Below are 144,179 nucleotides of genomic sequence, written 5' to 3' on the forward strand. Positions count from 1 at the left end.
ACTTGTGCCAGAAAGGGCTCTCAACAATGGAAGTGTCCAGGTGTCTCTGAGTAAACCAAAACGATTTTGTTCAGACTTGGAGGAGATACAGAGAGAAAGGAACTGTCGATGACATGCCTCGCTCAGACCGCCCAAGGGCTGCCACCGTAGTGGATGACCGCTACCTACAGATTATGGCTCAGGGGAACCCTGACAGCAACGCCACCATGTTGAATAATGCTTTTTGTGCAGCCACAGGATGTCATGTTACAACTCAAACCAAGCACAATAGGCTGCATGGTGCGTAGCTTCCCTCATGACATCCATCTTTGCAGCCACAAAACCACACAGTGCGGTACAAATGGGCCCAACAACATGCCGAATGGACTGCTCAGAATTGGCATCCTGTTCTCTTCACCGATAACTGTGGCATATGCCCACAACCAGACAATCGTCTGAGACATGTTTAGAGGCAACCCAGTCAGGCTGAACACTTAGAGACACTGTTCAGCGAGTGGAGCAAGGAGGAGGTTCCCTGCTGTTTTGGGGTGGCATTAGGTGGGGCTGACATATGCCGCTGATGGTCCTGGAAGGTGCCGTAACGGCTGTATGATACGTAAATACCATCCTCCGACTGATAGTGCAACCATATCGACTAGAGTGGCCAGCATGTTGTCCAGACATGAACCCTACTGAACATGCCCGAGACAGACTGAAAAGGGCTGTTTATGGACAACGTGACCCATCAACCACTCTGAGAGATCTACGCTTAATTGCCATTGAGGAATGGGACAATCTGGACCAACAGTGCCTTGATGAACTTGTGGATAGTATGCCACGACGAATACAGGCATGCACCAGTGCAAGAGGAAGTGCTACTGGGTACTAGAGGTACCAGTGTGTACAGCAATCTGGACCACCACCTCTGAATGTCTCGCTGTATGGTGGTACAACATGCAATGTGTGGTTTTTGTGAGCAATAAAAAGGGCGGAAATGATGTTTATGTTGATCTTTATTCCAATTTTCTATACAGGTTCCGGAACTCCCGGAACCAAGGTGAGGCAAAACTTTTTTTGATGTATGTACATGTGCACATGAATGTGGGCAATGTGATGAAGGCAGATCTTGCACTTCACATCGGGGTTCACTGTAGGAGCTGGAAATGTAAAGTTAGAGCCTACGGTAAGCAATCTAATGTCTACAGGTCTTTGTGCGAAACTGGTAACGCACAACATGTATCTCACGAATGAAAGAAAAAAATCAGGGTCATCAATATGAGACCAAGGCACTACATTTTGTGAATACAATGCCATGCAACCATTTTCCGTAACAAAACATTTATAAGATACACTGATGCAAAGTCTTAATTAACTAACCATCACAATGGGGTGATAAAACAGAGTTGCAGCAATTTAGGCAGACTCTCGATAGTCAAGACATACTCATAGGTCACATTATGATCCCAACAATGTGACAACTATATCCTCAGAGATTCATTTGTTTCCAGCAGGACCAGTCTCCAATATACATCAGACATGGTGCAGGAATGGTTTGCAGAACAGAATGAGATTGCTCTTTTTGACTGGCCTCCTGCAAACAGATTATGCAAGGAAACCGGCCTGACCCCATCCCAAGAGTCTCTGATAAATTTAGGAACATTTCCTAGCTGCCTCGGAGGAGGTGGCAAAAAGATTTAGCAATGATCTTATTGACTCCCTTCTTAGCAGGATGCAGGTCACTGATGTGTAACTCTGTTGGACAAGATATAAGTGCAAAAGAAACCATATGTTGTGCCGTTCTAAGGTCCAAAAAAGTGTTAACAACTGTGTATTGTTCATTCTTTTAACAAATTGTGCAAATTAATACATTGTAATGAAACGTATTTGCCAAAAGTGGGATTATCTCAATCCTGCTGCTGTGCAGTCAATTATAAGTCTTGACTGTGCCACTAAATTACAAAGTCAGTATACCAAATAATGCTGTGATTTTTTTTTTTGCTCCTTCAATTACAAATGAGTTACTTTTATATGCAGTACTGCACACACTGTGATGTGATTAGCTCCTGTATTGCATGGCATGCAATTACAATTTCCTCCACCACTGTTTTCTGTGCTGTCAAATGTACACACAGTGATGCTGTGCCATTAATGATGTAGAAGCTGTTCTCAGCTGAGAAAGTCCCTGTAATCAGAAATTCTCTTCCAAACTGCGTCTCTTGACACACCGATAGCAGCATTTCTTCACTTTGTCACACATTTAAGGAATGCAACGCCTCAAAGGCAACAGAAAAGCAGCCAGAATGAACAAGTTTTCTAGAAAAGTACTCAGAGTACTAAGGAGATGCCACAGGAATGGTGCTGGTTTGGGTGTTGGCTAGAAATGCCACGCAGACTCACGAAGTGCCACATGAGCTTACATGCCGACTTGTGAGGGGACACAGTGCATTGATGGTGACCACATAGGGTCATACTTGAGGCCCTGCAGGGTTGTGTCCAGAAGCGCCAACATGGAAAGAGCTGCGTGGCCTGCCTCACAGTATAAAGGCGGAAGTGGCATAGCCCTTGAGGTAATTCAGTACAGACAGTGGTCCAAGAGAGACACTTACGTAGGTCAGAGTATTCACTCTAGCTCTGCTTGCATTCTTACTTAGCCATGTACCTCCTTACATGGGATTTTGCAATCAGGATTAATGTACTTTCAAGTCATTATCCAATTCTGACAAAGAAAAGCAATTAAATATTGTAGTTATTCAAGTCTTGCGTTCGTTTGATTAGTTCCTGACCAAATTCCACAACTCTTTCAGACTTCAAGTTAGCCATCTCCACGTTACCTGACTGGATGGGTCTTCTCCAGTCTCCAATAGCATTGAGCATCTAGACCACTTGCTGGATGTGACAATAATTTTGCAAGGGAATTTTAGTTAATCAAGAACTACATTGCTCTTAATATGTTGACTATGACAAGGCTGTTGACAGCCACAGCAGAGCATTATGTTTAATGCTATGTGTCCACTGGCAGCCAAAACAGAACCTCACACCTGGAGCTGGGACATGGCCTAGCAGTGAAATATCCATCACTATGCATGCAGCAGTCAACATGTTGAACTGGAATAACAATTACAAGTTTTTGAACAAATATATTCAAATGTCTAGTCTGAGCTGCTGTCAACTAAATATGTTGCTTGTAATACTACAGCATTACTTGTAATTTCTCCTTCTCTTGAAGGGTTTGTTCTAAACCCAAGTTCTGTGAATGTGCTCCACTGAATGAAGAAACTGAAGTACCAGTGCCATAATTTACTTGCAATCACTATGCTCAAAACAGAAATTCGTGTAGCTAAAGAATATTAGAAGAACTCTTCAGTAAACAAGATAGCAAATTTTAATAAACTTGAGCTCTGATTTCTATATTATTTGAACATTTTTGTTAACACATGCAGATCACAACAATTGCTGCTGCATTCTGAAGTTAGCTGACTATGCAGCAAACTGCATACGTATTTCCATTGCCCTTGAGAAGAGAGAAACCTTTCCCACAAGGAAAAAATAAAAATTTAAAAATGCATCATCTGAATGACTTCATGCGTCTGTTAAATACCTTACTTTTCTCACATGTTCTCATATATTTTTCACACAAATTCTGCATTGACAACGAGAAATTACAATTTTTGAAGTGTACATGAGTGAAATAAGAATGACATTCCTCAAATGTCTTCTATGATGTATCGATGTATTTTCCAGTATTCGTAACTTCCTTGTGCCTACAATACCACTGTCAACTCTTATTACAAGGCATACTGCACAGTATCTGCACAATTTACGACAAAAAAATTCGTCGAATTCGTATAAGAGAGTCTATTTTCTGTCAGTATGAGGAAAGAGAATTAATTGTCTTCTGTAGAACAGGACAGCTAGTACTGTTGACAAACTAAACTGTAAAGCAAACATTCAAATTGTTCTGAATTTTTGGGCTTTATCATTTCCCTATTTGGCAAAGCAGGCATTAAAATATATTACCCCCATTTTCCGCTAGTTTATTTTCAGCAATGGGTAATGCAGAACAAGTTCAAGAACAGTGAACCAGGATATGAACATCAGGAATTCAAACTGACATTAAGAAGTTCTATTTCTGTTCATCCACATCATAACTCCTTTCTCATGTGCTAATGAAGATGCATGGAAACAAGTGTACTTGTCAAAACTGGGTGCAGTATATTCCAGCAAATATGATTGTATGATATGAAGATGCTGCCTTGCAATCAAATTCACAGCAAGATCCTGATGATCTGCTTAAAAAGACCAACAGAACTTTAGTCAAGGTAAGCTTATGTATAGTACATTTCTACAGAAATTAAGGTTGGCAGTAACTCTTCATTTCCTGGAAACTGTTTATTCGTGCTTTATTTTCAAACATTTTTCCGACTGTTGCTGAAATCACAAAATACATGACGGATAAATGAAGTAACTGGAGTTCAGCTATATTTTATAGAATTTCACATACAATCTGCACAAAGGATCACTAAAATTGGTTGTCACTGGCATGCACATCTATTTCAATGGTTTTATTTAGGAATTCAACTTAATCTTCTTCACTTTATTTGACATAATTACATTGTGAAATACTCAGTTGCATGATGTATTAAGATAATCTTTTAACTTGGACTTCCAAAATAAGTGGGTGGTGCTCTATGGGACCCCAGTGTTTTTCTATTATCAATAGACATCAGACAAATATCCACACATTTTGGAAACAAGCAGATGACACATGGCTATTGTTGGTTAAACAATGCAAAATGATTCTCACCAACAATGTTATGCCCTACAATGCGCATCATCCGGTTTTGGTACGTGCAAAATGAATGCCTTTGTTGAGCAGCACAGAAGGGCAAAGCCCTGTGGGTGAATTGGCAGAGTCATGCACAAGGGGAAAAATCGTGTGGGTGCAGCGGCAGATCAACACACAATGGAGAAAAGCCCTGTGGGTGCACTGGCAGAGCAGCACACAAGGGGAAAAGTCCTGTTGGTCCATTGGCAGAGCGGGCACAATGAAGCGGAGGAGACGTGAATTGGGAGGAGGGGAGAGGATGTGGGTGGGGGAGAAGGAAACGGTTGGGTGGAGGGTTATCTGACATCTAAAGGAAAACTTCCTGGCCTCACAAAACTGTAAATCGCTGGTCTGGTTCATATGTTTTGATGTCTTCATGATCTGGACTCGGGGCCAAGATGCCCTAGCCTCATTCCTTCACAGACTCAACACCTTCTCTCCAACCCACTCCTTGATCCAGAGTGCCAGCTTCCTGGACTTTGACCACTGATGGCTCCATCCATACCTCTTTCCACATTAAATCGACCAACCACCACAACAGTGCCAGCATTTTGACAGCTAAAATCCCCTCCACTCCCAAAAAATACCTCCCATACAGCCTGGCCATCTGGGGATGACATATCTGCAATGACAAGAACTCCTTGCACAGTATGCTGAAGGTCTCACATAGGCCTTCACAGACAGGCACTATCTCCCAGACCTAGCCTGCAAACAAATTTCTTGTGCCATACCCCCAAACACTCCCAGTCCTCCCACCACCCCAAAGAGAGAGCTACAAAGGAGCACCCCCTTTGTAAACCAAAACATTCCTGCACTGGAACAACTAAACCACATACCTCGTCAGGGCTTTATCTATGACCATGCCTTGAAGTGAGGGGCATGTTATCCAAAACTCTCCCTACCCCACCTAAAGTGGTATTCTATTGTCCACGCAACCTCTATAACATCTTAGCCACTCCCACTCGCAACCCCTGGCCATAGGGTTCATATCCCTATGGCAGACTGAGGTGCAAAACCTTCCCAATCCACACATCCAGCATGTCCTACTCTAGTCCTGTCACAGGTTTATCCTACACCATCAGAGGTTTCAATCCACCTTTGAAAGCAACCATATCATATACCAACTCTACTGCAAACACTGCACAGCTCTTTATGGTGGTACAAATATCAACCAGATGTCTATCAGGATAAATGGTCATCGTCAAACTATGGTGGGTGCAAAGTGGACCACTCTGTGGCACAACATGCACCTGAACATAACATGCTTGATTTCAATGGCTGCTTCACAACCCAAGCCATCTGGATCCTCCGCTCTACCACCGCCTTTTCTGAAAAGCGCAAATGGGATTTATCCTTACAACATATTCACCATTCTCTAAATTATCCTGGCCTTGACCTACAGTAACATACATATCAGAATCTTCCATCCAACAGTTTCACCCCCTGTCCTATCTCCTTCTGCCAATTCACATTCCCGCGCCCTCATTGTTCTGCTAAAAGGAATCTGTTGAACTTCAGTTACACGATGAACCAGTCAAATCTAAAGGCCATAAATTCTTCAACTAAATACCTAGGAATTACAATTGCAAACAACTTATATTGGAAAGAACACACAGAAAATGTTGTGAGGAAGGCTAACCACAGACTGCGTTTTATTGACAGGACACTTAGAAAATGTAACAGATCTACTGAGGAGACTGCCTACATTTTGGGCTGGACATAATTAAAAGAAAGGCATTTTTCGTTGTGACGGAATCTTCTCAGAAAATTCCAATCACCAACTTTCTCCTCCGAGTGCGAAAATATTTTGTTGACACCAACTTACATATGGAGAAATGATCATCATAAAATAAGGGAAATCAGTGCTTTTACGGAAATATATAGGTGTTCATTCTTTCTGCGTGCTATACAAGATTGGAATAATAGAGAATTGTGAAGGTGGTTCAATGAACCCTCTGCTAGGCACAAATGTGATTTGCAGAGTATACATGAAGATGTAGATCTTAGTTGCTGCGGCACAAAGTTGTGTCATCTTTGCCACATGCAGTTGTGAGAGTAATGGTGCTTGTCAGGATGTGTTTCACTGCTTCTGCAAATTGTGAAATGCATAATGTGAAGGAGCAATGGATTTTCATCAAATTCTCTTTCAAGTTGAAGAAAACTGTAGCTGAAACCCACCCCATGTTGACAGAAGCATTTGGTGAGAGTGTACTGAGGCAAGCAAGAACATTTGAGTGGTTCAAGCCCTTCAAGAGGCCGAGAATCTGTGGAAGGTGACAAACATTGCTGTCGACCGTCAACTTGTACACCACTAGAAGCGTTCATGACAGTGCATGATGTGATTTGTGAAGACTGCAGACAAACAATTCACAATTATTGTAACAGACTTGGGCTGTTGTACCGTACATGTCAATGAATTCCAGCTGATTAAATGAACATGAGTCTTAATTGCAGTGAATTTTGTCCCTCGCCTTCCCAGCAACAACCAGCAAAACCTTCAGGCGTCAGATGTGCACCGCATTGCAACAAAGAGTTTGAGTGTGTCCAAAATTCGTATCGAAAGTCAAGGCAGGAGATGACTCTTGGGTCTACAATTATAACCTTGAAACGAAGCAGCAATCATCACAATGGAAAAACGCCATCTTCTCCAAGGCTGAAAAAAAGTTCGACAAGTTTGCAGCCACACGAAGTAAACACAATTTTTTTGTATTTGGGGAATAGGTCATAAGGATTATATTTGTTATGGTTTTAGGGTGCAAAACTGCTTCCGTAATAAGCACCCATTCTGTGGCTTGGGGAAGGGTAAAAAACCAAATGTTAAATCAGCAGCAATGGGAGCAAAACTCAAAAAGGAGGGAAACTAAAAACGGAAGGAAATCTTATAAACCACTACTGAAAGGGGGAGTGTCCCCCCCCTCCCCCCCAAAAAAAAGGCTTCAAACAACCGATGTCATCTCACTGACACTGAAACTAAAGGACGCGATCAGCTGAGCACATGTCATCTGCTAAAAGGGAAGATACATCAGGCAACAACTGTAAACGGGCGCATAGCGGATTGAAATAGGGATACTGAAGTAAAAGGTGTCTCACCGTCCATGGTTGAGAGCAGTGGGGACAAAGTGGGGGAGGATCGTCATTTAAAAGATGTTGATGGCTAAAAAGACAGTGCCCTATCTGGAGTCTAGTTAAAATTACCTCCTCCCAATGATGAGGCCGGGAGGAAGAGGTCAAAGCACAGGGAAGAAGTTTTACATCCCGTAATTTATTATCGTGAAGGGTAGACCAATATGTGTGCCATAAAAGAGCAACATGAAACGCTTTGTAGATGGGCTAAGGGAACCATGCGAACAGCAGGCTGAGGAAGAGAGACTGCAGCCTTGCTGCTATATTGGTGCCTCGTTTCTGTGGATACCAACGTGCCCTAGGATCCAGAGGAATGCCACAGACGTCCCACCGGGTGGGCAGGGGGGCATAAGGAGTTTTTCCTGCTATTCAAACTGTAAATGGGCAGTTTTACTGCAAGGTTTTGATGCAACTGAGGAAAAATGTATGGTGCAAATGGCCAGAGTTGAGGTAAAAGATAGACTGGTTGGTACAATGTAATTCTCTATATTTTGCGTAGCCTGTCATATGTAAACCTTATTTCATTGTTGACAGTAAGTGAAATACATACATACATACTGCACATTAATGTCACTGACATCAGTTTATTATTAACTTTTTGAATTATTATTACAAGCATTATTCATTCATGAACAGTACTACAGAAAACCTGCACTCTTCTAATTGTATCTTCTTCTTCTTCTTCTTCTGCTGCTGCTGCTGCTACTACCAGTATGATTCTTTAGACAAATAATACACTGGGCATGCAACAATACTTGGAAAAGCAAATAGGAGGAACTATCTTGGTCACGTGACTATATACATCCACTCTCCAGTTAAAGTAGTGCATGTTGCTACCATTGTTTTAAGCACAACCTCAGAGAAAAAACTCTCGGAAAATTAAGGATTCAGCCTGCGTCAAACTTTTACTACACACTGGAATTTCAGTTTACAAGGTCTTAAGATAATATATTGTAAATACAATGAGTTAAAAGACTTTTCCAAAACATCACCACAGATGATGAATAGAGGGCTGAATGGCGTATTGAGGGGGGGGGGGGGAGGAAGTGGAGTCAGCAAGGGGTCTACATGCCCCTGGGCACCAAATGATCTCCAAGAGAAACCAAATTTTCCAAAAAATATATTATTATTGAGTAAATTCTATGTAATTACTATATGTTGTTGTGGATGGGGGCGGAGGGGGGGGGGATGGCGGACATGCAATGAAATGCGCTGTCATACCCCTAATATGGAGGAGGAGTGGGAGGAGGAGGAGGAGGAGGAGGAGGAGGAGGAGGAGCGGGAGGGGATAGTTTCTTCACAATGCCACTGATCGGGTTTCAGTCATTCAATAGTGCTTCTGGCCTGCTTAGCATTCTTATCATTTCTTTTTCCTGCTTTGCCTTTACAACTAATTCTAAGCTCTTACTCAACACAAAACTACATGTTTTAACAGTAGGTGCAATTTTGAAACCAAGAAGAGCATCAGTTTTGTGCCATGGCGGTGGTATTCCCAATCGATTCTCGATCGTTGGGCCTCCGAGTGGTGTTTCTTTCTCGGTTGCGGGGCACCTCCTGGTAGTTGGTGGCGCCGTCTGTCTGGTGGCGTGCGCGTGGGCAGTCAAGTTTGGGCGCAAGCATTGCCTTTTGCGTCGGACAGTGGGTCCCTCTGCGCTGTCACTGGCCGGGGCTGGTGTTACTTGCTGCTCCCGGGTCAGTGGTTGGAGTCGTCGTCTGATTACCAGCTTTCCTGCCCAGCCTGACTGCGCCTTGCTGAGGTCTGGGTGACGATACTTGTGCTGGATCATTTTTCTCGCGGCAGTTTCCCTGGACCGCGCCTTGGCAGGAGCTTGTGGCTGTGCTGCTCCCGGATATAGTTCACAGGGAAGTACTTTTCCATCCTTGGTAGTTTGGTGCTGTTTGTGTGTTTCAGCATGCTACGGCTAAGATGATTATCTTTGTTGTTATGATTGTGTCAGAATCATGGGCAAACCCCAGTGTTCATCTTTCTCGGCATTCTGTTGGGTGATGTACCTTACTTAGTGTATTTTTCTTGGCGTTTTATTGTGCCGTTGCAGGACTTTGTTTAACCTTTTCCCTCCTTACTCTTCTGCAGAGTGCCTTTGGATCCTGTGGCCTGTAATTTCGCTTGTACCAAGTTCCGGGATTTTGGGGGATAATTGATTAAATTATGTTTTGGAATTTATGGGATTCTGTGTGTTTGTCTGGGGTTTTTGCTGGCTTGTGCCCGTACGATTTCCCGTTTCCCCTCCCAGGCGTCGTACGTAAAGTTTAAGGTGAGTGAATTTTGGTAGTTTCCGTCTAGGGGACACCTGATGAAAATTTTTTTTTTTTTTTTGCACCCTGCCTGTTTTATCTCCCTGGCTTAAGGTTGGCTCCTCTGTGCCCATGTGCAAGTGTGTATGTGGGCGACAGTGACTGTTTCCTGACTTGTTTACCGTTTCTTGCGCATAGACTGCCGAATCTGTAATTTGGTCTATGCCATGTTATAGTTGCTTCAAGTTGGTTCGCACACTCCCCTTGATAATGACATCTGCGCACCTATGAGATTGAATAATGTTTTGAACTATTGTAAGCTGGCGGTTGTTGCCGCGTGTGTTAAATTTTAACTTGTATTTGAATTTTGGTGTAATTGTATTTTGTTAACTGAGTTGTTCCCCTACCACTGCTCAAGTTTGTTAAAGGATACAAGATGAGAAACCACAGACTTCATGTATCGAAAGCTATAACAAGTAAATTCAGACTGAAGTAAATGTTAGTGAGTGTGACTTCCGTCCATTAAGATGTTACCTTGTGACATCTCAGATAACATAATAGTGAAAACAAAACCGTTTTCTCGATCTTCAGAATATTCAGTTCGTACAGTTGCTTGATAAAAATGAGTTTGGAAACTATAAATAAAATTTCCCATCAATGAAACTAAAAGGCCTACTCACAGCATACCCATTCTTCAACAAAGAATGAACAGAAAATGAATTATGAAACATTTAAAACAATGGATAGAACATCTCCAGCAGTATTTCAATCCAATCTGCTGGTCTTTTCATTACGCTTGTCTGCAACTCAACGTGTCCTCTTTATTGTAAGCAGCAAGCTATTCTCTCTCTCTCTCTCTCTCTCTCTTTCTCTCTCTCTCTCTCTCTCTCTCCACACATACACACAGTCTCTGGCTGCCGAGGCCGCACAGTAAGAGCTGTGCACGATGTGAGAAGCAATCTGGATGGAGGAGGCTGGTAAAGTGCTGCTTGTAGGAGCATGCGGGGACGGGGCGGAGAGAGAGGAGGGCAGCTAGTTGCAGCTGGGAGGTTAGATTGAGGGGGTGGGCAGGGGAGGCAGAGGAAGGGAGCAAACACAGAGAGAAATAAAAAGACTGGGTGCATTGGTGGAATAGGGGACTGTGTAGTGCTGTAGTGGAAGCAGGGATGGGGGTATAGGCAGGTGAAGGACAATGACTAACGAAGACTGAGGCCAGGAGGGTTACGGGAATGTAGGATATATTGCAGGGAGAGTTCCCACTTGTGCAATTCAGAAAAAGCTGGTGCTCTGGTGTTGGTAGAAAGGCTTTAGATGGCACAGTCATTAAAATGAAGGATGTTGTGTTGGGCAGTGTGCTCACCAACTGGGTGGTCCAGCTATTTTCTGGCCACAATTCATCAGTGGCCATTAAAGCTGATAGTTTGTCGATTGTCATGCCAACATACAACACAGCACAGTGGTTGCAGCTTAGCTTGTAGATCACATGGACTGGTTTCATAGGTAGCCCTGCCTTTGAAGGGATAGGTGATGCTTGTGACCAGAGTAGAGTAGGAGGTGGAGGTGGAGGAAGGATGTATGTGAGAGGTCTCACATCTCTTTCCATTACAAGGATATGAACCATGAGGCAAAGGGTGAGTAGGGATAGACGACAATGTTGCATAGGTTTGGTTGGCAGCCAAATACCAGTGTGAGAGGAGTAGGAAGGATTGGGGGGGGGGGGGGGTAGGACTTTCCTGATTTTAGGGATGACCAGAGGTTGTCAAAACCCTGGCAGAGAATATGATTCAGTTGCTCCAGTCCTGGTTGGTACTGAGTCATAAGGGGAATGCTCCTCCATGGCCAGATGATGGGACTTTGGAAGTGGGGGAGGGGGGCAGGGGGGGGGGGGAGTTACTAGAGTGATAAGGCAAAAGAGATCCATTTCCATACAAGGGAGGGTAATTATGGTCTGTGAATGCTTCGGTGAGATGCTCAGAACATTTCAAGAGAAACTGTTCATCACTATACAGATGTGACAGCCAAAGATGGCTAGGCTGTATCCAAGGTGTATACGCAGACAAGGAAAAAAAAAAAAATTTCCCCGATTTCCCGGTTAAAAATACACTTTCTCCCGGGTGAAGATGCACTTTTTCCCTGTTAACTGACGGTATATTTTCTCTCGGAACTGTATAACTTAGCAACCCTTTGAATGTTTATGGTTTTATACATGGGCGTAGAATTTCCCGGTACTTTATAAAACGAAACTCAGGGAAGAAAACACGTTTTGGAAAGATCTTTGATGTGCAGCAAAATGTACACTGCATATTTTCGTATTACAAAAGTATAAATTCGAGTTCCACCAAACACCGCATGTTACTTTCCAAAGCATTGAAATCGAGATTGCAATGTGCTTTGCAAGCCAGTCATAGGTCATGTCACATGATCTCGCCAGCCGATGAGAGCAGATATTCAGAGCTTCGGACCCATGGTTTAGTCAGCCAATGACAACATCACTGTTAACTAGCACGAACACAGAAACAGCAACAGTTAACAGTTTAGATTAATATACATAGTGTTGCTACAAGAAAAGAAAAGCTTTCATGTATAATGTTGGTCTTTTATGCGCGTGTTACACTAAGATATATCACACAAATGAGCCAGTAAAATTTTTAATAACGACATAAATGTCTGAACTTCTGGGCTCGAAATTCTTCTAAATGACTCTTCCTCACTTGATTTGTAAGTGAGAGGTAAACGCTGTCATTTAAGAAATTCATCATACAATCTCACACATAGTTCAACTTGCGTAAAAGGAAATTTACTTTGAAAGTAATGCTTTTCAAACCACCATTCGCAATATTATCCCGCGACCTGTTAGAAATAGGTTCATTCTAGCACCTGCCACAGAGTACCAGATAAGAGGCGCCACCACGCTTGCGTATCTATGATGACTTAGGAGGCCCGTATGTTTGTACATATAAAATATTAACAGATCTTACGTTGTCATAAAAGAAACAAGAAATCAGAGGATATTCCAAGAGCATCAGAATTTCGTGAACCATACTAAATGTACACATTTAAAGTCCACATTCGTATGTCCAAATTTCCAATGAAGTAGGCCTCGACATGATATTAAGCTTTTCAATGTGGTTTTCGGATGTACATTTTCTTGGAGTACCAGTACTGCTTTATCTCATGTTTGTTTCTTTATTATGGCATAATGCGATACATGCTAGAAGTGAAAACATGCACTTGAAATGCAGCGAATAGTTGAAATTAGCCAATAGTGTGGAATTACACTTCGTTTCAAATATATTGACTGCCTCAGTGGAAAAGGTTAATAAAGGATATTTCTTTCCCAAACCAACAAAAATGACTTCATTTTTCTACAAGGCAATTAATGCTTGGCCGTCAGAAAGGTGGAAATAAAATAAAATCTGAAACTAATAACATATTCTTGCCTTCCGTAATCTTGTGAATGTATTTTAATTCACTTGATAGCTCCTGGCCACAGAAATCCGTTTTGTTTTCATTTGACGTGAGAGCAGTAAAGGAAGAGGAAACAGCAAAATCAGTAAATGTAAACACAGGTCACATGGAGACTACTCACTTCCCCACTGTACTTGCCAAAGTGCAGTGCCACACCTCTTCACACAGCATTCTTGTATCGCACATCACTATTTAGTTCTGTGGCATTGAAACGTGTGTATTTTGTAATGGATGCCATCAAACTATATTCAGAACTGTGGAAAGTAAAATGTCCTATGATGCCTCCCCTGCTTCCAGTCGGCTGGTTTGACATCCTGCCCCACCCCCTTTTTTTTAAACTCTCTGTTAATACTGAATGGGATTATTTGTAAACAAAAACTCTTCAGAAAATTTGCACTCTTTATTCCCTATTAGCTAACAACTTGCTGCTTTGTGTGACCTAAAACTAAATACAGGATACATAAAACCAGCAAAGACAAGAGACACGCAAGACAGTACACATTTCTTCAACCCTTAGTTCCTGGAGTTTTTTTCTCTCTAATCTTGCTACAGGTGTACATGGTGGGCTTTCCTTTCTGTGAAAGGAATCTATTATCTCATCAAAGTTCGTAAAAAATTTTGCTACATGAAAAATCAAAATGTCGTCTAATACTGAAAAAGCTGTTAGTACAAATAGGACCCAAGACTGGTGTGGTTTCTCTATCTGAGGGGGAGGGAGGGAGGAGAGAGAGAGAGAGAGAGAGAGAGAGAGAGAGAGAGAGACTGGGGAGAAATCCTGGGATGGGCCTAAGGATTTAGAGAGAGAGAGAGAGAGAGAGAGAGAGAGAGAGAGAGAGACTGGGGAGAAATCCTGGGATGGGCCTAAGGATTTAGTTAGAAGAGACTGGCGATCCTGCTGCAATTCTGGAATGGGGTCACGGGGGCAGGGTTGGTAAGTGGACGTACCCGACAGCTGATGGAGCCCTTCTGCTAGGTAATTCTTGTGGTTCAAAATGCCAGTGGTGGAGCCTTTGTCAGCAGATAAGATAATAAGGTCAGGATCAGTTTTTCTGTGGAGGATTGCACTTCTTTACGCGGATGTAAGGTCTGCTTGCATATTAAAGGATTTGGGGCACGATGGTGAGGCAAATTTTAAGATTAAGAAATTCTGGAAAGTTAACAGGGGATGACGTGAGGGCAGTGGTAGTGGATCACAGTTGGATGGAGGAGTGAACTGAGTCAGGCAGGGTTCAACATTGGTCTTTGGTTGAGTGTGATCGGTAGTGTTGGAGGCGAAAAACCTTTTTCACTGTAGGGACTGGGAGGAGGAGAGAAGGTCATTAACAAGTCCTGCATTATTTAATTTGGGAGTGGGGCAAAATATGAGGCCTTTGGAAAGGACTGGTACTTCTATGGGGTAAAATCTTTTGCAGGAAAGGTCCATGATTGAGCTTTTGGTCTGTGTAGGTTCTGTATTCCGTATGGATGTGGGAGGTAGTTTTTGAGTGTGGTCCATTGATCGTGACCATGCGAAATATCCCATGAAATAAGCATCAAACAAAACAACTACAAAGAACAAAACTTGTCTAGCTGGAAGGGGGAACCAGATGGTGCTCCCATAGGTCAAACTAATATCGACTGAGTTTTTTAAAATAGGAACCCCCAACTTTTATTACATATTCGTGTAGTACGTAAAGAAATATGAATGTTTTAGTTTGACCACTTTTTTCGCTTTGCGATAGATGGTGCTGTAATAGTCACAAACATATGGCTCACTATTTCAGACGAACAGTTGGTAACAGGTAGGTTGTTTAAATTAAAATACAGAACGTAGGTACGTTTGAACATTTTATTTCAGTACGGCTGCAATCGATGTTGATGTAACATTCTCAACACCGACGTTTTTGAGATTTCAGATTCTTGCGCAATTTGTCTGCTACTGATGTGTGGATTAGCCGCGACAGCAGCTAAAACACCTACTTGGGCATCATCATTTGTTGCAGGTAGTGGTTGACGTTTCACATGTGGCTGAACACTTCCTGTTTCCTTAAATAACGTAACTATCAGGCGAACCGTCCGGACACTTGGATGATGTCATCCAGGATACCGAGCAGCATACATAGCACATGCCTGTTGGGCATTTTGATCACCAGTCATACATCAACATGATATCGACCTTTTCTGCAATTGGTAAACAGTCCATTTTAACACGGGTAATGTATCACCAACCAAATACCGTCGGCACTGGCGGAATGTTACATGAGACCATGTACTTATATGTTTATGACTATTACAGCGCCATTTATCACAAAGCGAAAGAAGTGGTCCATTCATATTTCCTTACGTACTACATGAATACCGTATTTACTCTAATCTAAGCCGCACTTTTTTTCCGGTTTTTGTAATTAAAAAAACCACCTGCGGCTTAGAATTGAGTGCAAAGTAAGCGGAAGTTCTGAAAAATGTTGGTAGGTGCCGCCACAACTAACTTCTGCCGTCGAATATATGTAGCGCTACACACACATGCTTTGCAGGCACAAAGATAAATATTGGCGCCAAAACCTTTGCGTCAGTAAAAAAAAGGGGGGGGGGGTGGAAGGGAAGACGAGATTTTTTTCTCCGCCCCAAGTTTCGACCACTGCATTTTCATACATCATCCAACGAAGTAAATACAAATTCTGTATTGTTCATCTTCAAATGTAGCAGCATTTCAATGTACTACGAAAATCCGATTAGCAAGACTGTTTGGGATGTTTGTCAATATGGCCAACTCTACGTTCTGAATTTTTTCCTACCTGTGAGAAGAGATTGTTGTTAATAGGAACTCTTATGAATTGTGAATCGCATGCAGTATTCTCTTCACTATAAGAATAATATGAATATAAACATTTGTGTTTGCTTTTATCTCATTTAAATCCGGTCTGCCGAATAACCTACGAAACTAGTGAGAGACAACAGGAAATGCGGAAGAATATACATATCATGTCACGTTTATATTTATATTATTCTTATGCCTAATAGTGATACAATCAGAAATGAAGCACGGCAATTGACTTAGATTTTTAAATCTAAGATGACTAATTTCTGTGCAGATTGTAATGTACACGGGAGGCGTCTGCAAAGATTTTCAAACGGAGAAAAATTTTAGCTAAACTTTCGTTCAGAACATCTATCATACGCAGTCTATTATTTGGTTCTTGTTGATCATTATCAAAGAAAGCAGCAGTGTAAGTAACAACAAATACCAGTCTCTTGCAATTGTTTCGCTAATGAGACAATTCCTCTCTCTTTTTTATTGTAAGCGGCGGTAGCGCGCACAAAAGCAAGCCATGCCGCGAGCGGCGACAGGTCGTACGCACTCATTATCAGAATGCGACAAACAATGAATGACACAGTACAATAATGCATTTTCAGCTTAAAGTGACTTAAACACCTATAACAAAGAGAACGACACTTATCAGATCAAAGAAAAATGAGCAACCGATTCAAACCAGACGAAGCACGTGAAAAAGGAAGGGCATCCATATAAATATGGACAGAGCGCCTGACGCATAGCGATGGCTACCTGGCAAAGCTTAATTGCTAAGCTTATGACTCGAACCAAACTACTGTAGCTGTATCATCATTCATTCGACCTAAATTGTGTCTCATATTACAATAGACCAACTTTGTTTTGATTTGGAGGTGCGGCCTAAAACTTTTCTCTCCCCTTGAATTTAGAGTCTCAAATTTCAGGTGCAGCTTAGATTCGGGAAAATTGTTTTCCCTTGATTTCGAGTCTCATTTTTCAGGTGTGGCTTAGATTCGAGTAAATACGGTATGTAATAAAAATGTGGGTTCCTATTAAAAAAAAACACACACACAGTTGATATCCGTTGGACCTATGGCAGCGCCAACTAGTGCGCCAACCATAGCGCCATCTGGTTTCCCCCTTCAAGCTAGACGAGTTTCGTTCTTTGTAGTTTTTTCGTTTGATGCTTATTTCGCGAGATATTTCGCCCAGTCACTATCAATGGACCACCCTGTATAGTAGGTCTGCAAGGCAGGGTTTGTCAGTTTTGACAGGATGTGGGGGAGATTTCGAAGTTATTGTAGAGGTGGTGGATAATTGTAATCCAAGGTGGGAGTAGGTGGTGAACAGATTGTAGTGTTTTTTGAGGTTGTGCAGTGCATGTTCTAGTTCCTGGTAGTTACTGGAAGGCAAAAAATTTCCACGTGTGAGATGGGATCCAGGAATTTGGGATACCACTGCAGGAGAATTTTATGGATGGAGATGATTTGGGCCTGAGGATTATGTTGTTGAGGGTTAAGGATTGGCAGAATCTGAACAGATTGAGGTCTTTATGAAAGGAGAGGTTGCAGCCGCAGACAGGTAATGTAATTTGATGGGGGGGGGGGGTCCATAAGTGAAGCAAATAGGCAGGAACAGTTAAGTGGGACAGGTTTCTGGCTAGGGATAAGAAAACTAGCCTGTATTGGCATAGATGGAAGGAGCACACATCAATGGTGGAGGATAAAAACATGTACAGATATGTAAATAATGTAGAAGAATGTTCAAAAAATTAACAACAATACAGGGGAAAAATCATGAGAAGGATGGACTGGATGAAATATGGGGAAACAACATGAAACCCGAGGGAGTGAGCCAACAGTAACAGGTAAAAACCAGCTGAAATTGATGTGAAAACACAGAGATCAAAGAAAAATAAATACGCAGACTGTAATGTGTGTTGAAGTTTTGTGGGTGAATATACATGAAGAAGGGGGTGACAGCAGATGTGACTAGACTAAGTGAGGCTAATATGTGCGAAATGGAATGGAGACAGGAAGAGTGACCAATTTGGAGGTCTAGGATTAATTATATCGGCTGGAGTAATGTGGCATACGAGATGCTGCACCAGCAATCAGCGTGTAACCCTGTGATGCACATGGACAAGATGGTTACAAAATGTGATCGTAAGTGAGAGGGTATGGTGCAGTTTGGAAGGCAACAAATTAAACACTGGAAAGAAGAGAAAGGACGACAGACAGGCAGCATTGTAAAGTCTCAGAAAATGGTAACAAAGGAACACAGCACTGGGTTATGAGATGGGAAAAAAGCCATTTGACAAAATCAAACAAGATTACATCCTTTAATTGTATAGGTAGGTTAGAGATCTTAAAAAGGAAAATCCAGTATGGAATAATGACAACACTATGAGGAAAGGATAGATTGCTACTCATCATACAGTGGAGATGTTGAGTCACAGCCTAATATTGTTAGGAAACATTTACAACGACAAATACTTATCATCCACAGACAATCTTAAATTCATAACGGACAATTGTCTTCAAGAATCTATAATTAAGTTTATCAAACCTATTCTTACATTCCCTGTCACTACAGCTTCTTTGAAAGAAGTATGAGCATTCTTAAAAGAATTAAAAATTGCCCTCACAATTCAATGACAAATGACAGGTTCAGTTCTCGTTGCACAAAACCTGGTTAAACAAATTACAAGTGATCAGAAGTTTAAAGTCAACTTGATAAATAACTTTTTTGCCAACAAGAATCAAAGCATGAATCTCCTGTATAAAAAGATAAAAAGGTAAGCCTACCGGCAAATAATCCATTGGCTTCACCACCATAGCTTAGTGTGTCATGTCACAAGTTAGTACACTACAGTGTGTGGGTTTGACCCAGTTACAGAATGCTTTTCCCTGCTGTCTTTTTCTTCATACTTACCACACTTTCACTTCCATTGCACTGGTTACAAAGTAGGTGGCAGGGAGATAAAAATACAATTGTTTCGATATTCATCACGCAGAAGGTGCATACAAGTTGTTACAATTTATAGAGTAACACTTCATACAATCATCAGTAAGATAAATTGCTCCTGCACCCCCAACATTTTATGACTGACATCTACCCACAGGAGCATTTAAGTTTCAAGAAATTTGTGGGGAACTTATGTCATGAACATTCTACAGTCTGGTCTCTATGATATTAATTTTGCAGTCATAAATCAACATCTAAATTTTGTGGTTTTCACCCTTATTTTGGTCATGTACACAACATAGTTCAACGTCACCAAAAATAAAACTATACTATTAGCACTGAGCCTATGACCTATAGTGCACCAGTCTGACACTATACACACTTGGCTATCTCACCATTGCAGCAGAAGTGTGTGTATATTTATTGGTTGTACTATGCAGGACACAGGTGTACAGGCATGTTGATAGTATTCCACTTGTAAGGATACCCAAGCGTTCGCTGTTACAGTCTCCCAAACCTATTTATTGTGCATAAACACAATTGTGCTGCCATCCTGGCCATGTAATCAGTTCACTTTGTTGATTACTACAGCGTTTCTTTTGTTACATAGTAAATACGTCTGTTTAGCATCAGAATGAGAAGTGATAAACAATTTTGTAAGTAGTCAGTAGCTAGAAACATAAATGTGTAACTATATCAAAATTCAATTGATTCCATAAGAAAATTTCATGTTCATCTATTTATACACGACAGAATAGCTTACACTTCATACATGATGCTAATGGTTCATAGAGCATGAATACGCAGGGAAAAATACAGCATTTGGACGCAATCTGTTTTAGACACAGATGTAAAGTTGATATTTAAGTATTGCTGTTCTAATACAGTCAAAAAGGAAGATTAGGTCTTACCTTCTTGTAAAGTACTTCGGAGGTGGAACATTAACTTCACTAGGCAAGTATGGGACAAGAAACTAACCAGGCTAAAGGAACCATTCTGGTATTAGCCTGAAAGGATTTAGGAAAATATATATCTGGCTGCCAGAATGGCAATTTGAATTTGCTCCTTCTGAAGAGAAGTCCAGTCTCAACAACTTTGTCAATGAAAAAACCTTATAACTGCAATAAAGTTCAGGAACAGCTACAGGTTGACTACAAGTAGGAATTTTACAAGTTGAACAGCCCAGATTCAAGAACAGCAGCTTGTTCAGACAATTAAGAAAATTTACAGAAGTCTAATCCACTGTATAGGATGGATAAAAAGGGCTGGTCAGCTTTGGTTACAATAGAGCCAATCAATAGTGTGTGGCCGAAAACAGGATACAGTTATCAATACATTTCTACAGTTATTCCAATTCAAACAAATATCAGTTGTTGTTACCTTACTTTCATTTCAATTTCACACTGCCAGTAGACCAGATGTCAAAGTGATACAATGAGCATAAATTTTAGAATAGTATCAAATCTGAGAATAAGTTGCAAAGACTAATGTAAGGTAAAACTGTTCTTAACCCATCAATTGGTTTAAAAATTTTAAACTTTTAATTTTTCATACACTGCCAAAGATGACAGAAGCAGTAAGTATCACAAAAAACTATGATCAGATGAGGATTGAATGCTAGACCTCAGATTTGTAGCCTAGTGCTTTAGCACTAACTAAATGTCAATAATTGCTGCTGGTGGCATTTTTGACTACCTAACACTCTTTGATCCACTCATACATTTCCCGCATTGAAGTAGCCAGTCTGCCAAGATAAAGCAATTTTTTTTTAACATCTTTAGAACACAGCGTGTCAAAATAGTAGCCCAAATATCATTTCATTGTGAAACTAGACACTTCTGAATTTTATCAATATTCCTTTTATAGCGAGTACAATGTGGACATTATACAGATACCATGTCCAACTGTTTCTATTTAGATGTTTTAAGAATGTATGCATGTTTCCTAACAGTATATACAGGTATAGAAACATTAATACTGGTGCTGCCAATTTTGCCTAACCTGTGATGTCATTTTAATAAGGTATTATCAAAGCCCATGCAAAATTATGTTTTATACATACATAATGAGGTAGTTGCAGGAATTTGTAAAACAAAATATTTTTCGTGAAAATATTTAATAACAAAAGAGTGACAAAAGGAACAACGTTACTCAAATAATCCATTACAAGGCTTATCAGTGAATCATTTGTTCTTCCAGAGCCTTAGCAATCCATTCTGGTTCAGTATTTGTTATCTTTTCAATTATCTGATTAACTTGGTAGCAAAGTGACTGTATTTGTTTGTCCCATGTTGGCAGAACTTCACGTGCTGAAATGGAAGAAATTAAAAATTACAAGCCAAGACACAAACAGTAACAAGGGTTTTTAGATATAAATATCATTTTTCACACCACTCAAAAACAATAACGGGATATACAAACTTTCAAAGTGAACAATGGAATCAATCTGATCAATGTATCCATTCATACGGCCCTCTGTTATCATTTGACTAGCAATTTTTTCTGCTTTAATTGGAGGAATTTCCAGCAAGGCCCCAAGTTCTTCAAAAGTAATATTATTATAAAGTTTACTAGCAGATAGCAGATTGTGTTCAATGACTGCTCGCTCTAAGATTGTAGAACCTGCAAAAAATTTACAAAAATTGAAAATTCACATCAACTCACCACAAAACTGATGAGGTACTGAATTAAAGTCTCTCACAAAGAATGACCCAGTTTCACTCATAATAGTGATGCAGTTGCCAATTCTTGGCAAATTTATTTATTTTTTCCTTCATATTTAGTGTGCCCCCTGAACAGTAACAGTCAGATACCAAAACAAGCTTTATGGCATGAAACTTAATACTGAGGGGCAAGTAACTGTAAAGATACTGAAGATATTTGTAGAATAAGAGCATCTTTTCATGAAAGTAGCAAAGCCTTTTTTTCCTTTTACAAAGCCATAACTGCAGCTTACCAATAGAGGTCTTGACCAACAAATTTTAAATTCTGACAGACAATTTCATTTTTTCAAGCACAATTTTCATTATTTTTGTAGCACTTTCAGTACTATTGTTAAGCAATACTTTATAACTAAATTCATGAAGTTCATAATTGGAAAATAAACAACAATATTACTGTCTGATGCATAAAGTCTCAAAAATTAAGAAGATGGAATTTTTTAAAAGAACAATAGTGTCAACTGTAGGCTTCTCAGGCATAAATCTTTTAATATGTGATTCTAGAGTGCCGCCGCTATAGCAAACCAAACTATGTGGCAGTTAGTTTCACACATGTAAGCATTTTAGAAGTATCTTATGGGTATTAAATTTTTCTCCCATACTCAGGGAACAGATTTTAGACCTCTGTTATATAATACATTTAACCTACTCATATAGTTTAATACATAGCACGCTAGCTTGCGAGAGGGGGTGATCCAGGTGCAATTTTGTTGATTTTTTTGGTTACTGATCAGCATCCGTTATACCTACTGCTTTAAGCATGTGAATTCTAACACTTGTTTCTGTTAAATCCATTATCTTACATTTTTTCTGCTCCATACCAGTTTCAGTAAAATACCAGTGACTGTGACAAAATAGTGTTCAATGCACAAAATGTGTTACAATTACTGCATATTTTCTGCCTCCATTTCCTTTATCTCTAGTAGTTTTATTACACAGTATTTACTAGACAGAAAACTCACCATCAGGAGTAAGTGCCTTCTGATGTGGTTGAAGCAAATTCCCAAATTCTTGCAGTTCTGAGCGACGAATGATCCTGTCTAAATACATTTTTTCTAAAATGGAGTATGCTGGTAACTGTTGGCATCTCTCATCCTTGAACAGTGTTGCCAGCATACGACTTCGCTGTTGGCCTATAATATTAGAACAAATAAACAATAATGTTTAGGGAGAACAACGTCATAAACATATTATTAGTGTCTAAAGGCTACTGCCTATTTTTTACTCAATGCTTAGCAATAAGTACTTCAGCTGTCTAACAAATGAGAGTGGGCACACTTGCTTAAATTGCAAAATGAAAGTTAATTACAGCACAATACATACTGCACAGCTACACTATTGTCAGTCAGCACAATGTAGTCACACAGGTGTGTGTGTGTGCGTGTGTGTGTGTGTGTGTGTGTGAGAGAGAGAGAGAGAGAGAGAGAGAGAGAGAGAGAGAGAGAGAGAGAGAGAGAGAGAGAAAGAGAGAGAGGGGGGGGGGGGGGGCACACGTGCACATCTTTCAATCCCTCAATGCCTTTACTATACATTGGATTTCTACCTTTAGGCCTATTCTTATCATTCCATCAGGATTCTCTATTGTCATATGTCTCTTTGGTGAGGCTTTTACAGAGGACAAAGAAGACTGTCAAAAAGTTAACTACTTTGAAGTACTGTGCGTATTTACAGTGCACAGACTGTTATATTCAAGTGAAAATTTATTCATGCTGCATGGTAAACAGTAATCCAGAAAAATTTCCATGTACAGTCAGCCAACATTAAACTAAAACTGCTAGGTTCTTGATGCTATTCAAATGTGCTACAACAGTGTAACGTGGATTTGAGTATAGTCTTACCTTGATAACATAAATCAAAATGTCACAGAGACAAAATACACCAGAGAAATAGAACTGAACAAAATGGAGAAGCATTAAAGGTAGAGTCTCATAAAATTCATTACTATGTCCAGTCTTGTAATGAACTAATGTAAATGACCTTCCAATGACTTGACAACTCTGTTCTAAAATTGTCATGTGTGTTAAACATACTACGATAAAAAGACTCACCTCATGCACTTTTAAACAGAAAAAAAGGAGCTGCTGATAACTCATACAGATGACAAAGGACACACATCAAATGAAGAAAATGAAAAATCATATGGCATTGTTGGCCGGGAGGTCGCAACCGTAAGTTCAGGCACCTAATCGGGAGAGTTTTCTTCCTTTACACACAGTGGCCTCCTCTTATGCAGTGTAGAGTTTATAAAGGCACATTTGCATGCCGAGCGTGAGTTTCCGCGGAAACGCGAAATATTAATTAAATAAATAATCAGTGACTAATAAATAAAGCCTATGGCACACAACTGCAGCGCTGTGTCGCTGATAAAGACAAAAGAATAATTACGTTACTCTTATGTTTGATTAAGAGAGGAGAGAGCTCAGGTAGAAGTGGTGCGAGAAGCACGTATTTTATTTTATTGTCTGGCACACCGCCATATTTTCATGTTATAGAAGAATACTGCGAGTTGCAACCACACTAGGCACTCGATTCTGTAATGAATTTATATTTATAAAAGTAAGTAGGATTATGAACTGTAGGCTATTTCATTGAATATATCTGATTTAACTAACTGTGTAACTTTTTATGTTTAGTAGACAATCACCTCTGTACGACGTATTGGCATGGCTGGCAAATCATTGTAATATTGAGATTAGATCATGAGTCCGTACCTACCGCAGCAGTCTTTGGAAACGATTTAATTATGAAGTCCGATTATTTCAGTTTTCTTTCACGGTCAACTACGAGTTACATTGCCTTTTCCAAATAGCCATTGTCCAGCGTCTGATACCGAATAATTAAACGTCCACGTTCCAGATAAGCAAATACCAATTACAACCAATCATCATACATACAGAATAATTAATCATTAATATTTTATTCCATTTTATTTTTATTTATTTTATAAGTTGTGTCTCCATCATATACTGGGTGTAGGTGACTACAGAGTGTGTGAGTGAGTGTCACTGTGTTGTACGATGAGATAAGAGTGAGGGTGAAACCAGATGTCATATAGCTTACTCCTTTAAACCAGATAAAAGTGGACCACCACACTTAACACCCCCATCCAACTGACAAGTTCACAATCAATAGTGTCACGTGCCCCCAGTCCATGAAACACTGCAGAAAGGTTTGGAAATTAATTCCTGATATTGGTGCCAAGTCAAGTGATCAGAAACTATACACCACCACCTCTCTTTCCCATGCCAATCATATATTGGTGGAGATAAATACTTCCTCCATCTGGATCTGAAGCAAATGTCTCCAATTTTAGTACCATTGCAAAGACATGTGTTAGCAACTTTTGCTGTGGAGGTGACTCACAAACAAAATGTATATGCATAATGCCTTTGATTCTACCTGGATAAAATATCAAAATGAAGTCACACGGAAATTAAGCATGTTTAGCACTTAAAAGCATCTCCCAATGTCTTATTTTACAACTTTCTGCTGTCTCACGGAATTTTCTTCTGGAGCAATGCAGATGAAATAAATAAAATTCAATTACAAAAAGCAGTCAGTAACAGTAATTAGAGATGGGGGATCCGCTCTTGAACTAATTCATAGAGTTCAATCTTTCAAAGGAGTGAACAATCAGTGATTCAGAAAAAAAGAACGGTAGCTCCAAACGTTTCCCAGGCAGAGAGAGAGAGAGAGAGAGAGAGAGACGGAGCATATCAGCAGCGCCTCTGCTGGTCAGAGCACAGTGCACGCCACACAACACAGCCAGCGCCGGCCTCTGCCCTGCTTCTACCTTGGCTGCCTGCATTGTGCAGTGCCCCATTGGATTTTGTTTCACATATGCCGGGCCGTCTCTGTGCGTCGTCTGCCGTGTGCACTGTGCAGTGTCTGGCGCAGCTTAACTTCGCATCGCACTCTGTCGGCGATCGTTTCAGTCGCACGTCCTGCCCTCTGGGCAGTTGATGCCAGCAACAGGACAGAGAGCCACCTAGCGGATAACATAGGAACTACTTGCAAAAACCTGCTCGCAAGGGAGCGGACGATTTGTCTCGGAGCGGGTGAGCTCCCCCCACCCTCGGAACTCGCCCGCTCAACGCTCACCCCACCGTCTCGACTCTAGCCAGAGCGTCGAGCAAAGCGACTCTGGTGTCACTCTGGTCTCTGCGGTCTCAGCTCACGCAGTAATACAGCTCGCGGCTCGACCTGCTCGACTCAGCGCCTCTGCATCGGAGTTTGTCCCCACTGGATATTGTTCTTCATAGTAATACCGCTATGTATATTACATTATTATGTTATGTATACATCAATTGTTTTTATTTTATTTTTATTTGTTTAAACTGATTAGATTAGGTTCCTGATGACTACTCTTACTATAGGATTTTTATTATGGACACTCGAATTTACGCTTTAATTACGAGCGAACCGATAAACGTATCGCAAAATGTGATACACCAATATTTTCCTTGTTTTATTCTGCGTAAGGCTATATGCAGCACTTTCGTTTTACAGTCAAATTTATATTTTTTTTTCTTATTCTGGTACGGATTTTGCGATTTTAGGCGTCTTCGAAAGGAAAAATATATGGCTTGCGATGTATTTGTATGAGGTTAATGAAATTTTAATACATTATAGCCAAATATATTGTTAATGTAAATCTCAAGTTACAACATTTTCCGATCACCCAAAAAACCACGCTAGTGCAAAATAAATCAATAATCAAAAACTTTGTCATATCGTGGAAATTTCAATAAACAATACAAAATTCTTACTCATTATCTATGTTACTTCAAAATAGGATCAAATAAGATCAAAATACAGGTATAGTACTGGAATAAACCAAGTTTAAAGGGCAATGTGCCTTTCATTTATTTTCTTTTGTAAATGAGTGGTGAGTCATGAAAAACAGCTAATTCATTTCAGGGAGTGAACAGTTCTGATCCAATCTCTGAAAAGAACAGTTTTGCCCATCTCTAACAGTAATGTGTGCAATAGACATCCACACATCTCCTAGGTTTATTCAAATCTTTGAAGTCTTCCTTCCCAGTAAAGTTTTTATCTTTATGATTAAACACAGACAAACAGCAAATCACTGTTGAACACTATATTTAAATATTACCTCATAACTGTACTGCATGATATTTCCTAAGTCAATTAAATAAACTTCGTACTTGAGAAATGTCTTCAGATTGTCCATTTTAATTTGAATATCATTTAGACCGGCAGGTTCCATTGTTACTGTGAATTTTAGTTACAGGGATAAAAATGAGGAGGAGGAGGAGGAGGAGGAGGAGGAGGAGGAGGAGGAAATAGTTTTTAGACAAAGCACACAGCAACGATGACAAATGTTAAGTGCATTTGCCACTAAAGTGTCATACTAACTACGAATTAACTGACCTCAATGGGGACAATTGTAAAGGGGTTTGTAAAAGCAGGTATCTAATTATATACCACACAAATCCCACAAAACCCACGGAATACTAGTTTGTAAATACTGAAATATAAGTAGTCTTACATTGAGAAATGATGAGAAGTGTTACAGCAGAACCAAATGTCTATTTTATTTGGTGGAGAATTTTATGATAGCAATACAACTTTCAAACGAAAATTTCTATATTTTATTCCATCCTCTTTCCTCAAACGTTTAAACATGAAACTTTTGATGCAATCTCTAAATGTATTGCATAACCACACTTAAAATAAATAAATAAAAGCCATCCTCATGACACATCAAGCTAAACCTTATAACTCCGTCTCCATCTTTGATAATGATCTCAGTTCAGTGATACCTGGCAGCATGCTCGCATGGCCGAACTGGTTATACGACCGCTTGTGGCAAGTGGGAAATTCGGGTTCAAGTCTCAGTTTGGCAAAAATTTTCATTTTTTCTGAAATGTTCTACAGCTGATGCGGAAGCATAATCGCAAGTTGAGAGTTCATCCAGTAATACCACGCAAGGCAACAGCAGTTATTACAATTCATGTTCGACTGGACAAGGATTCAAATCCATGTCTGACCATCCAGATGTGTGTGTGCTGCGATTTATGGAAATCGCTCAACACAAATGCCAAGATGGTTCCTTTGAAAGGGTGCAACCGATCTGCTTCTTCATCCTTGGAACATTCCAAGCTTGTGCTTCATCACCAATGACCTGCCTGTTGATGAGATGTTAAATCCCCACCTTCTGTCCAATTTGGTGATGTGAGCCCACAAGTTTGCTCATGTCTCCCATGTACAGATGAAGTGCCAAATCGATAATTAGAACCTGCATAGCTGCTTAACTAACGGGATGTTGCTTGCTATGTTTCATGCACCATTTCAAATAGTCCAGAAATTTCCATATGATTAGAAGGGTCAGTTAAGATGCGATTGACCAAAATCACCTGCAGTAAGAAATTGTCCAGTTTCTGTGCCTGACCCACTGAAGACTTGCCATTTTATGTGTCTGTGAGCGATGGTATTTTGCGATGTTCATTCAGAAATTAGTTGAGGTGGACCTGCATTCACTGCAAACAGCACTGTCTGCCAGGTTTGAAACTGACTGTCATCAACAAGGTGATACACTTGTCTCCAGTCCCTGTAGGTTAGGATCTTCTTACAATTATTTTTCTTAGGCCCTGTTACACCATTCCAAACAACAGCTTCTAACCACCATTCCGTCCTATCTCCACACTGTACTGCATTGATTCCATAAAACTGACTGTCCCACCCCACAAACACAAATAAACAAAAATTCAATGTCATGACATTTGTCAGCAGTGGAGTGTCACAGCACTGCTTGGTACCAGTTCTACACCACCTCCAAAGTAGCCAGTGTGCTATTTTAAGGGGGTAATTAATGTTTTATCCAGTGAGCATGGGTATGAAAGTGGGACTGAATGTTCTCACACTCTGGTATTGCTGAGAGCCATTCATCTTTTTATTATCAAGCCTATTGGTCCCAAGAAAGAAACTTACGTTTCTGAAATATCACCACATATCACTTTCAGCAAAAATGTATTTTTGTGGCTTTTTCCCTTACTAATATTATTTCATTGAACTGCTAAAGGATTGATTTTAACCTGTCTTTATATGACTTTCTGATGTGTGCACTATATCTACATAAAGGCAACTTCGGAAGCCTTAGCATTATTTCCATACAAACTACATCAAAGCTTTAATCACAATTTTTTGATATGATGTATACTACATCCATACAGCATTGGGACATTAAGTTAAAATGTGTGATCTGTCAACATTGGTGGAATTAGAGAATGAACACTTACATAGCTAAAGACAGTCAACTACAGGAACTTCCTGGCAGATTAAAACTGTGTGCTGGACCAAGACGAACTCTGAACCTTTGCCTTTCATGGGCAAGTGCTCTACGAATTGAGCTATCCAAGTACGACTCATGAGCTTTCCTCACAGCTTTACTTCTGCCAGTACTTCATTTCTACCTTTCATATCAGTGCTAACTCCACTGCAGGGTGAAAATTTCACTCTGAAAGTATCATCCAGGCTAAGCTATGTCTCCGCAATATCCTTTCTTCCAGGAGTGCCAAACTTGCAAGTTTTGCAGGAGAGCATCTGTGAAGTTTGGAAGGTAGGAGATGAGGTACTGGTAGAAGTAAAGCTGTGAGAACAGGCCTTGAGTCATGCTTGGGTAACTCAGTCTATAGAGCACTTCACTACAAAAGGCAGAAGTCCCAAGTTCGAGGCTTAATCTAGCACACAATTTTAATCTGCCAGAAAATTTTATATCAGCACACACACACTGCTGCAGAGTGAAAATATCATTATGGAACTACAAAAATTCCCAACCCCTCCATCCCCCACTCACAAAGAGAGGGGCAGGAGTGTGAGGAAAATGGGGGGGGGGGGGGGGGGGGAAGGGAGGGAGAGGAGATCTCGCCATCATTCACCTGAAGTATGTTAGAAAACAGCATCTTTACACTAGTACACACAGTACACAAATATTGCACAACATTATTTAACATTATTATTTTTAATAATGATATATTCACAATACGTGGCTAATTATTAAAAAAAAATGTACTACCTGCTGAAGCAAGGACTGTGCATATTAGTGCATTTCTTAATGCAGTCATACGTTCATCCTCATGAATTATGGTTCGGTAAGAAAGTTCATTATAACGCTGAGCTGCCTCAATAAATTTTCGGCGGTAGTCTAGTACTCTAGCATAACAGACTTTGTAATAAATCTGTAACTGTTCATTTCTTGATTCAGCCTGTATATGAAATGGTCGACAGAAATTAGTGAGAGAGAATAACTGAAATATCAAAATAGAAATACAAAAAATTATCATCAAAATATTTATTAGAGCATATAATATGTTAGTATAATCATGCATCGTGCAAACATTTTAGAAACACTATTACTATGTCTTTTTCTTGTGGTAGGAGTGCATTACTTCATGAACTTTACAACGAAGGGTTTTTGCTGACCTGGAAATTATCACAAAGTTATTTCTCAATCACAACTGTATGACAAGTGCATCATCTCCTATATAAATAATTGCCAGGTTACTTACAAGGGTAAGTCAATTATTATCCGCAAAGTAGTTATAAAATTTTATTGTAATCAAATAGGAAACTTACAAGTACATCATTTTCGACAGTCTCCTTGTGTTTCAATACACTTGGTCCATCATACAAGCTTCCTGATGCCCTCATAAAAGAAGGTTCTCTGTTGAACTGCGAGACAGGAATTCACCGCTTCTTTCACTGCTTCGTTTGAGGCAAATCAACAGATCCTTAGTGCCTGTTTGAATGGACCAAACAAGTGATAGTCAGAAGGGGCATGATTGAGACTATATGGAGGATGATCCAGTACTTCAAATTTGAGTTTCTGGAGCGTTTCAGCAGTATGCGGATGGGCATTGTCATGCAACAACACAAAACCATTTGACAGGAATCCTCAGCATTTGCTTTGAATTGCAGGCTTTAGTCTGGCTGTAAGCATCTCACTGTAACATACACTGTTTATTGTTGTGCCCCTTTCCCCACAATGTTCCAGTACTGGATCTTGTGCATCCCAAAAAACCGTAAGCATCAGTTTTCCTGCGGACAGTTGGGTCTTGAACTTTTTCTTGCATGCTGAATTTGGATGTTTCCATTCCATACTCTGCAGTTTACTCTTCGGCTCGTGATGACGGATCCATGTTTCATCACCAGTAATGATCCTGTCTAAGAAGTTGTCCCCTTCATTACCATAGTGATCAAAATGATTTTTACAGATGTCCAAGTGTGTTTGTTTATGCAACTGTGTGAGTTGTTTTGGGACCCATCTTGCACAAACTTTATGATACCCAAGTCTGTTAAGAATGATTTCGTAGGCAGAACCGTGATCAAATTGCAGACAATGTGCCATTTCGTCAATAGTTAATCATCTGTCTAAGATAATCATTTCATGTGAACGCTCAACAGTTTGTTCATTTGTGGCGGTAAACGGTTGTCCGGCTCATTCATCATGTGTAACACTTGTGCGACCATTTCGGAATTTTTCAATCCATTTGTAAACACTCAGTTGTGGCAAAACACTGTTCCTGTACTGTACCGAAAGTCTTTGATGAATTTTGGTCCCTGATACACCTTCTGACCACAAAAAACGGATCACTGAACGTTGCTCCCCTTTGGTGCAAATACACAGCGGAGCAGCCACAATTAACAGCACGGCAGTAATAACGAAACTAACCTAGCAGCTTGAAAACGGCACAGATATAACAACAAATAAACAAAGCATCTACATCTACATCTACATGACTACTCTATAATTCACATTTAAGTGCTTGGCAGAGGGTTCGTCGAACCACAATCATACTATCTCTCTACCATTCCACTCCCGAACAGCGCACGGGAAAAACGAACACCTAAACCTTTCTGATCGAGCTCTGATTTCTCTTATTTTATTTTGATGATCATTCCTACCTATGTAGGTTGGGCTCAACAAAATATTTTCGCATTCGGAAGAGAAAGTTGGTGACTGAAATTTTGTAAATAGATCTCACCGCGACGAAAAAGTCTTTGCTGTAATGACTTCATTCCCAATTCGCGTATCATATCTGCCACACTCTCTCCCCTACTACGTGATAATACAAAATGAGCTGCCCTTTTTTGCACCCTTTCGATGTCCTCCGTCAATCCCACCTGGTAAGGATCCCACACCGCGCAGCAGTATTCTAACAGAGGACGAACGAGTGTAGTGTAAGCTGTCTCTTTAGTGGACTTATTGCATCTTCTAAGTGTCCTGCCAATGAAACGCAACCTTTGGCTCGCCTTCCCCACAATATTATCTATGTGGTCTTTCCAACTGAAGTTGTTCATAATTTTAACACCCAGGTACTTAGTTGAATTGACAGCCTTGAGAATTGTACTATTTATCGAGTAATTGAATTCCAACGGATTTCTTTTGGAACTCATGTGGATCACCTCACACTTTTCGTTATTTAGCGTCAACTGCCACCTGCCACACCATATAGCAATCTTTTCTAAATCGCTTTGCAACTGATACTGGTCTTCGGATGACCTCACTAGATGGTAAATTACAGCATCATCTGCGAACAACCTAAGAGAACTGCTCAGATTGTCACCCAAGTCATTTATATAGATCAGGAACAGCAGAGGTCTCAGGACGCTTCCCTGGGGAACACCTGATATCACTTCAGTTTTACTCGATGATTTGCCGTCTATTACTACGAACTGCGACCTTCCTGACAGGAAATCACGAATCCAGTCGCACAACTGAGACGATACCCCATAGGCCCGCAGCTTGATTAGAATTCGCTTGTGAGGAACGGTGTCAAAAGCTTTCCGGAAATCTAGAAATTCGGCATCAACTTGAGATCCCCTGTCGATAGCGGCCATTACTTCGTGCGAATAAAGAGCTAGCTGCGTTGCACAAGAACGATGTTTTCTGAAACCATGCTGATTACGTATCAATAGATCGTTCCCTTCGAGGTTCATAGTGTTTGAATACAGTATATGCTCCAAAACCCTACTGCAAACCGACATCAATGATATAGGTCTGTAATTCGATGGATTACTCCTACTACTCTTCTTAAACACTGGTGCGACCTGCGTAATTTTCCAATCTGTAGGTACAGATCTATCGGTGAGCGAGCGGTTGTATATGAGTGCTAAGTAGGGAGCTATTGTATCAGTGTATTCTGAAAGGAACCTAATCGATATACAATCTGGACCTGAAGACTTGCCCGTATCAAGCGATTTGAGTTGCTTCGCAACCCCTAAGGTATCTACTTCTAAGAAACTCATGCTAGCAACTTTCGTGTTTCAAATTCTGGAATATTCCATTCATCTTCCCTGGTGAAGGAATTTCGGAAAACTGCGTTCAATAACTCCGCTTTAGCAGCACCGTCATCGGTAACAGTACCATCGGCACTGCACAGCGAAGGTATTGACTGCGTCTTGCTGCTTGTGTACTTTACATACGACCAGTACTACCAAAATAAACAAAAATGTAACTAAACTGCAGATAATAATTGACTTACTCTTGTATAATAGCACCAACAGAAATAGCTCCAATACTAAAGATTTCAAATAATGCAAAAGCACTCTTGCCTGTGACAAGCTATAACAGGAACATCAGTGAACACAGGATAAAATGAGAGCCCCCAAAAACACAAAAATATGGCATATCTGGCAACTTGCCTGCAGCAGTGATGCTCTATTTATGTAAGCTTCTGCCTGAACAGGATCATCATCTTCTAGATACAACCTTGCTATCTTGAGGTATGTATCAAGCTTGTAGTCCACAGTGTACTGCCTAAAAACCAAGATACAATGTCTCAGGAATCGAGTTTACATGTACAATGTTTCGCAGTTAACACATAAAAGATAACGTGCACTTCAATGCATTTTCTTAGTCAATGTAGTAATATCCTGCAAGTATGATTCCATGTACCTTACACATTACCTGATCAGCAGTATCCAGACACTTCTATGTAATACATAACTGACAACTAGATGTCACAAGAAGTGGACTTACCACTATAAAATGAGGAGGAAGGGGTGGGGTGGGGTGGGGTGGGGTGGGGTGGGGTGGTGGGTGAGGGGGTGACAAGCAGCACTGTTACAATCACAGTGGAATGGGTCATTAAGGAGAGCTCAGCAACTTTGAATGTGGACTATTCACTGTATGTCACCTTAGTAAAAAAAAAAATAAAACATTAGGGACATTTCCACCATTTTAACACGAAACCAAATCAGGCACACCTCATGTACTGATGGATAGTGACTGTCTAACATTGTGAAGGATTGATGTAAAAAACAACACAAAATCTGGAAACAATCAATCTCATTCCAAAGTGCTAGCAGCAGTCCACATAGTATAATGACTGACTGGGGGTAGTTTAAAGAAAAATGGGGCGCAATGGTTAAACTGCTCCTTGTAAGACACATTGGAAAAACAGGATTTCTGGTCAGATGAGTGGAGGAATAAAATACAAAATTACATGGTGTTTACACAGGAGTATGCCTTTTAATGAATAATGAAATATGAAAGTGGATCAACTGCTATGAACAATATAGCAAACAAATATAAAAGAAAATCCTATGTGAAAAATAAATATGTAAAGGAGTAGTACAGATAACTCGCTGAATAGCACTGGGCATTTGATAGGAAAATCAACGAGATGAAAAGGTTGCTAAGCAATGTTTACAGTTTCATTTGTGTACCAATCAATGACTCAATGCTGCAACTGTTCAGTGACTTGTTACCTTTACTTTTTAAATTTTTTATATTTCCACCAAGTACTTTTTGTTACCATATTTTACTCAGGTTATATATGAGGTCTGTTCAAAAAATTCCAGAACATTCGTAATTTTGCCCCAATGGTGTGCTGGAGCGAAATGCAGTTGGTATTCCTGTGTTTAATGTGTAACTGCCAGAAGTTTCATTTTTGTATATCAGTTAGTTATTCTTCAGTGCTGTACTGAGTAGAGCGTTGTGTCGCAAAGTTCACAAATTTCGAGATGGCAGGGTTAGAGGAGCAAAGCGTCTGCATTAAATTTTGTGTGAATCTCACCAAAATCTTTACAGAGACGTACCAATTGATGCAGGAAGCCTATGGTAATGAATACTTAAGCCGTACTCAGTGTTACAAATGGTTCACACGAGTTTAAAATGGGTGGACGGAAGTTAAAGATGACCCTCATTCAGGATGCCCTTTGACATCTACCGACAATGCTCATGTCAGGAATATCTATGAAATAGTGCATGCCAATCTAAGAGAGATTGCAGAATTACGTAACATTTCAGCTGGATCATGTCATGAAATCCTGACACAGCATTCTGGAATGCATTGTGTTGCTGCCAATTTTGTCCCACGGGCTCTTGAGTTAAGACCAAAAATACCTTTGCCTAATGATCTGTGAAGAGATTCTGGATCATGCAAATGAGAATGCAATGTTCCTTAAGAGAATCTTGACTGGTGATGAGACATGGGTCTATGGTTACGATGTTGAGTCCAAGGTTCAGTCTTCACAATCGGTCAGGGAAGGTTCTCCAAGGAAAAAACTCATCAGGTCGGGTCAAATGTCAAAGCCATGCTGATAATTTTCTTTGACTTTGAAGGATTTGTCCGTCATGGAACTATTAACTGATTGTACTACTGGGACATGTTGCACACTGCAAGAAAATGTGAGAAGGAATCAACGTGAAATGTAGTGAGACAATTCATGGCTCTTGCATTACGGTAACACATCCGCACATTCATCCCTGTTGGCGTGTGACTCTTGCTCAGAAAACGAAATCACCTGCAAGAGGCATACCATAACTTCTTCTGGAAGTGGAAACCGTATTGGGCACATTGCATCAATTGTGGAGGAGAACATATCTAGAAAGCAGATTAAGTAATGCTTAGTTCCAAAGCTTTATTCCATGCAATTGGTATTCCAACTAGGCAGAACAGTCATGCAGTGGGAGTATGGGGAGTGGCTGTGTTCTTCAAAATGCAATAAAAATGTTGTGTCGGCAGACTTGCCAACACTACGCACACTAATTGAAAGAGGCGGCCAAGATGCACGCGCTAACTCACGAAGGATGGAGTGAGGTCTGAAACAGGATTCGTAATGAATGTGATAAAGAAAAGAACGTAGCTACTAGAACACTTAACTTTTATATCGTCCTTTGGTATACAGCATTCTTGATGATACAAGTGAGACTATCTTGAGATACATGCAATGGTCCAAATGGAGCCTTGCTAGGTCGTAGCCATGGACTTAGCTGAAGGCTATTCTAACTGTCTCTCGGCAATTGAGAGAAAGGCTTCGTACGTGTAGTCGCTAGCAATGTCGTCCGTACAACTGGGGCGAGTGCTAGTCCGTCTCTCGAGACCTGCCTTGTGGTGGCGCTCGGTCTGCGATCCTGACAGTGGCGACACGCGGGTCCGACATGTACTAATGGACCGCGGCCGATTTAAGCTACCACCTAGCAAGTGTGGTGTCTGGCGGTGACACCACAAAAAATACTGAAGAAAATTAGTGTAAGCCACAAGAAAAAACGAAACTTACTACTAGGCATCTGCACTCATGGCAGCAGCAGTCAATATGAGAGAGACTACAACCAATAACTCTGAAGTTCTAGATAATGGAGAACTAAACACTATCCACATTCTAGATAATGGAGTGCTAAACACTACCCACAGCTCATAATGGAAGGTAAGCGCCTGGAATTCCATAACATCCCATGTTATGCACTCAAAATGAAACTGTCAATAACACTGAAGAAAAAAAAGCACAACAAGCAACACACTATCTAGTTTTGGGCTGCAGTATCCCCCCCCCCCCCCCCCCAATTGTGGATAAAATAATAATATACTTTCACGTATACTGTCTGTATTTCACTCACTCATTCACTCATGTTTTGGTAACAGCCCTTTTATCTGTTCCACCTACAGATTTTATACAGAAATAAATTACTTACTTCTGGCCTGTTTCCAATGGAATTCCCACCAAAACATTAGCTGCTTCTCTCCATGCTTGCTCACGTTCGTAGATCTCAGCAAGATGTTGACGGATGGCAGCTACCTGCTCTTCAAAGGAGATAACACGAGGCTGTACCTGAAAAATGGATGTAACTTCTAGTATCTATACAGTTTGGCTTGCATTTCACAACTTTTATACAATTGCCAAACATGAAAAACAAAATGTTATAATTATCAGAAATGCCCATGTTCAACTTATTAGCAACACATATCAAATACATTTTCAAGTTTCTAATTATATTTTTCACTATTCAGCCCCGAGTGGTAATTCACCGAGAACAAACTTCATGTGAAACAAAAGTAAGTTTATCAATAGACTGAAAATAGAAGTAATGTTTCTGCTGTAAACTTCTTGGAGCTTCCTGTTATGACATACAATATCCATTATTTTTACAATGCCCAAACCAGTTTTACCTAGCATTATAGGTTACAAAGGTGACTATTACATCAACAAATTTCTATTAGGGCTACAATGTGAGCGGTGATGAATACCTTACTATAGCAAATAACTGAGTAGCGAGACCACTATCAGCCACATCCTTTGAAACAATTCCTATCATCCTTTGAAAGAACTCCTATAGCTACAAATAAGGAGGTAAGAACAAGATTCAAATTTTTCCTTGCTTAATGTCTGGAAGTTTAAGATGCCCAGGAAGCACAGTTATGTTACGCAGCATGTTCAGCAATGGCAAGGTCAAATTCGCGGTCAGCCACTGCTTTGTTTGGTTTTTGGTTTTGTTTTGCTTTAAGGCGCAAAAAACTACTGGGGTCATATGCGCCCAAGTCAAAACTATAAATAAGAAGACAGAGGGGAGTTAAAAAACGACTACACTTCAGTCCCAACTGACATAATAGAAGACAGCTAAAAACAGGCACATGGAAAAAGACACTATACAGAAAAGGAAGTCCAAAACTAAAAATTAAATGGCCTTTGCCATGTTGCTTTGGTGGATAAAGAGTAAAAAGTGGTCGACAGCCGGGGCGTCATTTGCTACAATGGCCAATAACTCAGATGGCAAACCCAATTGGAAATGTAAACGGTTAAAAAATACGCATTCCATCAGGAAGTGGCAGACAGTTAAAACTTGGGCACAATGTGTACAAAGTGATGGGGTAGTGCCACTTATCAAATGATGATGGCTACCAAGGCAGTGCCCAATATGCAGCCTAGTTAAAATGACCTCCTCCCAGCAGGAGAGCCGAGAGGTGGTCATCCAAGCCCCTGGGAGAGGCTTAAGAAGCCGGAGATTATTCCCATGAAGGGAGGACCATTGGCGATGCCAAAGGGACACCACCTCCTACCAGACGGCAACACAGAGATCGGAGGGAATACAGGAACTTATGGGCTGAGGTACGAGGACTGCAGCCTCGGCAGCAGCCTCGTTTCCTGGCAGACTGACATGACCAGGAACTCACAGAAACATCACACTGGCTCCACCAAGAGTGAGCATGTGAGTTTTCCTGGACCCGCTGCACTAAGGGATGGGCAGTGTACAGTGCACATAGTTTTGAAGGGTGCTGAGTGAGTCTGAGCAGACAACACAACTGAAAAGGCTGTGTTGCTGGATGTACTCCACGGCTTGATACAGAGTGAAGAGCTCAGCTGTAAACACTGAGCAGTGTGCCAGAAGCCCATATCGAAAGACACAGGTGCCAATGATGAAGGCACACCCAACCCCATAGTCAGTCCGAGAGCCATCAGTGTATAGAAAGGTACTATCATGAAGTTCCATGCGAAGGTCATGAAACTGAAGGTGATAGACCAAGGCTGGAGTAGTGTCCTTAGGAAACGAATGAAGGCCAAGGTTAACATGGGTTGCTTCACAAAGCCGAGGTGATGAAGGATTCACAGCCACCAGGAAAGTTGCACGTAGTGTGAATTTAAGCCACCCTAGAAGTGCCGATAGCAGACTCCAGGAGGTAACAGAGAAGAGGGATGTGTCCCATACTGGCCATCAAAGGAATCATCAAAGGAGGCACAGGATGGGTGGCCACGCATGGCAGGCAAATGGCATGCATACCTGCTGAGGAGAAAGTCAAGGCGGTAGGACAGTGGTAATTCAGCAGCTTCAGCATACAGACACAACTGGGATAGTGTAAAAGGTGCCCATGGCCAAATGGATGCCATGATGGTGGATAGTGTTGAGACAGTGCAAAAGAGAGGGATGGATGCACAAACACATAAACAAAGCACCCATAGTCGAGTTTTGAACAGACAAGGGACTGGTACAAACTGAGGGTGGTGGTTCAATTGGCACCCCAGGAAGTACCATTGAGGACACGTAGGGCATTGAGGAATCAAGCACAGCGGGCTGTCAAGTAGTGACACATGGGAGGAACAAGTGAATGTCCTATCGAGCATGAGCCCCAGGAATTTCGTAGTTTCAACGAACATAGTGACAACAGGCGTAAGATTTAAAGATGGTGGGAGAAACCAATTACATCGCCAGAAATTAATACAGACGGTTTTGTCAGTAGGAAAGCGAAAGCCATTGTCGATGCTCCAGAAGTAAAGATGATCAAGACATTGCCGAAGATGCCACTCAGTGAGACAGGTCCATGGAAAACTGAAATAGATGGCAAAATTGTCAACAGAAAGGGAGTCAAAGATGCCCAGCGCGAGACAGGCCATTATAGGGTTAATGGCGATAGCAAAGAGGATGACGCTCAGGACAGAGACCGAGGCACACTGTTTTCCTGGATAAAGGTGTCAGACAAGGCAGAACCCACATGCACCTTGAAAACTTGGTCTTTTAAAAGCGCCTGAAGGAAACAGGGCAGGCGGCGCGGAAGGCCCATGTGTAAAGAGTACAGAGGATACCAGTTCTCCAGCTGGTGTCATAGGCCTTCTCCAAATCTAAAAACAAGGCCACAGTCTAGGGTTTCCGCAGAAAACCATTCAGACATGGGTGGACAAAGTAACGAGATGGTCAACTGCAGAACGCCATTCTCAAACTCCACTCTATGCATTCATCAGTGAATTGTGAGACTCTGGTCACCAAACCAGCCGGGCATGAATCATTCGCTCCATCACCTTGCAAACGCAGCTGGTAAGAGATATGAGGCAGTAGCTATAGGGAAGGTGTTTGTCCTTACCGGCTTAGGTATGGGTATGGGTATGACAGTGGCTTCACGCCAGCACCTGTGAAACATACCCTCTGCCCAGATGTGGTTGTACTTATGAAGCAGAAAGGGCTTGCCCACAGGAGAAATGTGCAGCAACATCTGGATGTTAGCATCATCTGGGCCTGGGGTGGAGGATCAGAATGAAGTCAGAGCAAGATCTAGCTCCCTCATAGTAACGGCAGCATTGTAGCACTCATGATTCTGAGAAGAGAAGGGTATCATCCAAAACACTTCCGCTCATTTCCGATGGAGGAAGGCAGGGTGATAGTGGGAGGAGCTCGAAATCTCCACAAAATGGCGACCTAAGGTGTTGGACGTAGCAATAGGGTCCATGATGATACTGTCCCTACCGTCATGTGGGAAATTGGGGAATGGATCTTGGTCCCAGAGAGCTGTTGGAGGTTGGCCCACATGATGGAAGAGGGAGTGGAACTATTAAAAGAGCTAGTGAATGAAATCCAGCTATCTTTTTTGCTATCCCGAAGAATGCGATGACACTGTGCACACAACTGTTTATAATAAATGCAGTGTGCCCTCTTAAGATGACGATTAAATATGAAGAGAGCACATCTCTGCACATGAATTGCGTCGTGGCATGCCTCAGTCCACCAACGATAGGGACATGACGTGGTAAAGACGAAGTGCGAGGAATGGAACGTTCTACAGCGGTAAGGATAACATTTGTAAGATATTCTACATGATCATCACAATTGGGGAAATGTTGTTCATCAAAGGTTGTCAGGGAGGAGTAAAGCCCCCAGTCGGCCATAGTAAGCTTCCATTTGGGTGTGCACGTAGATGGGGTAGGTGTCTGCAAATGGATAGCACACAGGAAATGGTCGCTGAAGTATGTGTCAGAGAGAACTGGCCACTTGTGATGATGGGCAAGCTGGGCAGTGCAGAAGGATAGGTCCAAATGGGAACAGTTATGAGTGGAGTCTGGGCGGAATGTGGATGCTCCAGTGTTAAGGCAGAAGAGGTTAAGTTGATTGAGAAGGTCAGCTAAGAGAGCACCTCTCAGACAGGTTCTGGGAGAACCCGAAAGGGGATGGTGCGTATTTAAGTCACCGAGCAGCAGAAAGGGGTGAGGTAGCTGCCCAGTAAGCTGGAGCAAGTCTGCCCTGGTGACATCAAATAGTGGAGGGATGTAAACGGTACAAAGGAGAAAGGTCAAGTGAGGAAGGAAAAGCCAAACTGCAACAGCTTGAAGGCATTTAGTCAGGGTGATAGGTTGACTATGAATGTCATCCTGTATGAGCACTGTGACTCCGCCATGAGAGGGAACACCATCTGCTGGGGGGACGATCAGAAAGGACCGAGAAGAAATGCAAAAGCTGAAAGTGGTTGTGAGAATGCAATTTTGTTTCCTGAAGGAAGAGAACAAATGGACCCTGCAATTCTAAGAGCAGCCGTAAATCCTCTTTGTTAGATCAACAACCACGAACATTCCAATGGAGGAGTCATGACGAAGAAAAAATGAAGGGGTGTCACCTCGGCAGCTGCTGAGTGCCAGCCTTCAGATTCGCTGCTACAGGACACAGAGGCAGGAGGATCCTGCTCCTTGAGGTCTACAGAAGTGTTGGCATTCTTCTGTTATCCTGCAGATTCAGTGCAGAAAAAGGGTTGGTGGTATGCACCGGCGACACTGATGTCGGATAGGCAAGGGTATCACGTGGCAACACTGTCTAAGAGGACCATCAAGTTGGCGAAGAAGAAGACTGTTTGCCTTTGATTGATTTCTTGAAGCCTTTCTGGTTGGCAGAGAAAGATTCAGATGTTGGTTGGCTGGAGGGATTTAGGAAGCCTCCACAGGAGTATTCCTTCTGTCCTTTCTGACCTGCCGGTTATGTAGCTGGTGGCCTCGCCCCATGAGGCGAAAGTTTGGTGGTGTGTTGCTCAGCTGGAGGAGGATATGGGGACATTACAATGACGCTGGGCGATTTCAAAAGCGTGGTGTCTGTGTGGCCATGTCCTTGGTGGAATGAGATGTAGAAAGAACAGTACTGTAGAACACAGGGTTTCCGACAAGCCAACAATTTGTGAGCAACCGGGTAAGGCACTTTTCCTTCACCCTGATCTCCTGGAGAGTCCACTCATCAAGATACACGGGACAATCGTGGTAGGATGCAGCGTGGTCGCCATCGCAGTTGATGCAGCAGGAAGGAGGGGGTGGACAATCGCCCTTGTGAGCATCCCTACCACAGGTTACATATTTGGCTGGGTGCTGACAGGACTCTCAAGTGCATCAGGTTCGGAATATATGGTCCACCTGTGGTAACTTCATAACCTGCTTTGATCTTTGATGGAACAACCACTCTATCAAAAGTGAGAAAGAGTGCAGGTGGGCATTAAGGAGGCATGTACTTTTTTCATCACCCGATGGATTGCAATGACACGCTGATCAGAGGCACATTTGAATTTCTGCCTCAGTCAGACCATCAAGCAGCCTAGCATAAATAACACCACAGGAAGAATTCAGCATTCAATGGGCCTCAACAAGAACAAGATAGCCATGGAGGAGCGAAGCTGCAAGCAGTTGTGCTACAGAATCAGAAGTAGTCTCCAAAAGCAAAGTGCCACTGGGTAAATGAGAGCAAGATTTCACACAGCCAGCGATTGCATCAACACCTTTCCAAATAATAAATGGATTTACCATGGTGAAAGAATGACAGTCTTCAGTACGTGAAATCACAAGCAACTGTGGTGCAGTGGTGAGGGTCTTTGAATCGGTAGCCTCATTCAGTTCATGTTTCGTAGCCGTTCACTGTGAAGATGATTGGCTCACTGTGAGACAATCCCCCTTGACTGCCAGGATCTCCGATGGTGAGCTCCTTCCAACGGGGGGCCCCCTTCAGCAGGTGGTGCCCCCGCCTTAGGTGACTGTTCACATTTCAGGTCATACCTCCCAAGCACCAGACAGAGGGGCCAATTGGCAATTTGGGAAGGCAGCGGCTCAGGCAATCACCCCTCCCTGGGCCTGGCCTGTAACAGGGGTATGTGCGAACCCTACCTGTTCATGCAGAGCTGGGAATTATGTGTTAACCAGTCACTTGTTATGTGTCCGACAGCCTTCAGGAGTGCACAGGAAGGAAGAAGAAAAAGAGGAACCTCAAACACCGAAGCAGAGGAAGGATAGGAGAAGGTGAACGAAGGAAAAAAAAGGAATGAGAAACAGTGGAGAGTATTCTGATATTGACTACCGAAAATGCAGAATACAGTTCCAAAACAGTCAAGGCATGTTCCCTAGGGGAGGGAAAAAGAACAGCAAGAGGATAAACTTGCAGCATGTAAGGGAAAAGATGCTGCTAAGGCTGGGGCCCTGTGGTAGCCAAGCACGAAACCGCTGAAGAGTGGAAAGCCCCCCCTGGGAGGTGAATAGGAAGAGTGACTGCCTTGAAAAGTTATTCATTTACTGGCCAGGTCATGTACCCGGTTTTTCCATGGAGAAATGAAACAAAGGGTGCAGGAGTGACATTTGTATGGACTAGGGTATTGCATTAGGTAGGCTGAAAGATGCAGTAATTGGAGTAGGGGCTGAGGAGTAGGATGGGGTGGGGTGGACAAGAGTAGTGTGTTAGATTGGGTATATCTGCCATCAGGGCACACTGGGAGCTAGTCTAGTCAGTCTAGTCCTGGCAAAGTCTGTGGTGGGTGTTTTAAAAAAGCCTAGGTGATAAAGGGAGTACTGGTTGACACTTGATTTGCTGCAGCAGTTCTGCTGAAGTCGTGAAAAAGAAATTTAACACAAAATTTTTTTCTGGTCTAGAGAGTCAGGATATTATTGTCTGAAAGGCTCTGGTAAGGTTTTCAGCATATTTAAAAAAAACTGTGCCTTTTCATTGCTTATGTGGCACCATTGAGTTCCAAGTCTGTAGTGGAGATATTTTATGTGAACAGTTGACAGCAGTAAAATTAGTGATTTGTTGGTGCATAAGATCAATAAACCCAAGATACCTATTGAGTTGAGGACTAGGTGAAGCAGATTTGGGAGAATATATAGAGATTGTGTTTACGGGTCCAAATTACAAAGATGATTTATCTGAATCAGATATGGAATCGAATGTTTCGAGAAGGAAGGAAGGATTCATATAGGTAGCAAAGGATGGTGTCCTTAGTACTCAAGAAAATTCTGGGGATTTATTTGTTGGTTTGGCCTTCAAAGAAGAAATAACTGAGGCATCAGGAGGAGACAGGGAAGGGTAGTGTTCCATGGTAATGTTCCTTGATAAGGACATGAACAGGGGGGCTGTTGATATACACAAACAACAGTCACAACAAGAAGTCCAGAGGGAATGAGACTGTGACTGTAGACAGGCAATATAGGAGGTGTATACATCTTAGGAATAGCAAGGGAGTCTTTGAACAATTTGTTGGATGCAGGCCAAGAAAGGTACGTAATCTTTCCATGCAAGTGTTGTAACTAGCCACAATAGGACAGTTAGTTAAGAGACAAGTGGAGTTGAGGTGATGGAGCTTTGTGTTCAGATAAAGTAGCTATGTGGGTGTAGCTGGTGTTAGATGTGAGATAAACTGAGGAGAATTATTGTTGGTCAGACAGGGCTTCTGAAATGGGATCACAGTAGTAAAAGTTTGTGAGCCGAGTCACTCAAAAGCTGGCAACACCAAGGTTGCTTTCACCTAGTATCCTGACCAAAGAATAAGCACTGGTTGTGAGGATGTAAACATAGTAATTTATTGATAATGGTCTGCAATGGTCACCCATCAGGTCTGGATTTTTAATGGGTGTGGAACTGAGTAGATGAGATGGTGATGAAATTGATGCACGAGGCCTAGCTAGGAAGCTGGCGTACTTGGTTGCTGCACATCCTATGGATTCAGTGAAACAGGGTTGCCTGGAATCTTGTTTATTACTAGTAATTTAAAGTATGGATTTTCTTCTCCACCACAGTGGAATGTACGCCGATTCGCACACATGTGTGACAAGGATTAAGGATACAGTGCTTTGTCAGCTGCAGCTGTTATACTGATCAGGACCCAGTGGTGGTGTCATGCAGGTGGTCAGTACAGGAGTCTGTAGGTGAAAGCCTACCATGACTCGCTGGCAGCTGGTGCGGCTCGCCCCACTGTCCGACTGTGTGTTTAAGGAGATGCCAATAGCACATCATGGATGAAAAGTGTTGCGAAGGTGGATGCCCAGGACTCCAATCGGCAACACAGAGTTCAGCCGGAGGTGTACTCAGATGTCTCATCCAACATGTTGTATGTGATAGTTTGCAGTCAATTTGTACCGCCCTTCTCCCGGGGAAGGCCCGCGCTCATCCTCATCATCAAACAAGGTAATGGCCAACAGCAGTGGCAGCTTGCAGTGGCAAAGTTCCACTACAGATGGCTGGCTGTGGTCTGATGTGACTCTTTCTCTCAGCAGCATGCAGCACATTATGATTCACCAGTAAAGTTAACCTGTAACTACTGAAACAGTCATCCCACTGCAATCTGAGATGCATATAGGATGACCTGTTGCAGACTGAGGTTTTGGAAATGGGCATATTTAGGCCAGATGCAATGGCATCACAGCCAGCGATGTGGTAATTTGCCTTCATTATCCAGAGGTGTCAGCAGGCTTGTACCCACAGTGGTATCTCCGTTATCACTAGTTCTCCTTGACTTTGGACTTTCCTTCAGTGCTATGGCACTGTGGAGTGGCAAAGCTCTGAGGTCTCATGTTACGGCACCATAGTGCAAGGCTCAAAGAATGACGCATAAGTTGCACTTTTTTTTATAATGGCTTGGCTTCGTGTGGGAATGTACCGTAAGTGGGGCCCAGCCTTCTGCAACACTGCATTCTATGCATGGCGCAGATACTGGTTGTGACACACTGTACAAGCCAAATCTGATTCTCTGCTGTCTGCGCTAAGTAATAACATCAAAAATTTATATGCACATCCAGGAATTTTATTTGCTGTGCAATGGGTATTTGATTAGTTGAAAAGTACCTTACACAGTTATAAAATTTTCATGTATCTTGGTAACTTTCCGATGCCAAATCAGTTTTCACAATTGCAGTGTGCCACTTTGAAAGGCAATAAGGTGCCTGTTAGTACAAGTGCAAAGTCAATGAATACCGAAAAGTAATTATCGAAATGACAAAGTAACTATTACTTTGTGATTATCAATACTGACTGATACATCCATGAGTTGTTATGTGATCAGTTTTACATGAAGTGTAACTGGAGTTAGGCTATCTGTCAATACATTTATTTTTACTGAAAATAATTGTAAAGTACAATGAATTCCTTATTTACGACCTTTTTAATTTATTTAAACTTTTCAAATTACTTAATTTTTTGTGGACTTACTTACTCCAAAACTACATATTTTGAATTTATGAGTCTTTGACCACAACAATTTACAGGAACTACTTTTACAAGAGTCATATACTTCTAAATTACAGCAGCTCTTGAAACTACCCTATTGTGTTTTGTCATACAGTATCTACTGAAAAGAAAACAAAAAAAACTAAGATCTTTGAATCCACTGAGTGATTACACAAAACTTTAATAGCAAAACACAAAAATTTTACAACTAAAACTATTATTTTAATGCATACATCAGTGAATCAATATGAAACATGGACCTTTCATCAGTAAGGAGACTTACATGCCTGAATGATACACACGAACTGATTAAAGGGGCATATGTCAATAAGGTCAGATTAACACACAGACAGTGAAGTAGGGCAGCAGCTTTTTCAGGAGCTAGAGAGCAACAGACTGGATGACTGACCCAGCTTTGTAATACACTGAAGTAGCAAAGAAACTGGTATAGGCACGCATATTTAAAAACAGAGATATGTAAACAGGCAGAATACAGCATTGCCGCCAAGTGTCTGGCACGGTTGTTAGGGCAGTTACTGCTGCTACAATGTCAGGTTAACAAGGTTTAACAGAGTTTGAAAGTGGTGTTATAGTTGGCACACTAGCAATGAGACACAGCATTTCTGAGGTAGAGATGAAGTGGGGATTTTCCCATACAACCATTTCACGAGTGTACCGTGACTGTCAGGAATCCAGTAAAACATCAAATTTCTGACATTGCTGTGGCCAGAAAGATCCTGCAAAAAACGGGACCAACGACAACTGAAGAGAATTGTTCAATGTGACTAAAGTTGCAACCCTTCTGCAAATTGCTGCAGATTTCAAGGCTGAGCCATCAACAAGTGTCAGTGTGCGAACCAGTCAACGAATCATTATCAATGTGGGCTTTCGGAGTTGAAGGCTCAGTTGTGTTCCCTTCATGACTGCATGACACAAAGCTTTACACCTCACCTGGGCCCGTCAACATTGACTTTGGACTGGTGATGACTGGAAACACGTCACCTAGTTGAAGGAATGCTGCTTCAAATTGTATCAAGTGCATGGACATGTACGGGTATGGAGACAACCTCATGAATCCATGGACCCTGCATGTCAGCAGGGGACTGGTCAAGCTGGTGGAGGCTCTGTATTGGTGTGCGGTGTGTGCACTGGGGTGATATGGAACCCCTGATACATCTACATACGACTGACAGGTGACACGTACATAAGCATCCTGTCTGATTACCTGCATCCATTCAAATCCATTGTGCATTCCGAAAGACTTGGGCAATCCCAGTAGGATAATGTGACACCCCACATATCCAGAATTGCTACACAGTGGCTATAGGACCACTCTGAGTTTAAACACTTCCAATGGCCACCAAACTCCCCAGACGTGAACATTATTGAGCATATCTGCGATGCCTTGCAACTTGCTGTTCAGAAGAGATCTCCACCCCCTCGTACTCTTATGGATTTACGGACAGCTCTGCAGGATTCATGGTGTCAGTTCCCTCCAGCACTACTTCAGACATTAGTCAGGTCCATGTCGCATCGGCAGCCCTACACAATATTAGACAGGTGTACCAGTTTCTTTGATTCTTCAGTGTATTAACCAAAATGGCCTTGCTATAATGGTATTGAACAAGTGTAAACTACAGCCATTTATGTTTCCTGAAGACATGCAGCTCTACTGTAGGTTTGATGACAATAGCATCCTGATGTGAAATAAACCAAGGATAAAATAGTACTCCATTCAGACTTCAAAGTGGAAATTATTCAGAGGGATTTCCACATAAGGAAAAAACAAATATGACTCTTTATACTTCTTAGACTGGAATATGAGAGCCCTTAATCATCTTGGTATATTATAAAACAAGAAATGTACAGACTGACATTAGATACTGTGAGAATTTGTGAAGTGTGGCAGCTGTCAAAACAGGATTTCTGGTCATGTGAACACAGGACTGTCAACACAAAGTGGGGAAGGGATGAATAGGTCAAGTAATGAACAAGAAAGTAGGAATGTGGGGCAACAGATCATGGTAGCTAAGGTACATAAATATCTCTGTTGCATTACAGCGGTGAATACTGAATCTACAAATGAACAGATTGAAAAATTGTCAGATGGGTTAAAAGACATTATTCAGTACACTGGAACAATTTAAGCATCGCAAATTCTTGGTTTAAGGATCTTGACAGAAGTATGTGTATTTGGTAAATACTTGAGAGGCACTGGAAGGTTTCAGACAGATCACTTAACGATAAGTCATGGCTGCAAAATACCGATGAACTACTGAAAAACTGTTTTTATGTCACACAGAGTCTATACCATACACTCAATCCAACACACACACACACACACACACACACACACACACACACACACACAAAGAAAAGGCATTACTGAGGAAAAGAAATTTGTTAAAATTTAATATTTAAAATGTTAGGAAGTCTTTTCAAAACGCATTTGTCTGGACAGTAGCCTTGTGCAAACATAAAACACTGACAATGACCAGGTCAGACAAGAAGAGAACAGAAGCTTTTGATATGTGGTGCTACAGAAGAATGCTGATAATAAGATAGCTAGATTGTCGACTAATGAGGAGGTACTGGATCAAATTGGGGGGAAAAAAAGATTACGGTGCCGCCTGACTGTCAAGGAAACTTATGGACCGGCCCTTACAAGATCTGAAGGTCATGACTGGACATCACTTACCCAAATCAGTAAGAGAAACTTAAAAAAAAAAAAAAATCACCTTTGAAGACATAATACTTTCCCATTGTTAAGTATAAAATATTTGAAGTATTTTAACAAAACTGCCTGTAGCTGAGAGGGTAGCATGGAAGTCTAGAAATCAACAAGTCAGAGGTTCAATTCAGACTAGTAGCAACATTTTATATTTTCATTTCGATTCTGTATTATCAAATGGAAAATGTTTATTAATATAGATATTTTATCAAACATTGGAAAATCAAGGATGGAAGTTTGTAACAGGCTAACTGTGTAAATATTTTATAAGATTTTTAATAAAAATAGCATTTTATATAGATTATTCAATCACATGAAAATAAATTAAAGTTCAACATGGGCATACAGAATGCCTTATTGTTAAGAGAAAAAATTATATGAATCAGTAATGTTATTCAGGTTTTTTTTTACCAAATTTTAATTTAGTGAGAGTATCTTCATTTTCATTCCATTACTAATAAAAATTAAAATTCTTATTATCAAAAAATTATGATCCAATATTTAAGCATTAACATTTTGATTTGGGTGATGAGTACAGAACTTACATACAACTAAAAATAAAGTTGCTGGCAGCAAGAATTTAACCACTGACTTCACAATTACACTATGAAATCTTATCTTCAACAGTGACCTGTTTAGTTTTTAGATGTTTAGATTATGTTGTACTGCTTTAAGAAATTAATGCCCCGCCTCTGACCTCCAAATCCTATGAATATGAAGTTAATCGAAGCAGGCCAGTCTGTAATGTTTCTTTGTACTGTAATGCTTCTTTGTAAAGCAAGGGATCACTTGAAAAGACACATCCTGAGGTAATGAGGACATTTTGGTAATATAGGGAAGTGTGGGAGAGTAAATTTTTTACAGGGAGACCAATACTTCAATACAGTAAATAGGTTTAAACAGATGTAGGTTGCAGTAGCTGTGCACAGGTGAAGAGACTTGCATATGACTGCCTAAATGGAGAGCTGCACTAACCCATTTCTTCAAATGACAACCGAGATTTACAAACCAGGTGTTAAACTGTTAAACATTTTCTGAAGAAGGTATGGACACTATCCACAGTTTATTAATTGTGAAGGTTAAAGAAAACTACAGAAACATAGAAAATTAAATAAATGGGACCCAGATAAGTTGAAATAGCCAGAGATCATGTTGACTTTTAAAGAGCCTATTGAACAACTGCCAACTCAATGAAAGGAATACAATATAAGGTGAATCTCTGAAATACGAAATAGTGAAAGCAGCAACGGGAAAACAGGAAATAAAAAGGGAAGTTGCTCTCTCTCTCTCTCTCTCTCTCTCTCTCTCTCTCTCTCTCTCTCTCTCTGTGTGTGTGTGTGTGTGTGTGTGTGTGTGTGTGTGTGTGTGTGTGTGTGTGTGTGTGTGTGTGTATACACTAGATAATGGCTTTGGGAGCAGAAAACTGGCTTTGGGAGCAGAAAACAATCGTGGTTTTTAAAATGAAAGCTCAATTTGGTGTTGGCATTTTATTCTAAATAAAAAAAGATGCCGTTACAGAAATTCTTGGATAACAGGATATTAAATTATGTATATGACAGAAGAAAATTTAAAATTGCAGCTAATGAAGTAGGTAAAAGGAAATACAGACACCTAAAAATGAACGACAAAGTGCTAAAACAGAAATAGCTAGAGGAGAAATACAAAGATAGGAGCACAAACGCATTGATGGAGGGGAAAAAAAAGTAGAGGCTGTGGAACCTTGGGTGAAGAAATTAACGATATATCCCATGTCTGCATGGAATAGTGTTGCATTATAGTAACACATGGGGGCAAGTAAAAGAGTGTCACATCTTCATCTTATGAAGTAATGTTGTCACTTAATAGGTAGTAGAAAGCAGGTCATTTGCAAGCACAGCATAGTTGGACCGGGGTTGGAGCTTCTCCAGTGTTAAGATTTAAAAATAGGTTTACGACTGGGCTGGGAGATTAGAGAGGGCATCTGAGAGAAACTAGCAGATTTCCAGGATGTGATCAAAGTTTCTGTGGTTGTCAAAGGTAGGGTAAGTCACAGCAAGACAAACCTGCGAACTAAAAGGAACTTTTTTTGGGATATGGGCAGGGCTGGAACAGATTGAAAGAGAAAGGATTCTTTGATAAGCACTTGTACCCAAACAAGATAGGTGAACAAAGGAAGTATCTTAACAATACGGATGGTTGATCAGATGGTGATGAGATGATGCCTTAACTGTTCAAATGAAAATGTCCACCTCTGAGATAATCTGCAGTAAGTTATTGACAAAGAGAAAATTATCTTTAAGGAATATAGGCAGTTTGAGACAATTTGTGCTTGGATGGTGTCATGTAGGATTAGGTCAGTGAAGGTTCAGGAGTGCTGAAATTTGGAAATTTTTGGGTTTTTGTTTGAGGATGTGCGTTAGAGATGATGGTTTTTGCAATAAGCCAGCTGGGCAGTTACCCTCACTGATACACCCACCAAACAGAACGCAACACACACTAAAGGAATCTTCACTTAAAAATTAATAATTTCATATGCTTTCAGTTATTCCGTAGATGCTTCTATCCTCACCAAGATGTATTCCATATTTTCAAGTAAATGAAAGGGGGTTTTCTGTGTGTAATACACATTTAACTTCTTTTATTTGTGAATCATCTTTAGTGGTCTGTAATACGTGTTTTAAGCATATAATGGCAATATACTCTGATGTGACAAAAGTATAAAAGGACAGATCATTGGCAGAGCTGTCATTTGTACCGAGGTGATTCATGTGAAAGGTATCCAACATGATAATCGTCGCAAGACATGAATTAACAGACTCTGAATGTGGAATAGTAGGTGGAGCTAGAATTTCAGGCACTACCCCTCACCACAGACAAGGCAGTGGCCAATGGCCTTCACTTAATGATCGAGAGCAGCGACATTTCCGTAGAGGTGTAAGTGCCAACAAACAAGCAACTCTGGGTGAAAAAAGCCATAGAATTCGATGTGGGGCATACAACGAATGCGTCCATTAGGACAGTGCAGCAAAATCTGATGTTAATGGGCTATGGCAGCACACAAACAATGTGAGTGCCTTTGCTAACAGCACATCATCAGTTGCATTGCCTCTCTGGGTCTCATGATGACTGGAAAACCATGGCCTGGTAAGACGAGTCTCTACTTCTGTTGGTAAGAGCTGATGGTAGGGTTCAAGTATGCGACTAGGCACTGCAAAGTATATAGTAATCACAGGTAAGTTACTACATCACATTTTTCTTATTATTTTCTTACTTTTTAGGTGAGAAACAACTTTTGCAGTCCAAGTTTCATGAGTGGATGGACAGAAACGTCCAGGTTAGACACCGGAAGTAGTTTAAAATTACAGTGGAACTTCGCACAATGAGCATAATTCATTCCGGAATCTTATTTGTAGCGCGAAACACTTCATTTCATATAAATTAATGGAAAATACAATAATGCCTTCCAGGCAGGAAAAGAACTAAAGTTTTCAGGCAGGAAAAGAACTAAAGTTTTATCTTATTCATACCATTTATTCAAAGAAAATTATACATACAGTATTATGTACTTTATTATTCATGATACATAAGTAATTTTTTTATGAGGAAGCTATCTATAGTCATTTGTTTCTGTCGACACAAACACTTGGCAAAAATGTGACAGCATTATCGTCAAATTTTTAGCATGTGTAGCCACTGCTTTAGTGGGGTGGTGATTTTCAATGTACAATGCAACCAATTCCCATGCTTTCAGCATTTCTCTTATTTTGTCACAACATTACTACTTTGTTGATGCTGCCACCACCTCCTCCTCCTAAGAAGAAGAAGAAGAAGAAGAAGAAAGTCCTTTCCTCAAGTTCCTGCTGTGAAACACACTGCAACTCCAATAACCCCATAAACTCTTTGGTGGTCATTTCTTGACTGTGATCTTCCACATGCTCATCAATATCACTGTTATCCACTTCTAATCCCATGCTCTTGGCCAAAGACAATCTCGTTGACTACAGGCTCCACAGGCACTGACTCAGATGCCCTAATCATATTCCACAACACAAACTGGCCAAAGCTTTTTCCACACAGAAGTGAGAACTCTCTTGGTAATCCCTTCCCACGCCTTTTTGATCATCTTGACGCAGGCAACGATGTTGAAGTGATATTCAAAAAAACTCAGAGTGGGATCGGTAGCTTCAGTCAACTCAAAGCAATACTCTGAGAGCGCTTTAGTTTATAGCTTCTTAAAGTTAGAAATAATACACTGGTCCACAGGGGGAGTGGTGTTGGGAAGCAGAAACTGGAGCTTGATGAACTGAAATTCTTTGAGGAGATGGTCTTGTAGGCCTGGAGAACGGGCAGGAGTGTTGTTCATAACAAGACAGAGTGGCAGATTCATCAAGCAATTTTTTTTACTTAAGGATCAAACACTTCATTAATCACATCACAAAAAAGATCATGTGTCATCAAAGCCTTGTTGTTGTTGGACCTCCACACATTTAACCTGCTCTTCCGGACTTAACATTTCTTGAAGGCTCATGGGGAGTTTCTGTATGGTAAACAAGCAGCAGTTTAATTTTCAAATTGCCGCTTGCACTGGCACAGAACAGCAGTGTGAGATGGTCTTTTACTGGCTTGTGACCAAGCAACGCTGTCTCCTCTGCTGTTATAAAGGCATGCTTTGGCATTTTTTTCCATAACAGACCCATCTCATTGGCACAATTAAAAACCTGTTGCAGCAGATAACCCTCAAAATCTACAATCATCTTGAATTTGTTGAAGTTGTTCTGCCACCTTTGTGATGGAGCTGGCTGCTTCATCGTGCCTCACAATGCTGTGGATGCCAGTTCTCTTACACTTCTCGAACCACCCTTTGCTCCCCTTAAACATTTCTCTGGCCGCCGATGATCCTGGCGTCTTCTTAATGAGGTCAGCAAAAATCATTTTCGCCTTCTCACATATGGTGTTCTCATTAATAGTCACCCTGCAATTGCTTTTCATTTATCCATATAAGGAGCAACCTTCTGACATCGTCCAGAATACGAAACCATTATTTAGATACTCTTGTCACTCCCTTTGAAGCATCATCTCCTTATCTTGTCCTTGTTCTTGGAGATAGTGCAAATAGTTGATGAAAACCGATTGTATGTGCGTACTAAATTAGCAACACTTACACCACATTTGCTTTTTCCAATCATTTTACATTTCATTTCTAAAGTCATTTTCTTTTTCTTATGGTTGTCTTCTTGTGGCTTTATCTTCGCTGACATTTCTACAATGGTTATTAAAATTTGCACACAAGAAAATACTGTGCGATTGCAAGCTGCACTAAGATGGTAGCAGAAAGAGTAATAAACCCAGACTGCAGTACGTACTGAACACATTGTTCATATGCCACTGCAGACAATGAAATGCGTTCATATTGTTGAATGTTTCCCCTACCACACACTACCAGCTGGTGATGTCACACTAAATCGTTATGACTCATTATGTAAAACATTGTTCACTAAGCGAGTCATTTTTTCACAATTTGTTTTGCTCATTATATAAATTGCACATTATGGGAGGTGCTCGTAAAGTGAGAATCCACTGTAATGTGTTTGCTGGCATTGCAAATGACTGACTGGTAACTCTGTATGTCTAGCACACGATATGTGCAAGGACTTAGTCCAGAACAGCTTCCTGGACTGAGAAGTAGCATCAGGAGATAGCTCTACTTGCTGCAATTCTACTTCTTAAATAAAAAATATTCCTTCCACACCATAAAGATGACATGTAAACCAAGTGTATACAAAATTGGGGAAATTCTTATTCATGCTGTATTTCACTAAACTCCACTATTCACCACAAAATTTAGCAATTGCTGATGACAACAGCATATTTAATTTATATGAAAACATTTCATCTAAAGAAATGTAATTTATGATACCCGTAAACCAGGTGCATGTGAAAAACCAATCTTGCTAAAAACTATTTGTTTTTGTTTTTCATCATATTTCGATAGATTAAGGTTTTATTTAAGTACTCTGAAAAGGATTTTGCTGAAAAAAATTTTTTTTGAGCGTTTAAAGAGCATTTTCCTACCACTTGTATATGTGCCATGCCCACTTTCCTGTTGCCCACTTTTCTGCATATATTTTAGATCTTTATATCCCCTACATTGCACGTTAGGGATTTTTTTTTTTTTTACTCCCGAGTGTGTTGGCTATCCTTGGAATGCCACAGTCGGTATTCTTTTGTTTCTGCGGTTTGTAAACAACACGCTTTCAAACACGTGGTTAGTTTCGTTCCAAGTATGACTGTGAGTAGTTGTTATACTTACATTTGCAGTGCTTGTTTGTGTGCATTTTGTAGTGTTTATTGAAGATGACAAAACGTAAAGGCATTTTCAAGAAATGACAATTTAAAGGAAACAAGTTTAGAAAGCTTTCTGTACAAGAGGTTATGTCACCCGGCAACAGTGTTTCTAATTGTAATTCTTCAACAAGTGCATCATCAAAGAAACTCTCACCATTTCAAGAGTGTTACAACAAATTTACTGTAAGTGACAAAGGGTGCAGTAACATTATTATAAATTTGAGAATATTATCAGATGTAATTTCTAAATTTGTACAATGTAGACATTGTGGTAAGTTACAGAGTGTGAAAATTTGTGAGAGTGCCAGTGGGAAAAAAGGCCTAGCAATTGCTTTGGATTTAATTTGCACTAAATGCTCAGCTGTGATTTCATTTACGAGTTCTTCAAAACCAGATGTAAGTGGACCTCATGAAAGCAATATTAGATTAGTTTATGCCTTACGATCCATTGGCAAGGGCATGGCTGCAGGGAGAACATTTTGTTCAGTGATGAACTTACATCAACCACCAAATAAATTTGAAAAACTGACTGCAATAATAGAGACAGCTGTATGTGAGATCATTGAGGAAAGCATGGAACTGGCTGCTAGGGAAGCAGTGGAAGAAAATGATGGACATTGCACTTGATGGAAGTTGGCAGAAAAGAGGACATACTTCGCTGAATGGAGTAGTGACTGCCACGAGTGTAGACACTGGTAAAGTGTTAGATGTGGAGATAATGTCTAAACATTGCAAATGTTGTAAAGTCAATGAACATAAAGAACACAACTGTGTGGCTAATTTTAGAGGAACAAGTGGTGGTAAGGAAGTTCATAGAGTACAACAAATATTTCATCGCTCTGTAGAAACAAGAGGTGTACGTTACACTAAATTTTGGGCGATGGTGACAGTAAGGCATACAACAATGTGGTGAACTTTAAGCCATATGGAGGTGCCATTATTAGCAAAATAGAATGTATAAGCCATGTTCAAAAATGTTTGGGAACAAGGCTGAGAAAACTAACTGTTGATATAAGAAGAAAAAAATTAGAAGATGGAAGATAGTTGACCGGACAGGGTCGGTTAACTAAAACTGAAATAGAAAACTTGCAGGTATACTATGGGCAGACCATTAGGAGAAAAAGAAAATCTGGAGGCAATGAAGAAAGATGTTTGGGACATATTCGTCCGTAAGTCCTCTACTGATGATAATCCATGTCATGGATCGTGCCCATCAGGAGAAAATTCGTGGTGCAAATACAATAGGGCTCAGGCAACTGGAGAATCTTAATTCACACCAGCATTCGTTTCCTGCTGCTGTTATTACAGCAATTAAACCTCTTTTCAGAGACTTGGCTCATCGTGACCTTCTAAGGAAATGTCTGCAAGGGCAGCCTCCCTAAAACTTTATTTGTCGGCATGCATACAATGAAACTAAGAGCTCATGGTGCTGTTATTACATTCAATTGTGGTAATATTGGAAAGTGTTGGGTACTGCAAAATCTGGGAATTAATCCTGGTGAAAATATGATCACTGGGCTGCAACACTGCAATAAAATGAGGATAGCTGATGCAGACAGGTCTGCAGCAAGACAAACATCCAGGAAGGTGAAAAAGAAGCCGGAAAACCTGCTAGAGGCCAAAGAAGGGTCATCATATGCAGCAGGACAGTTAATTAACTGTAAGTAACAAATTGCAAAAGTTTTTTCCTTTAAAATCAATTTCCTGCAAACTAAAATTTTCAGTACATATGCCCCATTATATCAGAAACCATCATAGATAAATAAATGAAATTTTCAGAGACTCTAAAGCATAAAAAGCCACCCTTGGTACTACATTCATTAATATTCCCTATTAGGAAGTTCGCAAAAAAAAATATTTCCTGCAGAAAAAAATTATTATTTTTTTGTTAATAAATTTAGAAACTATAAAATGGATAAAGTATATTTTAGTACAGCTGACTATTAGCATCATGTAACATACAGTAAAAATATTAAGGTCCTGCATCAAATAGTTTTTTAGAAATGGGTCAAATACTTGCCTAAATTAACATGGGTTAGATAGGCAGGGCGTGGTCTCCTTAAGATTTAGGTAACGTATTGTGTTGTTGTCCAAAGAACGAGGTGCTATGTCAAAATTGGCACCTCATGGTGGAAACACAAGCAAGAACAGTTGCTGCCTGACGCAGCAACGAATGAGAGATGTTGGCATTGACGCACATCAAGAGGTTTCATGTGCTGCTACTGCTGGAAGAGTACTTACATCAGAGCATAGTGCAACTCAACTATAATCTACAATCATTATTTATGACAGCATTGTCTTATTTCAGATCCAGCAGTATATGCTACATTAGAAGTCAGGACAGTATTAAAGTGTATATTTGAACTGTACATTGAGATGAGACTATCATTCAATATTGTATCAAGTGACAGTGTTCAGCGACAGTGACAAATACACACACATTCCTGTGGTCATCAATTGTTTCCAAATTAAATATTTTATATTGTTCAAAATTTAGCAAAGAGATAAAATATTTTTTGTGAGTTATGATACCAGCTCTACCTCCTCCAGAAGTAACTCTTTGTTCACTAAGATCCATTACACCACCGACATGAACGTCGCGATTATTTTTTCATTCAGCACTACACTTATTTGAAAGACATTTATTTCCTCTTTCAAACAAATATTTTACTTTGTACAGGAACATAGTTCAAGAGCTATTTGTATTCAAAATTTTCATATTCCAGAATGATCCAACCAATCATAAGATATCAAGTGTTATAATTTTGTAGCACCGATTATTTGTTTCCAAACAGTTTATTAATTATTTCAAGAACAAAATTTCACTTTCTAGAAAATTACTGGCGCGCTGTTCACGTTACAACTTCCCTCTCATAAAAATAGAACCTATTATTTTGCTAGTGTGAGCAGTTCCATGCTAACAGGTCTAACATCGGAAGAAGTTCCCACATAACCATCACGGATCTTGAAATTGTGCATTAACATTCAACTAAGATCCCAATGAACATTGAGCAAGTTTTACTTTCACAAATTTAATACTTGCAGAGATATCACCAATTGTTTGACCCCACAGCATGGCATTCAACTGTACGCCCCGAGTTTTCAGAAAAGTTGTGTTATGTCTCTGGCAATATTTTGTTGAAAGAAATAAATCTACATTATTTTGTACACCATTTTGTCCCGTCTTAAGAGAAATAATAAAGATTTCACGGCCATTTTTCATTTGGATAATCTGAAGCAAAGTTGGCCGAAAAACTATCCCTTTTAAAAAACTGTCAAGTTTAGTTTTTTATATCTGTAGAAATACCGGTAAGTTTGTGATGAAAGTGAAACCTTGAATGTTATGAGTTACCAACACAAGGTTTAGCATATAAAATTTCTTTTTCATAATGTTTTCCAATAGTTTAAAATTGTGGGCAAAGTTGATTTTTAACAAATTGTCAAAAATGGATATTTTTTGCTCACTCTCCTGTAAAAGTATTTTCTGAAAATTCTTTTGATCCATTTCAAATAGAAAGATCATGTTCCGAACCACCTGAAAAACCAGAATGGGCTTTGCAATAAGGCCCTAAAAAACAATGGCAAGGTAAAAGTGTAGTGAAAATATCCCCATATTCCGCTGGTACTCAAATCTGACAATGTTTATGAAAAAGTGAGCTAAAAAAAAAAATCCCTTAAAAGCTCTGAATGGTTCAGCTCTATGAACATCTTATTATAAAAAATGATAGGTCTGACTGGACCATCTGAATCAGAGGCTCAGATGGTTCTGCGACCGTGTAGTCTGCACATTCCTCAACTTGTGCCGAAGGGTTGTTGGGTTTTGGGTTCCACTGAATAGGTCAGGTGTCCACTATGCACAGGAGGCGGCTACATGGGTACCAAGGGCTGTGTGGCATGGACTGTGTGGTTTTCTAGGTTAGAGGGTCTCTGGAAACACAAGAAGGGCTTCAGTCACAAAGGGTGCAGGCCGAAGACAGGAAGATCGTGGATACTGGAACCTTTGGTGTAACAGTTGTAAATTGTCGTAGCTGTTTGGGGTAAGTACCATAGCTCGAAGCCCTAATAGAAAGCACTTATGCTCAAATTGTTATAGGCACTGAAAGCTGGCTAAAGACAGTGATAAGGCTAGGCTAAACATGATTGGTGGTGGAGTGTTTGTTGCTGTTAGAAGTAGTTTAGCTTGTGGCGAAATTGAAGTAGATAGTTTCTGTGAGTTAGTATGGACAGAAGTCATTGTTGGCAACCAGGATAAAATAATAATTGGATCCTTTTATTGACCTCCAAATTCAGATGATACAGTTGTTGAAAGGTTCAAAGAAAACTTGAGTTTGATTTCAAACATGTACCAGACTCATACGATTATAGTTGGTGGTGGCTTTAATTTACCCTCGATAGGTTGGCGAAAATACATGTTTAATTCCAGAGGTATTCATAAAACATCATACGAAATTGTGCTAAACACATTCTCTGAAAATTATTTCGAGCAGTTAGTTCATGAGCCCACACGAATAGTAAATGGTTGAGAAAACAAAGTTAACTTCTTACCAACAAATAATCCTGGGTTAATAACAAGCATCAAAATGGACACAGGGATTAGTGAATGCAGGATTGTCGTAACAAGACTGAATATTGTAACCCCCAAATCCTCCAAAAATAAACAAAAAATATACGTATTTAAAAAAGCAGATAAAAATTCACTTTACACCATCGTAAGAGAAAATCTCCACTTATTCCAAATTAATAATATAAGTGTAGACCATATGTGGCTTGAATTCAAAGAAATAGTATTGGCAGTAATTGAGAGATTTATACCAAATAAATTAACCAACAATGGAGCTGATTCTCCTTGGTACACAATATGGGTCAGAACACTGTCACACAAACAACGAAACAAATATACCAAATTTAAACATACGAAAAATCGCCAAGATTGGCAATCTTTTACAGAAGCTTGAAATTTAGCGCAGATTTCAATGCAACATGCTTATAATAGTTTCCACAAAGAAACTTTCATCTTGAAATTGGGCTGAAAATCCGAAGAGATTCTGGTCATATGTGAAGAATGCCTTCTCTGCGCGATATCAATGGAGATACTATCAAAGACACTGCTGCCAAAGTAGAGTTACTAAAACAGCCTTCTGAAATGCCTTCACAAAAGAAGACAAGGTAAATATTCCAGAATTCGAATGAAGAACAGCTGCCAACATGAGTAACATAGAAATAAATATCCTTGGAGTAGTGAAGCAACTAAATCACTTAATAAAAGCAAGTCTTCTGGTCCAGACTGGATACCAATTAGGTTCCTTTCAGAGTATGCTGATTGATTAGCTCCATACTTGACAATCATATACAACCATTCACTGAACGAAAGATCCGTACCCAAAGACTGGAAAGTTGCACAGGTCACACCAATATTCAAGAAAGGTAGTAGGAGTAATCCACTTAATTACAGACCCATATCATTAACATCAATACGCAACAGGATTTGGGAGCATATATTGTGTTTGAACATTACAAATTACCTCGAAGAAAACAGTGTATTGACACATCGTCAACATGGGTTTAGAAAACATCGTTCTTGTAAAACAGAACTAGCTCTTTATTCGCATGAAATGTTGAGTGCTATTGACAATGGTTTTCAGATCAGTTCCGTATTTCTGGATTTCCAGAAGGCTTTTGACATTGTACTACACAAGCGGCTTGTAGTGAAACTGAGTGCTTATGGAATATCATTTCAGTTATGTGACTGGATTTGTGATTTCCTGTCAGATAGGTCACAGTTCGTAGTAATTGATGGAAAGTCATTGAGTAAAACATAAGTGATTTCTGGCATTCCCAAGGTAGTGTTATTAGGCCTTTGCTACTCCTTATCTATATAAATGATTTGGGAGAAAATCGGAGCAACCATCTTAGGTTGTTTGCAGGTGACACTGTTGCTTATTGACTAATAAAGTCATCAAAGATAAAAACAAATTGCAAAACAATTTAGAAAAGATATCTGAATGGTGCAAAAATTGGCAGTTGACCCTAAATAACGAAAAGTGTGAGGTCATCCACATGGGTGCTGAAAGGAATCTGTTAAAACTTCAGTTACACAATGAACCAGTCAAATCTAAAGGCCGTAAATTCTTCAACTAAATACCTAGGAATTACAATTGCAAACAACTTAAATTGAAAAGAATACACAGAAAATGTTGTGAGGAAGGCTAACCAAAGACTGCGTTTTACTGGCAGGACACTTAGAAAATTTAACAGATCTACTAAGGAGACTGCCTACATTTTGGGCTGGACATAATTAAAAGAAAGGCATTTTTTGTTGTGATGGACTCTTCTCACAAAATTTCAATCACCGACTTTCTCCTATGAATGCGAAAATATTTTGTTGACACCTACCTACATAGGGAGAAATGATCGCCACAATAAAATAAGGGAAATCAGGGCTCGTATGGAAAGATATAGGTGCTCGTTTTTTCCGTGCGCTATAAGAGATTGGAATAATAGAGAATTGTGAAGGTGGTTCGATGAACACCCTGTCAGGCACTTAAATGTGATTTGCAGAGTATCCATGTAGATGTAGATGGCATGAAGAACATAATGATAAGTTAGCATTCATTTTTTTGTGTCTAATAATTTGAGATTACTCGAGCTCCTTAGGATGACAGTTTGCAGTCTGGAATTTAAAGAATGGATGCTACATTGCTGTGAACTGTCCTGGACAAGAAGCTACACCATCTATAGTTACTAGCTATTTCATACAGCACAATCCACAGGAAATAACTGTATTGGTTATGGACCCATACCAATCTGGATACTCTTGAGACTAAGCAAATGGCAGTGGATGCATTTAGTGACAAAGGAGGACCAAATATTTGGAGTGTCATACCATCATTCCACTGCCAAACATCCAAGTTTCCAACTTAAAGCACTTAATTTTGATATAAGGGAAGCAAGTGTATCACCTTAATGGACGTGACTGAAAATTACTTATTTTTCATTTTGGATGCATTGCAAGGCTTTCACTGGGAAAATAGCCTAGCAATTATCCATTTTTCATCTTTTTCCCCAAAATCAGAAGATGGACTCCACAAATTTTTGCAATGTCAATGGCAGACTGTGACTTGACAAGTACTCCATGTTTTTATCAAGGAATTTACGTACAAATGCAGTTTTCTCAGATTTCCCACATCTACTACTAAAGTGATGGCCCCAGCAGCCAACACTAAACTTTCAAAAATTCTCTCAATTTGTGCCATCATAAAAGACTTCTGAACGATGGTAGAATGGAATTTCTTTGCTACACGTCATGGAAAGCCATCTTGCAATGACATCAGAGGCACAAGATTATTAGCAGTAAGAACATTTGTGCGAATGGCTATCTAACCAGGAATTAGTGACAACAATGGAAGTATATTAAAATCTGACCTCTAAACACGATAATATGCTGTATGCATTTATAAAGAAACAGTAGTGGATTGGAAATTCCTGTAAGACTTCTACTGAGCAGAAGGACACTTTAGTAATCTTTATGCACACAAATGGCCCAGCAAATTCATTTTATCAGCCGTCAGGGTGCGACAAGTGCTGGGTTCTGGACCAGCACATTATTGCAGTTATTCCAGCTCCCAATAGTGACACCATCCAGCTGGCAGTATAGTTTTCCTCATATTCAACAGCAAAGTAACAAAACTCTAAAAAAAAAATTCAACAGTTTGGAATAAACATAAGTTCAAGATCCTAAAAAGGAACCACCTCTAGCTTCAGCCTGGGATGCTTAAATGTATCATCAGGCTTAGGACTCTGAAGAAACAAAGGGGATCCTATGGTAAGGAAAACCTCTTTACTACTACTGCTGCTACTGCTGCTGCTGCTCATCTTCGGGCATGGCCCTTCAGGCAACAGGGATGATGGTTTTCCCATTTTAAAAGAACAGACAGTGTTTAAGCCACCATGGACCATAGCAACACATTTATCACATTTAAACAATTTTTCCTTAGTAAACTTATGTTCCACAAACCACTAACTTTGCAAACAAAATTATGCTACATTTTAGAGCAGAACTAAACTAGCATATCAACAGCACCACAAAATAAAAACACAAATTAAAAATTCCCATTAACATGAATTGTTTTCCAAAAAATATCTTGTAGACTGCTACAAACTTCACCAAAGTTTACATGATGCGACTTTGATGCACAACTTTAAGGCACCTTATAGTATACGTTTACAGCTGTTCTGCAACCATGATATCCGATGGCTTGCTAATGCACAATTTAAATTTAAATTTCATAACTAGTTCGATTTTGTAGTTATTACAGCAGAAAACTGGCTGAATTATGTCATAATGAGTAGAGACAATACGTCCTTTCTTTTGTACTTTTTTGAATTATTCTGACTCAAATTCACTTCCTATTCATCAGGATTACCTTCCCCAGAGAGTATTGAACAACTGCAGGACACAAACTATACCAGACCTAATTTGAGCACCAGCAGAACATGGGTGCATTTTCACTACGCCACCTCTTTGTTGATGCTTTTCAAGGCCTTATATCCGAGCACTGAAGAAACAAACCCACATTTTTAGGTGGTTTGGAACAAGGCCTTTCTATTGAAAAAGGTTTAAAAGAATTGGTACAATATACTTTTGTAAAAGTGGGCTGCAAATACCCTTACTGACATTTTCAAAAAAAATCATCATCTATGCTCTCAGTTTATAAACTATTGGGAAGCAGTATGAAAAGTAAATTTTATATTCTAAAACCTTGTGTTAGTAATTCATGACATGCAATGTTTCAGGTTTATCACTCACTCACTCACTCACTCACTCACTCACAGGTACAAAAAGCTGAACTTCACATTTTTCAAGCAGGTATTTTTTTCAACCAACTGGACATGAAGTCTTTCATATTATTTCTCTTAATAGAATACAAAACGTTTTACAAAATAATCTCGATTTACTTCTTTCAAGAAAATGTTACTCCAGATATGTCTCAAAGTTGCCAAAAACTCCGGGTTGCATTGTTGCATGCTGCTCTCTGGGGTCAAACTAACGAATATTTCTCTGCAAGTATTAAATGTGTGGAAGTAAAACTTTAGTCACGGCCACTGGGAACACATTTAGAGGTTCACACAAAATTTTGTGAAAATACATGATAGTCATGTGGGAACATCTCTACCACTCAACCCGGAATGTCTCCCACTAATTCACCACTTTTGGTTAAAACAATTTACTTCACTGCCTATTTTATATTTGTATATTTCATCTTTCTGTCTAGTGTTTATATCAAAAATGTAAGTATCCTGTATTTTACCATCTTGTTATTTCTGTAATATGCACGTCTATAAACAGGTATTATGCACAGAGCAGCAGTCAATGAGTGGGTGGCAACTAAAACGCATACTTCTATGTCAGTGTTTGGTGCTCATCCTGTAAAATAACATGTCAATCAGTCAGAGCCCAGAAATAAACTTTTTAATTTCTATTTCATTTCTGTGTTTTGTAAAATCTTTCATAATCCATGTAGCTTGCTGACCTGTGTTACAAAATTGATGATGTATTACAAGAAAGCTGACCATTAAAATCAAATTTGATATTAACAAATGTAAAGAGAATAAAAAGTAGATTCTAAAATGTTACATTTATTCAATAACTGTTCACCACACCCAATAATCACAGGCGGGAGATTAAAGAAGAAATTCCAAGAGACTTCTCTAAGAGGCACAAAAAAATATGTCAGTAAAACTAGAAGCTTCAAGATTGTTACAGGATGTACCCCTGTATAAGGCACATGTTTTATGTATAAAGACACTCCAGTAGGTTTCAGTTACATTGCAAGATATGCACTTAATGACATCCACCAAGACATATGAAACAGGTCGGAGATGACCAACTCCATTTTGTGCCAATTTCTATGACCTTAGTTCTTGGGATTATCATGTGTGTGGTCTTTTAAAACAACTGGTGTGCACATCAGATATCCCCATTATAATGATGCTTCATCAAAGTGTCATGAAAACCTGTGATATCACTATACAACTCGCAGGGATGCATAAAAAGATGCAACAGTCCATCTGAATAACTGTGTTGTGTTGTGCTGCGTGCGTGCGTGCGTGCGCATGGGGGGGGGGGGGGGGGGAGGGGAGCACAGGTATACCAGTGTAGCGACTAGGTGCACCACTGCCAGTGACCCGCTCTGCTCCTACATCATGAGAAATCACAACAATGCTGCTCCAGGTGTCTTTGCACCATCCGGGTTGTACAATCCTGGACGGTCAAGTGAACAACTAGTCAAGAGGTGTCACCGAGATCTTGCATAACGTCGAGTATGGTCCATCTCAACCCATCAATTGCATATTTGCAAAACAGTCACATGCCCCCCAGCCAACGCAAGCAGCAGTATCACAGAATGATGAATCACTATGATCCTGCCACTCAATTATGACACGTGCTGGTGGACTTTTTCCTTCAACATGAAGTGTAACATGACCTCAACAACAACCCATATTCAAATGTGATTTCTGAAAAGGAAACCTGCTATGTAATCTTTCCTTATATATAGAATGTAGATGGCATTACAACTACTTATTTTGTGCAGTTGTATTGAATGGAAATAATATTTCATGCCAATGTGACATTTGTGCAATTTTAGTGGTCAGCAGTGGAACTCTGTACAATAATGTTTGTAAGAAAAAATATGATAGCTCAAACAATGAAAATTCAGGATGGAATGATACAAATATTATGATAAGAACAAACTGATATTCCTCATCCAATGAAGAGGTTGAGTCAAAGACAGGCACAACAAAATGACTGCTAAACAAGTAAGCTTTTGGCCACACACACACACACACACACACACACACACACACACACACACACACACACCCACCACTGTCTCCTGTTTCCGTCATTTTATAAGCTGGCGTACACAGGCACAGAGCACCTTAAAGGCTATCAGATGCTCTAGGGAAGGGTGCCGCTTATGTTGCTGTAGAGTTCGCCGACACACTGTAATTGCCTCAGCGACTTCCGACGACCCCCAAGGGACTGTCTTTTGCCGGGGGCACCCTAAAGAGTGAGGGACTGCATTTTCTGCCACAGAAACAATTGTGGTAGTCATCTGCTTAACCATCACATCCATGTTACCATGTGGGGAGATTCAACGGTGACAGCAGTGGTGAAAGATTCCCAGTTGCCTTGTTTAAAGCCCATCTGGGCAGGCTTCCATGGGCCTGATGCCGGGGCAGTGACAGGAAGATGGGGAAGTGGTCACTACCACACAGTTCGTCATGTGCTCTCCAGTGGACAGATGGGAGAAGTCCTGGGCTGCAAATTGATAAGTCAATTGCCAAGTAACTACTTTGAGCCACACTGAAATGTGTGGCGGCCCCAGTATTTAAGAGGCAGAGGTCAAACTGAGACAGTAAAGTTCTGACACCTCTGCCTCGGCCAGTAAGCACAGTGTCACTCCCCAAGGGGTTATGCGCATTAAAATCTCCCAAATGTAGGAAAGGTTTAGGGAGTTGAGCAATCAGTGCAGCTAACACATTCAGGGGTACTGCACCATCTGAAGGAAGATATACATTGCAGACAGTTATTTCCTGCGTCATCCGTATTCTGACATTCACAGCTCTTCAAGAGGGGTTTGAAGGGGCACAGTTTCACTACAGATTGAGTTTAGGAGAAACGCAAACTCCACCTGATACTCAATTATAGTCGCTACGGTTCCTGTAATATCCCTTATAGCCGCGGAGGGCAAGGGTTTGCATTGCCGGGAACCAGGTTTCCTCGAGGGTAATGCAGAAAGCAGGTGTAAAGCTTAACAGTTGCCATAGTTAAGCCAGGTGGTGGAAAAAACGGCCGCAATTTCACATGACATCATCGTGAGATTGGGAAGGTACGGAACATTCAATGAGGTAGTTTAAGTTTCAGGGTCACGTGCTGCCACCGACTACTTGCCTGAGCAGTCTATATCCACTGTGTCTGAGGGTCCGGCGAGATCCAGGTCCTCAGCGGACGCCAGAATCTCCAACCCATCCTCAGGCGCAGAGCTTGTAGGTAGTGGTGGCCTGGGTACCACTGCAAGTTCCTTGTTCTTGGGGGTCTCCTTATCGATTTTTCGCACGGTTCCTTGGGTTTCACTGAATCAGTCTCCGGGACAGAGGATGAGCATGAAGCCCTACAACCAGCTGCTTTTGGACTCTTCAGCCATTAGTGGGTGTCATCTTTCACACTAGCAGAAACCTGGGAAGGGAGTGACCCACGGGACACCTTCCTAGCGAGAGGAGCCGAAGAAGACTTACGCTTCTCTGGCTCAGAAATAGGGACTGAAATCCCCAATGGTTGAGGGGGTGTTGCTCCCGAAGTAAGTGGCGTGGGGGCAACAGGGAGGGAAGTGCCCCCTCCCCTCCCCCCTTCAAGGGAGCAGGTGTAGTCTCCCAGTTCTGAGAGGTGACAGGAATTCAAGGAACTGATGGGGCGACAACTGTTCTTGTGGTGGCAACATATGAGGAAGTCTAGCCACAGGATGTAGGCACTCAAATTTCCTCTTAGCCTCAGTGTAGGTCAGTTGGTCCAGGGTCTTATATTCCATGATTTTCCTCCATTTCTGTAAAATCCTGCAGTCTGGCGAGCAAGGTGAATGATGCTCTCCACAGTTGACACAGATGGGAGGCGGGGCACAGGAGTATTGGGATGCCATGGACGTCCACAATCTTGACAGGCTGGGCTGGAAGTACAGCGGGAAGACATATGGCCGAACTTCCAGCACTTAAAAGCACCACAGAGGGGGAGGAATATATGGCTTGATGTCACAGCGGTAGACCATCACCTTGACCTTCTCATGCAATGTGTCACCATCGAAGGCCAAGATGAAGGTACCAGTGGTGGAAACCTGGTTGTCCCTCGGACACCCATGGACGCACCAGATGAAATGAACACCTTGCTGCTCTAAATTGGCGTGCAGCACGTCGTCAGACTGCAAAAGAAGGTCCCTGTGGAATATAATACCCTGAACCATATTTAAGCTCTTATGGGGCATGATGGTAACAGAAACATCCCCCAACTTGCCACAAGCGAGTAATGCCCGTGACTGGCGGAGGATGCTGATTTTATCAAAACTGTCCCAGAGTGCATTTTGCACAAAACCTCCACCTCCCCAAACTTGTTCTCCAAATGCTCCACAAAAAACTGAGGCTTCATGGACATGAAAGATTCCCCATCAACTCTGGTACATATTATGTACAGGGGTGAATAAGCTTCACTGCCATCCTTAGCCTGGCGTTCCTCCCATGGTGTGGCCAGGGATGGGAACTATTTGGTGTCATATTGCTTAGAATTGCAGTTAGACTTTGCCCGCTTAGAGACTGCTGGCAGCGGACCACCAGCAAGAGATGATGTACTACGCTTCATGGCATGTCATCTGCCCTGATGCCACCCACTCTGACCAGGAGCCCTCCACACGTGTGCCACGCAGCCGCAGCAAAGGCCACCTGGCAGGATGGCCATTGCCAGGAGTCCCAATGCCCCAAAGTGACAGGCATCTACTCCTTGGCATATGTGGGGAGTTAGCAGTGTAGGCATCAGCAAAAGGATCCCTATGTTGTTAGGAGGCTACAACCAACAGGGTACATGGTGGTTCCACCATAATGGACTGGCTACCGTGCTGGATACGAAGTGCAAAGAAGTCCATGGTCATTGTTGGCACAGAAAGTGACACTGCATAGTGCATGGCGGCAAACGCACCCAGGAAGATGTCCTCGCCCAAGAGATGGAGAATGAGTGGGATTGCAATGCGACGACAAGGAAGTGGGCTAAAGATCTCAATGCACGATGGATATGATGCACCATGTAAGTCACCCTTCCCCAATTGGCTTGCTCTTCGGGAAAATTTTGAAAAACAGAGGTCAAACCCTACAGGGGACCATCACAAAAGCCGAAACGTGTGAGACTCCTTTTAGTCGCCTCTTATGAAAGGCAGGAATAGCTTGGGCCTATTCTGACCCCGGACCTGCAGGGGGGAGGGTTGGGGGGGAGGGTTGGGGGGGAGGGGGGGAGGGAGAGGAGGAGTGACAGAGATGGAAGGATGTGGAAAAGGAGAGAGCATTGTGGGAACAGGGAAGGGGATAGCTGGGTGAAGGACAGTGATTAATGAAGATTGAGGCGAGCGGGTCAACAGGAATGTGGGATCTATTGCAGGGAGAGTTCCCACCTGTGCAATTCAGGAAAGCTAGTGTTAGTACAAAGAATCCAGATGGCACAGGCTGCGGAGCAGCCACTGAAGTGAAAAACGTCGTGTTGGGCAGCATGCTCAGCAACCAGGTGGTCCAGCTGTTTCTTGGCCACAGTTTGTCTGCCATTCATGTGGACAGATAGGTAGGATATCTTGCCGATGTATAATGCACAGTGGTTACAGCTTAGCCTGTAGATCACACAATTGCTTTCAAAGATAGCTCTGCCTTTGATGGGATAGGTGACTTGTGTGTGACAGGACTTGAGTAGGTGTCTGTGTGAGAATGTATGAGAGATCCAAATCTAGGTCTATTATAAGAATATGAGCCCCGAGGCAATGCGTTGGGAGCAGGGAGCCTTTGTCAGCAGATAGTACCGCAAGGTTAGAATCAGTTTTCAGGCGGTGGACTGCTCTTCTTTCTGTGGATGTAAGATTAGTTTGCTTGCCGAGAGATTTGGGAATGGTGGCAAGGTAAGGTTTGAGGTTAAGAAATTCTGGAAAGTGAATGAGGGTGATTTGGGGAGGGGGGGGGGGGGGGGGGAGGAATCACGACTGGATTGAGGAGTGAACCGAGTAAAGCAGCATTCAAAAATGGTTTTGGGTTGAGCAATTGGTTGGGTTGGTAGCAAAAAAGTGTTTCCACTATAGAAACCAGGAGGAGGAGACATCCTGCATGATTGAATTTGGGAGTTGCGCAAAAGGTAAGGCCTTAGAAATGACTTCTGTGGCATTAAGGCTTCTAGAGGAAACTTTCATGACTTTAGGCTGTTGATGTTCTGGATTCTGTATGTGTTGGGACGGAATTTGAGGGTATGGTAAAGGTAGGTCTGCAAGGCAGCGTTTGTCAACTATGAGGGGATTTGCACAAGATTTGGAGGTTGCTGTTGAGGAGATGGATAGTGGTAATCCAAGGTAGGAGTAGGAGGCAAACAGGTTGGAGAGTTTGAGGTGGCATTGTAGATGCTACTCTAGCTCCTGGAGGGCAATAGTTTCAGTCTGAAAGATGGGATATAGTACTTTGAGATTGCACAGCAGGAGAATTTTACAGATGGAGAGAAGGTATTGCAAAGAAGTTTGAGCCTGATTTTTGCAGAACTAGGTTGGTGACAGCGACAGACTGAATAAATCTGAACAGATGGAGGTAATTGTGGAAGGAGTAGTTGCAGCTGGAGATGGATAATTTGATGGTAAGGCCATATGAAAAGTCCAAATTTTTGTGATGACAGCTTACACGAGACAAATCAGTCATACCTCCAAACTGCTAAGATACTTACTGTGTAAACACCTGAGTAACAATAAATGAGTATTAATGAAATGCATAATACATGTGAAGTGACCTAAATATACCGGGATGAACTTTGAAGATGTTTCTTCAGTTGCCAGGGAGTAAAATACATAAGCTATCAGACACAATGAAGAACAAAAACATTTCTATAAAATAAACATTACAATTATAATTGAAAGAGTAACAAACATGAATATATATTCTGGATTTTTGACAGAAGGGTATTTTCACTATAGTATCAAAGAAAGAAAACAGTACAAACAATGAACAGATCCTTATAAAAAAATTAAAAAAATTAAAAATTTACAACAGAAGATAGAAAATGATCTGTAGAGCTGCTAGTTAATGATGATAACCACTAATATTTTTTTACAGAATCCTTGTGCACTGTTACACCTGGATGTTGTTGTGGTCTTCAGTCCTGAGACTGGTTTGATGCAGCTCTCCATGCTACTCTATCCTGTGCAAGCTTCTTCATCTCCCAGTACCTACTGCAACCTACATCCTTCTGAATCTGCTTAGTGTATTGATCTCTTTGTCTCCCTCTACGATTTTTACCCTCCACGCTGCCCTCCAATGCTAAATTTGTGATCCCTTGATGCCTCAAAACATGTCCTACCAACCGATCCCTTCTTCTAGTCAAGTTGTGCCACAAACTTCTCTTCTCCCCAATCCTATTCAATACCTCCTCATTAGTTACGTGATCTACCCACCTTATCTTCAGCATTCTTCTGTAGCACCACATTTCAAAAGCTTCTATTCTCTTCTTGTCCAAACTGGTTATTGTCCATGTTTCACTTCCATACATGGCTACACTCCATACAAGTACTTTCAGAAACGACTTCCTGACACTTAAATCTATACTCGATGTTAACAAATTTCTCTTCTTCAGAAACGCTTTCCTTGCCCTTGCCATTGCCAGTCTACATTTTATATCCTCTCTACTTCGACCATCATCAGTTATTTTGCTCCCTAAATAGCAAAACTCTTTTACTACTTTAAGTGTCTCATTTCCTAATCTAATCCCCTCAGCATCACCCGATTTAATTTGACTACATTCCATTATCCTCATTTTGCTTTTGTTGATGTTCATCTTATATCCTCCTTTCAAGACACTGTCCACTCCGTTCAACTGCTCTTCCAAGTCCTTTGCTGTCTCTGACAGAATTACTATGTCATCGGCGAACCTCAAAGTTTTTACTTCTTCTCCATGAATTTTAATACCTACTCCGAATTTTTCTTTTGTTTCCTTTACTGCTTGCTCAATATACAGATTGAATAACATCGGGGAGAGGCTACAACCCTGTCTCATTCCTTTCCTAACCACTGCTTCCCTTTCATGCCCCTCGACTCTTATAACTGCCATCTGGTTTCTGTACAAATTGTAAATAGCCTTTCGCTCCCTGTATTTTACCCCTGCCACCTTCAGAACTTGAAAGAGAGTATTCCAGTTAACGTTGTCAAAAGCTTTCTCTAAGTCTACAAAAGCTAGAAACATAGGTTTGTCTTTTCTTAATCTTTCTTCTAAGATAAGTCGTAAGGTTAGTACTGCCTCACGTGTTCCAACATTTCTACGGAATCCAAACTGATCTTCCCCGAGGTCCGCTTCTACCAGTTTTTCCATTCGTCTGTAAAGAATTTGCGTTAGTATTTTGCAGCTGTGACTTATTAAACTGATAGTTCGGTAATTTTCACATCTGTCAACACCTGCTTTCTTTGGGATTGGAATTATTATATTCTTCTTGAAGTCTGTGGGTATTTCGCCTGTCTCATACATCTTCCTCACCAGATGGTGGAGTTTTGTCATGACTGGCTCTCCCTAGGCCATCAGTAGTTCTAATGGAATGTTGTCTACTCCCGGGGCCTTGTTTCGACTCAGGTCTTTCAGTGCTCTGTCAAACTCTTCACGCAGTATCTTATCTCCCATTTCATCTTCATCTACATCCTCTTCCATTTCCATAATATTGTCCTCAAGTACATCGCCCTTGTATAAACCCTCTATATACTCCTTCCACCTTTCTGTCTTCCCTTCTTTGCTTAGAACTGGGTTGCCATCTGAGCTCTTGATATTCATACAAGTGGTTCTCTTCTCTCCAAAGGTCTCTTTAATTTTCCTGTAGGCAGTATCTATCTTACCCCTAGTGAGATAAGCCTCTACATCCTTACATTTGTCCTCTAGCCATCCCTGCTTAGCCATTTTGCACTTCCTGTCGATCTCATTTTTGAGACGTTTGTATTCCTTTTTGCCTGCTTCATTTACTGCATTTTTATATTTTCTCCTTTCATCAATTAAATTCAATATTTCTTCTGTTACCCAAGGATTTCTATTAGCCCTAGTCTTTTTACCTACTTGATCCTCTGCTGCCTTCACTACTTCATCCCTCAGAGCTACCCATTCTTCTTCTACTGTATGTCTTTCCCCCATTCCTATCAGTTGTTCCCTTATGCTCTCCCTGAAACACTCTACAACCTCTGGTTCTTTCAGTTTATCCAGGTCCCATCTCCTTAAATTCCTACCTTTTTGCAGTTTCTTCAGTTTCAATCTGCAGTTCATAACCAATAGATTGTGGTCAGAATCCACATCTGCCCCTGGAAATGTCTTTAAATTTAAAACCTGGTTCCTAAATCTCTGTCTTACCATTATATAATCTATCTGATACCTTTTAGTATCTCCAGGATTCTTCTAGGTATACAACCTTCTTTTATGATTCTTGAACCAAGTGTTAGCTATGATTAAGTTATGCTCTGTGCAAAATTCTACAAGGCGGCTTCCTCTTTCATTTCTTCCCCCCAATCCATATTCACCTACTATTCCCCCCAATCCATATTCACCTACTATGTTTCCTTCTCTCCCTTTTCCTACTGACGAATTCCAGTCACCCATGACTATTAAATTTTCGTCTCCCTTCACTACCTGAATAATTTCTTTTATCTCGTCATACATTTCATCTATTTCTTCATCATCTGCAGAGCTAGTTGGCATATAAACTTGTACTACTGTAGTAGGCATGGGCTTTGTGTCTATCTTGGCCACAATAATGCGTTCACTATGCTGTTTGTAGTAGCTAACCCGCACTCCTATTTTTTTTATTCATTATTAAACCTACTCCTGCATTACCCCTATTTGATTTTGTATTTATAACCCTGTAATCACCTGACCAAAAGTCTTGTTCCTCCTGCCACCGAACTTCACTAATTCCCATTATATCTAACATTAACCAATCTATTTCCCTTTTTAAATTTTCTAACCTACCTGCCTGATTAAGGGATCTGACATTCCACGCTTCGATCCGTAGAACGCCAGTTTTCTTGCTCCTGATAACAACGTCCTCTTGAGTAGTCCCCTCCCAGAGATCCGAATGGGGGACTATTTTACCTCCGGAATATTTTACCCAAGAGGACGCCATCATCATTTAATCATACAGTAAAGCTGCATGTCCTCGGGAAAAATTACGGCTGTAGCTTCCCCTCGCTTTCAGCCGTTCGCAGTACCAGCACAGCAAAGCCGTTTTGGTTAATGTTACAAGGCCAGATCAGTCAATCATCCATACTGTTGCCCCTGCAACTACTGAAAAGGCTGCTGCCCCTCTTCAGGAACCACATGTTTGTCTGGCCTCTCAACAGATACCCCTCCGTTGTGGTTGCACCTACGGTACGGCCATCTGTATCGCTGAGGCACGCAAGCCTCCCCACCAACGGCAAGGTCCATGTTTCATGGGGGGGGGGGGGGGGGGTGATATAGCTGAAAAAATGAACTGTGTGGCCATGAATTTCAACACTTTCATGTGAGACAGAAATGGGTGAACCGTTTTCAGTTCTGCTTCGACAGGCAGGGCAGCAACAACTACCCATAGTTGGTGCATCTTACTATACCAAAGTCTGAATCCTCAGTGGGAAGTACATGATACAAGTACATAATAAAGTCAAACAAAAACAAACATACTTACCTTGTCAAGAGTGTAATGAGACACTGCTTTTGAAATGGGGTCAGGTGCAACGGCCAACTGAGTGCTGACATCAGTGAGAATTTGGCGTGATATTACCAGACTTACATTTTCATTCACAACTGCAAGGTGAAATAAAACAAATGTTTCAGTATCACATCACTGTACATTGCAACTGGGATTACTGTGAATGTACAAAAGGACAACTTGGGTGATTTTATTAGTAACTGTACACAAATACGAAAAATTTATATTCTATTAATGAAAAACACAATGCTTCTCATTTCTCTCACACATTAATGCAAAATTAAAAACATAAAATTTTGAAAATGTAGTTTTGCATATCCACAGCAGTCAGACTCAGCAAGGCTGACTGAACAGGAGTGGAAAAATTCAAGATACAACATCAACAGATTATTCTCACAAATCTGTTGGTGCCCTATGAAGTATCCCCTGTTGATTTGAATGATCACAGCTTTTGTGAATGCATTCCAAAAATTGAGATAATAAGGCGAATTTCTGATATTTTGAAATCTTACATACACATCTTCACCAGTTACTATCCTTCATGCTTTATGTATTGGTACATACTCTCACAGAAATGCTCAACAACACCCCTCATTATGAAGACTGTTCAAGAACATCAGTTCATAAACATATGTCAAAAAAATAATCAGGTTCTGGAAATACAATATCACTGGATAGATGAAAGCACCAGACGAGATTTGAAAACCCGAGAGCTTAAAGATGGAAGACTGGGTAATAACCAAGATAAATTACTGACAGAACATCGCGTAAGAGTGGAGAGAGGAAAACGAAATGCATTATATATGGGAGACACAAGATATGGGGCGAAGAGAGTAAATAGGTCAGAAAATAAAAGAAATAGAAAATTAAAAGAACGAAGAAATGAATATTTACTGAAAAGAAATGCAAAGACTGAAAAAATGAATGTAAATTAAGACCAATTATTTCAGGGACACAGCTTGTTCCAGGGACTAGAATACTTCTGGGATAATGGCGCTATATGCTGACTGCATGGTGGAAAAATATGTATGGGTTTAAGATGTAAAAACTGATTATTTGAGTGTGCAGGCATGCCACTTCTTCGAAATTATTTTGAAGCCACTGTGCAATAAAACAAACTGTCAATTCATTCATGCAGGGTTCACAGCCTTACTCAATTGCACATAAATCATTTTCCACCTACGCAACAATTCCGAAATAAAATGCTTATTTTCAACTACTGATCAGTTTAAATCTTTATGTAATATCCAGTACAGTACCCAAATGCTCATCTGTATTACATTACAATTCATACACAACACCCATTTTGTACATTCAATATAGTCCCCTGAAGATGGTACTTAGCAATGAAGTGGAACCGTACTGCTGGCAAAGTCATCCACATGGAGATACTGCTCTGTTCTTCCTACAAGACAGAAACCTGTGACACACCCTGTCCCACGGGTGCCACAACAAGCACAAGCACCTGGCAGTCTAGCACTGATCCGCACTCTTAACATATGTTGGCAAATGTTCCGTACAACAACATGTTGACCTGTTGCTCACAGAGCCTCCGGTAACTGCCGAAAGAAGCACTAAGTCCACTGCTGTCTTATTGGTACTCAAACTATCAGTGAACTTTCATATCTATGTTACTTAAAGCTCCATCAAGAAGAATTGTGTTCTTGAATATTTAATGAAACTGTTCTACATTGTTTACCTGAGCAGCGTTCTCATTGTGCTGCCATCAGTGTACAACTTACCACAAACGAACACGTGGGTCCCACGGTGGCCACTACACCATCAATTGCGATGGTGAGGGCAAGATTCAAAACTGAACCCTGAGGGGCTTCTTTCTGTTGTACATATTAATTGCTGGCAACTGAACCTACCCACATCTAGAACAGTCAGAGGCATAGGAAGTTTATAGAAAAATCAGTAAGAAATCCTGAAAACCCCACTCACGTAGTGGAGGCAGAATGAGGCAGCACCAATCAGCATCCTGCACATTCTGCAAATCGAACACTGCCATCAGATATTAACAGTCCACAAACGCATTTCACATTGGAGATTTCAGATGGATTATATGGTCTTTAGTAGGCCACAATGTTCCTGAAAGCCACTTTGAAATTAGGATAGATGTCCTCTGGCTTCCAGATAGCAACACAATTGTCAGTTCAACATTCTTTCAAATGATTTATAAGAAGCCTATTCATTAAGAGAGATTAGTCAGTAATTACTAAAAATTTGGGGTTTTTTCTGGTCTCAGGTAGGAATAATAATATTCTCCCATCACAAGTGGGTAAGCATTCAGTTGCGGATTTTATTCGGTCCAGGGAAAATGTGTACACACACTGCTAAAGCACTGCAGAGCTGTCATTACCTGTACAAAACACTACAATTCTAGGAGCTGTGCATGGAAGAATAAGTTTTTTTTGTTTTAAAAAGCATACGCAGGTCATGAAAGATGGACAGTAGTTGCTGCATGCAGACATTTGAACGAAGTACACCACAAGAAGTTCGGGAATCGCTGAGGGTTGGTATGAATACTGACATTGATAGAGATGCCAGATCTGTCTTGGATGCCCGACAGCCATAAATGCAGTAACATTTAGTTTGTACTTGAGATGATGGTGAGTGAGCTCACGGACGTTATGGACTGTTCACACTCCAGCAATGGAGCTGTCACTCAGGTTTATTAACACAACTTTAAGGTCACTGAATCAATTAAATGTCCATTCAAGGGTGGAGTTCGTCCCTGAGTATCCATCTATGCCTTCAATTAGCCGCAGCTATTTCCTTTGCTGCCATAGTGCAGAGGGCAAGAGAAAGTGACACACACACACACACACACACACACACACACACACACACACACAGAGAGAGAGAGAGAGAGAAGTGGTCATTTATCACAGATATCTTCATAGGCTTTCCACTGGATCAGAGATGCTCAGGCTGATACAGCTGTATCGATACTTACTGACAGCGCATCACTGATGCAAATGCAAAGTTTTTGGACTCCTGTTGGTAGGTATGCATGTGCACTCTTGCAGCAAGTTCTTAAGACACCTTTGGTAAACAAGCGAGCATTTGGTTGAAGTTCACAGACGGCGTTAAGCCTTTGAAATTGGGTTGGTCATGTGGTTGATTGCTGGGCCCACACTATCATGCTGTAAAGAAGTGTTTTGGTATCTGCCAACAGCAGGTTTGGGTGACCTTTTGATCAGTATGTTGCTTTGTTGCTGTCCACCTGGGAAGTGAAGTGACACGCTGTAACAATGGACTTATGCGCTCGACTTCAATTCTGGGTTTGGTGAACCTGTGTGTCCATCTGTTTAGGCTAAGTATCTTTAGTTTACAGGCTGTTCAACTATTCAGCTAAGAGATTCCAATTTTAAGAGTTTGTTGTGGAACTGAGATGAACAACTGTCCTTCCTTGCAGTACTGCAAGACTGCTTGTTCTAGCTTGTGCCGTTTTTATAAAGGTGCGAGTGCCTTATGCATATGGCAGAATGATTATAAGCAGTGGTTTGCATAGCTGAATGAGGCTGTGTTGTGATGCTCTTGAGCAACATTAAAGTTATATGGTGTTTAACTACATGTTTCCTCTGCTGCACAAACCTTTACAAATTTGAGTGGTATTAAATGTGGGCACTGTGCGAGTGTGTGGTGTAAAGAGACGAACTGGGCTTAAGTCCTGTGGTTTTATGTGCCTAGTGGGGGCCCAGTATCCAGTTGATTATTATGAAATTTTACTTTAAAGTTGCTTTCAATTGTTGTTCAGTTTCAGGAAGCTCATAATCAGGTGTATGAACGTATGTACTCAGCGACTTGTTGGCAAAGCAAATACCATATCATCCTGTCCTTACCTTGAGTATCTACCACTGTATGCTTGGATTGCTTAATTCACTCAGCGCTGAACTGTTTGCTGAATTCTTGTCTAGAAGCAAGCAATTTTCCTGCAGGGCTATGCCCATAAAATCTCTCTTCCTATCTATTCACCTGTGAATTATTTGCTGAATTAAACTGATTGTAGCTTAGCATATCCTGTCCATTCCAACTGCTCTGATTATTTTTCTTAAGTGCCCAATGTCTAGCTATACTCAGTTCTTGAAGGAGTGACACCTGATGAGTTGCTTATTATACAGTGGTTCATAGCACTGGAGATTTTGACTGTTAGATTGTTTTACAATAAAAAGGTAAGGCCCATTAATTCAGTGTGTGACCTTGTATTTCTTGAGTATTTTTAACTGCTTGAATAATTATCGGATGAAGGGACAGTGCCCCAATATCCAAGTTCATATTCGTTGTGTTTGAAGGGCGATGCTTGCTAACTTGGTTAACTATTAGTAGACTCATTCCTTAGGGGTGTATATATTTAGAAAGCTCTAACTATTAGATTGTTTGCCAAGCAAGGGTTAGTCCCCAATGTGTGTTTGCTGGAATTAAGAGCCATTCTTGAGGTAGGGTTTATCACTGGTTGGTAAAAGGTGTATGTGCCTGTGCAGAAATTCCAGGTTTAACAGTACTTTGCCAGAAGGGCTTCAGCCCACAATTCGGCACAAATCATATGGGTCTCTTGTGTAATTTGATTTCTTAAAGAAGAAATTTTTCCCGAGGGCATGCAGCTTTACTGTATGGTTAAATGATGATGGCATCCTCTTGGGTAAAATATTCTGGAGGTAAAATAGTCCCCCATTCGGATCTCCGGGCAGGGACTACTCAAGAGGACGTTGTTATCAGGAGGAGAAAGAAAACTGGCGTTCTACGGATCGAAGAGTGGAATGTCAGATCCCTTAATCGGGCAGGTAGGTTAGAAAATTTAAAAAGGGAAATGGTTAGGTTAAACTTAGATACAGTGGGAATTAGTGAAGTTCGGTGGCAGGAGGAACAAGACTTTTGGTCAGGTGAATACAGGGTTATAAATGCAAGATTAAACAGGGGTAATGCAGGAGCAGGTTTAATAATAAATAAAAAAAATAGGAGTAAAGGTAAGCTACTACAAACAGAATAGTTAACGCATTATTGTGGCCAAGATAGACACGAAGCCCATGCCTACTACAGTAGTACAAGTTTATATGCCAACTAGCTCTGCAGATGATGAAGAAATAGATGAAATGTATGACGAGATAAAAGAAATTATTCAGGTAGTGAAGGGAGACGAAAATTTAATAGTCATGGGTGACTGGAATTCGTCAGTAGGAAAAGGGAGAGAAGGAAACATAGTAGGTGAATATGGATTGGGGGGAAGAAATGAAAGAAGAAGCCGCCTTGTAGAATTTTGCACAGAGCATAACTTAATCATAGCGAACACTTGGTTCAAGAATCATGAAAGAAGGTTGTATACATGGAAGAACCCCGGAAATACTAGAAGGTATCAGATAGATTATATAATGGTAAGACAGAGATTTAGGATCCAGGTTTTAAATTTAAAGACATTTCCATGGGAAGATGTGGACTCTGACCACAATGTATTGTGTATGAACTGTAGATTAAAACTGAAGAAACTGCAAAAAGGTAGGAATTTAAGGAGATGGGACCTGTATAAACTGACTAAACCAGAGGTTGTACAGAGTTTCTGGGAGAGCATAAGGGAACAATTGACAGGAATGGGGGAAAGAAATACAGTAGAAGAAGAATGGGTAGCTCTGAGGGATGAAGTAGTGAAGGCAGCAGAGGATCAAGTAGGTAAAGAGACAAGGGCTAGTAGAAATCCTTGGGTAACAGAAGAAATACTGAATTTAATTGATGAAAGGAAAAAATATAAAAATGCAGTAAATGAAGCAGGCAAAAAGGAATACAAACATCTCAAAAATGAGATCGACAGGAAGTGCAAAATGGCTAAGCAGGGATGGCTAGAGGACAAATGTAAGGATATAGAGTCTTATCTCACTAGGGGTATGATAGATACTGCCTACAGGAAAATTAAAGAGACCTTTGGAGAAAAGAAAGCCACTTGTATGAATATCAAGAGCTCAGATGGAAACCCAGTTCTAAGCAAAGAAGGGAAGACAGAAAGGTGGAAGGAGTACATAGAGGGACTATACAAGGGTGATATACTCCAGGACAATATTATGGAAATGGAAGAGGATGTAGATTAAGAAATGGGAGATACGATACTGCGTGAAGAGTTTGACAGAGCACTGAAAGACCTGAGTCGCAACAAGGCCCCGGGAGTAGACAACATTCCATTAGAACTAATGACGGCCTTGGGAGAGCCAGCCCTGACAAAACTGTACCATCTGGTGAGCAAGATGTATGAGACAGGTGAAATACCCTCAGACTTCTAGAAGAATATAATAATTACAATCCCAAAGAAAGCAGGTGTTGACAGATGTGAAAATTACCAAAGTATCAGTTTAATAAGTCACAGCTGCAAAATACTAACACGAATTCTTTACAGACGAATGGAAAAACTGGTTAGAAGCCAACCTCGGGTAAGATCAGTTTGGACTCCATAGAAATGTTGAAACACGTGAGGCAATACTGACCTTACGACTTATCTTAGAAGGAAGATTAACCCTAGGATGCATATACAGGGCCTCCGAGGCCTTGTATGTCTTCGTTTTTTAAAAAATTCTGAATTTTTTGTTTGATTTCCAACTGCTTTCCAGTACTCTTTCACTAACACTGTGACATTCCTCCTATCAAGTCTGAACGAGATACCTTTTTAAGTTTTTTGTACAATTCAATATGTCTACCCATACACCGTGAATGCATAAGCAGGGCTTCAGAAGCCCTCACACATTTATAAATGTTCATTAGCCTATATTGTCTTCAACATTTGTTTGGGAGCAGTTATTAATTCAACAATAACTGTAGTGGTATTTCCAGCAACAGGAGTGCCAACAGCAGCAGTAGCTGTAGTAGTAATAGTATAACTAAAAATAATACACACTACTTTGACATATTGGCGATGTCTGTGTATTACTGATCTTTTCGCTATCAAATGTTTTATCATTGCGTAGTATTGTTATCCTGTGCTGCTCTTGTCAGCCTCATTGTTACTGTAGTTTGTTTGTTGCTGCAAGGCCCATATTGTTACGAGTATGACTCGTTTAGTGCTGCACAAGCTGCTGTTCGAGAGACACGCCTTTTGCTATGGCTTCGACACGCAAAGCAAGAGAGTCAGTACGTGCAAATGCGGCTAATTTTGAAAGTGTTGTGGCTCAGTGGTTGGAAGAAGATGATTCTTGCAAGGAAGGAAATATTTTTGACGATGCAAGTAGAGAAGAATCAGCCAATGAACCTGCAGATGTGAATATTGAGGCAGATGACAGTCCTTCCGATGCTATTACTTCAGAGTCTGAAAATGAAGAACCACCAGGCAAATCCTACCTATACGGCCACCATGTCAGTAAATAGATTCGAGGACATAAGGAGAATGATTAGATTTGATGGCAGGCGTACCCGTGAAGCTTGATCTGCTGATGACAAACTTGCAGCTGTTCACTATGTATGGGAACTATTTCTTGACAAGTGTAGAAATAGAGTGATTCCCAATGATTCACTCACAGTTGACTTACAACTAGTCCCATTCCCTAGAAGATGCAGCTTGACCCAGTATATGCCCTCTAAACCAACCAAGTATGGCATAAAAATATTTTGGTTATGTGATGCTACATCTGCATATGCTTTAGACGAAATTGTTTACACGGGAAGGAAGCCCCATGAACCTATTCAGAAAAATTTTGGATTGAATGTGGTGAAAGATCTTGCTAAAAGCATTGAAAGATCATCAAAAAATATTACTGTTGACAACTTCTTTAGTAGTATGCAACTGGCAGAAGAGATGCTTTAGTAGCAAATTACAGTGGTAGGAACAATCAAACAAAATAAACCAGAAATTCCTAATAAGATGAAACCATCTGCCTCAAGAGCGATTCATTCCTCTTTGTTTGCATTTAGAGGTGACATTACAATGGTGAGTTATGTTCCCAAAACGAAAAAGTCTGTAGTTCTCATTAGCCAATGCATCATGACAGAAACATTGATGAAACTCATGCAAAAAAGAAACCAGATATAATAAAGTTCTATAGCTCTACGAAGGGTGGAGTAGATCAAATGAACCACAAAATTCCTTATTACACTGGCAAGAGACAAACAAGAAGATGGCCATTTGCATTATGGATGAACATGATGGACGTCGCAGCAATGAACAGTGAAATTTTATTTTCCGCCCAACGTCTGACATACCATAGTGGATGTAGTGATAAAAGGCATTTGTTGCTAAGAGATTTGGCAGAGGAAATGGTAAGACCACCAATGGAACTTCGTATTCAGAGCCCTAATCTTCCAACGAAAATCGTTGATGCCATGCAACAATGTGGTGTTCAAAAAGATGTCATATTGCCGAACCAACTATCTGTTTCAGGAAAAAGAAGAAGATGTAATTATTGCCCATATAATAAACACAGGAAAAGTGCTATGACATGCATTAAGTATAAAAGCAACATTTGTAAGGAACATAGTGGCGTTCTTTGTGCTTCTTGTTTGTCACATGTTGAAAACTAAGAAAAATGCAATTTTGTGTGAACAATGAATAATAACTTTTTGTCAAAATATTGCCTATACACATAATATTGTGAATAATGAGTATGTTTTAATTGAAGAAATTGGTTGTAATAAATGTTATAAAATGTAAACTGCAACTTATAAGTCATCATCATCACCATCATCATCATTTAAGACTGATTATGCCTTTCAGTGTTCAGTCTGGAGCATAGCCCCCTTATAAAATTCCTCCATGATCCCCTATTCAGTGCTAACATTGGTGCCTCTTCTGATGTTAAACCTATTACTTCAAAATCATTCTTAACCGAATCCAGGTACCTTCCCCTTGGTCTGCCCCGACTCCTCCTACCCTCTACTGCTGAACCCATGAGTCTCTTGGGTAACCTTGCTTCTCCCATGCGTGTAACATGACCCCACCATCTAAGCCTGTTCGCCCTGACTGCTACATCTATAGAGTTCATTCCCAGTTTTTCTTTTATTTCCTCATTGTGGGCACCCTCCTGCCATTGTTCCCATCTACTAGTACCTGCAATCATCCTAGTTACTTTCATATCTGTAACCTCAACCTTGTTGATAAGGTAACCTGAATCCACCCAGCTTTCGCTCCCATACAACAAAGTTGGTTGAAAGATTGAACGGTGCACAGATAACTTAGTCTTGGTACCGACTTCCTTCTTGCAGAAGAGAGTAGATCGTAGCTGAGCGGTCACTGCATTAGCTTTGCTACACCTCGCTTCCAGTTCTTTCACTATGTTGCCATCCTGTGAGAATATGCATCCTAAGTACTTGAAACTGTCCACCTGTTCTAACTTTGTTCCTCCTATTTGGCACTCAATCTGTTTATATTTCTTTCCCACTGACATTACTTTTGTTTTGGAGATGCTAATCTTCAAACCATAGTCCTTACATTTCTGATCTAGCTCTGAAATACTATTTTGCAAACTTTCAATTAAATCTGCCATCACAACTAAGTCATCCGCATATGCAAGACTGCTTATTTTGTGTTCACATATCTTAATCTCACCCAGCCAGTCTATTGTTTTCAACATATGATCCATAAATAATATGAACAGCAGTGGAGACAGGTTGCAGCCTTGTCTTACCCCTGAAACTACTCTGAACCATGAACACAATTTACCGTCAACTCTAACTGCTGCCTGACTATCCATGTAAAGACCTTTAATTGCTCGCAAAAGTTTGCCTCCTGTTCCATAATCTCATAGAACAGACAATAACTTCCTCCTAGGAACCCGGTCATATGCCTTTTCTAGATCTATAAAACATAGATACAATTCCCTGTTCCACTCGTAACACTTCTCCATTATTTGCCGTAAGCTAAAGATCTGGTCCTGACAGCCTCTAAGAGGCCTAAACCCACACTGATTCTCATCCAATTGGTCCTCAACTAATACTCGCACTTTCCTTTCAACAATACCTGAGAAGATTTTACCCGCAACGCTGATTAAAGAGATACCTCTGTAGTTGTTACAATCTTTTCTGTTTCCATGTTTAAAGATTGGTGTGATTACTGCTTTTGTCCAGTCTGATGGAACCTGTCCCGACTCCCAGGCCATTTCAATTATCCTGTGTAGCCATTTAAGACCTGACATTCCACTGTATTTGATGAGTTCCGACTTAATTTCATCCACCCCAGCTGCTTTATTGCACTGCAATCTATTGACCATTTTCTCCACTTCCTTCAATGTGATCCTATTTCCATCATCATTCCTATCCCATTCTACCTCGAAATCTGAAACATTACTGATCGTATTTTCACCTACATTGAGCAACTCTTCAAAATATTCCCTCCATCTGCCCAAGGCATCCACAGGATACACCAGCAGTTTTCCTGACCTGTCCAAAATACTTGTCATTTCCTTCTTACCTCCCTTTCGAAGACTGCTAACTACACTCCAGAATGGTTTTCCAGCAGCTTGACCCAAAGTCTCCAACCTGTTTCCAAAGTCTTCCCAAGGTTTCTTCTTGGATGCTGCAATTATCTGTTTGGCTTTGTTTCTTTCTTCAACATAACTTTCTCTGTCTACCTGAGTTCTAGTATGTAGCCATTTTTGATACGCCTTCTCTTTCCTTTTACAGGCTGCCTTGACTGTGTCATTCCACCAAGCTGTTTGCTTCATCCTACTTTTACACACTGTTGTTCCAAGACATTCTTTAGCCACTTACCTTGTCCATTCCTTTTCCAATGACTGTAATTGACTACATTCAACTAACTGGTACCTTTCTGAGATCGCTGTTATGTACTTGTGCCTGATTTCCTTATCCTGAAGTTTCTCCACTCTTATCCTCCTACATATGGACATGACCTCCTGCACTTTCGGCCTCACAATCCCAATTTCACTGCAGATTAAATGATGATCAGTGTCATCAAAGAATCCCCTGAATACACGTGTGTCCCTCACAGCCTTCCTGAATTCCTGATCTGTTATTATATAGTCAATGACAGGTCTGGTTCCCCTGCCTTCCCAAGTATACCGGTGAATGTTCTTATATTTAAAAAAAGGAGTTTGTGATTACTAAGCCCATACTGGCACAGAAATCCAAGAGTTGTTTCCCGTTCCTGTTGGCCTCCATATCCTCTCCAAGTTTACCCATAACCTTTTCATACCCTTCTGTTCGATTTCCAATCCTGGCATTAAAATCACCCATGAGCAGAACACTGTCCTTGTCCTTTACTCTAACAACTACATCACTGAGTGCCTCATAAAAACTATCCATCTTATCTTGATCTGGCCCTTCACAATGCGAATATACTGACACAATCCTAATTTTCTTGCTAGACACTGTCAAATCTATCCACATCAGTCGTTCGTTTACATACCTTATTGCAACTACGCTGGGTTCCATTTCTTTCCTGATGTAAAGCCCTACACCCCATTGTGCTATTCCTGCTTTGACTCCTGACAGGTAGACCTTGTATTCTCCCACTTCCTCTTCTTTCTCACCCCTTACCCAAATGTCACTAACAGCTAAAACGTCCAGCCCCATCTTACTTGCAGCCTCTGCCAGGTCTACCTTCTTCCCAGAGTAGCCCCCATTGATATTAATAGCTCCCCATCTCATTACCATTTGTTTGCCAAGTCGTATCTTAGGAGTCCCTGGTTTGTCAGTTAGAGGTGGGACTCCGTCACCTCCAAAGGTCTGAGGCATTTTGCTCTGATTGTTGCCAGCATCATATTTAAAGTACCAGGGGAGCAGGTTGCTAGCCTTACTTGCCCCGAGTCCCATTGGGTTTTACCCCTAACGGTTGAGGGACTAACCGGTGGATTTGGTAGTCTTTGCCGTATGAGCACAAAGGTGACCACGACTCAGAATATGTCCGAGATGCCCAGCCTTCTTCGAAAGTAACTGGTATCCCGACTGTCGGGACCACTTACTTGGCCACTCATACGTTGCCCGTGGTTCATGAACAAGGACATGTCTACAGGAACCCCACACCATGAACCACAAACTTTTAAGTGAAGTACTAAAATTAGTTGTATATGTTATATGTAAATGGATGTAACTAATAAAAATTCACTCTTAGAGTTTTTTTTTAATTAATAAAATGTTAATCAGGTCCACCAGATCCTGTTACTGTATCTTAGGAATCTTTTAATATGACAATAAATTTGACAGCAATAAAGTTAACTCCAAAGAATGATTATATGAAAAGAGGAAAATTTTAAATTAGGGTAGGGCCTTGGAGGCCCTGCATATGCATTCATTTGTGTTTTCGGCACCATGCATCCTAGGGTTAAGGAAAGGCAAACCTGCGTTTCTAGCATTTGTAGACTTAGAGAAAGCTTTTGACAATGTTGACTGGAATACTCTTTCAAATTCTAAAGGTGGCAGGGATAAAATACAGGGAGTGAAAGGCTATTTACAATTGTACAGAAACCAGATGGCAGTTATAAGAGTCGAGGGACATGAAAGGGAAGCAGTGGTTGGGAAGGGAGTGAGACAAGGTTGTAACCTCTCCCCGATGTTATTCAATCTGTATATTGAGCAAGCAGTAAAGGAAACAAAAGAAAAATTGGGAGTTGAAATTAAAATCCATGGAGAAGAAATAAAAACAGATTTGCCGATGACACTGTAATTCTGTTAGAGACAGCAAAGGACTTGGAAGAGCAGTTGAACGGAATGGACAGTGTCTTGAAAGGAGGATACAAGATGAACATCAACAAAAGCAAAACGAGGATAGTGAAATGTAGTCAAATTAAGTTGGGTGATGTTGAGGGTATTAGATTAGGAAATGAGACACTTAAAGTAGTAAAGGAGTTTTGCTATTTGGGGAGCAAAATAACTGATGATGGTCGAAGTAGAGAGGATATAAAATGTAGACTGGCAATGGCAAGGGCAAGGAAAGCGTTTCTGAACAAGAAAAATTTGTTAACATCGAGTATAGATTTAAGTGTCCGGAAGTCTTTTCTGAAAGTATTTGTATGGAGTGTAGCCATGTATGGAAGTGAAACATGGACGATAAATAGTTTGGACAAGAAGAGACTAGAAGCTTTCGAAATGTGGTGCTACAGAAGAATGCTGAAGATTAGATGGGTAGATCACGTAACTAATGAGGAGGTATTGAATAGAATTGGGGAGAAGAGGAGTTTGTGGCACAACTTGACTAGAAGAAGGGACCGGTTGGTAGGACATGTTCTGAGGCATCAAGGGATCACAAATTTAGCATTGGAGGGCAGCGTGGAGGGTAAAAATCGTAGAGGGAGACCAAGAGATGAATACACTAAGCAGATTCAGAACGATGTAGGTTGCAGTAAGTACTGGGAGATGATGAAGCTTGCACAGGATAGAGTAGCATGGAGAGCTGCATCAAACCAGTCTCAGGACTGAGGACAACAACAACAACAACAACAACAACAAAGAAGAAACAGTGCTCAAGGTCTAAGTCAAAGTAGAACTGGAACCTCTGGGATTCTATGGAGTAATTAAGGATTAAATAATATTGTAAAAGGGCTAAGGCCTGTTGATTAACAGCAAACTTCATTTACATCTTTTGTACCTCTTGTGTATTTTGCTTGTACTACTTATTTCCTTAAGAGTATACCCAAAGTCTAAGTTAGTCATTCTGTGGAGCAATCCAAAGTTTAATAGTATTGCACTAGAATGGTTTCGACCTGAGAATAAATGTAAATCTTATCCATGTCTGATGTACCTCTTGTGAATTTTAATTGTACCAATGATTTTTTAAAGAAGAGGCAATGCCACATGTTAAAGTAAAGATTACAATTGGAATAATCATGTCTCCTACAGTGGCTGTCTAAGGAGAAACTAAAGTTTTACTAATATTTGCTAAAGGGGCTAAGGCTAACTGATTAGGTACCTCTTGGTAAAATTTTCCACATCTGTACTGAAGTGTGCCTGTGCGAAGGAAATGGTTTATTAAGTAAATAATATATTGTGGTGCTAAGAGGTTATACACTCGGGAACCCCTCGAGTTCTAGTCTGATCTGCTTTGAAGATTGCCACTAATTCCCTATGCCTGTCCTCGAGGCATCACAGGTTTTGGAGACCTGGTTCAAACAGGAGAGTTCCTACTGAGAAATTACTCTATTGATTAGCTTCTACTGGAAATGTTTTTGCCCCACAGGGTATTGTGGGCAACTGAGTCCCCAAATTGGAGGAACGGAATAGTGGAGACAGATTTCCACTAGACCTACCAATACGTTATACAGTGTGCACGTCTCGAAAAAGATATATATTACACAATGATACCCCTAATGGGCAGGTAGACACAGACTGTCGCAGTTTCTAGCGCTGGGTTGGGTCACTAGTTCCCTGTATACCCTATACATGTCCAAACATATGAGCATGCAGACAATGTGTGTCTTAGTATATCTTATGACACAGGGCAGATTTCCCTGTCTATTTTAGGTGGTGCGTGCTGAATGCCAATAATGAAGTATAAGTGCCTCTATTACACTCCCAAATACAACCTGCGTAACATGATGCGCAATTCAAATTTCAGCCACCACTTTTGAGCTGTAAAATTTATCTAAAATTCAACACATAAACTACATGATAAGTTGTTTCTATTACTCCTTCTGTTGTTTATACCCCACCCATATCCCATTTATAATTTCTTTAAATTAAGATCACATGAGGCATACTGTGCCAAATAATTTACTTTAAATAATCCTTATGTAATCTCACACATTTCATTAAACACACTAACGAATATCCACAATGCTTGCATTTCCTTACATACATTGCCGGAACTGGTTGTGGAGGGGCAAATGATGTACCCCTTGTCTCTGTTAGAACTGATGCTGTCGATTCTGAATTTGGCTAGTTCTTTGGTAACAGAGTCCCAGTACGATTGTGTTTGGGCCAGAACTTCCACCTTTCCCAACCATATTTTATGCCCGTTTTCCAAGTGACGTTCAACCAGCTTTGTTTGATATGTTGTGAATGCTCTGAACAATGCTTGGTAACAGTGTGAATAGTTTGATCTATATTAATGCTACCACATTCACAGGGGTCACCACACAAACCAAGAACTCTAAGATCTATGTTGCCTTTAACAGTGCATTACATATCTCTCACCTTTGAGGCAGAGTGGAACACTGGTCTCAGTCCACGCCTTTTTAGCACGGAGCCTATCTTGCTAGTAGTTGCGCCATAGTATGGAAGCAATGCTGCTGGTTTGGTCTCTTCTGCCAATACTCGAGGCGTCTCATGGGTGGCACACAATTTCTCCCTTGCTGTAACCATTTTCTCTGAAGCTTCAAATGCTGAAATTCAGACTCTAGGTGATCATTGTCAGAAATAATCTGTACCGGTTGTACAAAAATATTCAGGACCACTTCCTTGTGTACAAGGTGGTGAAAACTGCTGGCACTTGAGTACCAGTCAGTGTGCTTAGGTTTCTTGTACACTGCACAATCAAGCCAGAATCCTGTCTTTCATTCAACCAAAACATTCAACAACGGACGCTTGCCATCCCTCTCCAATTCAACAGTAAATTTAATGTTGGGATAGACACCATTCATGTGGTCAACGAACTGCTGCAATGCATTTTCACCTCGAGGCCTTATCACGAAGGTGTCAACGTTTCTAGGAAGCAAGATGAATACAACCTCATGGAGTTCAGAGCTTGCTCCTCCAAGTGCTCCATGAAAATGTTCCTAACTGCTGGAGGCAGTGGGGATCCTCTGGCCGTGCCTATGGTTTTCGGTACCCTGTACACAAGAAAGCAGGACTGAACAAGTACATACAGAGGGAAAAGTTTATTTCTGGTGACAACCATTTAGAGTCAGTTTCACCATTTGAACTGTGTGTTTCGAGAAAATGTTTACAGCAAGAGAAGAACTGCTAAACTTTTCACGTGCCACCGACGAAAAGACGCCTTGTGAATGGGTGAAGAGGCCAAGTCAGCTGTGTTCCTTCCATAATGTGAAGCAACTATTAGCAAGATAAGACACATGCTGAAGGGACACTGACTGTAACCAGTGTTCTGACCCATCTCCAAGATAAGAGGTATGTTGCAGTCCGTTACAGACAACGTAGATCTTCGAGTTCCTGGAGTGTATGGTGTCCCCTGTGAATGTAATAGCATTTACATAGGTCAAACTATTTGCACTGCTGGCGAGCACTGTGCAAAGCATTCACAACATATCAAACCAAGGGAACTTGAGAAGTTGGCTATAGCTGAACACTGCCTAGGAAACAGGCATAAGTACAATTTGTACAGACTAGAGTTTTGGCTCAGACACCATCTAACTAAGATTCTGTTATCAAAGTGGCGAAAATTAGAATCAACAGCAATAGTTTTAACAGAAACCAAGCGTACACACTTAGTAGGGCATTAAAGACAGCTTTGGACATTGAGCGAAAGCATAGACGCAGGGTTGACAATTGAAAGGACGCGGGAGTGGCAGTTGCAAATGTTGCACTGGTTTCTCACGTCATGTGACGTCACCTAGTTCTGTGGCAGGACGGAGCCACCAGGAGCTGCCCAATTTTCCTTCTGTGTGTGCATCACTCCCACTCTCTCTGGAAGGTTTTGGATGCTACCATTACATCTACACAAGCAGCACATCATGCCAGCCCAACAATTGCTGATTTTAACTCCTGATGACAATGGTGGAGACAGCTGTCCAAAGTTTCAGCGTTTTATTCAAAATTATGCAGCCTGTAAACCAAAAAAGATTTTAATGCGGTTGGAGGAAAAGGAAATTGCTGGATGGCTGCATAAGTGATTGCTTAAGAGTGTACAAGAATTGGTACTGCTGGAAGTGAAGAGGGAAGATCCCGTTTCAGCAAAGAGAACGTTTATAGGACTACTCCAGAAGGTACCAATTGCCAGTCTTCTTCTAGAATGATTGATTGTGTCAAAAAATTTCAAAGCTTAAGGTGCCACTGAACCATGAACTTGGCAATCATAGATGATAATGATGTTTGGTTTGTGGCGCACTCAACTTGCATGGTTATCAGCACCTGCACAAATTCCCAACCTTTGCTCAGTCCAATCTCACCACTTTCATGAATGAAGATGAAATGATGAAGACAGCACAAACACCCAGTCATCTCAAAGCAGGTGAACATCACTGACCTCACCGGGAATCGAAACAAGGATGACGTGCTCAGGAAGCGAGAACATGACCGCGAGACCACGAGACCACGAGCTGTGGACTTGGTAACCATAGGCCAATCATGACAAAACCAGGGCCCAGTACATAAGGACAAGATTAGCACAATCTGCATCGCAAGGGAGCGGAGAGCATTGAGTTTCTGCATGCAGCTAGTCTTTAGTTGACGAATATGGAGCAATCATGTCATCTTTTTGTCAAAGAGGAATCTCAAAAATTGGGACTGTTCTGCAATGTCCAAGCACAGGGAACTGAAGCAGAGTTCTGGGTCAGGATGGGCCATGGTATAACAATTTTCTACGACTCGCATTTTTGCAGGAGGGAACTTGAAGCAATGGGAAAGGTTGCAAGCGAAGGCTCCTCAGATGGCACCTTGGAGCTGATGTTTGACCAAGACTACAGACTGGGAACTATGACAAATGCAAAAGACATTGACATACAGCAGTGGGGTGATCAGTCATCCAAAGGAGATCTCTAGCCCACTAACAGTGGTGATGATCAAGTTATGCTTTTAAGCAGTTTGCAGAGCATGTAGGTGAATCTAATTAATCAGTAGCTGTTGATGGATGTTGGGTTGTTGTCTGGCTTAAGGATTTGGATGATGGTACTACCTCACTATTGCAAAGGCAAACACCTAGCCAAATACAGTTTGATGACCAAGTAGATTGAGCCTTTCAGTAACATTCAGATGTTGGATCATCTGATTAGGAATCTTATCAGGGTTCGGGTAGGGATGGCGGTTATTGCTGAAACAGTTTTTTATTATACTGCTAGGTGAAATAGAGGTTGCTGATGCTATCACAAAGTGTTCTGCAAGAATAAATGCATCAGAAACAACACACACCATCCAGAAGGAAGAGCACCTGAACAGTTATTGATCTCTGGAGGACCCCACGACAACAGAGCTTGATCCACACCTAAGATGAAGAAGCATACATTCCCGAGAAGGAGACACAGTGCTCCCAGCATTCCTTTTTACTGTGCTTAATTAGGTAGTGAGGCTTAGCATGAAACCACTTAGAAGTGAGGAATGTGGACTGTGAAGAATGTCACTTGAGATTTTGCAGGGCCCTTAGACACACACACAAATAGCTGTTGCAATGACTTAGGTCTACCGTGGTTGGTTGTTTGGTTGGTTTGTGGGATTAAAGGGGCCAGACTGCTACGGTCATCGGTCCCTTTTTCCAAATACTAAAAACACCCACATAGAATAAAAACGATGAACAGGATAGATCACAGATGACACAGAACAAGAGAAACTGAGACAAAGACCAGACAAGACGAACTAAAATCACACAGAGTGTGACGGTGGTTGGCCGACCATAGGAAAAAAAAAAAGAGGAAAAGCCAACCATCGAGAAACACATTAAAAACTCAGATTAAAATCGGAGGCCAAAGGCCAGAATCAACAGAAAACAATAAAATAAAACACAAACACTCAGATTAAATGATAAAAACCCCCTGCCCGAATAAAATGCAGAGCTAAGCCAGCCATAGCAGGGTCATCTGTTTTAAAAGGGCATGGAGCGTGTCAGGCAGTGCGAACGTCTGCCTGAGCACAGCTAAAAGACGCCACTCCAATAAAATGTGGACCATAGATAGAACGGAGCCGCAGCGACATAGAGGTGGGTCTTCACGGCGCAATAAGTGGCCGTGTGTCAGCCGAGTGTGCCCAATGCGCAGCCGGCAGAGGACAACAGACTCCTGGCGGGAGACCCGCATGGACGACCACCACACAGTCGTCGTCGCCTTGATTGGACGGAGTTTGGCGTGGGCAGATTGCGCCATTCAGTGTCCCAAAGCGATAGAACTTCGCAGCGTAAGACTGCCCGCAAATCAGTCTCCGGGAGGCCAATCTCCAGAGACGGTTTACTGGTGGCCTCTTTCGCCAGGCGGTCAACATGTTCATTGCCCAGGATACTGACATGACCGGGCGTCCACACAAAGACCACAGAGCGGCCGCAATGGGCAAGAGTATGCAGGCGCTCCTGGATAGCCATCACCAAACGAGAACGAGGGAAACACTGGTTGAGAGCTCGTAAACCGCTCAGGGAATCGCTACAGATAACGAAGGACTCACCTGAGCAGGAGTGGATATACTCTAGGGTACGAAAGATGGCGACCAGCTCAGCAGTATAAACGCTGCAGCCAGCCGGCAATGAACGTTGTTCGGAATGGTCCCCTAGAGTTAGCGCATAACCGACCCAACCAGCAACCATCGAACCGTCAGTGTAAACAACGCCAGAGCCCTGATATGTGGCCAGGATGGAATAAAAGCGGCGGCGGAAGGCCTCTGGAGGGACTGAGTCCTTCGGGCCCTGAGCCAAGTCGAGCCGAAGGCAAGGGCGAGAAACACACCATGGGGGTGTACGCAAAGTGGCCCGAAAAGGAGGTGGAACAGTGAAAACCCTAAGCCCGGAGAGAAGCTCTTTGACGCGGACCGCGATCGTACAACCTGACCGGGGCCGACGTTCTGGCAGATGGACGACCGATGGCGGGAACAGGAGACGATAGTTTGGATGCCCGGGGAAGCTAAAAACATGGGCAGCATAAGTGGCCAGTAAATTTTGGCGCCTCAATCGCAGTGGAGGGACACCAGCCTCCACAAGTACGCTGTCCACAGGGCTGGTCCGGAAGGCACCAGTGGCCAGTCGTATCCCGCTGTGGAGGATGGGGTCCAGCACCCGCAACGCAGATGGGGATGCTGAGCCGTAAGCCAGGCTCCCATAATCAAGACGGAATTGGATTAACGCCTGGTAGAGCCGTAACAGGGTAGATCGGTCGGCGCCCCAGCGGGTGTGGCTCAAGCATCTCAGAGCATTTAGATGCCGCCAACACGCCTGTTTAAGCTGCCGAATATGAGGCAGCCAAGTCAGCCGGGCATCAAAAACTACACCCAAAAACCTGTGGGTCTCCACCATAGCAAGTAGTTCGTCGGCAAGATAAAGCCGCGGCTCAGGATGGACCATTCGGCGCCAGCAGAAATGCATAACGCGGGTCTTGGCAGCCGAAAACTGAAAACCATGCGCTACAGCCCAAGACTGCGCCTTGCGGACAGCACCCTGCAACTGACGTTCAACAGCTGCAATGCCAGTAGAGCTGTAGTAAAGGCAGAAGTCGTCAGCATACAGGGAAGCGGAGACAGAATTTCCCACCGCTGCAGCGAGCCCGTTTATTGCGATTAAAAACAGGCAGATACTGAGGACAGATTCCTGTGGTACCCCTTCTCCTGGACTCGGGAGGAACTGTGAGAGGCCGCGACTTGCACGCGGAAGGTACGATACGACAGAAAATTTCGGATAAAGATCGGCAAAGGGCCCCAAAGACCCCATCCATGAAGCGTAGAAAGGATGTGATGACGCCATGTCGTATCGTACGCCTTCCACATGTCGAAGAAGACAGCGACCAGGTGCTGACGGCGGGCAAAGGCAGTACGGATGGCAGACTCCAGACTCACCAGATTGTCGGTGGCGGAGCGGCCTTTACGGAACCCACCCTGAGACGGAGCCAGAAGGCCCCAAGACTCCAGTACCCAATTCAAGTGCCGGCTCACCATCCGTTCGAGAAGCTTGCAAAGAACGTTGGTGAGGCTAATGGGGCGGTAGCTGTCGACCTCCAAAGGGCTCTTGCCCAGTTTCAAAATGGAGATGACAATGCTTTCCCGCCATTGCGACGGAAACTCACCCTCGACCCAGAGACAGTTGTAAAGGTCGAGGAGGCGTCGCTTACAGTCCACTGAAAGGTGTTTCAGCATCTGACAGTGAATGCGATCCGACCCAGGGGCGGTATCAGGGCAAGCAGCAAGGGCGCTGTGAAATTCCCACTCACTGAATGGAGCATTGTAGGATTCAGAATGGTGGGTGCGAAAAGAAAGGCTCCGACGTTCCATCCGCTCTTTAATGGAGCGGAAGGTCAGTGGGTAATTGGAAGCAGCGGAACTAAGAGCAAAATGCTCTGCCAAGCTGTTGGCAATTTTGTCGGAGTCTGTACAAACTGCTCCATTCAGTGAGCGCAGGGACGCTGACAGGGGTCCGATAACCATAGAGGCGTCGGATCTTGGCCCAGACCTGCGATGGAGAGACATGGAGGCCAATGGTGGACACATACCACTCCCAGCACTCCTGCTTGCTTTGGCGGATAAGGCGGCGGGCCCGTGCACGCAGCCGTTTGAAGGTAATGAGGTGTTCAATGCAGGGATGTCGCTTGTGACGCTGGAGCGCCCGCCGGCAATCTTTAATCGCTGCAGCGATCTCAGGCGACCACCAAGGCACAGTACGCCGCCGAGGGGACCCAGAAGAACGGGGAATGGCAGATTCGGCGGCAGTAATGATGCCGGTGGTGACCGATTGATCCACCGCATCAATGTCATCACTATAAAGAGGCTCGATAGCGGCAGTGGAGGAAAACAAGTCCCAGTCAGCCTTATTCATAGCCCACCTGCAAGGGCGCAGAGAAGACTGACGCTGTGGCAGTGACAGAAAGATCGGAAAGTGGTCACTACCACACAGGTCGTCATGCACTCTCCATTGGACAGACGATAAGAGGCTAGGGCTGCAGATCGAAAGGTCAATGGCGGAGTACGTGCCATGCGCCACGCTAAAGTGTGTGGAGGAACCATCATTTAAAAGCGAAAGATCGAGCTGTGCTAATAAATGCTCAATGGTGGCGCCTCGACCTGTCGCCACTGACCCACCCCACAGAGGGTTATGGGTGTTGAAGTCACCCAGTAACAAGAAAGGTGGCGGCAGTTGGGCTATCATAGCAGCCAGAACATGCTGCGCGACAGCACCATCTGGTGGAAGGTAAAGACTGCAGACGGTAACAGCCTGTGGCGTCCACACCCGAACAGCGACAGCCTCTAAAGCTGTTTGTAGAGGTACAGACTAGCTGTGAAGAGAGTTAAGGACATATATGCAGACGCCACCAGACACCCTTTCATAAGCTGCCCGGTTCTTATAATAACCCCGATAGCCACGGAGGGCGGGGGTTCGCATTGCTGGAAACCAAGTTTCCTGAAGTGCAATGCAGAAGAAAGGGTGAAGGCTGATAAGTTGGCGGAGCTCAGCTAGATGGTGGAAGAAACAGCTGCAGTTCCACTGGAGGATGGTATTGTCCATGTCTGAGAGAGGCGTGACGGGACTTGGAAGGCAGATTACGCCACTGGGTCACCTGCTGCCTCCAATTGAGCACTGGTGCCTAGCGTTATCCATAGCGTCTGAGGGACCGGCGAGATCAAGGTCCTCAGCGGACGCCAGAATCTCAACCTCGAGTTCCTTGGGCTTAGAGCTCTTCTTCTTGGATTTCTCACGCTGCTCCTTGGGTTTAACTGGCTGGGAGGGCTTCACCGATTCAGTCTCCGGGACTGAGGAGGATCGTGAAGCCCTACGACCAGCAGATTGTGGGCACTTACGCAACTGTCGGTCGTCACCCTTCCCGCTGGTGAAAACCTGGGAATGGAGGGACCCAAGGGACCCCTTGCGAGCGTGAGAAGCCGAAGAAGTTGGACACTTCTCCGGCTTAGAAGCGAGGATGGACGTCCCCGATGGGTGGGATGGTGCTGCTCCTGAGGTAGGTGGCGCAGGAGCAACCCGGTGGGTAGAGCCCCCCACTGGCAAGGGGCTACTCGTCGATCCGGCCGGAAGTCGCAAAACTGATGGGGCTAGCACATGTGTTGTAGCAGCAGCGTAGGAAGATGTCATTCTCACAGGATGTAATCGCTCGTATTTCCTCTTGGCCTCAGTATAGGTCAGTCGGTCCAGGGTCTTATATTCCATGATTTTGCGCTCTTTCTGGAAGATTCTGCAGTCTGGCGAGCAAGGTGAATGGTGCTCCTCGCAGTTGACACAGATGGGAGGCGGGGCATATGGAGTATCGGGATGAGATGGGCGTCCGCAATCTCGACATGTGAGGCTGGAAGTGCAGCGGGAAGACATATGGCCGAACTTCCAGCACTAGAAGCACCGCATCGGGGGAGGGATATAGGGCTTGACGTCACATCGGTAGACCATCACCTTGACCTTTTCCGGTAACGTATCACCCTCGAAGGCCAAGATGAAGGCACCGGTAGCAATCTGATTTTCCTTCGGACCCCGATGAACGCGCCAGACAAAATGTACACCTCGGCGCTCTAAGTTGGCACGCAGCTCGTCATCAGACTGCAAAAGAAGGTCCTTATGGTAAATAACTCCCTGGACCATATTTAGAGACTGCTGGCGGCTGGCCACCAGCGAGATACGATGTACCACGCTTCATTGCGGGTCATCCGCCCTGATGCCACCTACTCCGACCAAGGGCCCTTCCCACGGGCGCCACCCAGCCACAGCAAAGGCCACCTGGCAGGATGGCCATTGCCGGGAGTCCCGATGCCCCAGGGAGATGGGCATCTACTCCTTGGCATACGTGGGGAGTTAACGGCGCAGGCATCAGTAGAGCGATCCCTGTGTTGTCAGGGGGCTACAACCAACAGGGTACATGGCGGCCCCACCACAACGGACTGGCTACCGTGCTGGATGTTAGGTAACATGTGGTCCACGGTCGCCGTCAGTGCAGAAAGAGGCACTGCACAGTCAAAGGTGTAATCTGCATGAAGGAATGTAGTCATGCCCAAGAGATGGAGAGCGGGCAGGACGGCAATTCAACGGCGAATAAGCTGGCGAAAGGTCTGATCGCAAGATGGACACAATGCACCAAGTAAGGCGCCCTTCCCAAATCGGCTCACCCTTCGGAAAAATTTTGAGAGATGGAGGTCAAACCCAACAGGGGACCATCACATAACGCCGAAACGTGAGACACTCCTTTTAGTCACCTCATACGACAGGCAGGAATACCGCGGGCCTATTCTAACCCCCGAACCCGCAGGGGGGGGGTCTACCGTGGCACCAACCATCTGTAGAGAAGGAAATATCAGTTCCAGCAGCATGGGTTATCACATCAGAGACATCTACACAGCCTCATAGATGTAGCCTGACAGATTAATAGCTGAAAAAGTTCCATGGCCTGAAGTGGACAGGAGTACTGTCAGTGAGGAGAGACAGAACAACCTAAGAAAGAAGCTGGTCAATCAGGCAGCCCTTATTAGATGAAGCAGTACTTCCTCACAGGAGATGGAGCGCACTGAAATCCCAAGCTAGGAGAAAAGGGGTGGAAGAGGAGGGTGGTGGTGGTGGTGGTTGTTAGGCAAGTAAATGCCCAAATAAATGTTATATCACAGCAAATCAATGTACAAAGTTTTCAGATGCTCTTTTGCGGTCATCATGGTTTGAGCAGAGTGCACTGTAACCCTGAACAGTTAAGGAATGGCCATCAGTGAAGTGAGTTTCTTGTAGAGCAAGAAAGATCACAGTAAAAGAGGATCTCAGTTGCTGTAGTTCCAGCAGAGGACAGTTATATCCAGTGCAGTTCCACTGGATCATCATGCTGAGGGTGTCCTTGTTAGCCGCGAAGCAGCTAGGAAGGCAGGTTATGTCCCGGGATCACTGTAACTAGGAGGAATGGAAGAATGCCAATGAACACTGGTTGGGAGTCCAGTGGTGTGGTGGGGGATTTGGTGCCTGCAGGATCACCAGAGTAATCTTCTCCCGAGGTCTTTCCTTCTTCTCTTTTACAACTTATGGTTGTCGAGATTCTTATGAAGTCTTACCTGTTGTCTGTGTAGGGGCAGAAGAAAGAGTGGGCACCCCTGATATTCACACTCTCTGGCTCCGTCAGCTACAATGGGAAGGCCTATTGTCCCCATAGTCAAATTTATTTGAGTGACTACCAGATGTCAATGTCGAGGAAGGAAGTACACCAGGCACTGCTGATTACCTAGCAACAGCAACGGTAAAGGTCGATATCACAGACTGAAAACAACAATCATTATTTCTAAGCTCCAAATTATGAGAGATTATCTGTGACCTTCAATTCTTGGACTTTTGCATTCCTTGAGTAGATTAGTACACTTTGGGAGTTGGGGAGGGCGATTGTTCAAACAACTGACACAGGTGGGAGCACACGTGGTGAGTTGTTTTAATGTGCCCGGCCGCAGTCTCCACAAAATCAGGTTTTATGTACACTGGGAAGACATACACCCAAAGTGCCGCCATTTAAAACATCCCATCAATGGCAGGAAATATAGCTTCAAACTGCAGTGGCAACACAATTTTGACCTCAAAAGTGAGGATGAATGTGCTGATGTCTACCTCATTTGGTGGTCCTTGATGTACATGATGTATGAAACAGATCCCTCACCTCTGAAAGGGCTCGTATAATTTTTTATTTGTCTGCAGCATTATATACAAGTGAAAATTTAATCCCTATACCATGCAGAGGTTATTGTAGGCTGTGATGGTAACAGGTGTCTCACCAAATTGTTTAGGGGAGAGTAGCACTCAGGACTGGGTAGGATTTGCTATGCTAATTAAAATGGAATTACTTACCATTTTGCTAAGGGAAGAGAAATTGTCAAACACATTTTCAATATTCTCCACAAAAACCATTGGTTTAGGAGAAAGGGCCCTCCATTTGTTTGGGCGCAAACTAGGTACTGACGGGAATAACTGTTCACGAGTCACTTTGCTTGTTTTCTACAATGGTGTAGTCAAGAAGAGAAAGTTCCTAGGGTTGTGATGTTCAGCACTCAATTCCAGTCTGATGAGACTGATGGCATCTAGTGGCCACCAGCCGATAACTTTGATCATTTCATGACCTCAATATCCCCAAGACGCCACCTCGAGTGCCGCCAGATAGTTTAAAGGCCACCTGGCATGATGGCCAGCGTATATAAAGCCTGTACCCATAAATGGACAGGCAATTACTCCTTGGCATGGGGAGGTGACAACCCAGGCACCAACAATCGATCCCTGTTTGGTCAGAAGGCTACCAAATAGAGGTATCCGACATCTACATCCACCTCTATCAGCCGACCCCCACACAGCCCACACAATCCAAAAAATTTTGAGAAAGGGGGAAGTTAAACATAGGTATGGGGACAGAAGACAAATTAACTGAAATTTGTGGTGTAACAGAAGGGAACAAAGTGGGAGAAACCAGAACTGACGTCCTACGAGTGAGGTAGGTTGTCAGCTGGGAATCTGTTCTACAGAATAAGTCTGAATAAGAATACAGACAAAATAAAACTGCGGCTCAGAAAATAAGATGTACTTCAGTGGCTTGGGAGCCCACAATCACCATGCACACACAAACGAGCTCTAAACCCCTTGGGGGGAGAGGGGGCAGGGGTTAATGTGGAGATAAGCATAACACACAATAAGAAAGCTTTTGCTAAAACAGAAGTAACATAACAGCTTTAGAAACTTTTAGTGTAAAGCAACGTAGTGGCCAGTGGCTTCACAAACAAACTCACTTGCTTCAATGAAGACCTTCAGAGCTTCAATAAGATCACTTCCCTGTAGGGTGAGCACCGCCTCAAGAATGGCACGATACCTGAAAAATTTAAAACACTGTTCTAAAATTCTATATAAAATTTATAATAATAAGTAAATAGATAATTACAATTTATTTAATTTCCCTTTAATCATAATCTGTAACTGATAGAAACAAAAACATTGCATACGAGGCGACATGAAATATACCAATACCAGCAGTCCAATCTGACTATGATGTCATCAAAATGTCAGACAAACCACTCATGAAAATCCAGCATATAATATGTTATAACAAGAATTACAGCTATTCCCACAATATTGCAAATTCACAACCCATCATTTTTCAGCTTAACTTGTTACTCAGACTACAGTATAGAACATCACATCCCACAGTCTACACAATATAGAACCAAAACATTGCTATTGTCTAGAGGGTCTACGAAGATCCCCGACAGCTCACAGCGCTGTTGCCAGCTTTCAACTGCGAAGCATTGTCAGTAGCCGCCTATGGAGCTCTGATAATGTTGAGGCACAGCCATAGAGATGTTTACAGAGTCATGTAATGTTACTGGTTGATACAGTCCCATGAAGCTGCGCACCCAGCCTGTTGCAACTGTGAACGATCAATCTTTGCCGATTCAACTATAGTGTTTTATTTTATCTTCGTTAGGTCCATATGACAACACATATAACATCATGTAACTGGGCGAAACACGTGGAACCAGTAATTTCGACCGAGGTGCAAAAAAAAAAAATACTTCAAACCTACACAACTTGCTGTGTGAAAATTTTAATAGGAAAAAACTTTCACTATAGCAATGTGTGCTTTGTTACCTCCCTAATACGTTAAACTGGTCTACAGCCAGGAGAAACCCCCTACATATGACCAGTCTGATGCAATTTGGACTATTCTAAATTGGATACAAACAGGATATGGAAGATGTGCACACACACTCAAGTGGGGGAAATCATCTAGTGATTGCAATGCTGTAACTCATCTTGTATCAACACATCGCACACGTGTCTGCAAGGCACCTTCCGAAGATTTTCTGAAAATAATGAGTGGAGTGAAACTCACTGGACATGGGATTTTGGCACTTTATCACAAAGCTTTGTGTTCTTAGTAATTTTCCTTTGCTGAACACTCAGTTCTCTGCTGCCTTTGTATTTTAGCAAACTTTTCTATTCTTGCACAGATTTTCTTCATGAATATGTTGATAAAACCACAAATAGATCGTATATAGTGTCTCAACTATCAAATCTAAGGAGTAATGTTGCAGACATGAAAATGCCATCACATTAACGCACCATCCGCTCATCCAATGGAATTTTAACCTAATTCATATCTTGCAATAGTCACTCTTGTCTTTAGCAATTACTTTTTACCTTCTATACCAATTATCTCGCGATATTGTGTGGGCTGTGCAACCAAGTGGCATTGTTTGTTACTGTCATCAGTGGAAAACAAACTTCTTCGGACATCAGCAAAAGGACAAACTCATTTGAGTCCCCATGTTATGCGCTAGTTCACGTGCAATCACTGTTTAGCTGTGTAAACTGGCTATGCAGATTATTGTGCAATAGCTAGCCAACACAACACCTGCAAAACAACTGACACAGCCCTAACTTCTGATCTACACATTTTAAGCCAATACTTCCATAAAGTGTTGTAACAACGTTACTACAATAAAACAGAGGTTGCAGATTTTCATCTGTCCAACAGATTGGCACACACAAGCCTTGATGTTTATTTCGAGGAGAAAAACTTCATTACAACATGCACCCAAAATACCTTAGGATCACCTTCAACAGCACATCTGATGCAAACATCTGCTACGTTCAAAAGCGGAAGTAACAGTATAAGATCTGTGGTACTGGTTAGGAACTATAAGCAGATTCCCCTTGAGTATCAATAACTGGACTGCTGTATTCAACAGAGTACTGATTATCTCTCCAGCTTTATAGTCCATATGTGAAAGATAAATGTACTACTTAACGAATCCATGCATATCATTAGTGGATCTACTCAAACATACTAGTTACCTATTTCATGTCACATTCCACCTCCTGACATCAGATGGAAGTGTGCATTCCTATTTGACTGAAGATAGTTGATAAGCCTGACTTTCCAATATTTAATGATTCTTTTCTACAAAGCAAAAGAGATTGAGATCATTACATTCCACTTTAACAACAGCAATGATTCTTGCCAAAGACGAAGTCAATGCCATCTATGAATATAAATGTTGCTGGCAGAAAAACTCTCTTCCACTATTCCTGAAACTGTTCTGCAGCCAGGAGAAACCCCCTAACCAAGACCAGCCCCATGCAATTTGGACTACTATGAATTGCATACAAACAGGATAGGAGAGAGATGCGGACAATCTCCCCAAGTGGGGGAAATCATATAATGATTGTGATGCTGAATGAAACAGTTTTTCATCTTGTGTCAACATGTCGTGCACAAGCCAACAAGGCTCCTTACAAAGAATTTCTGAAAACAATGAGTGGAGTGAAACTACATCCTTGCCTAAAACTTGCCATTTGTACTGTATTATGCTGGAGAACTGTTCTAAGTGTTGAAATGTAGAAGTTTAGTAATCTCTGTATGCATAGCTATTCTTGCAATTAAAAATGCCATACAATACATAAATTTTCTCACTAACTATGTAACTATAAAGTTATTCACAAATAGGAAAATGTATGTAACAGTCTTTCCCTTCTAATTGGAAAAAAAAACCAGCACTAGGAATTAACCTGACATTGCATTTAAATGTTTTCTGCACAATGTTTATATACAATTATTCTTTTTTAAGAATGGAATAAAAAATCTTCTAGTAGCAGTTACTATTTTCAGTTAATCACTTTATTGCATAATTATATGCCATGATGGAAACATGACCAAAGTTAATTACACAGAAAAGGTGAATTTATGCTGGCTAATGGCATAGTTGTGTTAATACACATTATCTCATCACACTTTGTCTTTGTTGTCACTTAAGGGCGATCAACAACAAAACAAAATATTTCAACTTATAAAAACATCTACACATAAATTGCTAACAGCTATGTAGAGGGAAAAACTGAACGTAGGTGTTGTGGAAAGGAGAGCCACATTAGGCCTACACCTTTGCTTTACAATAGGATAAATTAATTATTTATTACAGAATAGGAATGCCAAGTTGTGTTCTCATATGACAACTAATATTCTAGATGATATTCTATTCTGTATATTATGTTATGATGCACTACCCACATCCTGTGTTTATTTACATACCTAATGCTTTGATTCTAAGCAATACAGATACATTTCCATCGGAAAATAAATCAGCCAACCCCGCAACGAGAGAATGAAACGACCCATTATAAAATCATAAGCAAAAAAATAATTTTTGTAATCGGTCACTATTTCCACGCTCATGCGTTACGTGTTGATAAAGTTACTTGGGAGAAAAGCTTTGAAAATATATTCACGTTAAAATAATTTAAATATTTAATTACTCATTTTGTCATATAGGCTCATCAGTTTCTATAGGGAAATAAACTGTTCGTGATCTGGTTAACTATAATCCATTAGCAGTACACCACTTCTTCACTTAATTCAACATATCATTCCAATACAAACTATGATCGAAAAGCCGGCACTAAACCTTTCCCAATGGCGTAGGAGGTAAGAGTCCAAATAACACTTAGAACTTTGTACACGTCCAGACTTAAAAATGCAACTATAACATATTAATAGGATTAGTTTCACGATTAAAACTTAACAAGGATGACAATTGTTATTGTTTGAACACTAGACTAGTTTGCCGTCCTTACACATTACAAAAACGAGAAAAAAATCCCTAACGATGTATTTTAATAGATGTTTCTGTGTGACATACTTGTCAGCTTGATCCTTGTGCGAACCTCCTGAATTAGCAAGAGCTGCTAGTTGCTGGCGTACAGCATTTACTGTCACCGCCATCCTTCCGATAAATACAAAACACAATCTGGAAGAAATACAGTGGTTTATTATCTCAGCTGCACACAAGAGTGTTATCTTTGCCATGGCAAATACTGAGTGAGAGAGAGAGAGAGAGAGAGAGAGAGAGATGACGGACGGACGGAACGGAACTGAACATTTAACATTGGACATTGCATTTAAAATGGAGGCATTCACACAGACCGCCAGAGGAACGGAACGTTGAGTTCAAGGTTTCTCATGAAGAACGTTTTGATGAAATTCGTGGGTGGAACGGGGTCGTCACTTGCTGACATCGGATGTTAGCCCGTCTTCACCACACTCACCCGTGTTTCAGTACTTTATTTTGTGCTTTTGAGTCTTCTTAGTCTTTATTTCGTTCGCAAAGAAATTGCGACCAACTGAAAATATTCCGCGATGATTTGAATATTTCTTTTCCATTGAGTTTCTTCCGCAAGAGAACTGACATGCCGGAAAGCAAAAAAAAAAAAATGATTTAGGTGTTACAATACCTGGACAGAGAAAATGCCTAAATTTTGTTTTAATAAGAATATACGTTTATGAAGTTATTTTTATTAAATAACCTTTTTGAAACAGTGAAAAGTTAAATTTGTTGAAGGAGAAAAATAGCTTCAGTATATCCATTATGTGTTTATTTGTATGTATTATCTCATAGTATACCTTTTGGGAACGGATTTGTTATGGATATCACGATGCAGTGAACTGTAAGTACTCAAAACATAACAGTGTTTGCGTTTCGTAAACCTTTCGTTACTTCTAGTTATGGCTGAATCCATGAACTATGGCGGCCCATGTACAGACGGCGATTGCAGCATTGCCGGTTGCAAACAACAGCTGCAGTATGCACATAGGGATATAGATGCCAAACAGTTCGTTCAAATGGTTGAAATGGCTCTGAGCGCTATGGGAATTAACAGCTGAGGTCATCAGTTCCCTAGAACTACTTAAACCTAACGTAAGGACATCACACACATCCATGACCGAGCCAGGATGCGAAACGCCTAGAACCGCTCGGCCACTCTGGCCGGCTCCAAACAGTTCGTAAGCTTGTGTTCAAGGGGTAGCGGGCAGCGGAGAAAGTTATTCGGTGAATTTTTATTCAGTTTGTTGCGATTTATCAAAAAATTGAGCTCCAACCACAACATAACTACCACTGTGAGATAGTTGGATCGAAAAGAATAAGTCGTTCAATGTCATCTGGGACAGCAACTTACGACACTTCGTCCTGAGCATCTACATTCACGGAAGTACGAATGTTTGTGTCCAGTGACAAAATTAAAGTTTTCAGATAATTATTTTCGTAAAACACCAAAAAGTTGCTGCGATGTGCAATGCTTAACTACTTCCAACATGGACACAGTCTACCACAAATTACATGTTATATAATATTCTGAAAGGAATAATTGTAATACAACAAAAATATTGTATTGAAGTATTGGAAAATTTTCTGTCTTTTGTGACTGTGATAAACGTTTTATTTATACCAGACGCATTTCGCTTTTTTTTAAAGCAAGTCGATTAAAACAAAGTTGATAAAGTATACAAAGTCAGTTGTAGACTTATAAAACCATAAGGACTGAAATATATTGAGTGCCAGTGAAGTATTTGTGTGTCTGTCATATATAAACAGCAATTATTCGCTAAAATTTAGATCAGTCGCGACAAACTTTGATCTTACAACTGCTGTGACGCACAGGTAATCAAGTGGCAATGTAGAAGCCAAAATTCTGTCCATTGGAGATGCTTCAAAATAAAGCAAAACGCGTCTGGTATAATTAACACTTTTATTATTGTCGCAGAAGACAGAACATCTCAGTACTACTGGTAAAAATGGAATTGCACAAGAGAAGGTATAGAAAAAGAAAGAACAACATGAATTTTGTATGTGTGGCTTACCTTTGGTTGTTTTCAGTCATTGCGACCATCTCTCATCAACAGCATTGCAGTTCATGTCAGTGTCTGCCTCATGTGGTCTTAGAAGGATGACTATGGGATCAAGCAGATTATCAATTAAAATTTCCCTGTCTATGTCCTCATCCTGTAGCTGTTCTGTATGCCAAACACATTCAGCCCATGCTGAGTTACACTGTAAAGTGCTTTGTACAAAAGCCTCACTATGGCAGCAATTTTAAATGTCGTGATTCCTTCTGCGGGATACCCTTTCACTTCCGCACACATGAGTTCTATCGGATTGTACTGAAAATGAAGTGGTGGCAAAAGCAAAACTCTATATACGTGTTCCTGTGCAGTAAAATCAATTTCATACACTTTTACAAGAGGCTTACAAGATTTAGCAATCCAGCCCAAGTTTGTCTGACAGTGTGCGGTATCGTCTTACTTGAAAGCTACAGCATGATATCAGCTTTTTTGTACTTGTTGTGGGAGACTTGTCAACAACAACTGAGAGATAATTCGCAGTGCCCATAACAATCACTGAGTTTGCAGGTAAGTAAAGGAGAAAATAAGGGATAAACTGTTTTTAAACCATAATGTAAATGTTCCTGAGTTGATTTCAGAATGATAATCATCTGAATTGCTCTTTTTTGCCCAGAACAGTAATTTGCTTTCTAGAATGAATCAGGAAGCAGAACCAGCGTGAAGCACAATTACTCATCCCCCTTTACCAACTGATACTTTAAAACCACTGTGGTGGTACGCCACATAGTGTGATAAAAATTATATTGAATAGCTTCGCAAATATACCAAAACTGATGCTGTAACGAAATAAATATTATTGCAGAAAAATAACGAAGACTGTAATCAAATAATATGGTCTGTGAATGTAATTGCAATCTCTGTTCTCTTCCCTTTTATTTCTTTGTGGTGTAAAAAGCCATTTTGTGATGAGGCACGAAAACGTGTAAGTTCCATGTAATATGTAGCCTAAATATAGTCAAATATTACTTAAAAAGTGTTGTAAAATTTTATATGTGCCAACTCCTATATTCATGAAGTGGTCAAATCAATGTTTTTATACAAATTTTATGGGGGAACCTTGGTACAGAGGTCAGCACCATTGTTCTAAATGATAACAGCCCAGAGTAGCAATTTTGAAAAATAAAAATAAATGTAAGTGTAGGAGAATTCTCTTGATTAGCGGTTCTTCCATTGAAACAGTAAAAGTAATCAGTTTTTCCAATATTGAATCATATTTGAGTAAAGTGACCTCAGTAAATTTTTTCGATGCCCACTTAGCGGTAACTGTGAGAGTCTCCTTAGCCTTGGATTTTCATAAAATTAAAAAAATAATTATCAAAAGTCAATCTCAATTACAAAAAATGGAGCCATATATCTGGAATTTTGTTTGTTGGTGGTGTATTTTAATATAAAAACATCATGTTGGGCAAATTAACTATGAAAAGTACCACAACTGAGTCACTGACGTAAATAATTTTCCAGTTGTGAAGCAGTCCGAATAACACTAACTCCAGCTTTTCATAACATATAAATACCAATACATAAAAGCACCACCACACCACCCAAACCATCACTCATTTTCCAACCCACTTTTCTTGTATGATTCTGGTTTACCCATGTTTCGTCCAAGTAAAAAAAGTTTTGATTGCCAGATTTTCTTATTTCAAGAATACTTCTAAAAACCTGTGCCTTTGAAACAGTGGTATAATAATGTTCCATTAAAAATTTTTGTCCGTGATTTGTAATTGCAGATTTGAACCCAGTGTCTTTTAGTATTCTTTGCATTGAGGTAACACTGCCTTTAAAATTTACAGTTTCAAGCACTTTCAACGTTCTTTTTTCAACAGTAGAGAATTCGACTGTCTTGTACATATTTAGCACAACTCACCTTAGATCATCTTTGTCAAAATCGTCTAAATTCGTGGGAAGCAGACTGTGATGTTTCTCTGGCGATCTGAAAATTAGGCTTCCATTTGTTTGGACAGATGAATTACTTTCGCTGGCAATCCGCTGAACATTCCTCAAACTGAAGCCACTCGCTTCTGTTGTGTCTTCCTGAGATCTGGAAACATTTGTGATAGGTCCACCATTTTCTGCTTTGCGCCTGAAGAAAGCGTGTATCCTGTAAATTATGTCTCTCACTTGTTTATGTTTTACCACCACCATCAGCCATAGCATATCGCAACAAACTGAATAAAAATTCACTGAATAACTGCCACAACCACATTTAACACTCACACTGGCCAAGACATTCACAGCAGAGCGCTGAGGAAACTACTGAACGTTCATTGGCTCTCGAAGGATGATGTCACATCAGATGCACAGAGTGGGCCTAAACTCGACGTCTGTCGTTCATTGCTGCTACTATAAATTTCCATAGTTTTTGCCAGTACCATCACCACAGCACTTAACTATACTTGGTCCATGATATAATGTCTGCAGTGGTTCAAAAACATGTTAATGGTACACTAAATTGTATCAAAAATTCCAAAAAAGCATGCTTATTTATTCCCAAATAGATTACAAAAAGTACAGTTGTTTTTGAAGTTAACTGGTACTTTAAAAAAGGAAAAATGCTCTGTATATTGCCTTATAAATATTGTTTAATGTGAGTGTATGTATATATTTTCGATAGCAAGTAAGTGTAGATGTTTTGAAATATTTGGATAACACTTTTCAAAAATAAAGATATATGTTTATAATGGAGTGTTCACATCACAAATAGTGGATAGAATTGGAAGGAAAAAAAGCATTGGCCGTATTTTGTTGTTTTATTGTCCGCAAAATAGATTTTCGGTCACTTTCACAAGCTAAAACCACAAGCTAAGACCGATCACATGAGTTTATGTGATCGCTCTAAGCTTGTGGTTGATACCAGTGCCTACCAATTTTAATTGTATATTACAGCGCTGAGGATGGTCACTAAGTGACCGAAAATCGATTTTGCGGACAATAAAACAACAAAATACGGCCAATGCTGATTTTCCTTCTAATTCTAGGGCGTCTTGTCACGGTTCGCGCGGATCACCCCGTCGGAGATTCGAGTCCTCCCTCAGGGATGGGTGTGCCTGTTGGCCTTAGCTTAGGGACCGATGACCTCAGCAGTTTGGCCGATACCGCTCTGAAACATCAACCTCTGTGCATGACACTCAATCAAGATCTCACTGATTGCAGCTCCTCATCACTTCAGAGGTCCCACGGTCCATTGGTTCTGCCTATGTCTACGCAATAGGTTCTGACTGGCAGATTTCCAAAACTACCTCCTCCGCTGAAAGACAATCCCAATACTCGGTTTGCTTTAGTCAACAATCTGCTCGACATCCACTGCATGACGGAGGACGGTTCACGTTTCATTTGCCTCGTTAGTCACCTGCACGACCAAATCGATCTCGTCAGTGATTTGGACTTCTGACCGCTTACTCATCATAAGTACTTTGCCACTAAAACTACTGTCGTCGAAAGCCTGTTGCGCCCACTGCCTGAGGTCATTCATCGTATCATTCATGACGAAAGCCTCGATTCTAGGATGCTATCTCAACTCTGGTGCTTCTACAAGCTCTGGTAGATGCCGTATTTATGCCTAGTATTGCACTATGGACTCTGTGGATGGTTAAACTACCACATGAATAGCAACTACAACTCCTATCACATGCTTGAAATCCCTTAGAGAGCAAGCTCCGTCTTGCAGATCAAGTCTATAGCATCCTGCAAGACAGACATCTTCTTGCTTACCTCGGCAACCACTTGGAGTATAAAGTTGGCAACTGTGACGCTCTCTCCCACCCCCTCCAACTCACTCAGGCGGCGGAAGACGCGCAAGAGCATGTGCAGCACAACAGGAAGACAAACAGCCACCTGGAGGCAGCCTCCATGCAGTATCAGCACCAGATACCTGATCGCCTCCGACCACTGCCAAAGACACACCAGAACACTCTGTTGGGAACCCAACAGATAGAGACCTAGTGGTACAGAGCACTCCTCACTCAGCATTTTCTCTCTGTTGGTTGCACACCATGTTTGGGGATGCTATATAATAGCCACGCAGCCTGTGCATATCCAAACTCTACCTATGGACCGGTTTAGGCGCCCCAGTCTGTGACGATTGCACATTGCGCCTTATTATGCAAGAGTTGGTGAATGCCACGTCCACTCCAAATGGATGCCTCTACTTATTGGATCACACAACAGATTTAAGATTCCTGATCGATATGGGCGTTGAGGCCAGCATTATCTCTATCAAGCTGGCATCTGCTCGCATATCCCCAACTAAACTCGCATTATGTGCAACTGACAAGGCTAACGTCAATGTATTTGGCGCAGCAGACCTTCAAGTGCACCTCGTTTCTGGTCTGATCTTCATCTGGACATTCTGTGTTGCTGACACCGAAGAACCTGAGCTCGGTATGGACTTTCTTACACATTTCAGTTTAGCATCAAACATACAGTCCGCCCCTTTGTTCCACCATGTCTCTGACTCTCTTGTTCTGTGCTTTTTCGGCTCTTCCAACCCTCTATTACACACATATGACTCTCTCCTTCACTCTCTCTCCAATTGTTTTACATTGACAGCTCATCTCACCATATCACTTATCAAGCTTACATTCAAGCGCTCCACATCCGCCGTTCTATGAGCACACAAAGTCAATCTTCGTCAGCTGATTGACACAGAATCCAAGCAACTGTTGCAGGATCATCAGACACTACGCCAACTCATCCATGCATAGCCACCGCTCACAGCCGCCACGCCTGCAGCCATGCACTCACTCCCTTCAGTGTCACCACCTGCACAGGACTCTAAGGTCAGTGGCACTTTGCTTGTCAGTGTTTCTCCCCAGTGCACATCCCTGTCCTGCCTCAGCCGCATCCCTACTTCTGTGAGTATGCATGATGAAGATGTGGCATTGATTACCAATGGTACTCGTCACAAAATAAATACTATGGACAGATACCTGGACACCACAAGGCTCACCACCTTACCCCTAAAAAACTGTGTCACATGAAGTCTGTTGTCAAAAAGCTACTAGACACGAGTGGTTCATTTCGTTTGCATGGGGACTACAGAGCCTGAACACTCATACTATTGTGGACAATTGCCTGATCCCGGATATACAGGACTTCAACCAACCACTCAGTGGTGCGCGAGTGTTCAGTATATTTGACCGCCACCAAGCCTATCATCAAATTCTGATGTTCAAGATGATATACGTAAGACAGCACTCGTCACCTCTTTCAGACTTTTTGAGTACTGTTTCACGCTATATGGCCTTAAGAATGCAACCAGACTTGGCAACTATTTGTTGATTCCTTAATGTTCAACCTGCCATTTACGTACGCCTATTTGATGACATCCTATCTTTCCTTTGTCTAACTAGCAACATAAACAGCATCTGTCCTAAGACCAGGCCCCTCTCCGTAACAATGACATCAAAATTAATCATGAGAAATAACTTGTGACTGTCTTACTTTCCTAGGTTACACAGTTTCATCTGAAGGCATCTCACAGAAATCCGACTGCCTTGAGTTAATTCTTAATATCACATCGCCTACCGATTAGCGTGAACTGTGATTTCGTGGCATTATAAACTTCTATTGTCGACATCTACCGCATTCTTCCTCCATCCAGCCACTCTGGCCAACAAAATGCCTCTGACACGAGGAGAGTACGCTGGACAGTGAAATCATCCATTCTTTCTACGCTCTCAAGACTGCTCTAGCGCACGCTGTTATGCTGTCAAATCCGGTACATTATGCATTCACCTCAGTCGCTGCCAACGCGAGTGATATGTCAATAGGCTCAGTCCTGCAGCAACACATTAACAATACCACCAAGCCCTCACATTTTTCTTCAAAAAGCTATTGACTTTATGGTCAACATTCAATGGAGAGCTCCTCGTAGTTTATGAGATAGTCAGGCAGTTCCGTGACGATATTGAATGGCATGAGTTTACCATCCTTACTGATCAGTGGATGCTTGTGGATGCCATCCGCAACCCTGGCAAGGACGATCCCCAGACGACTCAGGTAGTATTCCACAGACATCCACTGCATATGCAGAGCTGATAACATCATCGCTGATTATTTGTTATGAATGAACATCATCACCTCTCCCATCGACATGAACGAGGTGTCTCTCTTACAAGAGGATGACAATAAACTTTCCAACATGCAAAAGGATCTCAAATGCGTACTGCCTTTTTAATCATGCATACTGCCAGGCTCCTCCCTGCAATCACCTGTGATATGTCAACTGAGACTCTCTCCCCAGTTGTACATCCTTCTCTCTGATGAGCAGTGTTCCCATCCTTTCATGACCTTGCTCACTCAGGGATCAAAGCCACTGCACAACTTGTCGCTGAATGCTTCATCTGGTCTAGAGTCAAGACCGACTGCCACAATTCTGAAGTATGCATGTATCCCTGATCAGAAAAGCGGTCGGGTGACGTACATAACCCGTTTTCGGTCAGTTTAACGTCACAGAGGGTCGCTTACGACACGTACATATTCACGGCGTCGGCCTTCTCCCTTCTTCTGAAGGTTTTCGATGCATGCTCTTGATAATCAACCAAGTCACAATGTGGATGGAGGCGGTCCCAGTATCTAATATTACAGCTAGCTCAGTTTCTCGCCCTTTCTTCAACTGCTGGATCTCCTGCTTTGGTTTCCCTTTCTCCATTATCACTGACTAGGGTCGTCAGTTTCAGTCTTCCTTTTGCTAGACTATCTGAGCTCTGCAGTGTCGACAAGTTCTGCACCTCTACTTATCACCCACAAAGCAGTGGACTTGTCAAATGATGACCCTGCATCCGTAAGGTGACTCTTACGCACAATGGGAGTTCCTGGTCGGAAGCGCTACTATGGGTCCTTCTTGGCATCCGTGCTGTACATAAAAATGTCCCACAAGTGTCACTCTCTGACGTTCTACTTGGCGAACCACTCATTCTGCCAGATGAGTTTATAGAGCAGTCCGGCCTCATGACTCAAGAGAGCTCCCCACTCCAGGTGAACGAGTACGCTCACATATTTCTCAAATTTGTACTCCCGTGCCAAAGCCACACACTCCACCACAAATGTTCATTCATAAAGAACTTTAAAACTGCAAATATATCGTGCCTTATAATGACTCAGTTCGTGCATCTCTCCAGCCTCCATACTTGACTTCTCACAAAAGTTTTTAACCAAGGACTTAAATCTGTGGACATACTATTAAATAGGAAACGTCAAACTGTCTCAGTGAACAGGCTGATACCGACCTGGACGTTAGCCAATGACCCCTCGCTAACTGAACCCTGCAATGTTCTTGCCACGAACGATGACGTTTCTGTCTCCAACAGCTAAACCATTGGTTGTCATATTGGGGCCTGCAGCCCATATGCGGCCTGAATCAAGTTTTCGTGCACCCCACGGCTCTCAGCCGTATTTTAAAATAAAATGCTTCCAGCAACTAAGAGAAAAATACAAAAAAACGTCAACTGACGGTAAGAGCTGCTTCACAGGGTATTTTTCTTGCTCAATAATAAACAAAAACACATACAGAGACAGTAACATTTTAAGATATGCTTAATTTTAATCGACCTTTGTGAATTTGACCATGAGCTAAGTAAAGTTTGTCGTTTACGTCAGGGGCGTAGTGGTATGTTGTGCGGCCACTGCATGATTAGAGGATGTGGCAGGGGAAATATTTTATTGTTTACCTTCAGATGCTGACAACTCACGAGCATGCACAGCTAGCACCAATCAGATGCTATGATATAAAGTAACATGGATTTGTGAATGTACACTACATTGATGGTCATCTTCAAATGTGGTAGATGTTTGTAGCACACTAATATGAAGTCAAATTAAGGCTGTTGTAATGAAATGCAACGAGTAAAAGAAAAATGACACTGAAAACATTTAGTAAACTTTTGTGATTGTATCTCATATTGCAGTTACTTTTATTAACTAATATAACATACTAATTTTATGTAGATGACCTGTTAATAGTAAGGTCGGTGGGGTAAGTTGTGGTAAAGTAGCCAAGACGGGAGAAGTGACTATTGCGTATTTTTGGCCCTGAGCAGCGCTACTGCCTGCCGAAGAGCGATCAGATAATTTCTAATATGCATCGCTATTGTTGTCAGCGAGACTGCCAGTGCAAACATGTAACATAATTTTTTAGTAAAAACTTTTTTTGCTTTTTATTCGTCTTATGTAAAATACATCGTTAATACTCTACTGGCCATTAAAATTTGCTGCACCACGAAGACGGCGTGCTACAGACGCGAAATTTAACCGACAGGAAGAAGATGCTGTGATATGCAAATGATTAGCTTTTTAGAGCATTCACACAAGGTTGGCGCCGGTGGCGACACCTACAACGTGCTGACATGAGGAAAGTTTCCAATCGATTTCTCATATAAAAACAGCAGTTGACCGGCGTTGCCTGGCGAAACGTAGTTGTGATGCCTCGTGTAAGGAGGAAAAATGCGTACCATCACGTTTCCGACTTTGATAAAGGTCGGATTGTAGCCTGTCGTGATTGCGGTTTATCGTATCGCGACACAGCTGCTCGCGTTGGTCGAGTCCAATGACTGTTAGCAGAACATGGAATCGGTGGGTTCAGGAGGTTTATACGGAACGCCGTGCTGGATTCCAACGGCCTCGTATCACAAGCAGTCGAGATGACAGGCATCTTATCCACATGGCTGTAACGAATCGTGCAGCCACATCTCGATCCCTGGGTCAACAGATGGGGACCTTTGCAAGACAACAACCATCTGCACGAACAGTTCGACGACGTTTGCAGCAGCATGGACTATCAGCTCGGAGACCATGGCTGCGGTTACCCTTGACGCTGCATCACAGATAGGAGCGCCTGCGATGGTGTACTCAACGACAAACTTGGGTGCACGAATGGCAAAACGTCATTTGTTCGGATGAATCCAGGTTCTGTTTACAGCAACATGATGGTCACATCCGTGTTTGGCGACATCGCGGTGAACGCACATTGGAAGCGTGTATTCGCTATCGCCATACTGGCATATCACCCAGAGTGATGATATGGGGTGCCATTGGTTACACGTCTCGGTCACCTCTTGTTCGCATTGACGGCACTTTGAACACTGGACGTTACGTTTCAGATGTGTTACGACCGGTGGCTCTACCCTTCATTCGATCCCTGCGAAACCCTACATTTCAGCAGGATAATGCACGACCGTATGTTGCAGGTCCTGTACGGGCCTTTCTGGATACAGAAAATGTTCTTCTGCTGCCCTGGCCAGCACATTCTCCAGATCTCTCACCAATTGAAAACGTCTGGTCAATGGTGACCGAGCAACTGGTACGTCACACTACGCCAGTCACTACCCTTGATGAACTGTGGTATCGTGTTGAAGCTGCATGGGCAGCTGTATCTGTAAACGCCATCCAAGCTCTGACTCAATGCGCAGGCCTATCAAGGCCGTTATTACGGCCAGAGGTGGTTGTTCTGGGTACTGATCTCTCAGGATCTATGCACCCAAATTGCGTGAAAATGTAATCACATGTCATTTCTAGTATAATATATTTGTCCAATGAATATCCGTTTATTACATGCATTTCTTCTTGGTGTAGCAATTTTAATGGCCAGTAGTGTATTTATATCAGTTTGATAATTTCTTCTGTGGGTCACTAATGTCGACATGGCTTCCAACCGGGAAAAGTGGCCATGCAACTCGCAAAAGTGGCCAAGGTGTTCACCTGAATAACAGCTAGTTATATCCTAAAAACAGGCATAATGCAACGGATAAAAGTGACTTCTAAACCCTTTTATATACAAAGCTATCATCTGCCATTCTATCGCTTTGAGACAATATTGAATCAGTTAAGTTATATTATTTAAAACCGTCTCTATAATTGGCCTAGTACAGGTCTGATTTATAATGATGTTACAACCCCTCCAAGCCCGGGGGTTGTAATATGTCACAGCGACTGAGAAGTATGGTTTGGGTGAGAGGAATGACTCAAGCCAAAGCACGCAGAGAAACACAGACAAGTGTGTTTCATTGACTTTATTACATTGAAGGTACACAGCTGGATTTGCGCAGAATTCGAGGATGGCGCCAACTCGACTGCTGGAATCTGCAGCGTCGGCTTCCAGCTGCTCAGCCGTGCCGACGAAGCGACCCACTCGCGCTACGGCTAATTGGCCGCCGCGTGCATTAGCTGTGCCCGATAGCCCGGAACACGGCTAACGACTCCCTCAAACGCGACTCGTGGACTCCACGCGGGGCGCCGAAGGAAAGCAGCTGACTGCCTCCGTTGTAGTGAGCTTTAGCACCTCCGGCCCTCTGCCTAGGGCAGACAGCTAGCTCTGCACCCGGGAGGCCACAAGTTCGCACCCCGGTCCCGCCCCTGCAGATGGCAGCTTCCAGTACGCCGGGAGATGTCACTCAGAGAGCGGAGGCTAGCTGCCCTCTCGCTTCTCGCAACAGTGCAGCTCCAAGGTGCGACGCACCCTGCCACAGCAATCATGTGACCGTGCAGCGGAGGTTGGAGATAGTTTCAGCGGGTCGATTGACCGCCTGCAACTTAAACAATCGTCATTCTCTCTGGTTCTAAACATTGACAAAATGGGGTTACAGCTGCCCAATGTGAGCCTCTGGGCTCGCTTATTTAAATGTCTTTTCCTTAGATCTCTGACGTAGTTGCTCTGGAGGGGACAAGTGGAGTTCTCTTTGACAATTACAATGTCAGCTTTCCTCAGCCCGCTTCGGCCCCTTCACGCAGGTCACTAGGCGCTGACGTAACTGCAACATATGGATTCTCCACAGCGTGTTCACTGTTGTAACTGCAACATATGGGTTCTTCACAGCACGTCGGTGCCCTGTGCTGCCCTCATTACTTCACATTTGTAAACAGTGCCCACCGGACCGTGCCTTCTAGTCTGCGAATGGTATTGTAAACCTGCCTCGCAGAATCGTTTATAAAATATCAACACGTGCGTGCCTGCCGTCCGATGCGCCAATCAGCCCCTTGACTACTGCCTTCCAGCCAAAGCTGCGCAAAATTTACAATAATTCTCCAAATCCACGACTGTACTTATTTGTGGAGCAACAGTGATCTGCAGCAGCCGCTTGGTATTCTTTCAGATAGAATGGCTTAGAAAACGTGTCCGGAAATAGGAAAAACAAACATGGAATCCTGTTAATATGGTACTGGCCACAGTATCCGTTTTGGTACAGAAAATTGGTCACTACGTAAGCCTTCAGAAAAATTCTTGTACTTCCAATATATTTCTCTCTTTTTCACCAAAAAATATTTGTTGTGGTACATATGTAGGTTAAAATATGTAAGAGGTAAGCTTCTATAACTATTGTTTTGCGAAAACTGAACTTCTCTTTCTGTCGCCACTTCCACCCCCCGCTCTTTTATGCACCTTGAGGTTTTGCCCTATAGTGTCGACTTTTAAGCAAAACGGTTTGGCGACCACTCGTCTAAGTGATGCCTCTTTGCAGATACAGTGTGTGAAGTTTGCAACGATCTTGTACACCTGGGTGAAACTTCTCTCTCTTTTCTTTCACCACCTCACCATGAACAGTATTTACAGTCGATGTCATGGGCCTTGATGAATACTCAGTATTGTAGAACACTCAGTATAATGTCGTTTATTGAAACTGAACTACACTTCTCGAACAATCACTATATACACACAAATAAATTGTAGAGCGTCGGTGAGGTCCGTCGGAGCTGGTCCTAGCTTGGCGAGGAACTGGCTGTACTGCTGCTGCGCTGGCCTTATAAAGCCGGCGGAGTACTCCAACTTTCCCTGTATCTGTGAGGCGACCTCTACAGAAAAAGGTTCGCATTAGTCTCTAGCAAGTTCTGTTGTTTTGAAGAATTGTTTTCCTCTTGGTGGTGCCTGCAAGTGCTTGAATATGTTATATGGTACCCAGGGATGTCTTGAGTGTAGTCTGCCTGGCAGGGGCCGTCTGTGGCAGTCGTAACATACCTCCCTTTCGGGGGGGGGGGGGGGGGGGGACTGCGCGAAGATCGATAGCTGCTACGTCGTGGAGATCTGCGGCTGCGGCTCCCCTGGAGGAGGCTGTGGAGGCTGCCTCTTGGAGAATAGGGCGCTGTACGTCCTGCGATGCGGGCTGACCTGCATACTGGTTGTGATGGCGGCATGGGTGGGACCAGTGGCATCGGTTCGTCTTCATCGGTGGCCATTGGCTGTTGGGGAGGCGCCGAAGAGGGGCCAGGCAGCTGGTCCGTCGGCTGCGGCCGCTGCATTGGTGGTGCTGGTGGCGGCGACTGATGCCCTGAAACGTCGCCCAGGCAACGATTAGATGGCATTAGTGGAGGGGTCTGCGGAGGTGGTCCAGAATGGGTTGTATAGGTGGCGGTGGTCCGTGTCGTAGGGTGCAGTGCAGGTGTCGCAGGGTAGCGAGGACGCAATTGATTTCGATGGTGACGGACTATATGGCCATCCAAGATGACATCAAAAAGTTGGCGACCCCGGGAACGCTGGATGACGGCGGGCAGCCAACCTGCTTTCGTGCCAAAACCTCTGGTCCAGATTAATGAACCAGGGAAGAACCGGGACTGTCCAGGAGAAATCTGAATTATTGGAGAGGGCAAGAGAAGATGTAGGAGGGTCCTGGGTTGGCGGCCGTGGAGTGCTTCCGCTGGGCTTTTGTCCCCTTTTAGAGTGGCTTGATAGGAACTGAGGAATAGCGTCACAGCATCTTCAAGGGAGTGGTCTTTGGTATATTTGAGCATTTGTGTCTTGAAAGTTCTGACCATTGGATTGGGGATGGAAGGGCGGGGTGAGATGTTGGATGGCATTGTTGGTGCAAAAGGAGAGGAATTCCTGGCTTTGAAATTGAGGTCAATTGTCCATGACTATGGCTTTTGGTAATCCTTCCAAGCAAAATACAGTATGTTTGCGAGGGCTGATAAGGTAATGTGCATGGTGATGGCTGAACACCGAATGACGTATGGGAAATGGGAAAATGTATCTGTGACTAGGAGCCATTGGTGGTCCAGGAATGGTCCCACGAAGTCAAGGTGAATGTGTTCCCAGGGACTATTCGGCATAGGCCAGAGAAGGAATTTTTGGGGGGGATGGGGCAAGTGTTGGGCTCAGATAGTACAGCGCTGCACCATCTCCGTGATGTCAGACGTGAGGCCGATCCAAAAAACATGCTGTCTTGCGAGAGATTTGGTGCGAACGATCCGCCAATGCCCTTGGTAAAGAACGTGGAGGATCGTTGGCTGCAGGGATCTCAGAACGCGGACCCTCGGTGCTGCTGAATCTAAGCAAAGGAGGCCTCCATCCACCACCGAAAGCTGGTGTTGGATGGAATAGTACAACCGTAGGTGGCGTTGATCTAGAGGAGGCGGCGAGGATGGCCAACCTTGGAGAACGCGGTGTCGGACGACTCGGAGGAGGTAATCTTCTGCAGTGGCTGCGGCTACTTTGACAGCTGTAACAGGAAATGCCTTCAGGGCCTCTTGGATGTCATCATCAATCTGAAAAATGAGGAGGTCCAACTGGTCAAAAGCAGGGTCCGGACCTTGTGGTAGACATGACAAGGCGTCCACGTTGGCGTGCTGGGAGGTGGTACGGAAATGTATGGTGCAGCGAAATTGGGATAGGAACAACGCCAAATGCTGGAGACGTTGGGTTGTTTTGATCAGTAATCGCACAGAAGGTGCAAATAAAGAGAGGAGCAGTTTGTGGTCAGTAATAATGTGAAAGGACTTGACATAGAGAAAGGGATAGAACTTGGAACAGGCAAAAACCATGGCAAGTGCTTCATTCTCAATTTGGGAATATTTGATTTGTGCTGTGGAGAGAGCTTTTGATATGTATGCTATGGGGCGCTCTGTGCCATCCGGCAATTTGTGAGACAGGACGGACCATACTCAGAGGCGTCCGTAGCAAGTATCAAAGGAAGATTTGGATCATAAGGCATGAGACATGCAGCTGATTGGAGCTGCTGTTTGAGGGTATGGAAGGCAGTCTCGCAGACTGGGGTCCAACAGAATGGGACATTTTTGCGGTAGAGGTGGTACAGCGGTGCTGCCACTTGAGCTGCAGAAGGAACGAATTTCCTGTAATACGAAATTTTGCCCAAGAAGGATTTCAACTGATGAAGGTCCCGGGGATGGGGAAGGTTGTTAATGGCGTCGATATAAGAGAAAGATGGAGAAATGCCATTCTGAGAAATGATGTGACCCAGATAGGAAATAGATTGTTGGAAAAAGGAACATTTAGAAATAATACATTTCAGACCTGCAGTTCGAAGGCGGAGGAAGAGGAGGTGGAGGTTGGCTATGTGCTCTTTGGAGGAGGACCCCGTGACGACTATGTCGTCTAGGTAATTTATACAGCCCGGACTATCAGCGAGAAGTTGTTCAAGGTATCTCTGAAAGATTGCAGGAGCACTGGCTATACCGAACATGAGTCGGTTTAGTTGGAAGAGGCCGAAAGGAGTATTTATAACAGTGTATTGTCGGGAGGAAAGATCAAGAGGAATTTGGAGATATGCTTCTACTAGGTCGATTTTGGTAAAGTAGGAGTCCCCTGCCAATTTGCGTATAAGATCTTCCGGTCGTGGAAGGGGATAGTCGTCAACGAGAAGCTGAGCGTTGACTGTAGACTTAAAGTCACCGCAGAGGCGAAGGCGGCGGCCTGGCTTCTGCACGATGACTAAAGGCATGGACCACAAGCTGAACCGCACGAGCTGGAGAACCCCTTCATCTGGAAGACATTGGAGTTCTTCTTTGAGCGGCTGTTGTAGTGCCACTGGTACCTGGCGTGCCCAGAAATAGCAGGGCTGGGCAGCGGGACGAAGTTGGAGCGAGGCCTCAAAGTCCTTGGCGCAGCCTGTGCCTGGTGAAAACAGGTCCTGGAATTCATTACAGAGTGCATCAACATCAGGAAAAGGAACGTGCTGAGACACTAGGTGAACATCGTCCACAATGGAAAATCCTAATAAGCAGAAGGCGTCCAGTCCGAATAAGTCTGCTGTGGAGGAATTGTTGACAACCAGAAACGTGACTGGACGGTGAACCGATTTGTACTTGACTTGAGCCGTGAATTGTCCTAGGAGAGCTATCTCTTGCTTATTGTACGCCAATAGGCGCTTAGGGGCTGGAGAGAGGGGTGGCGAACCAATCTTGGCATATGAAGTGTAATTAATCAAGGATACTGCTGCGCCTGTGTCCACTTACAGACGCAGAGGCTTGTCATTGATAGTGACGTCTATAAGAATTTTTGATGTCGAGGAGTTGTCTACCTGGTTGACGTCAATTGGGGTGTTGTTCAAGCCGTCTGGATATGGCCTGGGCTGGCGGTTGGTGGAGGTGGTTGTTTTTGCGTGACAAACGGACGCTAAATGGCCTTCCCTGCCGCAATGTGCATTGCGCCCAGCAGTCTGGGCAATCTTCTCTATCATGTGTCGAATAGCAGGTGAGGCAGGAGGGCAGGCGGAGACGATCCCCACGACGACGTTGTCGGTTGTGTTGTTGCTGCAGTGGCTTCTGGCCTCGGCCGGGATGGTGCGACTCGGCGTCTTGTTGTGGAGGCGGTAGAAGCGTGACGTTGAGCCCTGGATTGCTGCGACGTCTTCGGTGTCCGTCGTGGCGTCGTCACGGATTGCTGCTACATCTGCCTAGGATTCTAGTCGACGATCGGCGGCTGTAGAAATTTCGAACTTATAGGCTAGTTCTATGACCTGTTCGAGGGACGGGTCTTCTAACTTGAGGATGTCGTGGCGGAAGGCGGCGTCTGGCGCTGCCTGTATCAAGTGATCACGCACCATTTCATCAGCGTATGATTCCTTGGAAAGATGTGTGTGAAACTTACATTTCCTGCTGAGACCTTGCAGTCCGGCGGCCCACTGGCGATAGGTCTGCTCGAGTTTCTTCCGGCATTGGTGGAACTCGACGGGGGCTGTGAGTACATGTTATCGACGTTTTTAGTAGGCATTTAACGTCGCACAGATGGCGGTGAAGGTGAGGGAGTCGGGATCCAGCGGCTGTAGTTTCGTGAGCAGGACCTACATCTTCGATTGGTTCCATGACAAGAAAAAAGCGGGCTGCCTGTCTTCTTGGGTGACTTGATGAATCGTGAAATGTTGCCAGATACGTCGTTCGTATGTTTCCGATTCTTCAGCTTCATCGTTGAATGCTTGCAACGGCGGTGGCGTCGCGGGGCGGTGGAGGCTTCGGATTTCGGCGATCAGTTGTGTCTGAGTTTCCAAAAACTGGTGCAGAAGTCCTTGAAAGAATTGTTGCCATTCCGCAGGTGCCGCTGTCGTAACCATGATGTTCGTCGGTTCGTTCCACTATACTCGTCGCCATTGATGAATACTCAGTATTGTAGAACACTCAGTATAATGCCGTTTATTGAAACTGAACTACACTTCTCGAACAATCACACAAAACAAATAACTTGTAGAGCGTCGGTGAGGTCCGTCGGAGGTGGTCCTAGCTGGGCGAGGAACTGGCTGTACTGCTGCTGCGCTGGCCTTATAAAGCCGGCGGAGGCCGGGTGAGTACTCCAACTTTCCCTGTATCTGTGAGGCGACCTCTGCAGAAAAAGGTTTGCATTAGTCTCTAGCAAGTTCTGTTATTTTGAAGAATTGTTTTCCTCTTGGTGGCGCCTGCAAGTGCTTGTGTATGTTGTATGGTACACAGGGATGTCTTGAGTGTAGTCTGCCTGGCAGGGGCCGTCTGTGGCAGACGTAACAGGCCTTGACTTAGATGAACTCGCTTTTGGGGTACGAGATGGCACAGCCTTCATCTTCCTCGTTTCTTCGACAGCGATACTCGATGCATCCACAAACTAGCCTTACAGCTCCCAGCAGACCCAGACGAGGACCACATAATGACCATAATCTCAAGCGACGGTGTACTCTCCTTTTATCGTCCCTCTATGCCTGCCGTCCGTGGGCCAAATCTCAGTCGATGAAACTTGTCGCTCTCACGCAAAGCGTCACCTTACCCTCATACATGCGTATAGGACTTGATTGTGTCTAATAGCCCTATCCAATTCCTCCCCCATGCTCCACACAACCCGGGAGGGGGGAGGGGGGCGGGGTGCTCTCTGTGAAAGGAAAAGACTCTTTGTTTTAAACACTTTCCGCGAGCTGGCTGTTTCGTATACTGTGTTCTTGTGTATTCAATATTTGCGAATAAAATTTTATTCAATAAATTAATGTGTTGGTGCCTCTATTCCCTCATCTACTGCAAGGGAACATAAGTTACCACAGCCTATCTAGCTTCAAATTGACCAGTTTTTCCGTCACACTTCTGCTTCATGTGATAGACCCGCTTACATCAAACTGTCTTCCTATTGTGTGGTAACGGTACCATATCTGAAGTTGTGTTCCTCTTGAAATACATTTCCTCTTCCAATGCTGGTTTCCACTTTACTGACTCTTGCTACACCATTGCTTCGTATCACCGTATCGAGAGATATAGTGACATCAACTGCAGCGAGTATTGTGTGTTGTCAGTGGCTAAAGACAGTTGTTGCCTGTACGTTATTTAAACAACATGCAATGTAATTGTGCTTCAAACGAGTGTATATTATTGAGCATTAATAAGTAGCACTGAATGCCCAACGTTAAATAACATGTTACTTATGTAGCTAGTCCATTGGAACACCTTTTCCCATAATGATGACTTCATTTTGAAAGTTTTAGTTTTTCGTGTGCATATTGTTGCAAATAAAGGAAGGATCAGCTACCACACCCAAAAGTTTCGTAGAGCAATAAGAAAAGCTGCATCTGCATTCAGTACCGTTTCCTGCAATCACGGCCTCTCCATTAATAATAATAATAATAATAATAATTTCATTGTCATTAGGTCATAACAGCAATAGACAATCTCACACACATAATGTAATAAAGTTGAAAAAAGAAACAAGAGGGTGAATTGCATTACTAATATCAATCCATTGATTCGGGTAAGCTACCTTCTGACAGGTAAGGCCAGATGTGCAGGGGACCCATCATGTAGAAACCACATATGTGCTCGTTTGTCTAGGGGGATATTTTCTAGTAAAGGAAGCACCAGATTCTGGACAATACGAAGATAGCGCAGGCCGTTCAACGTTTCCCCATAAAAAAAACAGGACTTATCACGTAATCTTCAACTATGACCGCACAGATATTGATTGACCACCGTCCCTGTGTTCAGTGATCTAGTTGTCATCCAGGATTTGGTTCCGCCCAGTAGTGTGCGTTATGGAGACTGACTCCTTCCACGTTGTCGAAGTTTGCCTCGTCTGTAAAGAGAGTGCGTTCGAAGTAAAAGGGATCATGACGTATTTGCGTATCAGCCCATCGACAAAATACCAGGCCTCTCTCAGGATCCCCAGGCTCAATTACTTGGGTGATATGTAAGTGATATGGGTGGAATTTAAAGTATCTTAAAATACGAGATACCCTTGATCGAGACACGCCATGCATTCACTGAATATGATGAGTCGGAAGGTGTGGACCTTCAGCGACGATACGAACTCCCAGCGCAATCGCCTCTCTGGGGCCGGTCTTTCGTCAATGCCTTTTCAAGGCCCCTCTTTCAGCTCGCCTTACCAGAGATCTAATTGTAACCTTCGTGGGATGATGGGCATCGGGATACCTTTCGGCATACAATATTTCCACAGCTGCATAATTATCGCGACACTTGCCAACAATTTTTACCGTTCTCACTATTTCTAACTGCGTGTAATCAGCCATTTCGGACAGATTAGAGTCGAAAAATAAATTGTACTGATCACGTTTACTGTTACTGGTTTCCTTAGGTGTTCCCTTCAACGAAACATCCGGAAGTTTGTTGTGGGACTACTGACTTATTACAGTGAACGCGACCCATTTGTGTACACATGCTCGCTGTTGTTTACTCCACAACGTGAAGCTAAAACATACAATATTCAAATGCACTCTTTCAGAAAATTACTTAGGTGTCCAACGGATGTGTGTATTTCAAGAGGGCACCTTTACATATCTCGATATTGACGTAAATAGTAAAATAATGAAATACCCCACGGTAATCTATCCTTTTCAAATATGGAGAGAACGCAGAAACGAAAGACGGGCCCTAGAAAGTCGATTGCGAGACAAGGTGATTCAGACAAATTTTTCTCTTATGGGCTCCAAACATTCGTGTTGAGAATAATTTTGCTTATACGAATTTGGAAAAATTTCACTTCTCAGGAACTCATGAGAGTCTCACGAGACGAGATTGTTCTCATTTCCAAGAGGCGAATTTCATCAGAGTTCGACGAAATGGTATTTTCCTAAATCCCTTAACATACATTTCTTCTAAGTCGATAAGAGAAAAAATTTTGAGAGTCATGCCAGTCTAGAATCATTCTAAGTGAGCACAGCTGAGAAATTTTCTAAGTCTCCAAAGGTAAAATTTCTCTGAACCCCCAGTCATGATTTCAAATTCCACGACAATGACGCACATTAGTTAGCCTCAAAGCTCCACTCTTCTCTGATTGTGCCAGCACAAGCACAATGCTGGTCTCTGGTACGGCACCCTCCAAGTGGCGCACACTGCGTTCCACTGATGCCAACGGTATTTGCTTCGAAACTGAGGCCATCTCAAGTTCACGAAAATTTCATCAGTGGACAGAGTTCGGAAACCATACAAGATTGTCACTGAAAATTTTTTCCAATCTCGCTTCGTTCTCGAGATAGTAATAACCTTGGAAAGTTAGAATGAAGTTTCCCCCTAGCGACAAACCATTGATTTTTCGAAAAAAATGTTCCCTACAAACAATGCGTATTATTTCACGTAGAATACGAATATGGAATAAAAAATAGGGGTTACCATTTGCAAAAATGAACTTAACCTTGTTTTGACCTTCAAAACAGGGTTCAAGATCGTTTCGAAGTAACCATTCCATGGCCCCCTCCAAAACTTTCAACGTCAACATTTTTTATTCACAAAACATAGGTTTACAGTGAGACTTATATGAGGAACCACTAATTAACTGAATCATTCTCTCATTCTATTCTTCGGTATTAAGATGCCATGTACACAACTAGAGTTACACCATAATATAATACCACATGATATTATGCTTTGGAAAAATGAAAACTATGATGTTTTGACATACACTCCTGGAAATTGAAATAAGAACACCGTGAATTCATTGTCCCAGGAAGGGGAAACTTTATTGACACATTCCTGGGGTCAGATACATCACATGATCACACTGACAGAACCACAGGCACATAGACACAGGCAACAGAGCATGCACAATGTCGGCACTAGTACAGTGTATATCCACCTTTCGCAGCAATGCAGGCTGCTATTCTCGCATGGAGATGATCGTAGAGATGCTGGATGTAGTCCTGTGGAACGGCTTGCCATGCCATTTCCACCTGGCGCCTCAGTTGGATCAGCGTTCGTGCTGGACGTGCAGACCGCGTGAGACGACGCTTCATCCAGTCCCAAACATGCTCAATGGGGGACAGATCCGGAGATCTTGCTGGCCAGGGTAGTTGACTTACACCTTCTAGAGCACGTTGGGTGGCACGGGATACATGCGGACGTGCATTGTCCTGTTGGAACAGCAAGTTCCCTTGCCGGTCTAGGAATGGTAGAACGATGGGTTCGATGACGGTTTGGATGTACCGTGCACTATTCAGTGTCCCCTCGACGATCACCAGTGGTGTACGGCCAGTGTAGGAGATCGCTCCCCACACCATGATGCCGGGTGTTGGCCCTGCGTGCCTTGGTCGTATGCAGTCCTGATTGTGGCGCTCACCTGCACGGCGCCAAACACGCATACGACCATCATTGGCACCAAGGCAGAAGCGACTCTCATCGCTGAAGACGACACGTCTCCATTCGTCCCTCCATTCACGCCTGTCGCGACACCACTGGAGGCGGGCTGCACGATGTTGGGGCGTGAGCGGAAGACGGCCTAACGGTGTGTGGGACCGTAGCCCAGCTTCATGGAGACGGTTGCGAATGGTCCTCGCCGATACCCCAGGAGCAACAGTGTCCCTAATTTGCTGGGAAGTGGCGGTGCGGTCCCCTACGGCAGTGCGTAGGATCCTACGGTCTTGGCGTGCATCCGTGCGTCTCTGCGGTCCGGTCCCAGGTCGACGGGCACGTGCACCTTCCGCCGACCACTGGCGACAACATCGATGTACTGTGGAGACCTCACGCCCCACGTGTTGAGCAATTCGGCGGTACGTCCACCCGGCCTCCCGCATGCCCACTATACGCCCTCGCTCAAAGTCCGTCAACTGCACATACGGTTCACGTCCACGCTGTCGTGGCATGCTACCAGTGTTAAAGACTGCGATGGAGCTCCGTATGCCACGGCAAACTGGCTGACACTGACGGCGGCGGTGCACAAATGCTGCGCAGCTAGCGCCATTCGACGGCCAACACCGCGGTTCCTGGTGTGTCCGCTGTGCCGTGCGTGTGATCATTGCTTGTACAGCCCTCTCGCAGTGTCCGGAGCAAGTATGGTGGGTCTGACACACCGGTGTCAATGTGTTCTTTTTTCCATTTCCAGGAGTGTATATTTCAGGTTGCTGCACGACCCACAAGTCGCCTTAACAAATAAATTACTTTTGACAACTTAGCACATACATGTTGACACCATGTGATGGATGCTTGTCTTTTAGACTAAAAATCATCTGTTGTGTTTTGTTTTCATTCCACAAGATTCCATTTGCTTTAAACCAACAGACTGCTTGATCAATTGTGTTTTTCCTACAAAGTTTTAAGAGACTAGAATTATTACTGCTGTGAAGGAAAGTACTATCATCTACATACAGCACTTTACTGGATTTAATTCATGATGGCAATTCATCAATCACTGTTAGGAACAATAATGGGCCCAGTACAGATCCCTGTGGAGCATCTACCTTAACTTGTTCTATACTGAATATTTCTTTGCTAACATAGTCAACCTGCTTACAGTTCTGTAGATAAGATTTTAATGGTTTAAGGCTGCCTCTCTGAAGCCATATTAGTCCATTTTGTCTACAAGTTTTATATACCCTCCATAGTCAAAAGCTTTGCTTAGGCCAGAAGAAGTGACTTAATCAAAGCTTTTGTTCTCAAATAATGGAAGTAAATATTTGACTACCAAGTCTACAGCATCAACCATTGATAAATTTTTCCTAGAGCCTTATTGTGATACACTATTTTTTCCTAGATTTTCAAAGTAATCATATAACTGCTGGCAAATAATACATATAAATACTTTAGAGGTAGTTGGGTCTATGGAAAATAGCCTGTAACTTGAAGATGAGTCTGTATTTCCCTTTTTGTGTGCTGGAACTACCATAGATACGTGAAGCTCATAAGGAAAATATTCCTCAGATATACACTTGTTTATACAGTATGTTAAGGGGTACACAATTCAATCGATTACTTTCTTTAGAATGTTGCAAGCTATGTAATATATGTCTACACTGTCTAATTATTTCAACTGTTTTACTATTCTTAGAACTAAACTAGGCTAGACCTATTAACAAAGTTTCAAGAATGAGCTTTAAGTGATGGCACTAGGATTATACTACATCTGCCTATGTTTCAGTCAAATAGGTATAAGATTAGAATAATTACTGCATGCACATAGGAATGCAAACAATCATTCTTCCTGAGCTCCATACATGAATGGAATGAGAAGAAACGCTAATAACTGGTACACGGGAAGTACCTTCAGCCATGCATCTCACAGTGGTTTGCAGAGTATATAAAGATGTAGATATGGCCCTTGGAGAGGGTGGACATCCTTGTTTTTGTTGATGTTCAACAATTTTTTTGAAACTAATTCTGATGAACTGATATCAGGTTTTTCATTCTTATTTAGCTGATTTAATAAAAAAAGCATTGAATTTTTGGGAGCAGATATTAATTTTCTTTTTCTTGCATTTTTGGAAACATTATTTATTAGTTTCTATGCAGCTTTGCTCTTATTGGTGGAATTCTCAATACTGTTGCAACTGCATGCTTTTTTGGTTTACATGGAACACAGGTTAATTTGGCATGGGCAGTCTTCAGAAATTAAATACAGGGCGTGTCAAAAAAATATATACACACTTTGAACTGTCATAGACAATTTATTTCCCGTTATACAAGGTTAAATATCTGTGAGAAAGTAATGTTATGTTTCTTCAACAGGTGGCAGCAGTGGCAAGGAAGTAACTGCAACATGGCGGACGTGCGTCTGAGCTTTGAAGTGCGGAAGCAGATAATTAAGTGGTACTGGAAGTTTGAGAATGTAGCTGCAGCTCGAAGACAGTGGAGAATTGAGTATGGTTCAGAACCACCCTCAAGGTTAACAATTACACGTCTACGAGACAAATTCGAAATTCATGGAACAGTGTGTGATGTGCGTAAGGTCGATCAGGGCGACCTCGTACAGCTACAAGTGATGATTCCACAACTGCGGTCTTGGAACTGTTTCAGCATTCGCCTCAAAAATCTTCAAGGCAAGCGGCACGTGAGAGTAATGTAAGTGCTAGTAGTGTGCTACGCATTCTGAAGAAAGGCAAGTTTCGTGTGTTCATTCCAAGGCTGATGCAGCAGCTAAGTGACGACGATCCAGATCGAAGGTCAGAATTTTGTGAATGGGTTCAGGAGGCTGTGAATTTGGCTGCTGTAAATGTGTGGTGTGGTTTGTCTGCAGGGGGACTCATTGGGCCTTTCCGCTTTGAAGGTACTGTTACAGGAGAAACATACCTAACACTGCTTGCTGACTCCATATTCCCTGCCATTCGTGCATTATATGGTAATGATGAGTTTTATTTTCAACAAGATGGCGCCCCGCCGCACTATCATAGGGACGTACGAGCATACCTGGATCACAATGTGCCAGGCCAGTGGATAGGACGCAGGGGACCAATCGAGTTTCCTGCACGCTCTCTAGATCTCACGCCACTGGATTTCTTCTTATGGGGCATAGTAAAAGATGAGGTGTACAAACGTAAACCACGTAACCCGGACACACTTTGGAATGAGATTCTGGCGGTGTGCGCAGAAATCTCATTGGACGGTTTGGTACGATGTACGGAAGTGGTGACTCGTGCTCAGAAATATATTGATGCTGAAGGTCACCAGTTTGAACATTAATCACATTTGCAAGCTACATTTATTTTTCCAATTGGACTTTAAGCTTTCCATTTCCAGAAATTTAACATTGTAGAACGGGAAATAAATTTTCTATGACGCTTCAATGTGTGTATACATTTTTTTTTACGCACCCTGTATATTCTACATGAGAACCTTGGTTTTGAAGCAGTTGTCAATTACTTTGCATTTCTTTATAAGGACGTTGTTATCGAATTGCATCCAGAATGCTTTAAAAACTGATCAATATATTCTTTGCTGACAAATCATTACTTAAAGAGTATTATGTTTCAGCATAATATTGGTCAAACCAGTCTCTGTCAGCAAGAGTCTTACAAAGCCCGATAATATTTTCATTAGTGACTGGTCTGGTGATGACAACTTGTGGGACAGGCATAGTTATTCACCGACGGAAAAAATCATAACACCAATAAGCAGTTGTCTGACATAAATGAAAGTTGCCAAATGTGTTTCTGAAAGATGACGTCTATTCAAATTTCGCGCCAGTCGCATAAGAATGGCGCTAAGTGTGTATGCAAATCAGTTTTGTTTTAGATAAAAGCTGTAACTGTCGTAAAAGTTAATTAGTTTTCAGATTGGGCGTGGTGAGTTGATGTTAGCCAAGAATGCCTTTAAGACGACGAAGACGCCATTAACGACACATCACTAAGTTTGAACGAGGCCCTGTAATAGGGCTACGAGAAGCTGGATGTCCCTTTTGCGATATTGCAGAAAGACTTGGCGGGAATGTACCCACTGTACATGGTTGCCGGTAACGGTGGTCAGGAGAATGCAAGGTCGCAAGAAGAACGGCTCCGGACGGCCACGTGACACTATTGAGAAGGACGACAATCGTGTTCGGCATATGGCTCTGGCGCATTACATTGCGTCTCCAGCAGCAATTTGACCAGCAGCTGGCACCACAGTGACACAACGAACTGTTACAAATTGGTTGCTTCAGTGACGGTTCTGAGCCAGATGCCTTGTAGCGTGCGTTCCACTGACCCCAAACCACCACCTTTTACGACTTCAGTAGTGTCAAGCGAGAGCTCATTGGGCAGGGTGTAGGTCTGTTGTGTTTTCTGATGAAAGCTGGTTCTGCCTCGGTGCCAGTCATGGATGTGTGTAGGTTAGATGGAGGCCAGTTGAGGGCCTGCAACCAACCTGTCTGCTTGCTAGACGTACTGGACCTACACCTGCAGTCATGGCCTCCGATGCGATTTCGTATGACAGCAGGAGCACTCTCGTGCTTGTTCTCGTTTCCTGACTGCAAATTTGTCCGTGAATCTGATGACTCGACCGGTTGTGCTGCTGTTCATGAACAGCATTCCAGTGGGTCTTGTCCAACAGGATAAAGCTCGTCCACATACCGCTGTTGTAACCCAACATGCTTTGAGTGTGTTGACATGTATCCCTGGCGTGCTCGATGATCAAATCTATCTTCAAACGAGCACACACACGACATCATGGGGCGACAACTCCGACGCCATCCACAAACAGCTTTAACTGACCCTTTATGAACCTACCAAGTTCAATAGGCATGGAACTCCATCCCATAAACTGACATCTGGCACCTGCCCAACGCAATGCATGTTCATTTGCAAGCTTGCATTCAATATACTGGCGGTTACACCAGTTATTAATGTACCAGCAATTCACATTTTCAGTGGCTTAGCTCACGCTTATATTAACTTGTGATCTTGCAATGTTAGTCACTTAAATAAGTTACCTAGACAAATTTATTCCCGAAATTTCATTGCTCTACATTAAATATCTATTGGAGTTGCGATTTTTTTCCGTCATTGTATTCCTCTCTTCAGGTTGAGTGAGGTACTGTGACCATTTGCTTTACTTCCTAGAGCAGTAGATTCGAACAAACCTATTAAATTTTTTAAACATTCTTTACAGTGGATTAACTTCAGGATGTCAGTGGAGAGACAGTGTAGCGTCGCAGCTATTACGCGACTGCAGATTTTTGCAGTAAGCTTTGTTACGTTATGGGAAGCTGTTTTGGAAGCCTGCAGTATAGTAGCATTCGGCGGCGGTCGTCTTGTGGCCTGCCGTATGCGTCATAGCCACACCCGTCGCTAAAGCGAACAGTGAGAATGCTCACTGTGGCGCGTACTAAAATCGCTTATTCACCTCACCTACGAAACTAAATAACTGTGTTAAATATTATCTGTTTTATTACAAATTTGGTACATAACCTTTTGTTACTCAGACGAACTTTGTGTCAAAATTTAATACCGCTACCTATAATAGCTTTGGAGATATAAAAAAACCCATTAAAAAGTAGTTAACCGACACTTAAGAAGGTAGATTCAGATAGGAACAATAACAGTTTATATTTCTTTTGTTATTTGAAAACAATAATAGCACTCTCATTGTGTTGATTTATTGTATAAGGATTTTCAATTCTAAACTTCCGATAATTTTCTTTTGTAATGAAAATAACAGTTTACAAGTTAATATTTATATTTTGTGTTAGGATGAGAGTAAATGAGAGTGAATGTGGTTGTGTATGTGGGACATACGTCAAATTTCAATTCTATATTGTACTACACCTTGAGTAACAAGCAAGTGTAACGCCACCAGGGTGTCATGAAAGCTGTAAATCCCCCTTGTAAGAGGTCCATGATTAAGGAATTTGTTGCTAGCGCACTCGAGCAGATGTAATTTCGATGGATTGCTCGCGCTGCCTGTGATATGTAAGCTATATGAGAATCTCAGACCAGAGAGCAGTGTTGTCAGCAGTAGGAACTGTGTAGCAGATGTAATAGTAGTAGCGAGCAGTCTGGTGTATCGAGTTGGCTGGGCCAGTCGTGGGGAGCGATGGCGGAGTCTAAGCGATATAATATAAGGTAAAAGCAGCCTCGCGCATATGTACTATTGTTATGTCAAGCCCCATGTAAATGTTTTTAAAAAATCTCTTAATAATAATCTTTCTTATAAAAAATTAACTTTTGATAATGATTCATCTCAATTTAAAGAACTTACTAATTTCTCCAATCCATGGTCATCCCGATTAAAGTAAAGAAAAATCAGTTGTTTCTTTTTATACATGACAAATCTATCGGCCAGCATTGCACAGGGCTGTGCCAGAAAAATTTATTATAGGAGCAGATATACAGTATACGCGTTATCCGGCGACCTTGCTGAGGTAAGAATTTCAATTTATTCAGTATGATCTTTCAGGGCCATGACGCAGCACTGCTGACGTCCAAAATTTACCAGTTTAAATTCACAGTCAGTTATTGAAAGGTTATAATAGAGTCACAATTTTATTGAGAAATTAGTCACATTGTATTATTGGTAGTTTACGGAATTTTTTTGTTGGGAGGTTACACTTGTCGACAACCGGCCAGGATCGTATTTTTGTGAATTTCTGAGAAGTAGTCAGTTATATATCTGCTCTTATTTACACTATTGTTAAATGTAGTTTGCATCTGGCGCAACGCATTTACTGATTTGTCACTCTTTCTTTCACAGATCGTCGGCAATTTATTGCTCATTGTTGTCACTGTATTTTTTCCATTTTTGATTTGTCTTTGTTTGATCTTTTGCTTATCGTTGACTTGAGAAAATGCCGCGAAAAACATCTAACAGTACATCGCGATGTGCAATGAGCGAAAAAGGCGACCTGAATAATTTGACCGATAATACTAGCGAAACTCAGTGTCTTAATGATAGTCCTCCAATTACAGACAATCAGTGCGTGCCGACCACAAGTAATTATTTTATTTCAAATGATGAACAAACAAATTCAATCATGTCCACACTTAATTTAACGACAATTGATGACGCGGCACGTTCCGTTACAATGAACGCTACCCAGTTTGACACACTTGGCTTGCAAAATTTACACATTGACCAGATAAATGTTTCTCACGAAGATGAACAATGTAGTCAAAATATATCAGATTTATTTAATTCCGGTGTAGTGACCAACAGTGCATATCCAATTGGCAAACCTTTTCAAGAATCAGAGAATGACCAAATGGTTACACAAAACGTGACAAATGCAGATACACCATCACACAGCACAGAAAATAGAGTCGCTAATTTTGGCATGGATCAAGTTGTGGCATTACTGCTACAACTCAGTGAATCGTACAAACAACTTAATGAAACTCACAAACAGTCGAATGAAAAACAAGACAATAATTTCAAACAACTTAATGAATCGAACAAACAACTTAATGAAAATCTCAAACAGTCGAATGAAAAACACAACAATTTCAAACAGCTTAATGAAAGTTTCAAACAGTCAAATGAAAACCACGACAGGTCGTTCAAACAAATTAATGAAAAACTTGACACCTCTATTGAACAGCTTACTGAACAGATTACAGCCGTTGCGGAGCAATGTAATGAAACTAAAAAAACAATTACTTGAGGAAATTAAGGCCTGCGGCAGGAATAATAGTCAAGAGATACGCAATACACATGCTGCCACAACTAAATTACTTACAGGTGAAATTAGTGCAGTCGCTAAACAATGTTCTGAAAACGCAACACAGTTACGCGACGAGTTTAAATTAATGTCATCAGAACTTTCACGCACACTGGATGCGAAATTAGACACGAATTTTGACCAACAGAAGAGCCAAATTGACGAACGTTTTTATCACCACCTACAAAACAGTAGTACGCGCTACCGTAAATTTATACAGGAACAAAACAAAGTAAAGAAACAAGTCATGGAAACAATTACTGCACAGAGACCGGAAGATAAGTGTAAAATGTTTACGAAGGCAATAACATACATAGACAACAATATTGCTACAGTATCAGACGAAATCAAACAGTTGAACACCGAATTGCATGATGAAATCTCCGATCTTAAATCAAAAACAGACACACACACAGTAGCCTTTCAGACAGTGACCAACAGACTTGAACAATTAGAATTAATACAGGATCCTGATGCCATCAAAGCAGACGTTAAGAAATTGAACAAAACCACATGTAAAATACAAAAACAAATTAATGCTTGTGACACTAAAAACGACGATCACGTAAAAGCACTGACTGAAAAATTTGATGAATTGGCCAGTCGTATTGACGTTATCGAAAATAACAATGACACCACATCAGACGATACGTCATCAATTTCTTTCAAACAAACACCTGAATTCCAAAATTTACAGCAGACAATCAGTGAGATAAGTTCGTCCAATAATACATTGCGTAGAAAAGTGTCGTCTGTACAGCAAGAAGTGACAGAAATGAAAAATGTTTCAGCCTCTAACACGTCACAGCATACGCCACATTGTGAACATTTGTTACATTCACACAGCCAGTGTAATTTAGCTAATTTACAGAGTGTACGTGACTTTGATTCCGAACAGCCACAGACAAATGGATTATCATACAATCCTGAGCCTGCTCAGACATACAGAGACGTTAATTTTGATTATAAGCACTTTCTATCCGTGAGAAAATTTAAGGTATTTAAGAATGACAGAACGCAGATTCACCCCTTGGATTGGATACAACAATTTAGCTTTGCTTTTCCACCAACTTCGGTGCTTGTGTTGACATGCGACTCATTGTTCTACAGTACTAGCATCAAGCACATCAGTACGTAGCATCAACAGGTTAGTGTTAATCACGAACGTGGTTTTGTAGTCAGTGCAATGTTTACAAATGCGGAGTTGGCAGATGCCCATTTGATGTATGGATGAGCACGGGGCAATAGCCGTGCCGCGGTACGTTTGTATCGAGACATTTCCAGAACGAAGGCGTCCCGACAGGAAGACGTTAGAAGCAACTGATCGGCGTCTTAGGGAGCATGGAACATTCCAGCCTATGATTTGCGACTGGGGAAGACCTAGAACGACGAAGACACCTGCAATGGACGAGGCAATTCTTTGTGCAGTTGACGATAACCCTAATGTCAGCGTCAGAGAAGTTGCTGCTGTACAAGGTAACGTTGACCACGTCACTGTATGGAGAGTGCTACGGGAGAACCAGTTGTTTCCGTACCATGTACAGCGTGTGCAGGCACTATCAGCAGCTGATTGGCCTCTACGGGTACACTTCTGTGAATGGTTCATCCAACAATCTGTCAATCCTCATTTCAGTGCAAATGTTCTCTTTACGGATGAGGCTTCATTCCAACTTGATCAAATCGTAAATTTTCACAATCAACATGTGTGGGCTGACGAGAATCCGCACGCAATTGTGCAATGACGTCATCAACACAGATTTTCTGTGAACGCTTGGGCAGGCATTGTTGGTGATGTCTTGATTGGGCCCCATGTTCTTCCACCTACGCTCAATGGAGATACTCTACCTGTGCTGCTAGAGCATGTGCCTTTACAAGTACGACACAACATGTGGTTCATGCACGATGGAGCTCCTGCACATTTCAGTCGAAGTGTTCGTATGCTTCTCAACAACAGATTCGGTGACCGATGCGTTGGTGGAGGCGGACCAATTCCGTGGCCTCCAAACTCTCCTGACCTCAACCCTCTTGACTTTCATTTATGAGGGCATTTGAAAGCTCTTGTCTACGCAACCCTGGTACCAAATGTAGAGACTCTTCGTGCTCGTATTGTGGACGGCTGTGATACAATACGCCATTCTCCAGGGCTGCATCAGCGCATCAGGGATTCCATGCGACGGAGGGTGGACGCATGTATCCTCGCTAACGGAGGACATTTTGAACATTTCCTGTAACAAAGTGTTTGAAGTCACGCTGGTACGTTCTGTTGCTGTGTGTTTCCATTCCATGATTAATGCGATTTGAAGAGAAGTAATAAAATGAGCTCTAACATGGAAAGTAAGCGTTTCCGGACACATGTCCACATAACATATTTTCTTTCTTTGTGTGTGAGAAATATTTCCTGAAAGTTTGGCCGTACCTTTTTGTAACACCCTGTACAGTGTGTAAACTTTTAGATGGCAGACCTCTCCCTAGTCCTGAATCGGCAGAAGTCGGTAAACGTCGGGAGACTTCGGTAGGCACGAGGTTTCGACTGCTGCCAACATTACTGTGTTGTACAAGGTAGCCATTGTCGTCTGCTCCGTTATTGTTTTGCGCTGTACTGTTCTGCGTGTTTTTATTGTGCATTTGTGCTAAACATTATCAAAATGAGTGAAGAGGCAGTTACGTTATACTATATGACCTGTTTAAGTATATTTAAATTTCATAATTAATAGTTTTACATTGCTGGGAATGAAATAAAATGAAAAAACAAAGAAATGCGAGTAGTGGGAATCGAATGCGGGTCCTTCGCGTGACAAGCCTTTCCTTAATCAATTGCGCTATATTGTCCATTACTGTTTTTTGGGCGTTCACAGAACAACTCACCAAAGTTTCATTGCAATCGGATGAATGGTTTGTGAGTGCATAGTAGACAAACATATATACATTCATTCATTTTTATATATATAGATTTTAATGTACATGACGATTTCAGTTTCGTTTACGAACAACATTTAAAGCGAGTTTTACTTCCAAGCCTTTCGTCTGCTTTCGTGTAAGCATGATGCGCAATTTGTAGTGCCAGCACTGCAACTGGTAGGCGTGCCTTGTCCCCCCCAACGGCTCTTCTCCCCTCGCCAGCCAATGCTTGCTTCCTCCTCTCCCCGCACTCCCCTCACAGCTCTACCGTCTTACAGTTAACACACTGTATATCCAGGTATCACGCTTCTTCGAACCATTCTGAACGGCTGATGAAAGAAATTGGTAAACTATGTAGAATATACTGCCATAAAAAACATATTGATTGGGATACACACATACACTCGTTCCAGGATGTAATTAACTCCATACCAAATGAATCTACTATGCTATCTCCGACTGTTATATTAAAATACGTTGAACCACCTAACAAAATTAAAGAATTAGTATCCTTTTCTACATCTCGTCGACTACGCCACCATGAAATAATTGGCATTGCGCTCAACAACATCAAACGTGCCACAGAGCGTCGGAGAAGACAGCAAAAACAGGTTTGTACACGCCGTGACTTTCACATTGGACAGAAGATATTAGTACGGACACATTATCTATCCAAGAGAGGAGAGAGAAGATGCAGTAAATTTGAGCTTTTATACGCAGGTCCATATAGAATTCGCAGCATTCCTCACCCCAATGTAGCACATGTCGAAACTTTGAGAACCAGAAAAAGCAAAGGCACTCACCATGTCTCCAATATTAAACCCTTTATTGAATGAACATACTTTATGATTTATCACACTGTAATGCCATTTCCTGGTATTTGTATGACCACTTATTGATGATGGTTACACTTTTTCTTGGCACGTGCTTGGCAAATTAAGGTTAGCAGGTCGCTTTTCTTGTCGTTAGACATCAGACCATGCACATTTTCCGTTTTTTGTGTATGTATGATTGTTTTCCTATCGAAAGCAGAATTTTTTTTCTCTGTATGCACTATGAAATCTTTAAGATGTAACAAACACCAGTTGACATTGACATTTTGCCTTATGATATCTCAACATCTTGAATATTCTACATTTTTTGCTACTACATTATGATACTGTGCCTACATTTTTTGCACTTGAAAACTGTCTATGTTTTTGACAGAATACGTTTTTTGTCATGCTATGCTGTATGCTTAGTTATATCACTAGAAACGAGTTTTTATTTAATGGGTATATGAACTAAATGCAAGATATTAATCCATATTCATCATTTTCAGAAATCAGTAACATGTAAAAGAAATAAATTAAACAAACCACAATGAAATGGTAATTTCACCTTCGGAATGAACGAAAGAAAATGCAACAACTTGTCATGAAGAGTAAATGGATCAGAATTAACAAGCATTAACAAGATTATACTATACACACTGTATGATAGCAGTCTTGATTAATTATTTTTCTTTCAGAATACAAGGCGATTGATGCAGGCTGTCAGACAGAACTACACATGTTAATTTTAGTGATGAAATATGCTAGAAGTAAGAAACTCTATACTATATGAAGTAGTGAATGATAATGAATAGTTGTATGAAGTAAATCGTAATATGAATATGGATAATGAAGTGCCTATTTTTTGCAGATGATAATAAATGATGATGAATAGTTATATGAAGAATATGGTAAGATGAATAATGAAGTTTTTCTTTGCAGATGATGATAATGATGAAGTTTATATATTTTGTATTAGTTAAGAGATGCTATGTTGTTACTTAAGTATTTGTTGCATTTCCTTGTGACAGTATGTCTTATGTCGCATAGTATGATGACTGAAACTTTTGGGAAAGACAGCTAGAGTACGTACATATTAAGTACATGTTTCATTACCTGTTAATACGAAGTTTACTACTTTTCAGCGTAATATACAGTTTTTATTTCAGGTCAATAATCCATTTTGTATTTTTTTTCAGGAGAAGCTTTTCATGATATTAATATGCTATAAACACTTAGTTATGAAACCTGTTCTAATACTTGCAATTTTTACCCATTTGTGTGTATCATTCATGAATGTGATCACATATAGTCTACTTGTTTCATAATCTTGCTACAGCTGACTCATGACGAATGACGTTATTAATCCTTATTTCCAGCAATAAGTCAAAAGCAAATATTTTCATGCCCCAGCAATTAATTATCGATCCCAACACAATGCATTACTAGCACAATAAATTATTACCAGTCCCAACTATTACCAGTATACAACTAAATAATGCTACAAGTTTAAGATATATTTCTATTCCTAAATATAAAGCAAATTTTCTGATGTATTGATTCCATTATGTATATGTATTATTGGACTAAACACCTTGAATACTAGTTCCAATGTCTTACATTTTAAATATGTCTTACGTCACTTACATGATATCATATATAAACACCAGTAGCTTGATGCTACACTCAATAACTCCTGTTTTAAGTGATGACTTGTGAATAACACTGAATAATGTTTTGTAAAAGTATATGAATACTTTGTATCTGGTCACTGAGTGCCAATAATTACTGCAATGAGATGAGTTCTTAATAATATTTTGTTATACTCCATAAATGAATGCCAATAATTACTGCAATGAGATGACATATGCATAAATGAATGCCACTGATTACTGTAATGAGATGACTTATGCATAAATGAATGACACTGATTAGTGTAACAAGATGACATATGCATAAATGAATGCCACTGATTACTGTAATCAGATGACTTATGCATAAATGCTATGCCAATAATTACTGTGATAAGATGACTTATGAATAATGGTCTGTAATACTCCATACATATTACAGAAATGTTTAGTAACTGGCCAATGAGTGCCAATAATTATTCAAATTGGTTGATAAACTAGTGTAATTCTGAATGATGACTAGCATAAGACTTAATGTCCTTCACCTTCTGACCTAATTACCAGCAATTACTGCAATATCCGTATGTCCTGTCCATCCTCATGATCATGGAGCACTATATTTGGTTTTTGCACTAATTCTACGTTGATGTAAGGGTATGGATTCTACAAGAATGTGGTGTTGACATATCAAGCTGTCCACCACCTTGAAGGATGGAGATGTTATTATAGTCCTACTGTTTGGTGTACCCAATGTACTACCAAAATGATAACATACAATACTAATACAACATTTCAGTGTCGTGGCTACACTGATAATTACTTCAGGAAGAGAACTTCAGATTGTCTCACTTGGTGTTGTGCTTCTGTAGAAAGATATGGACTTTCAGTGCAGCTACATGCAACCTACTGTGCTACAACCATGATTCTATCCTTCCCATTCCTTTCCTAGTTCTTGTAAAAATGATAAAGACTTTTACAATGTGTGTGCACTTTATTTCATCTCGTAATATATTCAGTTCTTGTAAAATGCTAAAGACTTTTACAGTTCGTGTGCACTCTATTTCATTTCTTAATATATTCTGTACTCAGTTCATGTGCACTCTATTTCATTTCACAATATGTTCTGCACTTATATTATTTATCACTTATGTTATATATACATATATATGTATGTATATACTCTCTGACTGTAGACCCGTGCAGTTCTAGGCGCTGCAGTCTGGAACCGCGAGACCGCTACGGTCGCAGTTTCGAATCCTGCCTCGGACATGGATGTGTGTGATGTCCTTAGGTTAGTTCGGTTTAACTAGTTCTAAGTTCTAGGGGACTAATGATCTCAGAAGTTGAGTCCCATAGTGCTCAGAGCCATTTGAACCATTTGACTGTAGACTTCGTAAACTAAATAGATTATATAAAAATTTGTTGCTCATGGCAAGTCCAATTGACTCACCATCGCTGCCAAATTTTTGCCCCCCCAGTGGAGGGTTATGTAAGAGGTCCATGATTAAGGAATTTGTTGCTAGCGCTCTCAAGCAGATGTAATTGCGATGGACTGCTCGCGCTGCCTGTGATATGTAAGCTATATGAGAATCTCAGACCAGAGAGCAGTGTTGTCAGCAGTAGGAACTATGTAGCAGATGTAATAGTAGTAGCGAGCAGTCTGGTGTATCGTGTTGGCTCGGCCGGTCGTGGGGAGCGATGGTGGAGTCTAAGCGATATAATATAAGGTAAAAGCAGCCTCGCGCATATGTACTATTGTTATGTCAAGCCCCATGTAAATGTTTTTAAAAAATCTCTTAATAATAATCTTTCTTATAAAAAATTAACTTTTGATAATGATTCATCTCAGTTTAAAGAACTTACTAATTTCTCCAATCCATGGTCATCCCGATTAAAGTAAAGAAAAATCAGTTGTTCCTTTTTATACATGACAAATCTATCGGCCAGCATTGCACAGGGCTGTGCCAGAAAAATTTATTATAGGAGCAGATATATACGCGTTATCCAGCGACCTTATTGAGGTAAGAATTTCAATTTATTCAGTATGATCTTTCAGGGCCATGACACAGCACTGCTGACGTCCAAAATTTACCAGTTTAAATTCACAGTCAACTATTGAAAGGTTATAATAGAATCACAATTTTATTGAGAAATTAGTCGCATTGTATTATTGGTAGTTTACGGAATTTTTTTCTTGGGAGGTTACACCCTAACTGGCAGATGACATATCTCTACGAGTGTTTGCTTTTGCAATAAGGCAACCAGAAAGGTAATAAGAGAATAATCAGTTCTGAAGCATATTTCAAGCATAGTTTCTCTTAGTTAGCGTTTGGTTTGGTTTGGTGGAACATTTTGTTAATATTTGCAGCATGAAATGACGTAAATGCATGTGCGAATGTTGATTGGAGTATAACAGTTTAAGTGCGAATATGATCTTGAAGGATCGATCTGACAGACTGTTCGTTTTGATCAACCAATCAGACTAAAGTCTTTCCTGCGCAGTGGAATGAGTTATATGCCCTTGTGAGCGTGTTTGTTGCTATTCTGTCATTCTGCGCAACGGATTAATCTGAGATGTACCCTTTACCCTGTGGTTCCTGCAAGATGCAATTTCCACCCCCACACTACTACAGAAGTCAGACAGACGCTCCTAACGTTCTAAAGAGAAATGCCTGAAAAACTTTCAGCAATAAATATCTTCTGGAGTCTGTAAGGAAATGACACAAAAATTCACAACGTTTCTTACATAACTAGTGGGATACTTGGGTACTGGAGTAGTGCTAGTTAGTGTAAGAAAAACATGAAACTAACGAAAAAAGTTCTGA

The 144,179-nt window shown here is 41.8% G+C and overlaps 1 protein-coding gene across 2 annotated transcripts; it reads right to left on the reverse strand.

The window, feature by feature from the left end:
- Positions 1 to 21,493: 21,493 nt before the first annotated feature.
- Positions 21,494 to 105,613, reverse strand: LOC126236657 (COP9 signalosome complex subunit 4). 2 transcript variants are annotated; one of them, XM_049946125.1, is made up of 9 exons: positions 105,459 to 105,613; positions 101,553 to 101,632; positions 75,087 to 75,205; positions 37,050 to 37,186; positions 33,776 to 33,890; positions 30,147 to 30,336; positions 23,071 to 23,241; positions 21,810 to 22,010; positions 21,494 to 21,697 (listed from the first exon to the last, which is right to left on the reverse strand). In XM_049946125.1, the coding sequence occupies exons 1-9, from the start codon at positions 105,539 to 105,541 to the stop codon at positions 21,564 to 21,566; spliced, it is 1,230 nt and encodes a 409-aa protein (XP_049802082.1). In that variant the 5' UTR covers positions 105,542 to 105,613; the 3' UTR covers positions 21,494 to 21,563. The 2 variants fall into 2 exon arrangements, with proteins under 2 accessions (XP_049802082.1, XP_049802081.1); XM_049946124.1 differs by having other exon boundaries at positions 30,147 to 30,378.
- Positions 105,614 to 144,179: the final 38,566 nt, after the last annotated feature.

The sequence above is a fragment of the Schistocerca nitens genome, chromosome 2 (assembly GCF_023898315.1).
Source record: "Schistocerca nitens isolate TAMUIC-IGC-003100 chromosome 2, iqSchNite1.1, whole genome shotgun sequence".
Taxonomy (NCBI): domain Eukaryota; kingdom Metazoa; phylum Arthropoda; class Insecta; order Orthoptera; family Acrididae; genus Schistocerca; species Schistocerca nitens.

Bases quoted from the DNA above. Each gene is read 5' to 3' on its own strand.
- LOC126236657 (XM_049946124.1), bottom strand. From the start codon at position 105,541: ATGGCGGTGACAGTAAATGCTGTACGCCAGCAACTAGCAGCTCTTGCT. The intron at 101,633-105,458 runs GTATGTCACACA...TAAATTTTTCAG, and splicing joins CACAAGGATCAAGCTGACAA to GTATCGTGCCATTCTTGAGG. The intron at 22,011-23,070 runs GTGAGTTTTCTG...AATTTTTTGCAG, and splicing joins GAAGGCACTTACTCCTGATG to GTTCTACAATCTTAGAGCGA.